The sequence below is a fragment of the Eumetopias jubatus genome, unplaced genomic scaffold (assembly GCF_037043125.1).
Source record: "Eumetopias jubatus isolate StellerSeaLion01/CBP00866 unplaced genomic scaffold, mEumJub1_p1.0 scaffold_8, whole genome shotgun sequence".
NCBI lineage: Eukaryota > Metazoa > Chordata > Mammalia > Carnivora > Otariidae > Eumetopias > Eumetopias jubatus.
The window spans coordinates 131171142-131313164 of record NW_028274814.1 but is presented as its reverse complement, the minus strand read 5'-3'; the positions used below and the strand labels follow the sequence as shown (position 1 = coordinate 131313164).

General features: G+C 51.4%; 2 protein-coding genes and 2 long non-coding RNA genes across 4 annotated transcripts; 2 read left to right on the top strand and 2 right to left on the bottom strand.

Annotated features, from left to right (window-relative positions):
* The first annotated feature begins 48010 nt into the window (after positions 1 to 48010).
* PVALB (parvalbumin) lies at positions 48011 to 59031 on the top strand. Its single transcript, XM_088025741.1, has 4 exons — positions 48011 to 48071; positions 49750 to 49882; positions 51116 to 51225; positions 58955 to 59031. Exons 1-4 carry the CDS (start codon positions 48011 to 48013, stop codon positions 59029 to 59031), a joined length of 381 nt encoding a protein of 126 aa, XP_087881867.1.
* Positions 59032 to 74183: 15152 nt separating this feature from the next.
* On the bottom strand, positions 74184 to 81609 carry LOC114218309 (uncharacterized). The gene is made up of 3 exons (XR_003611171.2): positions 79681 to 81609; positions 78050 to 78195; positions 74184 to 77958 (listed from the first exon to the last, which is right to left on the bottom strand). It is a non-coding gene; the product is annotated as an uncharacterized LOC114218309 (long non-coding RNA).
* Positions 81610 to 82439: 830 nt separating this feature from the next.
* On the top strand, positions 82440 to 100933 carry IFT27 (intraflagellar transport 27). The gene is made up of 8 exons (XM_088025357.1): positions 82440 to 82462; positions 82766 to 82865; positions 89507 to 89586; positions 89958 to 90017; positions 91051 to 91110; positions 93065 to 93182; positions 94142 to 94251; positions 100685 to 100933. Exons 2-8 carry the CDS (start codon positions 82832 to 82834, stop codon positions 100781 to 100783), a joined length of 561 nt encoding a protein of 186 aa, XP_087881483.1. The 5' UTR covers positions 82440 to 82462; positions 82766 to 82831; the 3' UTR covers positions 100784 to 100933.
* Positions 100934 to 101838: 905 nt separating this feature from the next.
* On the bottom strand, positions 101839 to 133328 carry LOC114218472 (uncharacterized). The gene is made up of 4 exons (XR_003611203.2): positions 133246 to 133328; positions 114743 to 114900; positions 111743 to 111893; positions 101839 to 102278 (listed from the first exon to the last, which is right to left on the bottom strand). It is a non-coding gene; the product is annotated as an uncharacterized LOC114218472 (long non-coding RNA).
* Positions 133329 to 142023: the final 8695 nt, after the last annotated feature.

Here is a 142023-nt window from a genome sequence, read left to right as displayed (position 1 = left end):
TGTGAATGTCGGTTTATGCTTCTGTCTTCCCCTTCCCCAGCAGCTCTGGGCTATACTCTCCTCATTCCTAGATCCCCAGGCCTGGCACAGCCAGCCGGTCCTTGCTGGATCTGCCAACCACAGTGAACTTTATGTTACAAACCTGATCACACCTTTTCCTGCTTAAACTCTTCAACTGCTTCGCCGTGCACTTAAGGAGAAAGTGCAAACTCCTGGTCCTGCCTGCCTCCAGTATTCAGGGGATGCTTCTGGCTGGTGATTCCATGGGTCCCCTCCCCGGTATGGCTACTGGATTCTGCAGGGAGCTCTCTGAGAAGTCCACAGCCACACCCAGTAACCCCCAACCCATCACACACACACTCACACTCTCTCATCCACACTCAACGCTCACTCATGCATTGCAGATGCAAAGCAGAAGAACAGCAGAGAGAGAGTAGAGATGAGAAACAGCCATGCTTTGCCATCCATGGGCATCACAGGATGGGGCCTTCTGACTCCATCTGTCCCGAACCCATGCCATAGCAGTGCCCCTAGGACTGGGACAAGGGTCTGGGGGGACAGAGCTGGCTGCGTGCAGGCCAGAGCCAGGGTCTCCTACAACAGTCCCTTGATTACCTCCCAGACGGAGGGAATGGGGACAGGAGCATTCTCAGGATCCTGAGGGCTATCTGGCTATAAGAATGGATGGCAATTGGCAACCTCAAGCCCTTCCTCTGAACCTCATCCCTGCTCCAGCCAGCCACCCCATGGCACCCTCTGCCCCAAATAGAGTTCAGGGTGAAGCCAGAGTCCCCAGGAGGGAACATGCTCCGGGCCCAGCTCCACATTCCTGACTCAGTGAGGATCTCCCTCTCTTCACCAGGCCAAGGCCCCTTCTGAAACCAAGATCCTTTATGTGCTCCTTGAAAAATGAGAGGCAATCAATGACTATTTACTGAGCAAGGCATCTGGAAGACAGAGATAAGACGGCAGGGTAAACACAAGCTGAAATTCCCCCAACCCACTCCAGACATACGAAAAAGGCCGGATAATACATTCTTTAGTACTTTAAACACATAGAGCCTAGCTCACAAGCAAGAAAGTGTAATATTCCGGTTCTAACAGAGGGAGAAACTAGACCAGAGAGAGGGGCTGGTGCCTCACACTCCACGGGAAAACTAAGGGTGGAGATGGGTTATTGGGGCTGAGATTTGTAATGCCTAATCTGGGACTGGGCCTGGGCTACGTGTCCTGCCATTGCCAAGAAGTCAAATCTGAGTTCCCAGCGTGAGGCCAGGCGTCAGAACTGATTAGAAGACCAGCCTTTCTCAGCTATCAGCCTGGGATCATGGCAGGAATGGAGATACTCTCCCAGGCCAGGAGTAGAACAAAGGGTACGTACACCAGATCAGAGTCTCAAGCCTGAAACATGCACTAGCGCGAGGCCCAGATCCAAGCTACCCACACGGTGTGGAAATCCCAAGCTGAGGCATTACATCAAAACAGTTTGGAATCCATGAGTCTATAGGAGCAACAACAAAACTGCCCTGTGAGTTCAGAAGTCGAAGTTAAAAATTGTGTAAAGAACACCTACACTCTGAAAGACAGCTGACAGACTCAACATACGGAAGAGTTCACACCCGGAGAACTAGAGATAATATAACTAATGACTCCAACCCAGTCACTGGTGTCTCAGGGCTCCTGGTCTATAGTGTAAAGCAATGAAACGCAGAGTCAAAGGACAGGGTGAAGTGACAGACATGGCAGATGTCTGTAAGCACCAAGAGCTGCAAGCACCCAGCCGTGGCCGAGGTCAATGCAGCCCTAGAGTTGGTCAGGAAAGACAGGAAGTGACAATCTTAGCCAGGAAGTGTGACACAGCACTGTCATGTGATTGTATCATCATATGTGTATGGTTGGCAACACATACAGTTGCACATAAATGTGGATATAAACACATACAACTCTGTGTGGGGACGTGTGAGTGTGTTTAAGTTGCATCCACGCAAGAGCACACAGCATAGTGCACAGCAGTGAGACTGTGAGTATGAGAGGCCCCGTTTACGTGCTGGGATCTAAGTGGGCATGAACACGAATGCATTTATAACATACAAACTCGGGCGACAAGTATGTCCTTTTTGATCCTTTCTTTACCCACCGTAAAACAGGCTTACTGAATGGGGTGGTATTGGGAATTAATGGGAAAAATGTATGAAAAGTGCCTAGACACATGGGAATTTCTTATTCTTGTTCATAGTTTTCAGTGTGTGTGTGTTTCAGGGACAACAAGCCCTCAAGTTCACCTTCCCAGATTTCTCAAGGTCTTGCCTTCCCATCCCCCACTCCCTCCCCCCCACCCCCCAAGAAGCCTCCTGTGTGTGGCCCTGACTCAGCCACCAGGCAGCCATCCCTGCCTCCGCAGTGGGGGGCAGGGGTGCGGGGATGGGAATATTGTCCAGGGAAGGGCCCCAGGGCCTGTGGGGGGCCAGCTCTTCCCCCCCCTGCCCGTGGTTCTGCTGAATATGGGTATTTCTCTAGCTCCTCATACACAGAACACTGCTGCTAATTTTATGTCCGAGCTCTGATACGGTGTAATTTGAGACCAGACACTCTGTCAGCAGTAGGCACCCGTCCTGCTGCGGCTGCAGGGGTGGAGAACGAGGCAGAAGACTAGCCAGGAAGAGGAGCCAAGCTCTTCACACATTTCATTAAGCTAGTGTTTATCGAGCCTTTCTGGGGAGGTACAAAGAAATGCCTGGAGTGACCTCTGGCGTATCAAGAGCTGACTTCTGATAACCTCCTCGGGCCACGGCTTGGGAGTAAACAAGAGTCATGGAACAGTGGGATGGGTAGCTCCCCCGCCCAGGCACTGGAGCTCAGATATTTTATTCCCAGAAGGAAGCACCTCTGGCCTTCCCTTCCCCAGGTTACTTTGAGAGCATACCCAAATCTAATCACCCGGAGATTCGAATCTGGAGGAAAATCGCTCGGGGGGGGGGGGGGGGGGGGTCGCGGGGGAGGGGTTGGAAGCAAATGACAGTTAAGTGACAGTCTGACAGTGACAAGGAGGATGGAAGGCCGAAAGAAAGCAGGTGCAAAAAGTCAACAACAAAGGGCAGGGGCCGCTCCGAGAAGGGGCATCGTTGCATTAGGGACCGCAATTCTTATGTCTTGTTCATAGCGACATCTCCAAGGCAGGGTTCCATATGCTCAGGCCACACCCGAGGGATTCCCAGAGGACTGAATGGGATTGAGGCCTGGCTCTAAAACTCACAACATGCACAGCACTCTTCAACCCTGACTGATTCGGGTGCCGGCGTATCTGAGCTAAAGCGCGGCGCTCGGTTTAAAGATGAGGAACACGGCCTCCGAGGAGCCGGTGGTCCCGAGAGCTCCAGCCCCGGGAAATAGGGCACAGTGGCGGGCGGGGAATGGGGAGGAGGCAGGACCAGGCGATGATGCCCCAGGAGCTCCTTAGGGGAGCTCAGCAAATGCCTGCTGCCTGAGTCATCAGTTCTCCTAGGGAAGAGAAGGAAAATCCCAGATTAGGCTGAGCAAGATTCCTGGCGATCCCTCACGCACTGAATTCCCCAATCTTGACCCACATGTGTCTCTCCTTGTAATTTATGAGGGGAGCTTCACTGGACCTCCTCCCTGATCCATAAATAGCCACCCCTGGCAATCCCAAGGGAGTGGTATTTGGAGACAGAGGGTGTGGAGGAAGCCAATCGGACAGCAAGCTCCCTGAAGGCAGAAGGCTCTGCCTTCTCTTTGGCGCCCTGGCTTGCAGCAGAGCTGGGTGCGGAACCCAGATGCCCTGACTCTGGCATGTGGCTGACTGGAAGTTCATTTTTCTTGTTCATTTTTCTAAGTGGAGATGGTAATATTTGCTTCCTAGGGTTACTGCATTGCTCATTGTTTCAAAATGTAGCGAGGACCCACTACGTGCCAGACACCCAGCGTGTGCCGGGCTCCAGATAAAAGCAATTGTCCTTGGGATGCATACTTTCTGGAGGCGGGTTAAACAGGATGATGAACGCCAAGTGCTTAGTACAACACCCACACGCGGAAGGTGGTCAGTAAATTACAAATGTTAATGTTGTTGTTATTGAGAATAATTTTCTTGGTATGGATTGGACCCCTCCTGATCTATCTCCCCATGCGCACTTTGATCCTCTGTGTCTTAAAACTGACCACATTAGATTCTAATTTTTCCCCACATTCCTCTAACCCACTCTCGCCGCACTTGTCTCTGGAAACGGCTTTGCACTCAATCAATGTGTTGACGGAAACGACCACCAGGGGGCGCCGCAACTCAACATCCCGGTTCTCGCTCTGCAGCGCCACCTAGAGGAGAAATGTCCTGAGCCGCAGTAGAAGGAACAGCCCCACTACAGGGTCAAATTGTGAGCTAGCCCCGGAGGAGCCCTGCGTGCTGGATCCCACTGTCCTCCCCAGAAGGGCCCGTCGGTCCGAATCTGAGCAGGGCTCGCGAGAAGATGCCCCCAGAGGCTAAGGACCCTGAACCTCCTCTCCCACTGATCCGAAATAGGCACCGAGATGCCCTGAGTTTACGGTTTCACAGCCCCTCCACCATAAAATTGCAGGGGTATATGAGTTAGCACTTGTAAAATCTTGGAACAGTGCCTGCCCCAAAGTTCAGCTCAGTACATGTCGGCTCCGGTTATTGCCACTTAATCCTCACACCTACCCCGATAAAATAGGTCCTATTTTTATCCCTGGTCTGGAGATGAGGAAACTGAGTCTCTACAGGATCAGGAGCCTGAAGCAAAGTGACTTAGTGAGTGAGTGGCAAGGTCAGATTTTGACCTCAAATCTGGATGACTCCAAAATACAGTAACTATGCTAGACCTGCCCCCATTCTTTCATTTATTCATTCCACAAGCATTCATTTAGCATCCACTCCGCACAGGTATAAAGGATACAGACAGGAATCTGGCACAGTTGCTGCCCTCAGTGAGCTCCCCCTGCTGTTGAAATACACACATAAACATGTAGGCATGCATACACACCGGCACACTCGCGGCGTGCAAACACACGCAGCTATAAACTCAGAGGCATGCATGTACACGCATGCCCACATATGCACACATGCACGCATACACACATGCATACAGAACAAAGTACAATTCCTGGAGAAGCCTGGAGGTACAGAAGAATCCAGTTTCCCCGGTTCCATGCCCCCAGGGGGTCACAGACACAAATTTCTCCCGAGGCCTAGCCGGTGTCCTCACAAGTTCAGATGGAGCCAGGGTTGAAAGGCAAGGGGCGGGGAACCCGTAGCTTAGCATCTGCCTCTCCACGGCATCATCTTCCGGCACAGAACTCCAAGGACTCCCAGAATTCTCAATTTGAACCTGGCCTTCCAGCTTTTCACGAAGGTCTGCCTGAGAAGGTAGGATAGAACTTGTTTTAGTAGCAGTCGGTTGGCTTGATCTACAACTTCCTGTGTGTAGATACCCAGTGCCTGGGTCTCCGTTGGCACTATGGCTCCTATCCCTGCAAGTGTTGGGGTCAGTGAGCAGGACCGAGGGACAGTAATCCTCTGGAATTCATTCAAAGAGGAAAGAGAATCCATCACAGTGTTTAAATAAAGAGTGATGTAATCTGATCAACATTTTTTAAAGATCCCTTTGCCATGTGGACGATAGCTCACGGGAGGTGGCACTGGACGTAAGTAGACTAAGCACCCCCTACTAACAGCTTTCTGATTCGATTTTTAAAAATCAGCTTTATCAAGTGTCATTTGCATACGATAAAACTCACTGACTTAAAGCACACAGGTCAATGGGTCTTGACAATTAAGTAACCAACCATGTCACAATATAGGTCATTTCCATGATCCCAAAAAGATCCCTCGTGCCCCTTGCCTCGGACCTCCCTACCCTGCCCGAGGCTCTGGCAACTACCGATCTGCTTCCTATTATTCTATTTTGTCATTTCTGAAATTTCATACAAATGGAATCAGAGTATGTGGTCTTTTGTGTCTGGCTTTTTTCACATAGTATCAGGCTACTGAAATTCATTGCTGTTGATGCATACATCAGTAATTTATTCTTTTGATGACCGAGTAGTAGTCTCTTATATGGATATACCATAGTTGCTTATCTTTTCACAAACTGATGGACATTATGGCTGCTTCCAGTTTAGGGTTTTTAAAACAAAGCTATGACAGAGATTCAAGCATAAAGGCTCGTGTGGACGTGTGTCTCATTGCTCTTGGGTAAAGATCTAAGAGTAAGGTGCTGAATCCTATGGTATTTAACTTTAGAAGAAAACTGTTTTTCAAAGTGGTTGGACCCTTTTACATTCCCACCAGCCAGTGTATCAGGAAGCAGATGTGCCAAGGTTCCAGGTCCTCACTGCCTCAGATACTGTGGCTCCAGGTCTGTAAACACGGCGGGAGGGGGGGGCATCTAAATGTAGTCACAGCCTCTGGGCTGGTTATTAAACTGTCTCTCTGCTCCAGACCCACCCTTCTATGCTCAGCTCTCGGGAGCTGGTGTTGGGTGTCCAGACCACATTACTGCTTGGCAGACTGATTCCCATTCATTTCTGCCAATAGTAGCTCCTACCAGGAGACCAGAAGGATGCAGAGGAGGAAGGCATTTGCTCCCTTCTGTTTGCTCCCAGTACCCAACAACACTGCCCTGAAAGTCAGTTCTAGTTTTTTCCCGTCCCCAAGATGAGCCTCACCCCAGGCCTTCCTCAGAGGTCTGAAGTTCTGAGTCCCAGCTCCCTGAGGGCCCTTCTCCAAGCTTCTGAGGCACCAACACCAGCTGAGCAACCTCCCCTCCATCTGCTCCTCCTCCAAGCTTCTAGGTTGCGACAACCCCACTCTCTTCCTTCCGTTCCCACGGCCATAGGAAGCAGGTACTCTATCTGGTTACCTCAGTGTCCCCTTTTGCTTTTCAGTCCTCCAAGATCTGTACAACCCACCCCCTATATTAAGTTCTCACTGCTAAAATAATTTGCGCACTTTCTGTTTTCCCAACGCCCAGCCCGCCTGGTAGGACCCAAGTCCAGCTCCTCGCTAGGGCGTCCCAAGGGAAGCTCCTGCTTCCCATCAGGCAGGAGGAGCCCATGCTGGGAACAGAAGCACAGGCCCTCGGACAGCTCACTCAACCACTCTGACCGGCAGTTTTTTCCTCTACAAAAGGCACGCAGCTAGAGCCTGGTATAATTGAGGGCTCAATAAGTATTTACAGAAGGAACTGGGAGAAGGAGGCATTTTATATTAGCTACTGACACCTGCTCAGTTGGCACGCATTGCAAATTTTATTCCTAGGGGGAATGCAAATTCTTACTCTTTCTTACTCTATGCTTTTCTTCTTCTTAACCAGAAACTGCTAAAATCCCCTAGAATTCATGCTTGCCGCCTTCCTTTGTTGAGAAAGTCCCGGAGTGGCAGTGGACTTGCAGGCACCCAGCTAAATGTAACGTTTCCCAATCTACCTTGCAGCTACAGGTGACCGCGTGACCAAGGGCTGGCTGGTGGGATGCCGGGGCGGGGGGTGGTCTGTGGACACAACTTCCTGGCTGTGCCCTCAGAGAGAGAGGGTGTGTCCTCCATTCCCCTGTTCCCCTTCCTGCTGGCTGCAGAGGACAGTTAAACAACAAAGTAGAGGGTCTCTGACCCAACCCCAGATGGCTTACACTCCGACTATTCATGAAAGAGAAAGAAATCTTTATTGGGTTCAAGCCACTGGTATTTTGACCTTGGTTACATCTGCTAAACGTGTGTCCTACCTGATACCCTAGAGCAGGGATTGGCAAACGTTTTCTCTAGGGAGCCGAACAGTGAATATTTTAAGCTTTGCGGGACATTGATCTCAGTCACAACTACTGGATTCTGCTTTTGTAGCCTGAAAGCAGCTGTAGCAATAAATCATTGAATAAAGTTCCAATAAAACTTTATTTATAAAAACCAGGCAGCAGATGTGGCCCTCAGCCCATAGTTTGCAGACCCTTGAACAAGAGTTAAGAGCCAAGAGTCTCCCAGGTAGCAGTTCACAGAGACTGTGGGTAGGAGGATCTGTGAAGAGCTCAGGCAGGTGACTCGTTGGCGGGGCGGAAGCTGAGCCCCCGCCCCAAGGTCACGTCCTCCCTGGGGGTCTCCATCTGCCTCTGGATGCGAATAGGATGGCACTGCTTCTAAAACTCTGCCTCAGAAGAGGAGGGTCCCCCGGGCTGCAGTCGGCACAGCCTGGACTCGTCAGAACTTGACTTCCCTGAAGGCACCAAACGGGGGGGGGGGGGGGGGGGAGGAATAGAACCTGCAGAAAAACCACGGCTCCAGGCTGTCCCAAGTCTGCAAGAGGCTCTGTTTGAAAATCAGGGTTGCCTCCAGGGAGTAAGTACAAAGGAATGCCAAACGTCTCATAACCCCTCTCCCCTACCCCCCTCCTCCCCATCCTGCAGCTCCTGCACACACTCCCTCTAGCCCCAGCCACGCCCGATGGCATGCCTCCCTCCTCCCTCCTGCCTCTCCTGGATCCCATAGATCCCTGGAGCCTCTCTCAGCGCATCTCAGTGCATTCTCCCTCTGTCCCCCCTGCGTCCATGATTCTATGGGCCTTCTTCAGCCTTTGGATTCTCTGCACCAGCTAAAATGCAAAGCTGGTCAATGGCTCTTTGAAGGCTGGGGGGCGGGGAGGGGTGGGTGGGGTGGCCTCTAGCTCTAGCTCTCCTGGGTTGGGAGTTCCTACCCATAAGAGCTAGTCTTCTAGACTTTCCACCCCTTCCTGCTAAGGACTGTGTACCATGAGCACCCGTGGATCAAGGACTACCACATTCATCTATGAATCTCCAGTGTCCAGAATGGGCCCGACCTGTGTGTGGGGTGTGGAGGAAGGGCGTGAAGAAGGGGGCAAAGCAGGTGGGGCGGGCTCACAGACTGCATCGCCTCCTCTGGGATCTGCCCTCCAGGTTCAGGGAAGAGCTGCCTCTGTCCCAGCCCACAATGAGCACTAATTGCCCAGCGTGCCCTGGAGCCCCGAACAGCACACCCAGGAACCAGAGAGCTTCGCAACAGGAGGTCCTGGAAATTCTGTAACTGCCCTTCATCCTCTCACCCTTTGGCAATCTGCTCCCACCCCCGAGCCCTGAGACCTCCCACCCTCTGCGCACCCCGCCCTCTCCCCGGGGCCCCTTCCCCAGCCCTGGCCTCCACCCATTGCTTCAGTTTCCCGGACCCGCTTGCTCCCCCAGTTCCGCCTCCACGTCTGGGGGCCGTTCCTGGGCTCCTCCTCCGTCTACTTCCTCAGTCCCCTCCCCACACACCCGTGCTCTCTCTGGCTGTGGGCTTCATCTACTCCTGTGCCCCCGTTACCAGCTGCTCCCCAGTGGTGCCCCAGGCCCGTGCGTCCAACTGCCTCCGGGCCCCCACCGCACACAGATGCCCCCCAGCTCTGCAGAGCACCCTTCCTCCTGCAACCTCTGTCTTCGCCATTCGCCCAAGTCAGAGACCTGCAGGTCACGTGGCCTCCTCGTCCTCCCTCGCTGCTATGGCCAATCCCCAGGAACGTGTTTCACCTCCAAATGTCCCCCAAGTGCCCCCTTGCTCCATCCCTACAGCCTCCTGTCTTGCCCGCGCTGCTCCAGCAGCCACCCTACCCGAGCTTCCTGTCCCAGTTCAGCTCTGCAGTCTGTCTTCCCCGTTGGCTGCAGGAGGCCCTTCCTAGAAAGAACTAACCTATGCTTCCAGCCCTCTAGCTCTCCAGAGAACCAGTCCAGCTTGCTGTCATCCAAGCCAGGCTCCTGCCTGACTCTGGCCTCATGTCCCTCCCCTCTTCCAGCTCGGGTCCGTGTTGCAGGTTGCCGGTGCCCCATGAGGCCCACATCTTCTCTGCTTGGCCAATTCCTGTTTCTCCCAAAAGACTATCTACCTCCCCTGGAAAGGCGTCATAGGATTGAAATGTGTTGTCTGCCTGGCACGCAGTAGGTGCTTAAGACGAGGAAGTTGGGGTTGTTATCCGGGGGGGCGGGGGCTCCTACAGCCCCGGGACCCAGCAATGATCCCTGAGTTGCTGCTTTAATGCAGGTCTTAGGGTGGGCTTCCCCCTCACAATGACATTTGATGCTCAGACCACTCAGACTAGTGTAGCAGCGAAGGGATGGGTCATTCTGTCCCCGTTTCACTTACTAGCAGGATCGAGACTTCCTCCAGCACCTTCACCCCGACTCTTCCCACAAGTCTCCTTCCTCTAGTAAGAGGAGGAAGAGGGGTCTTCTCTCCTCTGCGGCCTCCCTGAGACCAGCAGCGTCCCACGTGTGGCACGCCCCCCTCCCCTCACTCCCCTCGGACCACATTTACAGACTTTTAGGGAACAGCGGAAGGTGGCAGGTGACCAGAAGGGCGAGGGGCTCTGCACACTCTTGCTGCAGGAAACCCCTCGCTAGCTGTCTCTGTCTTTGGCCCAAAGCATTGCCCGTTGTGTGACCCTTCCCTTACAACCCAGCAGCTCTGACTGCACCTGTTACTTCTGTTCCTCGACTTGTCAATGTCTGAATAAAAGGCGCAGGCATTGGCTTGCGTTAAGGAAGAGGAGGACTGAAAAGCCCCCACCTTCTCTTTCCCACCCCAAGGGAACTACTGAAACCCTTCCATTATTCCCTCTAAATTCCTCTGTATTTCTATATAAAAAGCTTATATTGCTATTTTTGACTGATTGACTGTTAGACATGATGCCTCAGTTTCCTCTTATGGCAAATGAAGATTCGGTGTTCCTATTTTTGTTGCATTGTATTACATCTTTTTTTCCTCTTTGGAAGCTTTTGGAAACTTCTCTTTATCTGTGGTCTTCTGGGGTCACATGATGATGTGTGTTGTGTGGATTATTTTTCATTCATTTTACTATTTCTATGGTAGGCCTAACTCAATCTGGACACTCATGATCTTCAGTTTGGGGAAGTTTTCTTGGATTGTCTTCTTGATAATTTTCTCTGTTCTCTCTCTCTCTTTTTAAAAAATTTTCTAAGTCAGATGGTAGACCCCCTGGATTGCTTTTCTAGGCCTGTTCCTTCCCTTCATATCTTCCATCTTCATTTCTTCCTGTCATATCCTAGAAAATATTTCTGTGACATACTTTTCAAATCTGCTACTGAAATCCCTATTTTGGCTACCTTATATTAAATTTCCAAGACCTCTCTCTTGTTTTATGATTATTCAGTTGTCATAGCATCCTATTCTTGTTTATGGATTGTATCAGTCAGCTTTTGCTGTGTAACAAACAACCTCAGAAATCTCCAGTGGTGCACAACAATAGCATTTTTTTTTTTTTTTTTTTTTGCTCATGCATCTGTGGCTTGACTGGAGTCATTCTGATCCAGATGATTCATTCTTGAGTCCAATCTAGAGGGACAGAGTTTCTTCCAGGCTCTTCTTTTATCTTTTTCGTTTGGTGTCTCTGTTTCACATCAGCAGCTTTCCTTATGTGTCTAATATTCTTGGGTTGTTCACGAACATTTAACACTAAATGTTAAATGTACTAAAAAGGCTGATCAGAAGCTCTGCAAGTGCAGGCGAGGGCTTATGGATTGACAGGTGTCCATTTCAGTGTTGGGACAGAAAAGAGCAATATTGTTGGGAACTCCTATTATGATAGCAGGCATGAGACTTTTTCTCGAGGAAATTCTCCAGCAACTTGTCTGGCAGCTGCCAGTCTCTGCTTAAGATGTAGGAACAGGCTAGGGTGCCTTGGGAGTGGGAGGACCAGGAAGATGTTCTGGTCATTTGGGATGTGGACTTCCAATTAATACCCTGTTTTCAGGGGCACCTGGGTGGCTCAGTCAGTTAAGCATCTGCCTTTAGCTCAGGTCATGATCCCAGGGTCCTGGGATTGAGCCCTGCATCTGACTCCCTGCTCAGCAGGGAGCCTGCTTCTCCTTCTCCTCCCCCCTCATGCTTGCTCTTCTCACTCATGCCCTCTGTTGCTATCTTTGTCTCTCTCTCTCTCTCAAATAAATAAATAAATAAATAATCTTTAAAAAAAAAATACCCTGCTTTCAGCCCCATGTCTCGTCCCTGCCCTCTGTCATGCGGGCAACCTTGCTGTCCTGAGAGTTTCCTCTCTGCCATCTCCAGAGTGTAAACCTTCTGCAGGAGGCTCAAGGGTAAGCCCTTAGCCGCCAGCTCTCATCTCACACCATCAACCCCTCCACCGCTCCCCTTGCATCTGGACCTTGCTAGGGTTCTAGAGGCTCACTGTTTCCTTCTCCCCGTGTGCCCTCTGCCTGCTGAGTCTCTTCGGCCTTTCTAAATACGGCACCATCATTCCAGACAAAGCCCCTCCCAAAAGTGTGTTGCAATCTCTCATCTCTTGATACCTCCTTTCTCTTCCCTGTTTTTGTGGGATCATGCCTTTTCTATTTTTTCTCTATAATGTCAGCGAATGCTCAGAAGGGAGAAGACACCAACGACCTACCTTTTCTCTGCAGAGGGGTTTCTCGCTTTGTGTGTGTATAAACATCTTCCATCCAGACTCTGCCCAGGAGGCTGCCCCTTTTTAATGACCCCAAAATTAATCGAGGCATTTTCCTGAACTAGGAAGTCATCCGCTACCACCTCCTCCAGGAGTGAAGCATGACAGACATTCCATTTTTCTAAACGGCCATGTGCTTTTTAAAAAATTTTCTTTCCATTATGCCTCTCTTCCCAGATGAGGAACTTGTAGCTTGGATTGGAGAATTGCCCGGGGCCCAGTGTGCCACCTGATGGAGAGCACAGGCCATGAAGAACAGGAAGACACACAGCAGAGGGGTCTATCCTTTGGAGATAGTCATCCTGCCTGACCCATGGGCACACCCAGAGGCTGGTGCAATGTCACCCAGCTCCTGTCCGGTCCAAGAGCTCCATCCTTGCCACCTGAGGAGCAAGCAACACCCTTCACTTTTTGATGTGGTTACTAAACTCTTGTCTCAAAGGCTAATGCAATTTGCAAACCGATTTGGATGAAGGTCTCGGGTGTGAAATCATGATTTTCCATGCCACCCCCTGCTGTTTGCGTCGTGTGCGCCGGGAAAGGTAAGAAGAATGAGCTGAGAGCTCCCTGTCCTCATCCTGAGTGGGCAGCCCTGGGGTGAGGGACCTTTAAGCTAAAGAACCAGGCCAGATGGGTGTCCACAGTGCCATGTGGGGAGGGAGCCTTTCCAAGCCCTGTGGACAAATTCTGGAAAAAACGGGTCACCTGGACCCTGAGCAGGCTTCAAAATAAAAGCCTCCAAATAGTGATAGGCTGGGGGTGGGACAGGGCCAGGGGAAGCCAGGGAGAGGGAAGCAAACAGGGCCCAGGGATGGGGAAGGAGCTTTCTGGGGAAACAGGCACAGCTGTACCATTGCTAAAATATTGAGATGCTTCCAAACCAGTCTGCTAAAAAAGCACTGCTCCTCGGAGCCTGTGCCCCACCCCCACTACCCCCCTGGACCCCCTAAACCTCCTCACAATCCATCAACTAAAGGGTTAATGCCTGGTCCATCAGGAGGCCTGCAGGACCCTACTGGCAGACCAGACGACTGTGGTTACAGATTTTGAATATGACCCCTGGAAAAAATAATGCCATGACCTGACATGGATGTCACATAGGCTTACAGAGCACTCACTTTATGCACTATCCCACTGGCCCATTCATCAACCAGGGCTTACCGACCCCCTTGCTGCACACCAGGCCCTGTGCTAGGCCCCAGGGTATCAGGCCCGAGGCAGGTAGGCTCAAAGTCAGGGGAGGCTCAGAGATCTGGGAGTTGGTTCATTTTGCTGAAAATGGAGCAGGAGGGGAGACAGAAGAGGAGAGGCAGATAGGTCAGCAGGGGACAGACCAAGGAGAACCTTGTAAGTCAAACTAAGGAAGCTGAGCTTTATCCAGCAGCTCAGAAGCAGGGGAGGTGCCAGATCAGATTTGTGTTTCACTGAGAACACCATGGAAGCCAAGGGGAAGATGGGTTGAAACAGGGCAAGACTAGAAGCTGGCAGATTGGGTACCCGGCCGAGTATGTATCCAGGGGAGGGTTGAGAGGCTCTAAGGAGAGAGGCAGTGGAGATGGACAGACAGAGGGCAGGGTCACAAAATGCATGGCTGGTTCCATAGAACCACACTGTGTACAGAGCAAGTTCACTATCATCCCCATTGGAAAGACTGGGGGTGTTAAAGCTACAGAACAGAACCAGGAGCCCACCTTTACCGAGAGTATGTTCAACCACTGCTACAGGGGCTTCACGTGTAAAGTACCCAATGAGGTATACATTTTCATGATTCCCATTTTACAGATGAGGATACAGAGGCAAAGAGGGGTTATGTAACCAGTCCAAGGTCACGCCACTTGGAGGCGGTTGGATCTGGATTATCCCAGGCAATGTGAGAGGAGAAAACTCAGAAAGAGACTCATGTTGGTTTTTTTTTTAATTTTTTATTGTTATGTTAATCACCATATATTACATAATTTGTTTTGGTATAGTGTTCCATGATTCATTGTTTGTTCATAACACCCAGTGCTCCATGCAGAATGTGCCCTCTTTAATACCCATCACCAGGCTAACCCATCCCCCTACCCCCCTCCCCTCTAGAAACCTCAGTTTGTTTTTCAGAGTCCATCATCTCTCCTGGTTCGTCTCCCCCTCTGACTTACTCCCCTTCATTCTTCCTCTCCTGCTATCTTCTTCTTTTTCTTTTTTCTTTCATGTTGGTTTTAAAGACACGTAGATTCACTCTATGTGACACGTAGATTCATTCATTCTATGTGTCTCTAAAAGGGAATCCCAAGAACAAAAGGTGGAAGAGACTAGAAGGAAATGCCAGCCCAATATGAGGAGTTTTCCAACAATCTAGGCTGCCTTGTGAAGAGGTAAGCTCTTAGTCGATGGCAGTTTGCGAGAGTGAGGCCATGCCCCTGCATGGTGACCTGCCCAGAAAAGAGGGACATCCTGGAGAAAAGAACGGGAAGTTTGGCTAGGAGGGGGGCTCTGGATCTAGACCCTTTGCATCCACACCCCAGATTGCTACCTACCAGCAGAGTGACATGGGGAAAGTTACTTAGCCTCTCTGTGGCTCAGTTTTGTCATCTGTAAGATGGGGCTAAGAATAGTGTCTGTCTCATAGGGTGGTTAAGTTGAGTTAATACATGAACTTACCATTATCAGCGTCCTCATCACACCCCTGGACATGGGTGGCAAATGACACTGGCTCTGGGGACACCATCCAAGAGCTCATTAATGAGGAAAAACAACCTTTCTCTGGATTCTCTTGAGGGGCAGGCTGCAAGCAAGTTCCAAACTCTAGATAGTGAGCTATGCCAGGCTTGCTTTAACTCATGCCCTCTTTGTGTTTACTTGTCAGCTGTCCTCCCTCAGGGTTTAAAAGTTAAAAGTCTTTTGACAGTTTCAGGTTGATGCCACTGCTCAAAGGATAAATGCAGGAAGGAGTTCAGGGCCTCGATTGGGAACATTAAAAGGATGGCAGTGACCCCGTCCCAGTTCTTGAGGCCAGAGTGGAGGGTGCTGGCAGGGGTCAAATTCAGACCCCAGGGGAGGTCTGACCATTGCCTACTGGGACACTGGACTTCCCAGGCTCATTATGCTCACACCCTTGCCTGTCAAGTTTGTAAAAATAGAAAACCAAAACCAAGAGGTGGGAGAGAGCTCAGTAAGTCATACGAGAACATCCATCTCATTTCTTCATGGTAAAGCCTTATTTCTGATGTAAAATGCAAAAACCAGACAACCTGATTCTTCTTCTTCTTCTTCTTTTTTTTCCCAAAACCTGGGTCCAAAGAACAGTTACAGTCCAAAATCAAATTTACCTTGTGCATCAGCCAGGGTCCAGCCCCAAATAAGAAACCACATTAGTTATTTTAACAGAGAGAATTTACTATAGGGAATTGTTTGGACAGGTGTTAGAACCTAGAAGTTCAGAGAGGGGACCCCACAGAGCTGGGGTCTGGACCCCTTGAGGAGGGGACACTACCCATTGCATTGAGGGAATGCAGTGGGGTTTGGGGGGTGTTGGAAAAAATTGAAGATGGTTACCAAGTGCTGCCGCCAAGATGCAGGGCCATTACTAAGGTGAAAAAGTGAGGCTTATGCAGCTCAGGAGAATTGCAAGCAAAAGGAAAAGAGCAAGGCCCACTTCCCCCCCTCCAACATTGCAGTCTCTCTCTAGCGCCCACTCGCCACAGAGGCAGCAGCTGGGTGCACAGAAATGGATTTGCAGGGTCCCAGGCCCTGTGCCACAGAGTGAATCACAGGAAAGGGTGGGTTTGGGGCTGAGGTGATAGCTTAATAACCAGCACATTCTGGAAGGAAGACAATCTTCACCACTGGGACTTGCAAAGAAATGACCCACAGGCCTTGGAATAACTCCCAAAGCATAACTTAGAGAGATAACAATACTTTTTAGAAATAAATTCTGATTTATATAACATTTATCGATCACCTCCTATGTGCCAAGCACTGTGATGGGTGCTATGGGGAGGCTTGGAACCAAAAAGAGCCTCAAGGTTGCGTGTTCGAATGTTGGCTTTGTATCAAGAAAAAAATTACAAGGCAAATGCTGGCTCGACTATTGCCTAGAGGGTGACCTCAGATGAGTCACAATTCTGACCTCCATCTCCTTGATCATAAATGCACGAGTGGTCACCTTAGGTGTAGACCTCAGAGCATAACTAGAACAACTGCATGAGCTAAGGAATGTAAAGTACCCACACATAGTGGCCTCCAGCTGCTCCTTCCTTTCCTCCTTCTTTTCATTCTCCCCATCTTGGTCCCTCCTCTGCTCCTGGTCTTCCTTCTTTTCCTCTTCTTCTACCACCACCAGTACCACCACCATCATCACCATCATCACCATCATCACCATCATCATCACCATCACCATCACCATCATCACCATCATCATCATCACCACCATCATCATTACCATCATCACCATAACTATCATCACCATCATCACCATCATCATTACCATCACCACCACCATCATCACCATCATCACCACCACCATCATCATCACCATCACCATCATCACCATCATCACCACCATCACCACTATCACCATCACCATCATGATCATCACCATCATCATCATTACTATCACCATCATCACCATCACTGTAATGATCAACATGATCATCACCATCACCATTGCCATCATCATCATCACCACCATCACTATCACCATTGTGATCATCATGATCATCACTATCACCATCATCATCATCATCATCATCATCACAATCATCACCATCATCTTAGGCACCTCCTACCTAGATGCTGTGTTAAATGCTTTACAAGCATTATTTTATTTATTCCTCACCACAGTCCTGTAAAGTGAGTAAATTATCATCCATATCCTATAAATGAAAAGCCCAAGTCTCAGGAAGTAAAATGACTCACCCAAAATCACAATACAGAATAGGAATATTCTCCCCATTTTACAAATGAAAACACTGAGGTCCAAAGAAATGGTATGTCATACCCCAAATCATCACACAACATAGCAGATGGCAAAGTCATTCAGATGAAATCTTCAGACTGCATGTCTGGAATTTGGCTTGCCCAAAACCAGTGGCAGGTTTTTCTATTTTGTTTTATATTATAGATAATAGAGTTTTTTTAAGTCAGAAAATAAAAATGGGTTAATTACCCTGTGACCTAGGTTAACCTCATAAACATTTTTGAATAAAAAAAATTACATATATGGTAAAAAAAAAAAGAAACCACTCCACAATATATTTCATTGTATGGCTAATCCATAAGTGTCTCCCATTGATGGAAATTTAAATTGTTTATAGCTTATTTTGCTATTACCAAAAATGTTCTGAAAGAAATATTCCTTTGGGAGCATATTTATATTTTTTAAGATTTATTTATTTATTTTAGAGAGAGAGTGCGCAAGTGCACGGGTGGAGGGAGGGGCAGAGGGAGAGTCCCTCCAAGCAGACTTCCTGCTGAGCATGGAGCCCGACTTGACTTGGGGCTCAAGCCCATGGACCCATGAGATCATGATCTGAGCTAAAACCAAGAGTCTGACCTTTAACCAACTGAGTCACCCAGGTGTGCCAAGGGAGCATATTTATAAACATCCATAGGTAACAGCCTAGTGGTAGAATTTCTGGGTCAAAGGGCTCGTGCATTTTTAATTTGGATAGAAATCACCTTTTAGGAGGGAAATTTATGTTTCCTCTTCTCATTGTCATCACCAGATAGGATCACATTTTACAATTTTTGCCAAGCTGATGAATAAAAAAAAAAAAGTATTTCATTTTGATTTGTGTTTCCTTGCCGCTAGATGAGGCTGAGCATAGTTTTACACGTTTATTGATGCTGTGTCTTTCTTTTCCTTTCACCCTCCTGTATGCCCTGGGACCCTCTTTTTTCTATTGGATTTTTCATCATTTTCTCAGTGATTATGAGCATTTTGCAAACCAGGGACAACTGGCCCTTTTCTACTGTGTGTGTGACAAATATGTGTCTTTCCATTTTGTTGTTTGCTTTGGACTCTATCGATGGCATTTTTTTTTTTTTTTTTTTTTTTTTTTTTGCCTAGCACAGGTTCCACATTTTCATAGAGTCACATTTGGTGAACTATTTATGTACAGTTTCTGGGCAGCCTCCTGGTTTTCACGCTTTCCCTTTCCTTGTCAGCAGGTTGAAAGGATTGCTGGGTGACTGACTCGGTGATGGGCAGCGTCCTTGGGCTCGCCCTCTGTCACCCCTGCATGGAGATGCTGACCCCTCAGAAGCTTCAGCACACGTGAGCCTGTGATCTGCTCTGCAAGGTCTGCTACCCCCCGCTTTCATGGCCAACTTCGGGATGCACTCGGCTTTGCTTCTCCCCTGACATCCAGCTCCTTTTAAGGAGCTATGCATCTTGTACAGTCCCTAGTCCTCCAACTAAATGTACCAGTTCTTGCTTGCAGCCAAGGCATCAGCTAAATTAAACTTTGGAGTCGTGGACAGAGTGTATCAGATGCACCTCAGTGAGGAGTGGTGGGAGCAACCACACCCCATCTGTCCTGAGGGCTGGGGGTCAAGCTCTCCCTGTCCTTCCCAGCATCTTCCTTCACTCAGAGACACCACTGTCCCACCACTAGGATGCCATTTACACTGAGTTACTCCCACTATCTCAAGGATGCATCCACCCAACAAATAGTTACTGAGTGCTTCATTTTACAGGGTTGGGTTTGCATTTCTCCTCTAGGGCAGCCTACACACAGGAAGGCCAGACATGGATTCTTGCTAAGGGGAATCTGGCGGCTCCCTGCAAGCTCAGTGCAGTGTCGCACCCACCCTCCCCGTTCCACGGTGGGCAGATGCACGAGGCCCGCCCTCGGCCTCAACCTGCACCCCTCTCCCTTGCGGGGAGGAAGCCCCTCCGTCCCACCTGGAGACGGGCTCAGCAAGCTCCTGGTGTGGGCCCAGCCGCAACCCTGCTGCTCTTCCTAGCCTCCGAGGATGGGGTGGGAACGGCAGGGGACGACCTCCCTATGCAGACACCACAGACCAGGTCTGGCTCTCAGGGCTGAAGGCTCCAGAGTTGGGATGGCCAGCACACCCAGAGGTGCGCAAACATGCCAGTGATTATAAAGCATCATAGCACACATGCTCCCTCCCGGCTCCCTCTCCCATCACAGCAGGTGAGATGCTCAGACACCCCTAGGGGCAGCTGAGACAGGCGTGCCAGGACCAGCCCAGGATCCCAACTATGGTTTGCTGACTTGACAACCACGCACATGCACACACACACACACACACACACACACACAAACACACACACAGAGTCCACTCCGTAGAAATAGGTCCCGTCATTCGTTTCTCTAGAGCGAGGGCCCCCAAACCCAGTATCACCCCCAGGAGCCCATTGGGAAGCCCCAAATTGCACCATTAAATCCCACCTGGACCACCAATCTGTGCACGTGGGTAACCATGCCCAAGCCTCACTCAGTTTGCTTTGCTCTGAACATACAGAGCAGAACATGTCACTGAAAATGCCACCTAGTCATTCACAAAGCTCCGATAAATTAGAGTTCAAAATTCTATGCCAGTTGCAGAAAATACCGCCTTTTGAGGGCGAAATCATGAAAGCCTTACACGTCTACATCCTCCTTTTTGGAGCTTCTGGAAATGTCGTGTGCACAAATGCACTTCATGCCCAATTCAAACACAAACACAAACACAACCACGGCTCTTTTCTCTGCCTGCACAAATCCTCCTCCACACAAAATCAGCTTTGCAAAGAGAACAGTGCATCCATCTACCATTTCCACTGCGAGTTCATTCTTTTTAGTGACAGGGATGATGGTAAACATGAGAGAGAAGTTCTCAGGAGCTGAAATGGTGACTCAGAACAGTCGGGGCCTTCTGAACATAATCAAAGGAAGAAACTGGAAATTAAAACATCCCTTGACAGAGGATCCTGTCATGTCAGGGGGATATGCAACACGTCTGAGCAGATTAATTTCCTCTCGGCATAAAATATTCCTTCTGATCATAAAGGAATCTGCTCAGAAGTGACTCCAGACAATCACAGAACACGTATAGGACAGGTGCTGAGGGACAAACTACAACTCTGATGGTGACGAGAAAGAGAAAAAGTGAGCCTCTCTGGATTCAACTTTGCCCTTCCCTGACGTCCTTTGAAAGCTAAATCCCCAACCCTCGCTGCACCTCTGCCAGAGAACTGTAAGTCTCTCACAATCTAGTATGAATTAAACTATGTATGACTGGAAATCATTCCATAAGACCCTTCTAGAAGAGCCCCCAAATGCTGTTGAAAACCAAAAAGTTTGCTAAACTGTTCATGACCAGATGGACAGCCAGCCAGAGCATCCTAAGGAGAAAAGAGGGCAGAAGGTCAAAATGAAGACCTAGGATTGAGAATTCAGCCTCGTTCTGTGGCATTTTTCTGTATGTCCTCCATAGTTTGTAACAGGAAACAGGAATTCCCAAATCATGGAAGATGCCCCGGCAGAAAAGGTTCCAGAACATTTAGGAAAACAGGGTATTGCAGACCTCTTCTTGCCCTCTTGGAGAGAAGGCTGCCATGAAAGAATCTTAGTTAATGTTTGGTTTTCCATTGCATATTTCTCAAGTTTATCTGGCCATGGAACGCTCTGCTCATGAATATCTGAAACAGTAAGTAAAATGGAGGCATTTTCATCTAAGTTTTAGCTGAGGGTCCCAGACAAGAGTTGTCAACTGTTTGTCACATTCCAAAGTGGGATTCTAGATAAGCAATTTTTTTTTCTTTGAGGGCCAGATAGCAAATACTTTAGGCTTTGTGAACCATAACTCACAATCTTTTTTTTTTTTTTTTAAGAGGTGGTGGGCTGGATTTAGGCTATAGTTTGCCAACCCCTGTACTCAACCCCTTATGCTGGTCTTGCAGAAATGAGAGGGTCAAAAAACAGTTTTGTGACTCTTGGCTTATCCCCTGGAAGCTATCAAGGGGTTAAAGTCAGAAAGACAGAGAAGTTGAAGGTTGTAGATTTTTCTTTAGAGGAAGTTGTTGGAGGGCCATGTGCCCCAACTGCAAAGAGTAATTGTTGAGGTGTGTTTTGACTATTACTGTAGAAAAGACGATCTCAAAACTTAACCTTCAATGATCTACTATTTCTCACTTGTTGTGATGAGCACTGGGTGTTATATATAATTGATGAATCATGGAATTCTACTCCAGAAACCAATATTGCACTGCATGTTCACTAACTAAAATTTAAATTTAAAAAACGATATACTATTTCTAATGATTCTTTGGGTTGGGGGGTTATTCTTTTGCTCCATGTGGTGTCATTTGGGGCTACTCATGTGGCTACACCCAACTGGGAATCTGGCTGCAACTACAAGGCCAAGGTGGCTTACCCCACAAGTCTGGCCCATCAGCTGGGGTGGGTGGATGGGCTGGGCCTCCCTCCCTCTTTCTCTCCATATGGGCTCTCATCATTCATTGGTTTAACTCAAGCTCCATTACATGGTGGCTGGATCCTAAGAAAGCAAAGGTGGAAACTGCAAGATATCTTGTTGCCTCGGCTCTGTAACTCATACAGCATAACCTCTGCCCATTCTGTTGGTCAATGCAAGTCTCAAGGACATCCGAGAGTCAAAGGGATGGAGAAATAGATTCCTTTGGATGAGAGGAGTGGAATGTACATGCAAGGATGGGAGAAATTGTTGGTGGCCATCTTTAGAGATGATCTACCACAGTCTTCCCTCCGGAAGTTGACAATTCTCCAGCAGGCAAAATACACCCCCACTCCCTCCCGAGACCCCCCAAAGTGTCATCCAATCTGGGCATCCACTCAAGGCCCAGATGCAGATGAGGCTCCTCAGATGCATCTCTTCTTGATCTGGTGACTGAAGAACGAAAAGGATAATTTATTTGCACCCATCCTCTCTCCACACACACCCAACACAGAATGGGGATAAGATGGGGATAAGATCATTGCAGTGGACACTTTCATTCATGAGAAGAGAAAAAACAGAAGGTGCACAGCAGCCAAGGGGCCATAGCAGTTTGAAATCCCGCTAGGCACATGTCGCCAGTAGAATTGATTCTCCCATGAGTTCAAACCGCACTTCTGGTACCAACCTCTGTGTCAGCTTTCTATTGCTGAATAAGTGTTCAGGCCAACATCTAGTGCCTTAAAACAACAGTGACTATTCGTGTGTTCATGATCCTGCAATCGGGCAAGGTTGGGTGGGAACAGCTCATCTCTGCCCCACGGAGTGCTGGCTGAGTTGCTTCAGCAAGGGCTACAGGTCCTGGGGTGGTTTTGCTAGCACGTCTGGCACCACAGAGAGGGGCTGGGGGCTGGTTGGACTTCTCTCTCCCCCTTTGATGTCTCTCATCCTCCAGGGCCTGTCACTCCATCCATCAGGGTAATCAGATCCTACACATGGTGACTGGTTTTCGGCTGCATTGTGTTGGCCAAGGCAAGCCACAGAGCAGCCCAGGTTCAAAGAGAGGGGAAATAGACTCTGCTTCTGAATGAGAGGAGACAAAGAATTCTCAACTATCCTTAATCCACCCTCGTCTGCCCTTTGGCCAGAAACATCCTACATGTAAGGTACACTCCCTCTCTCTCTCACTGGACCCCCACTTCGCATCAGGCTCTTGGTCCAGGTTCTCATGGTCTTGATCAGGTCCAGGTGCAGAGGAAGACCCCTAGAGGCAGCTCCTAAAGTTCAGTTTCTTCTTGATTCAGAGGCTTGTGAACCAAAAAGACAACTTTCCTGCCCACCCCACATACCCAGCATACAATAGTGAGACAGCAACGAAGTAACCACGATAGACAGCCCCATGGAAAATGGGAAGGAAAGGGAAGCCTGCAGCAGTCACTGGTTCATAGACAATCTGGAAATCCAGCTGGACACATGCTACCACTGTCCCCTAACATGGGGCAGGAAAGGCTGCCTCACTGGGGAGTCAATCCCCAATCCACATTTTCCTTGGCTCTTGGTCCGCCCTCTGGGCTCTTAGCTCTATTATCTGAGCCACCTTTCCTTTTCTAGAAGAAGTGGCCCACATCTGCAACAGACTAGATTTCCAACTATAGAAAGCTGAGATTCCAAACACCTCTTTTCAGCTTGAACTGTTTCTCTGAATCCAGGCTGATGGTTCTTTCACCAACCACTTTCCTTGAAAACTTTGCATGTTTCCCATGAATCTTACTGGGATTTACTCTGTGCCCATAAGAGACCCAGCCATAGTTCCTTCCAAGACAGATTTCTCCTACTTCGAGCGTGGAGGACTGTGTGGGGGAAACTCCCTTAAGATTTGTAAAACACTTTGGCTCTTTGGGAGGGTCTATGAAGAACAAGTTAAATGTTTCAAAAGTCTTAAAAGAGGTCCTACAGCCTTCATATGATCTTTATCCTGAGGCCATATTTTACTGGCAGCAACCTCCTGTGTTTTACCTTTGTCCTGACACTATTTCTTACTTTGAGAATTTTTCGCAGATTGGAGAGACAAGCCTGGGTCCTCAGTTTCCTCCAAATTCTACTTGAAAACTGAACAGTTCTTTCTTTCACTTGTCTCTCTCTTGAAATACCTTATTTTCTATCTCTAAAAGAACCCAATTGTCCTTTCCCACCTGCTGCCTGAAACCTCCTTAGAGGATCCACAAATTCATGAGGTATGTTTTCATCATCAGCATCACTGGAGGCAACAGTGTTGCTAAAAGCTCTGTTGCTACATAAAATCGCACCCTTTCTGCAACCCTCCAGGAGCAAGTTTCTTGCTCATCTTGTAGCCTCCACTAGTCTCCTCCCGGCCCTCCCAGCTCCACCTATGTCCAAGTCCCAAAGCCAATGCCATGTCTTTTTCTGTTTTGTTCCAGCAACACCCACTTCTAGGTGCCAATTTCTATGTCAGTTTCCTACTATTGTAATCAGTGGTTTAAAACAGCAATGTGAGTCACATGCTCATCTCCACGCATCAAAGGCTCAGAAGAATAGATTCACCTCTTGCTGAGATCCACGGTGTACCCATCCAGATGGGAGGAATTATTGGTGGCTATCTTTGCAGATCAATCCACCGTGGAGTGCTTGAGAAGCTCCAAGCCGACCATTGGGAAAGGTTGACCCAAGATTCCTGATACACATGGCCCCGTGGATTGCCATCTGATGTCTTGAAATGGCCAGTGGCAGCTGTATACAGGACTCTGATTGACAAGGAACCGTACTCCCAGCTGCAGAAAGTCTCAGGCTCTCTGGGGCATTTATTTTCTACAGAAGTGGCCACGCAGGAGAGCGAGCCAGCATGAGATCATCTTAGACCCTGCCGTTGGCCACAGCCCCAAGGGGTGAAGAGGATTCAACAGAACACTGCTGGAGGGGTCCCCAGATGCCCAGGGTTCAAGAGAGGACCCTTCAGTGTCCTTCCTAAGAGGCATCACTGGCATTAGGGGGAGGAGTCCCTAGCAGTGAGCATCTCCAAAAAACCCACATAAAGGTCTCCCAAAAGACTCAGCTTTGAACATCTGCCCAACCCAGAAAGAGCCAACACCAGTTCCCAAGAGTGCCAGTGTGGTGAGAAGTTCCCTGCCCTTCAATTCTTAGCAAGTGGTGGATAAGTGGTAAAAGCAAAAAGCAGGGAACCAGAAAAAAAGTGGGTCATATCCCCTTTTCCCACAGCACACTCTAGCTAGAGGAGGGATGGAACTTTAGCTCTGAGCGAAGCTTGGAGTTTTGATTATTAAATAAAACTAGGCATGCTAGTTACTGAACTGACAGATTCAGGGTAGTTTTCAGCCAAAAAGAGCTTTTTATTATCTATGAGTGAGATGATTTCCTCTAGGGACAGGGCAAGAACTAGCCCCACAGCATCGGGCTGGGGCAGGGGAGAAAAATTGCTTCTGGTTATACCTGCTCAGTTGACGTGACAGTTACACATTGATTTCCATCCCAGGAGACACTGCTCAGGAAGGATTCTTAACAAAAATTAGCAGGATGCACTAGAGCCTCCTAACACCAACAGGTCCCGGTTCACAGGATGATGGATGCGCTCATTGGTGGCTTCGTTGAGGAGACTATCCCACCCCCTCCCGTGCACAAGATACCAGAACACCTCATGGATGCCACACGGCTCTGTCGCCACATGGCGTCTCATAGCATGGGATTTGGGGTCAGACAGACCCAGGTTTAAATCCTAATGCTATCCCCTTATCAGTCATGGGATCTAGAACAGTTCACTACATGCATTGTCTTGCTTGGTTCTCACCACAACCCTATGAAGTAGTGTATTCATCCATGCTTTGCTTATCTTGTGCTGTATCACAAGCTACTCCAGAACACAGTGGCCTTAAATAACAATCATTTTATCATCTCTCCAAATGCTGTCATCTGAATGGGGTGCAACTGTGTGGTTCTTCTGCTCTTGCCCGGGATCACTCGTGTGGCTGCACTCAGCCGGCAGGAGGACCAGGGGCCGCACTCAGCTAGGACACCAGGAAGCTGAGTTTCTATCTCTCTACATGGTGTCTGGCCCTTTCCCTCTTTGTGTGGCATCTCCCCCTGGCCTCTCCAGCAGGGTACCTGGACTTACATGGCAGCTCAGGGCTTGCAAGAGCAAGAAAACTGTCAGGTCTTCTTCAGGCTTAGGCCCAGAATTGGCACAGCATTATTTCTATCCCGTGTCATTGATTAAAGCAAGTTGCAAGCCCCACCCTATAGTCAAGGGGGGGTGTGACAACACAAGGACATGAATAGTAAAAAGCATTGTTCATCAAGATCCACCCATAAAACAGACTATCAGGATTCTTTCTGTCACAAGTGAAATAAACTTGGCTCATGCTAACTTAGGTTTAAAAGAAAAGGCGGGGCAGGGGGTGTGATTTATTGGCTTTTATAACTGGATGCCCAGGAGTACATCTGCCTTCAGGAACAACTGGATCAAGGGGCATGTATGTTATAATCAAGATTTCGTCTTTCTCTCCATTTCTCAAACAGACTCTGTGTGGTGGCTAAGACAGCCGCCCACCTTCTAGAACTACATGCAACATGCTTAGCAACCCCTCTGTGAAGAGACAATCTCTTTCCATTTTCTTGCAGAAAGTTCCAGACAGGTCTGGATTAGCTTGTCTGGAGCCACATGCCCATGTTTAAACCAATCACTGTGACCAGGGGATGGAGCACTTTTATTGGTCAGGTCTGGAACACATGCCCACCACTGTAGTCCTAGCAAACCCCATGGAACCTTATTTAAAAACCAGGGGAGGGAAGGAAGGGAAGGAGGAAGGGAGGGAGGGAGGGAGGAAGGAAGGAAGGAAGGAAGGAAAGAAGGGGAGGGAAGGAGAGAAAGGAGGAAGACTCTGTTCCCAGAATGAGTCAGGTAATGCTGGGAAGACAGGTGGTATGAGCATTCTGATGTTCAAAAATAGTGAAGGGATCTGTCCAAGTTCACAAAGCTAGAAGATGCTACAGCCAAGACAGGAATCTGGGTCTTGTAGATGCCAAAGCTCTGGTGCTCTGTGGCCAAATTCTAAAATACTGTTTGCAAACAAACAATGACAAGACAGTGTAACATGACCAATGATAGAGAATCAGCCCTGGTGCAGAAACAATGGAACAGAGCTATTTGCTGGGCAGTGGTGGGGTGATGAATCAAGGAGGACTTCCCAGAGGAAGTGACACTTGAGCTGGGTCCTTAGGGCAAGTCACTCCAGGACAAGGGATCAGCAATGTTCAAACATGCCTCAGGAATCTGTAAGATCTTGGAAGAGCGGGAGAAAAATGGTTTCTAAGCTGAAGGCTAAGAATCTTTGGGTCCAAGGATTTATTATAAGAAGTCTGAGAATTTATCTCTGAATCCAGCCTGGTTTATAAACTGAAAAAAAAAAATGTCACATATAACAATTTCTCAAATATATTTAAAAGTACTGCTGAACTCGTGGTAGCTTTCTCTTGGTAGATGTTTTCCCAATTAGTGGGAACTAAAAGTAGAACTGTCACCATGCTTGGCTCGGGAAGTATCTAGATGCTATAAAGGAGGTTTCATACTAAAAAAGACAGAGAGACATTGATCCCAAATGCATGTTGCAAAGGGGCCACTTCTAAAAATGAGGCCGGGGAGGGCAGCAGACCCTGCCCAGGGGGCTTCACTGCCCCCCCAATGGCAACCCCTGGAGGGTTTTAAGCAGGGGAAGAAGGGTCCATTCAGAGTGTGTGAAGGGCAGCTGGAGGGGCTGATTCTGCAGGCAGATTTGATTCTGCAAATCAGAGGCTGCTGGGTGAGTGTCAAGAGAGTAGAGGATGAAGAGCACAGGCTCTGGGGCCAACTGCCTGGGTCCAAATCCCAACTCTGCTACTCAACTGCTGTGTGACATTGGGCAAGATCCTTAGCCTCTCTGATGCCTTTGCATGCCTACCTATAAAATGGAAACAATGATAACTTTAGAGGATAAATGAGTTGAAAAATGCAAAGTGGTTGGGATTATGTCCAGGTTTAGCACCATGTATGAATACTATCACCTCATATGTGTATATATGACTAGATGAATGTTTACTATTATGGTCTAAGAAAGACATGGCAGTGGCCTGGGCTATAGACCATGGAGACCTGGTAAAGAAACACTTGGAGGTAAACACATATTTACATACATGTACAAAGTTGCAAGCGTCCACATCTATTCCAAATACCACGCACAATATCTGCATTGTAACTCGCCCGGACATCCCCTGAAGGCAGAAACACTGTCCTAGGTGTTTTGCTCGGTGAATGCCTGCTGGAGATCTTCGGACTGCTCTCCCCTCATGGAGAGAAAGCCTCCAGGGTCTGTCTTGTCTAATGCAGCGGATGTGGACCTGGAGAAGCAGCAAAAAGGGCTCCTTTCTTCAGCCCGGGATGGGTAGTCGGCTCACAGACCTCTGCGGGAGCCTCACAGGGGACAGGGTGAGATCGGAGCTAAGCTTGGAGCTCCCATTTTTGTCAGAGAACGGGGAACAGACCAGGAGGGCTGGCAAGGGAGGAGCGAATACTCCCCAGGGCAGGGGCAGCTCCCCTCAGCCCCTGACTCAGCACTTCGGGGGCTCAGGGGACTGAGGGGTCCCATCTCTGCCTTTATAGCTTCCCGCATCAGGATGCCTCCCGGCTTTCCAGATAAGGAAACTAAGGTCTGGAGGGGTAAGTGATTGCACAGGGGGTGAGAGAGAAGTGAGGGGGAGCAGCACCGACGGAGCATGTGCGAATCACCTGTGCTAGGGACCAAACCGAGAATCGCAGACAGGAATCTGCTCGAGTGGGTGGACTGTGCCCATTTGACAGATAAGGAAACAGAGCTCAAGTAGCTGGAGCATTTCCTTGGGTTCTCAGGTAGACCCAAGACTTTAATTTCATTTCCTTCCTGGAATCTGGAGTCCTTGGGGAGCGTTTTGCTTTGGCCTCCACAGCTGGGGAGGGGGGAGGGTCCCTGCCTCTTGCTCCAAGATCACTCAACTATGAGATCTGACTCTCACTTGGCCCTGGAGACTAATCCTGGTCACACCCCTACCTCTTATCCTCAGAAATCGGAAATCGGAGGGAACTGGGCCCACACCTGTGGTTTGTCTGAATTCAAGAAAGGGCATCACTTCCTGCCTCTGGCCTCCCCTGCCTCTTGCCCACTCACCCCTCCGCTGACAAGTCCAGGCACCATCTATGCCAATAGGAACGGAACTCTCTTTATTTGCTTGTCTGCAAGTCATTTTAAGAATTTGGGTAGGATGGGGCGCCTGGGTGGCTCAGTCGTTAAGTGTCTGCCTTCGGCTCAGGTCATGATCTCAGGGTCCTGGGATCGAGCCCCGCATCGGGCTCCCTACTCAGCGGGAAGCCTGCTTCTCCCTCTCCCGCTGCTCCCTCTGCTTGTGTTCCCTCTCTCGCTGTTTCTCTCTCTGTCAAAAAATAAATAAAATCTTAAAAAAAAAAAAAAAAGAATTTGGGTAGGAGCCTGGGGTCCTTGAAAGCTCTCTTACTGAAGAATCTATTCCGAATCCGGCCAAGAGTTGAGAATATTTTATATTTCTGTTGCTTGGCGTTATCCTCCACCCTCGTGTGTATACAACACAAGCTGGAAGTCGTACTGGCCCGCTTTGTCTGTGGTGACTGGTACCTCCCAGGACCCACGCTTTGCATCCGTGTGTTCATTCTGTCCCCGCCGCACTTGAGGGAAGAACGCTCACGACTCTCAACTTACAGACATGGAAGAGGGGGCTCAGAGAGGGTGAGTCTTTGGCTGCATCACACAGCTAGAGCTCGCGGCTCAACCTAAATATCCTCTCCTGTCCACCAGGTGACAGTAGCAGGCATCTTTGTCCCCACACCCTCGGGGACCTGGGAGGCACCTCCACACTGCCTCAGCAACCCCGGCTCACCCCTCCTGCACCACTGACACCCGCCCTCTTGGACATTATTCTGCCTCTTCTATTGTCCATATGGTCAGTGCCTGGTTCAGAAATATTCAGAAAGGGCTGAAACTATGGGAAAATCAAAAACAATGTAATAATAATGGGAGGGGGTAAGGAGAGGGGAGGAGAAGTTAAAAGTCTCACGGGGAATGAGATTACATATCCAAGACTTCTTGGCACAGCCCTATAAAGAAAATATTACTGTTACTGTTTGGGTTGTGAAACCCAAATGTTCCTGAAGGTTAAGCATGTTGCCTCAAGGTCACCCAGCCAGTAAGTTGGCCGAGTAGGGTTTGGAACCCAGGTCGATGTGGCTCCGAGATCTACAACAGGGTTTTCATTCACTCTGCCTCTACAGGGTCCCTGACCTCAATGGACTCATAGACAGGATGGGAGCGGACAAGTCAAGGGCAACTGCTCCACAGTAGTGATCATAGTAAATGCAGGGGGACATGTGGGTGGCAGGTCATCAGGGGGAAGGAATCAAGGAGGGCTTCTGGAAAGAGGTGATGCCTGAGCTAAGCCAAGAGCACTGAGCAGCACATGTGGTGAGCCTACAAGAGAGAAAAAAAAAAAAAACAAGAAAATGCCCAGAGAAGGGAACACTGTCCCTTCTAGCCATTTCTACCGGCCATGAGGACTGTGGTCCGGGTTATCCTTCAGGGCAAACTGAAGGTAATGTCTCCCTTGCGTGTGCCTTACACGACTCTATCAGCAAAAACAATCATTGTCTGATACTTTGTCATCTACAAGACTCACTAATAATCTTGTGGAAAAAATGTTTTTAACCGAGGTGACGTTTACATAACAGAAATTACCTATTTTAAAGTGAACAATTCAGCCACGTTTGTAATTTCAGTGTTATGCCACCGTGGCCCTTCTAGCCGCCTCCAAAACATTTTTGTCACCCCATATTAAAACCGCGTGCCCATTAACCAGGCACTCCCCAGCCCTGCCTCTCTCCAGCCCCTGTACACCGCCAACCTGATTTCTGTCCTTGTGGATTTACCCCTTCTGGACATTTCATATAAATGGAATCACATACCATGCGACCTTTTGTGCCTGGCTTCCTCACTTAACGTCTTGTCTTCAGGCTTCATTTCATATTTTATAACTTTTCTAGAAAGGTGGGGAACAGCAGCATAGCTCAGACCACGGTTTAAATATGAGCCAGCATCACCCGGACCGAGCCTGGGCTCTTCCCTTCGACAAGTCCTACCCTCCTTCAGGGGCCCAGAGGTGAACCACAGGCCTGGGTGTGAGTCCTCACTCAGCATCTCCTTGACTTGCTCTGCCCCTCCGAGCCTCAGGCCTCCCATGTGTAAAACAGACAGCTGACACAAGAGCGTGAATATGCTTAACTCTACCGGACTGTATGCTGGAAAATGGTTAAGATGGTAGATTTTGTTATGTGTTCTTTTTTTTTTCTTTTTTTATTATTATGTTAATCACCATACATTACATCATTAGTTTTTGATGCAGTGTTCCATGATTCATTGTTTGTGCATAACACCCAGTGCTCCACGCAGAATGTGCCCTCTTTAAGACCCATCACCAGGCTAACCCATCGCCCCACCACCCTCCCCTCTAGAACCCTCAGTTTGTTTTTCAGAGTCCATCGTCTCTCATGGTTCGTCTCCCCCTCCGACTTACTCCCCTTCATTCTTCCCCTCCTGCTATCTTCTTCTCCTTTTTTATTTTGAACATATATTGCATTATTTGTTTCAGAAGTACAGATCCGTGATTCATCAGTCTTGCACAATTCACAGTGCTCACCATAGCACATACCCTCCCCAATGTCTATCACCCAGCCACCCCATCCCTTCCACCCCCCACCACTCCAGCACCCTCAGTTTGTTTCCTGAGATTAAGAAGTCCTCATATCAGTGAGGTCATATGATACATGTCTTTCTCTGATTGACTTATTTCACTCAGCATAACACCCTCCAGTTCCACCCACGTCGTTGCAAATGGCAAGATCTCATTCCTTTTGATGGCTGCATAATATTCCATTGTGTATATATACCACATCTTCTTTATCCATTCATCTGTCGATGGACATCTTGGCTCTTTCCACCGTTTGGCTATTGTGGACATTGCTGCTATAAACATTGGAGTGCACGTACCCCTTCGGATCCCTACATTTGTATCTTTGGGGTAAATACCCAGTAGTGCAATTGCTGGATCATAGGGTAGCTCTATTTTCAACTGTTTGAGGAACCTCCATACTGTTTTCCAGAGGGGTTGCACCAGCTTGCATTCCCACCAACAGTGTAGGAGGGTTCCCCTTTCTCCACATCCCCGCCAACATCTGTCGTTTCCTGACTTGTTAATTTTAGCCATTCTGACTGGTGTGAGGTGGTATCTCATTGAGGTTTTGATTTGGATTTCCCTGATGCCGAGCGATGTTGAGCACCTTTTCAGGGGTCTGTTGGCCATTTGAATGTCTTCTTTGGAAAAATGTCTGTTCATGTCTTCTGCCCACTTCTTGATTGGATTATTTGTTCTTTGGGTTTTGAGTTTGATAAGTTCTTTATAGATTTTGAATACTAGCCCTTTATCTGATATGTCATTTGCAAATATTTTCTCCCATTCTGTCGGTTGTCTTTTGGTTTTGTGGACTATTTCTTTTGCTGGGCAAAAGCTTTTTATCTTGATGAAATCCCAATAGTTCATTTTTGCCCTGGCTTCCCTTGCCTTTGGCAATGTTTCTAGAAAGAAGTTGCTGCGGCTGAGGTCGAAGAGGTTGCTGCCTGTGTTCTCCTTGAGGAGTTTGATGGACTCCTGTCTCACGTTTAGGTCTTTCAGCCATTTGGAGTCTATTTTTGTGTGTGGTGTAAGGAAATGGTCCAGTTTCATTCTTCTGCATGTGGCTGTCCAATTTTCCCAACACCATTTGTGGAAGAGACTTTCTTTTTTCCATTGGACATTCTTTCCTGCTTTGTCAAAGATTAGTTGACCATAGAGTTCAGGGTCCATTTCTGGGCTCTCGATTCTGTTCCATTGATCTATGTGTCTGTTTTTGTGCCAGTACCATACTGTCTTGATGATGGCAGCTTTGTAATAGAGCTGGAAGTCCGGAATTGTGATGCCGCCAGCTTTGCTTTTCTTTTTCAATATTCCTCTGGCTATTCGGGGTCTCTTCTGGTTCCATACAAATTTTAGGATTATTTGTTCCATTTCTTTGAAAAAAGTGGACGGTATTTTGATGGGGATTGCATTGAATGTGTAGATTGCTCTAGGTAGCATTGACATCTTCACAATGTTGGTTCTTCCAATCCATGAGCATGGAACGTTTTTCCATTTCTTTGTGTCTTCTTCAATTTCTTTCATGAGTATTTTATAGTTTTCTGAGTGCAGATCCTTTGCCTCTTTGGTTAAATTTATTCCTAGGTATCTTATGGTTTTGGGTGCAATTGTAAATGGGGTCGACTCCTTGATTTGTCTCTCTTCTGTCCGGTTGTTGGTGTATAGGAATGCCACTGATTTCTGTGCATTGATTTTATATCCTGCTACTTTACTGAATTCCTGTATGAGTTCTAGCAGTTTTGGGGTGGAGTCTTTTGGGTTTTCCACATACAGTATCATATCATCTGCAAAGAGTGAGAGTTTGACTTCCTCTTTGCCGATTTGGACGCCTTTGATTTCTTTTTGTTGTCTGATTGCTGTGGCTAGGACTTCTAATACTATGTTGAATAGCAGTGGTGAGAGTGGACATCCCTGCCGCGTTCCTGACCTTAGGGGAAAAGCTCTCAGCTTTTCCCCATTGAGAATGATATTCGCTGTAGGTTTTTCATAGATGGCTTTTATGATATTCAGGTATGTACCCTCTATCCCTATACTCTGAAGAGTTTTGATCAAGAAAGGATGCAGTACTTTGTCAAATGCTTTTTCTGCATCTATTGAGAGGATCATATGATTCTTGTTCTTTCTTTTGTTAATGTGTTGTATCACGTTGATTGATTTGCGGATGTTGAACCAGCCTTGCAGCCCAGGGATAAATCCCACTTGGTCATGGTGAATAATCCTTTTAATGTACTGTTGGATCCTATTGGCTAGTATTTTGGTGAGAATTTTTGCATCCATGTTCATCAAGGATATTGGTCTGTAGTTCTCCTTTTTGATGGGGTCTTTGTCTGGTTTTGGGATCAAGGTAATGGTGGCCTCATAAAATGAGTTTGGAAGGTTTCCTTCCATTTCTATTTTTTGGAATAGTTTCAGGAGAATAGGTATTAATTCTTCTTTAAATGTTTGGTAGAATTCCCCTGGGAAGCCATCTGGCCCTGGGCTTTTGTTTGTTGGGAGATTTTTGATGACTGCTTCAATTTCCTTAGTGGTTATAGGTCTGTTCAGGTTTTCTATTTCTTCCTGGTTCAATTTTGGTAGTTGATACATCTCTAGGAATGCACCCATTTCTTCCAGGTTATCTAATTTGCTGGCATAGAGTTGCTCATAATATGTTCTTATAATTGTTTGTATTTCTTTGGTGTTGGTTGTGATCTCTCCTCTTTCATTCATGATTTTGTTGATTTGGGTCATTTCTCTTTTCTTTTTGATAAGTCTGGCCAGGGGTTTATCAATCTTGTTAATTCTTTCAAAGAACCAGCTCCTGGTTTCGTTGATCTGTTCTACTGTTCTTTTGGTTTCTATTTCATTGATTTCTGCTCTGATCTTTATGATTTCTCTTCTCCTGCTGGGTTTAGGCTTTATTTGCTGTTTTTTCTCTAGCTCCTTTAGGTGTAGGGTTAGGTTGTATATTTGAGACCTTTCTTGTTTCTTGAGAAAGGCTTGTATTGCTATATACTTTCCTCTTAGGACTGCCTTTGCTGTATCCCAAAGATTTTGAACAGTTGTTTTTTCATTTTCATTGGTTTCCATGAATTTTTTTAATTCTTCTTTAATTTCCTGGTAGACCCATTCATTCTTTAGTAGGATGCTCTTTAGCCTCCATGTATTTGAGTTCTTTCCGACGTTCCTCTTGTGATTGAGTTCTAGTTTCAAAGCATTGTGGTCTGAAAATATGCAGGAAATAATCCCAATCTTTTGGTACCGGTTGAGACCTGATTTGTGACCTAGGATGTGATCTATTCTGGAGAATGTTCCATGGGCACTAGAGAAGAATGTGTATTCCATTGCTTTGGGATGGAATGTTCTGAATATGTCTGTGAAGTCCATTTGGTCCAGTGTGTCATTTAAAGTCTTTATTTCCTTGTTGATCTTTTGCTTAGATGATCTGTCCATTTCAGTCAGGGGGGTGTTAAAGTCCCCCACTATTATTGTATTGCTGTCAATGTGTTTCTTTGCTTTTGTTATTAATTGCCTTACATAATTGGCTGCTCCCATGTTAGGGGCATAGATATTTACAATTGTTAGATCTTCTTGTTGGATAGACCCTTTAAGTAGGATATAGTGCCCTTCTTCATCTCTTATTACAGTCTTTGGTTTAAAATCTAATTTGTCTGATATAAGGATTGCCACCCCAGCTTTCTTTTGGTGTCCATTAGCATGGTAAATGGTTTTCCACCCCCTCACTTTCAATGTGGGGGTGTCTTTGGGTCTAAAATAAGTCTCTTGCAGACAGCATATCATGGGTCTTGTTTTTTAATCCAATCTGATAGCCTGTGTCTTTTGATTGGGGCACTTAGCCCATTTACATTCAGGGTAACTATTGAAAGATATGAATTTAGTGCCATTGTATTGCCTGTAAGGTGACTGTTACTGTATATTGTCTGTGTTCCTTTCTGATCTATGCTGCTTTTAGGCTCTCTCTTTGCTTAGAGGACCCCTTTCAATATTTCTTGGAGGGCTGGTTTCGTGTTTGCAAATTCCTTTAGTTTTTGTTTGCCCTGGAAGCTTTTAATCTCTCCTTCTATTTTCAATGACAGCCTAGCTGGATATAGTATTCTTGGCTGCATATTTTACTCATTTAGTGCTCTGAAGATATCATGCCAGTCCTTTCTGGCCTGCCAGGTCTCTGTGGATAGGTCTGTTGCCAATCTAATGTTTCTACCATTGTAGGTTACATATCTCTTCTCCCGAGCTGCTTTCAGGATTTTCTTTTTGTCTCTGAGACTCATAAGTTTTACTATTATATGTCGGGGTGTTGACCTATTTTTATTGATTTTGAGAGGGGTTCTCTGTGCCTCCTGGATTTTGATGCTTGTTTCCTTCCCCAGATTAGGGAGGTTCTCTGTTATAATTTGCTCCAATATACCTTCTGCCCCTCTCTCTCTTTCTTCTTCTTCTGGGATCCCAATCATTCTAATGTTGTTTCATCTTATCGTATCGCTTATCTTTCGAATTCTGCCCTTGTGATCCTGTAGTTGTTTCTCTCTCTTTTTCTCAGCCTCTTTATTTTCCATCATTTGGTCTTCTATATCACTGATTCTCTCGTCTGCCTCATTTATCCTAGCAGTTAGTGCCCCCATTTTTTATTGCATCTCATTAATAGCCTTTTTGATTTCGACTTGGTTAGATTTTAGTTCTTTTATTTCTCCAGAAAGGGTGTCTCTAATAACTTCCACGCTTTTTTCAAGCCCAGCTAGTATCTTTAAAGTCATGATTCTGAACTCTAGGTCCAACATCGTACTAATGTCCGTATTGAGTAGGTCCCTGGCAGACAGTCAGACAGTACTACCTCTTGTTCTTTTTGCTGAGGTGATTTTTTTCGTCTTGTCATTTTGTCCAGAGGAGAATAGATGAATGAGAGAACAAAATGCTAACAGGTTAACAACGTCCCCAGCAAATATAGTGTATACAAATCAGAAAAGACCTGAAACCAGGGGAAAAGAAAGGGAAAGAAAGAAAAAAGAAAGAGAAAAAAAAAGAAAAAAGAAAAAGACAAAACCAAACAAAAACAGAACAAAACAAAAAAAACAGAATATGATCAAATATGATCAGACTAGTGTATAGATCAGTGCCACACACTAGATTTTGGGCGTATTTTGGTCTGTTAGAAGAAAGTGCCTCCTAAAATTTTAAAGGAAGAAAGACTTATATATGTACAAAATAAGGGTTGATACAATGAAGGGATGGAAGATGACTGTAAAGATGAAAATTGTAAAAGATTTTATAAAAGGAATTGATAAGATAAGAAGTTGTTTGAAAAAAGAAGAAGATTAAAAAACAAAGAAGAAAAGGGAGAGAATGTGATCAGGGAGTAGACTAGAACAAAGCCATACACTACTTATTTAGGGTATATTTTGATCTGTTAGAAGAAACTGTATCTCAAAATTTTAGAGAGAACAACTTATATATATATGCCAAAAATAAGGGTAACTACTACGAAGGGATAAAATATGACTCTAAAAAATGAAAAATAAAAAAAAATTTTTTTAAAAAGGGATTGATAAGATGTTGATTGAAAAAGGGGAAAAGAAAAATTCAAAAAAAAAAAGTTAAAAAATCAACTTTGAAAAACTAATGAATCATGGTAAAAAAGCCATGAATTCTATGTGCAATATTCCCCTAGCACTGGAGTTCTCCGGTTCTCCTTGATCGGTAAACTTGGTCTTGGCTGGCTGTTCGTGCTGATCTTCTGGGGGAGGGACCTGTTGCCGTGGTTCCCAAATGTCTTTGCCGGAGGCGGAATTGCCCCACCCTTGTCGGACCGGGCTAAGCAATCTGCTCGGGTTTGCTCTCAGGTGCTTTTGTTCCCTGCAAGCTCTCGGTACAGCTTTGGAGGACCAGGGTGAAAATGGTGGCCTCCCAATCTCCACCCGGAGGAGCTGAGAACTCGGGGCCCCACTCCTCAGTGCGCCCCCAGAGAAAAGCAGTCACTCCCGTGTCCCCGGTCTCCGGCCGCACTCCGTGCTCACCCGGCCTGTGACCGAGCGTTTCTATCTCTGGCACCCGACCCCGTGTGGAATCTCCAAACCCAGCAGATCCCTGTGGTGCGCTCCCGCGCCGCTCCTCCTGGGGGAGGAAGGGGAGTCTCCCCAGATCTGCCGCTTGTTGGGTCCCTGCTGGAGGAGCAGTGGCCCGACTGTGTCGCCGATCACAGTTTATGGCCACCCTGAGCTGAGAGCCCACGCCTCGGCTCTGTCTCTGCAGCCGGCTTCCCTGCTCCAATACCTGGGAGCTCTGGCGCACTCAGGCTCCCCCAGTCTTTCTGTGACCCCGAGGGTCTTGAGACCACACTCTCCCGCGAGGGTTCCACCCCCCGCTTAGCCACTGGAGTGACGTCCCTCAGCGGAGCCGACTTCTAAAAGTTCCGATTTTGTGCTCCGCGGCTCTAGCACTTGCCAGAAGTGGCCAACGGAGGCCCCCTCCCCCGCCATCTATCCTCCCGAATATTGCCTCGGATTCACCTCTCTGCACGTCCTACCTTCCAGTAAGTGGTCGCTTCTCTGTTCAGAGAGTTGTTGCTACTCTCTTCTTCGATCTCCTGTTGAGTTCGTAGGTGTTCAGAATGGTTTGATCCCTATTCAGCTGAATTCCTGAGACCAGACGAAACCCAGGTCTCCTACTCCTCCACCATCTTGCTCCTTGTTATGTGTTCTTATCATAATTTTTTTAAAAAGCAATATAAGGGGAAAACAAACAAACAAATCCATCCATTGATCACTAAGGACCCCCCCCCCCACCTTCCTACACTACCTCCCACCCAGCCTTCCTATAGCCAACAAGACCAAGGACTCAAGATTGAGAGTCAGGGAGAAGACCAGCCAAGGACACAGAAAGGAAAGGAGCAATCCAGCCAAGAAGGGGGGGTGGGCAGGGGAAGGGGGGGAAAAGAGGGAAAAGGAGGGGAAGGGAGAGAAAGGGGGGGCAAGGAAAGGCTAGGGAGGGGGAAGGAGAGACAGAGTGGGGAGGAGGAGGGAGTGAGAGAGGGAGGGAAGAGAGATGGAGGGTTAGGGTTAGGGAAGGGGAAGAGAGGAGAAAGGGAAGGACAAAGGGGAGGGGAGAAGGGGGAGGGGGAGAGGACAGGTACCGGGAGGGGAGGGGGAGGGAGAGGGAGCACCCTCCAGTAGTCCCAACCAGCAGTCCTTCCCTGCCTCCCTATGCCCACGTGTCTATTTCCCGATTCTCACCATTGTCATTCTTCAAACCTCAGCTTTCCCCTCCAGCCCAACCTACGGATTCGTCTACGGTCCTGGAGCAAGATGGGAACCATTGGGTTTCCAATTCAGCTTCTGTGATTTAAGCTTTTTTTTTTCCCCAAAAGAATCCGACCCAGAATCAAGATGAAAGCGATAAATATTTGATAAGAAAAAGCAATGGTTCGGCCATTTTCTTAAAATACATGGGTCGTTGGGACACCTGGGTGGCTCAGTCAGTTAAGCGGCTGCCTTTGGCTCAGGTCATGATCCCAGGGTCCTGGGATGGAGCCCGGCATCCGGCTCCCTTCTCAGCGGGGCCTGCTTCTCCCTCTGCCTGCTGCTCCCCCTGCTTGTGCTCTCTCTCTCTCTCTGTCAAATAAATAAATAAAATACTAAAAAAAATACACGGGTCGTGTCACTAAGGACTTTCACACTAGGTGCCAATGTCAAGCCTCCCCCCAGAGGCTGAAGGGACGCCAAGATGTATGGGGACCACACATTCTAGATTTGCTTAGCCTGGTTTCAAATATCCAGTTCCCTGTTCCCCAGAGCACCTGCTCTTATCAGAATATGAGCGGCAGTTTCAGGTCAGGAGGAAGGGAGAGCGCCGTGGATGAGTCTGGAACCCCAAGGGGAAGCCACAGTTCCTGAAAGACTAATTATACACCAGCAGTTGCCCCTAAAGTGCAGGGGAATAAATGGATTTAGATGGCATTATAAGCAGCAGTCCAAGAATGTTGGAGAGAACAACCACTGTCCACATACAACGAAAAATAAAAACATCAGTTTGATTTATTCTCCTTGGAGGCTCTCCAAGAGAAAAGCTGGATGCTGGTGTTCGTGCCTCCAAGTCCCAGCTGGAAAGGCAGCTGGAAACAGGGAAGATGCGGAATAATGGGGCCATTACTGAAGGAGTGATGGAGGTAAATGCAGGCGCTAGGAGGGGCACGTGGTCAGGGTAAAGAAACCCAGGAGGGCTTCCAGTAAGCAGTGGCATCCGAGCTGAGTCACCGAGGGTGATCCCCAGGTGTATGGCCCATAGGAGCGAGAAGGCACAAGCCTCCAGAAATGATGGCATGGCTGTACTCGGGTAGTGACGGATTACTGGGGACTCCCCCTCCCCCCACCCCTTAGCCCCTCTGTTTCCCTTGCTTCTCTAAAGAGTCTATGTCGCTTTTTAAATAAAACTTTCTTTAAAAGAAAGGAAAGCCATTTCAAAGGACGCAGAGAGTTGTCACAAGAACGTCCAGCTTCTGCGTCACGCTTCTGGAAATGGAGACCCTTACCCCCAACCCCCGGCACCTCCAGCTGGGACTGCCACAATAAAGGACCACAGACCGCGGCGGGGGGGGGTGGGCTTAGACCTCAGAATTTGATCTCACAGCTCTGGAGGCTGCAAGTTCGAGATTGCTTCTGAGGCCTGGCTCCTGGGCTTGCAGATGGCTGTCTTCTCGCGTGTCTTCACGTGGTCTCCCTCGGTGCCGTGCATGTCCATGTCCTCTTCTTGGAAGGACACTGTCACATTGGATTAGGCCCACTCTAGTGACTTTACGTTAACTTCATCACCTACGCAAGGACCCTGTCTCCAAATACAATCACATTCTGAGGTCCTGTAGGTTAGGACTTCCACAGATGAAGGGGGGCACACTCAGCCCACAATACTGGGATACAGATAAATGTCTCCAGATGAGTCCTTTGTTTTTCCTGTTGGCTATGGGAGAGTTCAGAACATTAGAACTTGTCTGATTTTGACACAAAGATGCTGGATGCTGGAGAGCATACATGTGCACTGTTAGAGCCCCAGGGCCCCCCCAAGTCAGGAAGAAGGGCTGGCTCGGAGTCCCACACAAACACACAGAGACGCAGCATCTGCCCTCTGCAGCTACGTACATGCCTACGTGCATGCACGCACACACACACGCAGCACACACAAACACACACACCACACCACACACATATCACAGTTACACACACATAACACACACACAGACACACACATACGTATACAAACACATAACACACACACAGACACACACATACGTATACAAACACATAATGTGAGAAAACCCGTTGCCTTTGTAACCTCGGCCGGCAGTATTGATCTGAGCTGGGCTCAAGACTTGATATCGTCTGCTCCCCTGATGTCAGTAGGTAACTGGGAGCCAAGAGAGCTCTTAAAAAGTCTGCAGACCGTCCTCTGCTTCTCCACATGCATCACCCAGCACAAGGAGAGAAGGGAGAACCCCAGAGGCTGCCCGTTACCAATTGCCACCAAGTCTTCCAAGGCCCATAGCCATGGCCGTGGGGTGTCCTGCTCCCCTGAGTAGCTCCAGCCCACAGAGGGACCAAACTCTTCCCTCATTTCCCCTGAGCATCACTGAGACAGGATGGGGTCCTCAAGGGAAGGACACACACCCAGGAGGCCAAGAGCCACAATCTCCGTGGCTCGTGGGCTCATCCCTGGCTCATTTTCCAGATCCCAGGCCGATCTAGGATGGCACTCGGGGGGGGGGGAGACCCCGCTCGCAGCCCCTCCCACCCTCACATGCTGCAGTTCCTCCCCCCACCACCACCCCGAGTATCTGTCACCCCGACCTCCCCAGCAAGGACCTGCATCCTGGTCTTGGGGACCATCCTGGGAAAGGTCAGGGCTTGGCACTGGGGTTCTCCTCCCTGGTTTTTTCCATAAAGCCCCTCCAGGGTCCCCTTGTCCAGTGGCAGGATAAGCTCGAGGGTAAGTTCATCACAATGATAACCACCCTAATCATTTGTGTAGGATATCGCAACCTCCAGACCCCTACTCAGACACAATCCATTTGGTATCCTCCATAGCTTCCTCTGCAGCATCACTACACAGGGAAGGAACGGAGGCCCAGAGAGGTGAAGCGACTAGCTCAAGGTCACACAGTGCCACTGTAGGGAGCCTATGTGCCCTTACCACCCTTAGGACCCTCTGCCCTTTGGCCTCTGTCTCGGTGGTGAAATTGCACTTCAGTACAGGTGAGAAGCCAGAGGAGAAACAGGGCCACAGGCCCAAGATCTAGCTCTCAGGAATGGGGCCGAGATTCCTTCGAGTTAATACACGTCATATCACAGGGCTGACCTCATACATATCATTAGATCCTGCAGTGTCCGCCCAGTCCGCCAGGGCTCTGGACGTGAGGGACTCTGTATCCTGTTCCCGGCCACAGCAGGTGGGAATAGTGTGAACTAATGCAATAGCACCAGTGAAATGAGCAGCTGAATCCTCGTCTCCTGACAGAGAGCAGCTCAGAGACTGCTGACCCACACACACTGGCCTCCCCCCTCCGCCAGCTGGGAGGCTGGAGCGGGCTTTGGGGAGAGCACTGGACACTGCAAACGGGGCTGAAGACAGAGAGACCAGGCTCTGGTTTTGGTGTGCCACGTGACCTTGGGCAAGTGACTTGACATCTCAGAAACCTGGTTTTTCCATCTGTAAAAGGGGATATTGGGATCCACTTTGGGAACATGTAGGCGGACGTGTCCAGCTGAAGGCCAGGCACATTGTGAGGACCCATAAGATAGAAGAGGTGGGGTCAACGTGGGGATATGATGTCCACTTACCCACCCAGCTGCCTCATGGCTATTTACAGTAAGAAACCCAGAAGTGAGGGGGAAAGTCCACCAGGCAGGGCTTCTGCCTCTGAGCAGAGGCCCCAGGGCATGGGAGTAGCTGCCTTTCGGGACAGGAAGTGGTTGGGATCTCAAGTCCAGAAAGACCACTTTGGACCCCAGAATGAATCATCGCAGAAGTTTGATGCATACCGTCATCAAACTCACCAAGGACTTAGGGCATAAACCTCCCTTATGCCTGGCATACTTGGCTGCCTCCGAGACTCGATCCCTGAACAGTCCATGGGCTTTGACCACCCAAATCCCTTACCTCTCAGTCCAGGCACAGGCCCCCTCCTCTGGTAGCTCCAACGGTGTTGACATTCTGCCCCCTCCAGGCTTGAAGGTGTTTTGTGGCCCAGACCCAAGCAACCCTTGCTAAATGGTAGTGACCGGTTCAGGGATGGCGTATGACCGAACCAAGCTAACCACAGCCAAAGAAACTCAGTTCTGAGACTTTTGATCAAGATCCTGGAGCAGTGGACACCCCTTCCCCCAGAGGACTCAGACCTGCAAGTTTATAGCACTGCAGGGGAGGGCCATTTTTGTAATCCTCAGGGGACAGTCAATCTGAGAAGGTGGCCAGTGCAGTACAGGGTCTAGCTGAGAAAGAGAGACACCTAGCTGTGTGATCTGGGACAAGTCACTAAACTTCTCTGAGAGTCTACTTCCTTAAGCCTCTGAGGATCATAATGAGGGCAAAATAAAATAACGTGCATTTAGCACTGAGTACACAGTAGGTTCTCCGTGAACGTACCCTCACAATATGGCTCATCCCATGTAGATCTGCTTAATTACAGGCACATGAAGAAGACACATGGGGGTGGAGAGGAAGGCCATCCTGGTTCCCAAGGATTCACTCATGATGGGTTCTGACTCTACCATGTATCTCCTATCAGTTCCTATTATCAGGAAGCAAGACAGTAGGGGCGCCTGGGTGCCTCAGTCGTTAAGCATCTGCCTTCCGCTCAGGTCATGATCAAAGGGTCCTCAGATCAAGTCCCACATCAGACTCCTTGCTCAGCTGGGAGTCTGCTTCTCCCTCTGCCTCTGCACCCCCCTCCCCCGCTTGTGCTCTTTCTCTTTCTCTCTCTGGCAAATAAATAAAATCTTAAAAAAAAAAAAAAAGCAAGATATTAGAGTGGATTGGAGCAAGGGCTTTGGGGTCAGAGAGACCTGGGTTTAAGTGCTAGCCCTGCTAGGCCAGTCACCTTAGGCAATTCACCTAACCTTTCCTAGCCTTGCTCCCTCATTAGTAACATAGGGAAGGCAATGCCTATCTCATAACGGGGTACAAGGACAAAAGCATGATGCAGTGTAACTGTGCTCAACACTGTGCTCAACAAATGAGCATGACTATTTTCCCAGACACTAGCCAGGGATCCTCCTAAGGGCCAGTCCTTAAGGCTCTGTCTCATTCCTGCCTCACAGAGCTCAGCCATGCCCATGACCTCAAATCCCTGACCTCCCTGATGACCACCAAAGCTCTGTGTCCAGTCTCAACCTCTCTCCAGAATGCAGATCTCTGGGCATCTCCACCACAATGTCCTCCAGGCATCCCAGATCCAACACGATGACTTGGCTGGTCCGCCACTCTCTGCATGACTTGGGTCTGTCACCTTGGCCTTGGTTTCTTCATCTTTACATGAGCAGGTTGAAGTAGATCACTATGGAACCCCTCTCAGCCCTAACATCCTAGGATTCTCAACTCTGTGTCATCTCCCCCAGACTCACCGCCCTCCACAGCAGCGTTGCCATCCTCCAGTGAACCCCAGCTTGCAAACTTAGAGTCAACTTGGGATTGTCCATCGTGTTCATCAACACAGCCCCTAAGTCTGGGAGAGTTTCCCTCAAGACGTTCCCTCTCACTCCTCCCTGCTGCCATTACTGTCATGCCTGTCCGGACCCCTACATCAGCACATCCCGGATGGACTCCACATCTAGGCTCTAGCCCCGACTTCCCCATCCAGCTCACCCTCTGCTCTTTCCATCCATGGGGCCGGTAGTCAACGAGGGACTTAGTGCAGCTTCTCTCCCAAACAGACTCTGCGTAGAGGCTGGGCCTCCCCATGTCACCATCAAGAACTGAACTTCGCTGCAGATATGTCAGTACCCTGGAGATTATTTTTAAGGTTAGGGAATGAGGAAAAGAAACTTTCATGGTGTTCATAGTAGATGCTCAATAAATATATGTTCCATTCATTCATTCACTCATTCATTCATTCATTCATTCATTCATGCTTTTCAAGCATGACCCCTTGGATGGTCATCTTCAGTGCCAGATAGATCATGCCAGAGATCCCTTTGCAAATCTCATAAAAGCTATGGGCCTTAACTTCATAAGAGCACATATCCATGTGACTTTTTGCGTATAATTTCGGGGGTTCTTAGACCCCCAAACCCATCTACAGAGCAAAGTTTGCCCTTAATTTATTTTACAGATGGGAATGCAAAGAGAGGAAGGGGTTTGTCAGAAAACACACAGAACACATCTCCACGCACTAGATCATGTCCTGCGAGGGCTGGGCCCACACCCAGCTCCAGGTTCATGGCTTTGAGGATAACTCCCAACACACCTAGCGTCTCTGTGCCGTTTCCTCATCCACGCAAGAGTGACCAGGCGCGCACAGCAAGGCTGTAGCGAGGAGGCAGTGTACATATAAGAACCCAGGCCAGCCCCGTGCACAGAGGACAGATCCTGTTCCATTAATGTGCTTGCCTGTTCTCTTCCTTTCCTTGCAGGATTTTGGAGGATGGAAACAGTGCTGCCATCTAATGTGGTCACGGAAGGCTTCATGGAAGAGGAGAGCCCTGCCTGAGCCTCAATTTTGGGTGCCGGAGGGAGGCAGGGGCCCAGGGGTTATTAATAGACCTGGCTTGATGGGCCCAGGGAGGGTGAATGTGATACAGATACCCAGCACCATAGCTGGGAAGTACCTGACACCGGAAGGGGAGGGGGCTGGGGGCCGGGGGTAGTGCCACCTCCCAAAATAGCCAGAGCAGAAGCCTATATAGGTGGCCATCCCACCGCCAGGCTCACTTCCCTGCAGCACCTCCCACCGGCCCGGCCTTTCGGTGCAGTTCCAGGCCTCCATCCACACCCAAGGTGAGTGGCAGCTACTAGGTTGGAGGCTGGATGCAGTGGGGGAGGAGGCCAGATGGAAGGGACAGTCACTTTGCCCCTGTCCCCAGTGACATGGGGCTGGGAGGGGGTGCTGAAAGGTCAGCAGCTGTGGTCCAGCCCTGAGAGTACAGATTCCTGAGCTCTCCATCCAAACTACCGGTGTGACCTGGGACTTATCCCTCCTCCTGGCTGGGCCTCGGGGTCCCCACCTGTGCAACGAGATGGGTGGAGCCAGGCATCTGTGGACTCTGGTGATGCCATCATAGGAGGCCCATGAGTGGGCAGAGGAGGAGGAGGGAGGGGTATGGAGGGCTGGCAGGCCAACCCCAATAACATCATCTGGTGCTCTGGCTGGGTGGACTCTGGCCCAGAGAAGGTGTCAAGCTGATGGAAGGCTTCTCTAGCAGGGAGAGATGGAGGAAGGAGGGAGGATGGGCCTGTGTTGAGGTTCCTGCCTTTGCCACGGGGGTCAGTGTTTGGGCATGGTCTGTGGCTCAGATGGGTGGGACTTGACAGGGCTGGGTCCTGGGCAGTGGGGAGGGGCGCCACGGACGAGAGTCACTGAACTCCAAGTTAGCAGACCCAGGTGGGGGTCCCTCTCTGCCACTGCCTTGCTGTGTGTCCTTGGACCATTCACTGACCCCCTCTGGCCTGTTTTCCCACCAGTATAGCATAACGACCCTTCAGCTAGGGAAACAAACTCTCCAATTAGGCCCCTGGCATGAGCTGGGCCTGGGGGTTGGAAATGATTGCACAGAAGCCCAGCACGTCCACATGAACAGCTTGGCTGGGGGCCAGGAGAACAGGGGCTGCTGAGGGGTCCCTGGAAGGCTGTGCAGCAAGAGACAGCGGGTCAGGAGCTAGAGCCTCTGCTCCTTGGAAGCCAGCTGGAGGGCCGTGGACTGAAGGAGCTGACTCACAGGGAGGGGGCAGCCTGAGCAGCGTCGCCCTAAGGCTTCCAGGAAGGGCAGCCGTCCAGGGCTGAGCTGAGGGAGACAGTGTTGACAGCGAGTGTGCCAGAACTCAAGCAGCTGGACAGCTCTCCCCAGCCGCCCACCAAGGGGCACCAGACTCAGCCCCAGCCCACCTACCTACACCTTCCGTTGGAGTCTCAAGATCCCACCGCAAAGGACCATCAACACCATCAACACAAGGTCTGGTCTGTGTCGACCAGAAAAGGAGAAGGTCATAACCCAAGGTCACGCAGGGACTTAGCACTGCCGCAGATCTAGAACCCAGGCATCCTGACTCCCCATCCATTGCTCCGCAAACTACAGAGGCAGCTGGTTGCAGCCTGAATCCTGGGGAGACCGTGGGAAAGAATGCAACTGGTCTCTGTCTGCCTAAGATTAGGAAGTGTCACGTTTCCCAGAGATGAAGTTCAAGCCATAAAACCTGCTGAGCTTGTCTAGAAAGTGTGGTCTGAAGGTACCAACCTCTCCCCAAACATGGGTCTTCTGGTCGCCAAGTGGGGAGGGGGTGCATAAAGATTTCAGCGAGCCTCTCCCACCTTACCCTCTCCCAAAAGTTTTGTGGGGGCAGGAGTCTGGACCCACATTATAGTCCGTGGCTCAGGAGACCAGGGAAGCAAGTAGTTAGATCTGAGAACAGTTCTTTGGAAAGTCAGACTAGGAAAGAAAAATGGTTTCAGTGCATTTCTGGCCAGATGTGGGATGGGGCATCGGGAGAGGGCCTGAGGGGTAGCCGCCTATCCTCTCTCCGTGCCACCTCCTCCCAGCGTCCCGTGGGTCAGGTTTCCAGACCTCAGCGCTCAGATTTTGCAGCATAAATTTGCATCTGGGACAGACAAGAGCGGAGGCTGAGGTAGGAGCGGAGACAGAATCGCGAGTAGGGCCGAGGGGCCCACCAGGGGGTAGGTCTGGCCCCTGACGGTCCGGGATCCTCCCCAAAGCCGCGGGACATCCTCCGAGGCGCACGGACCTGAGAAGCTGCGCCGCACCAGGCTGGTGCCTCCTGCGTGCCCTTGACGGCAGGCGACCCCTCCAGCCCCGGCTGGTGACGCGGGCGCCCCCTAAATTCAAGAGGTCGCCCCCTCCCCGGGCGCCCTGGCCGCGGCCCCTGGGATCTCGAGGACCCCCGGCGGGGGCGGTGCGGGAGCGGCAGCGGCAGCGGCAGCGGGTCTGCAGGCCCGCGGGGCCCGGGCCGCGCGGGGGAAGTGAGCGGCTCTGGCTGCGCGCCCAGCCCCGCGCCCCCTGGCTCTGCGCCAGGCCGGCGGGCGTGCGCCCGGCGCGCAGCACTGCAGCGCTGGTCATATGAGCAGAAATGATGAGAAAAGCACTTTTTAATCTTTTCGCACTTGCTCTGCCCGCTCAAACAGTTGCAGGATGTCGATGACAGACTTGCTCAACGCTGAGGACATCAAGAAGGCAGTGGGGGCCTTTACCGGTGAGCAGCGCGCTCCCCTCCCTAGCCCTCTCCCCACGATCCGCCACCCTGGCCCCCGCCCGCACCCCGCGGGTCGCGCGGCCGATCAGTCCTCCGGAGTGCTCCTCTGCCCAAGCATCCTGCGGGGCGCTGGCAGGACCGAGCAGGGGGCTCCTCGGCATTTCCCAAACTCCTCGGGAGCGGGACTTGGCGCGGGGAGCGGGTGGGGAGGCCCCGTACTCTGCCCGACAGCGGAAACTTGTCGGGGCCAAAGGCTGGGTGCCCTCGCTGTGAGGACTCGGGGTCCCCGACAAAGGGCAAAGACCGGGGTCCAAAGTGGGACCCCCAGGTCCTTGTGGGTGCTTGATACTTCCCCTTTAAGGCACTTGGAGGGGTGCGGGTGCGCACATCTCCTCTCCAAGCAGCACCTTTCGGAGACCCTCCGTTCAGAACGGGACTCTTCTCGGCTGTCGGTGGTTGGCTCCCCTGAAGTCCAAGTCCCTCTCTAGGGCTCAGAGCACCCCCCCCACCACCACCACCGACCCCAGAGCGAACGAATGCGGTGACCTTCCCAGAGCTGGCATTCTGCTCTGCCCAACCCTGCGGGAGCATCCTCAGCTTGCAACTTCCAGCCTCGGTAGATGGCCCAGGGAGGGGCGCGGTCAGTCTAACCTCTCTGAGCAGCCCTGGACTTGAGCGCTTAGCTGCCTTGCTTCCTCCCTTCCCTCACCTAGGTGGGGAAACTGAGGCTGGGAGCGGATCAGAAACTTGCCCAAGGTCACCTAGCACAGCAGAAGGGGGATTAGAGCTAAGGTCACCTCCAGGTCTTGGTCCCCCTCCTTAATGTCAGAGGTGGACGGAGGAACAATCCTTCCCTCAGCTCAAGGCTGAGGGGAGAACATGACTCTCAACAGGACCCCTCCCTGCCACACACCTATATTATTCTAACATTGTACCCTTTCCGGGTGTTCCTGAAAGGGAGCTCAGCACACAGAAAATTGGGGAGGGGGCCTCCCATTTCCTCTCTGCTTGGCGTCCCCTCCTCAGGGTATGAAGAAGCTCTGGGAGGCTACCCTCCCAGGGTGCTGGAATAACCACCCATGACTCCTTGACCCAGCTTGCTCCCTCTGAGAAGAAACTTAACTGGGAATTCTGGGGAGCCTTCCAACACTCCCCCAACTCCCACTGGAATTGATATCTGTGGCAAAGCCAGCGTTCCTGGGTCCTCCCCCTCCTCCTCCCACTGTATGACCTTGAGAGAAGCTTGCCTTCCCTGTGTCGGTCGATTTTCTGGCAATACAATCTGTGTGGCCGAGAAAAAAGGTCGATCGCCACCCCCCCAACATGCACACACCATGTTCACACCACTTCCAATTCCCCTGCCCACCCCCAACACCCCAAAGCCTTCATGGAGCCCAGGGAGCTCCTCTGCCTTCAAAGGCTGCCCTGTTCTCAGTGAAGGGTACAGCGGAGAGTGGGGGCAAGTCTACCTCTTCTACTTCTAGCTGTGGGACCTTGGCCCAAGCACCGTCTGCTGGTCTGGGCTCCTTCAACCCTCCCACAGAGGCACCCCCCACCCCCCAGCACTGGCACAGGGGGCTCAATCTACAAATGCTTTGACACCCCATTCTCCTGCCCTTCCCTACTGCCCCATCTCTGTCCTCATATTAACCAATTCCTCTCCACCCCGCCCCCACAGCTGTCGACTCCTTCGACCACAAAAAGTTCTTCCAAATGGTTGGCCTGAAGAAAAAGAGCCCGGATGACGTAAAGAAAGTGTTCCACATCCTGGATAAAGACAAGAGCGGCTTCATCGAGGAGGATGAGCTGGGGTAAACTGAGGCCTGCAGGGGCTGCCCAGCCTGAGAGGGAGTGGGGGCTGGGACCCTCGCTTCCGAGTGCCCACCAGATCTGCCCCTCTCTCTGCACCATTGGCAGAAAATAGCTGTGCCTCACCACTGTTGCTTCCGGAAGAATAAAATCGGCAGCAGAAAGTGCAACTAACTAGGTTAAATTATAGCCACTTAATATTGCTAATGGGATGATGCTACTAAATAATTAAATACACATGAAGAGGCAGGTTTTCTAGATGCCTAATGCCATGTGCAAGACAGGGAGCGCTAGCTTGAGTATTTATTTCATTGATTTGTCATTTGCCTCAGAGGCACCATCCACCATCATGCAGACACCATCCCAACCCCCCCCCCCGCCCGACTTCTGTACCAGTGCAGCTAAAGCAGTGTCTGGACAAGTGGGGGATGCAGAACCAACTTTGGGAGTCAGGAGTCCTGGGAGCAAAGCAGAGGAGGGGAAGATTATGACTAGAAAAATGCACCTGGCTCATGTCTGCCCACCCAGCTGTGCCTTAAGTTACTCTCTGGCCAAGACGGCCTTGAATTTCGTCCTAAAGAGAAGGGGGAGGGTGTGGAGAGAGACCTTTCCGTAGGGACTTCCCTATCCATCCAGTCTCACCCCAAACCATCTCGCAAGGGTACCCTTTGTTTAGAACCTTCTCCTTCTACCTACACACACGCGCGCGCGCGCGCACAAACACACACACAGGCTGACTTCTACTCGTCCTCCAGGCATCGCCTTCTCCAGGAAGCCTCCTTAGCTTTTCCTCTCCCTCCAGGTGGGATGGATGCATCCTCTGAGCACCCTTCTCTGTTTCTATCATTGCATCCATCACCCTGTGTTGTCTCTCTCCGAGTACTCGACGGCCCCCTCATTTTTTCGGGTGGCTTCCTTCTCTGTGCCCCCGGTTTCCAGCACGGCCCCAGCACAGAGAAGACATTTTTGCATTTGTCGGGTTGGCTGAATAAATAAACAAATGCAGGTGCCCTGCCTGGAGTGAGGTCGACCTTTTGCTGAGGACGGCCTGTCGCTCCCTGCACACCCACCCGTTAAAGCACAGCTGCGCACAGGCCCGCCGCCTGCCGCCCCCCACCCCCCCCACCCCCCCCCCCCCGTCGCCTGCCGCCGCTGTGCAGGTGCCGGGCCACCATCGGGACGCTGTTCCTGCAAGGTGACCTCCGCCTGACTCCCTCCCTGGCTTTTCTCCCCAGGTTCATCCTGAAGGGCTTCTCCCCAGAAGCCAGAGACCTGTCGATGAAAGAAACCAAGACGCTGATGGCCGCTGGGGACAAGGATGGGGACGGCAAGATTGGGGTCGACGGTGAGTAGCCCCGACCTGGGGCCGGGGCACGTCATGGGTCTTGGGATGTTTGGATGCTAAAAGCTTGGCGCTATCTCTGTCCCATGAGAGGGAGAGGAGGGGTCCCCCGCTCCCCAGGATTAGAAGGAAAAGGCAATGCTTTAGGTCTGAGGGCTCTATCATGTAAGCCAGGCACACACACAAAACACCTGGTACATCTTTTTTTTTCTCAATTTGAACAACCCAAAAGGAACAGACTCTCTTTTCCTCCCTACTGTGTAGGGGAATTAAGGAGAATTTGGGATTTTCCCTGAACTTTGCCTGCACTTCTGCTGGGTTCCGGTCCCGGCTCTGCCCCACACTGGCTGTGTAACCTTGGGCCGTTTCTTTCCTTCTCTGGGCCTCATCTCCCAACCGTAACCCGAGGAGATGAGGCCAACTGATCCCAAGGACCCTGGGGGCTCTCATGTTCTCAAATTCCAGGGATGGAAATTCCTTATCTTCTATCCTTCTCAGCGTCTTGTCCTGGGATCCTGCAACTTCAGGTTTCAAAAGCCTGTTTGGGCTTCACCCAAATAGACCCTTCCCGCATTGTAGGAGAGCCAGGAAAAACAGCCAGCCAGCAGTCAGCTGGGAATCAGGAAAAGAAGTATCTGGCCCTGACGTGCTTTTCAAGCTTTGCTTTCAGAACAGGTGAGGGGATGGTGGACGGCCAGTCCACCATCCCACATCCTTCTCCACTCGGAACTAACATTCACAGAACACACCCCAGCAGCATTATCTTTCTTAGCATCGCAACAGCCTTGAGAATGATCTCGGTTTTGCACACGGGCAAACTGAGGCTGGGGTGCTTAGCCTGTTGAAAGAGCTAGGACATAAGTGGGCGAGCAGGGATTTAGAATAGCTCTTTCCAGCAAGCTGTGTCGCATCTCGTGATGGTCCTTCCCATCAGCCTAAGAGAAAACTGTGTACAGGTGCTTGACCTCGGCTCAAATCCCTACCACTTTCTGGCTGTGTGACTTTGGGCAACTCAAGTAACCGCTGTGGGCTTCAGTTTTCTCATCTCTGAACTGAGGATAATGATAGATCTTATCTCATGGGATTGTCATGAGGATTAGATGTGTTAATGTGTAAAGGGTTTAGAATAGTGCCTGGCACAGAGTCAGCACTGTATATGATATGTGTCTGTTACCTAATTTTTTTAAAAAACAGGGACTAGGTTGTCTTCATCCTTTTATATCCAATATGTACCCCACACCTGCCCCAAAGCAGGCACTTAATAAACATCTGTTGCCTGAGCGTAAAGACCAGCCCCCCCATGCTCTGCTTCCTCTCTGCACTTCCCCAGCTATGACCTTGGCCCCAGCTATGACCTTGGCCCCGGCGCCTCTCTACACCCAGTTCCCGTGCCCAGCAAAGGAGGTGCACAGTTTAATCCTAGGACCTGCTTGGGCTCATTGTGAAAATTAAGTGGCTATCGACACAAAATTGCTCTGGGAAAGTTAAAAGGATTCTGAATGCGGGTGTAGTTTATTAAAGTTTTATGCCTGTGACCAAAATGGAGAAACTCGAGCAAGGTCAGATGCAGCAAGTCGCCTGGCCTTCCAGTGCCAGCTATGTCTCCTGCGGCTCTGAGGGAGGGAGGGAGGTGATTTTAAAGGAGCCGGAGCAGAAAATGCTGGAGAGAAATGGGTGGCTGGTCTTGGCGGTTCCGGTGAGTGGTGAGTGGCACATCTCCCCACACCCCCTCCTCACCAATCCACTGGGACAGCTCCACCCCGGACCAGGGTTCCCGCTAGGACCCCATCCCAAACCTCCAGACCTGCTTCCCATTTTTATTCGCAGCCAGTATTCCACAGCTGGGAAGCAAGCCGGAGGCGGGGTCTGCATGGTTGGCTGCTCACAAGCAACCTCATGATAAAGGAAAACCAGGCCAGATCCTAGGCTGCTTCCCTTCCTCCCTCCCTGCCCGTCCCCTATCTTAAAGAGCTAACTCAACTCTTCCAACAGATCCAACAGACGTTTACTGAGTAGCGAGCCTGTGCCAGGCTGTCAGGGAGGTAAAGATGAATTCGACCCTACTCCCAGAGGCACTGTTTCCTGGCTGGGTGCCCCAGAGCAGCGGCTCAGCAACCCTGAGCCCCAGTTGCTCATTGATAAACTGGGCATGACAACATATGGCTCACTGTCATCTCTGAGGATTCCATGACCTGATGCATGTGGAGCGCAGTGCCCAGCACATTGCAAGTACTCGGCCGACAGCGGCTACGATCCTATTTCTATTCTAGCAGCAGGTTGCTTACAGTGCTATGTATATGTATACAAAGGAATGGCAATACCAAGAAGGTGCGGAGGAGCCTTCTGGAGAGGGAGAGACCGTGGTGTGCAGGCATATGGGAGGCTGGGGACAGGAAGTCACTGGCCAGAGTAGGGGGTGGGGGTGTTCCTGGGGGAGCGCGGGGCAAGGCGTGGGTTTCAGCAAAGGCACAAGGCTGGGAGGTTTAGGGATGTCTAGAAAGGGACAAGAAGGTTGTTTTGCTGGGGGTGGGTAGAGAGAGAGAATTGTTAGCAGGGTGGTTACGTGTGTCGAAGCCTGCCCAAGCATCACCCACCTACGACAGAGGACGGAGGGGCAAACGCAGAAAGAGCAGTGCTAGAGGCCGAAGTACACTGGATTGCACACCCAGGTCTGTCTGCCAGCGCAGTTCCAGCTCAGGATGACCTGGTGCAAGGTCTGGGGGTCAGTGCAGAACAAAACAGAGTGGGGCAGGAGAAGTGGGGGGCAGCGAGATCAGATCCCCTGAGTCAGTGGGGCCCCACCCAGTGCACTTTTGAGGTTGGAAGATACAGATGCTTCCCCTCCCCATCTCCACCCCAAACATGGCACTTTTTCTGGAGGGTGCCAGGAAGGATGGGGGTGATGGTGCCCAATAGGTATTGAGATGGGAGGCAGAAGACTTTGCAGGCCCCCGGGAAGTTCTGTTTTAGGCAATCTGCTTGCCTGCCTGTTTCCTCTAAAGGCAAAAGGTTCTGAGCCCTGCCCATCAGCAGGAGGATGCTTTCAACTCCTGGTGGGACCTTAGCCAAGTCACGGAACCTCCTCTGACCTTGAGGTGCCTGATCTTTACAATCAGGAGTCAGATCACTAGCCAATCACTGGGGTCCCTGCCAGGCCCGGGACTCCACGGATGCCCCAGTGAATAAACCTCTAGGCAGGGGACCAGCTGAACCCGTGCCACCCCGCATAATGATAGCAGTAACATCTAACTTCACAGAGTACTCACTGTGTGTCAGGCACTGTGCTTAGCATTTTACTCCCCTAATCTTCCTAGCTGTCTCTGAGGTAGATACTATTACTGTCCTCATTTTATAGACGAGGACACTGAGGCTCAGAGAGGCTAGGGGTTTGCCTAAACTTCACGTCTCAGAAGACGCGAGGTCAGGATCGGAGTTCACATCTGCTGGATCCAAAGCACGTGCCCGGCGCTGCGTGCTCTGTTCATTCCTGGAGTTCAGTGAGCATCTATCCTAAGACGATTTTATTTACTGACTTACTGCTTGCTTCTCTCTCCCCCACTGTGATCCAGCTCCACAAAAGCAGGAACTTTGTTTTGTTCCGTTCTGACCCCACCACCAAAACAGGGCCTGGCACACAGTAGGGGCACAAAGAAAGTTTGATGAATGAATGAGTGGCCAGCTCTGGGGATGCAGTGTTGAGGAAGGGTGGTGTGTAGGGAGGTCTGCAGGCAAAGGCTGGAGACATGTGTGGGCTGGGGGCTTGCGTGCAGCAGGTGCTGGGAGATTCTAGAAGCAGGACTACCTTCATCTCCCATTGTTTGCCCTCTCAAGGTGAGTGATGCTTACCAGGTCCTTGAGGACCCCAGATTGAAGGGAGGGGATAGAAAGACAGAGTTCTAATAATAACCCTTTGCATTCCCATCTCTGGGGCAACTACTTCCAGGAAGCTTAGACTTTTATAGATGTGGTCAATTGATTCTCAAAGTCCACCCTTGAGAGGCTGGTGCAGAGCTGGTAAAGGAGAGTTTTAAGGCAGAAAAGGAGAGAGAAGCTGGACAGGGGTGGAAGGCGCCCCCAGCCACAGTCGCAAAACCCAGGCACACATAGCAGGCAAGCCTGCTAAGTGACAGGCTCCTTCTCAAGTGTCTGCCCTTCCCATTGGTGGGTCTCAAACTGGAGCCAACATCAGAATCACTGGTGGGCTTTTCACAACACAGATGGCTGTGCCCGAACCCCAGTTTCTGATTCCTTAGGTCTGGAGTGGGGCCCAAGTGTTCACATTTCCACCAAGTTCCCCGGTGGGGCTGATGCCCCGGGGGCCGTACTCTGAGAACTACTGCCTTACAATAATCCTAGAAGGTAGGTGCCGTCACTCTTCCCCTTCTACAAATGAGGACACCAAGGCACTGAGGGGTTAAGTGTCCAGGGTCACTCAGTCACAGAGCCAGGAAGGAGGCTCAGAGGTCCAGCCAGGCCCCACCTCCCAGCCCCCTGCGTCTCCTACAGATGTGTCCCCGGCCCGGGCTCTCCACTTGCAATGCCTGCCCATGTGGAACGTGCAGGCGGACAGGACAAGCGGCTACCACCCGTGTGGCACGTCCTGTGTGCCGGGCACTGCACCTCAGCCTTAGCTCTAAGAGCTCGTGCAGCCCGCACGACAGCTCCACGAGATACACCCTCACTGTACAGACGTGCAACCTGACACTCCGGGAAGTGGGGCAACTTGCCCAGGATCACACAGCTAACCAGCATCCGGGCCGCTCCAAGCCCTGACGCTCTGACTCCGGATGTGCCACTGCTCCCCACCGTGCCATGGACACGATCTGCACACCCTGTACACACATGCGCATACACACACTGTCTCACACTCCTCACACACACTCACACACTGCCCCCCACACTCATACACTCACACTCTCTCATACACACACTCTCTCATACATGCACACTCTCTCACACTCTGTCCAATACACACTCTCTCACATACACACTGTCACACATACACACTCACACACTGTCTCACACACACACACTCTCACACACTCTGTCCTACACACACTCACACACACTCTCACACACACACTCTCACACTGTCTCACACACAATCTCACACATACACTTTCTCACACACTGTCTCACACACACTCACACACTCTGTCCCACACACACTCTCTCACACATACACACTCTCTCACTGTCTCACAATCTTTCACACACACACTCTCACACACTCTGTCCCACACACACTCTCACACATACACACTCTCTCACTGTCTCACAATCTTTCACACATACACATTCTCACACACTCTGTCCCACACACTCTCACACAATCTCTCACATACACACTCTCTCACACACACTGTCCCACACACTCTCTCACTCATACTCTCTCATACTGTCTCACACTCTCACACACACTCATACACTCACACTCTCTCATACACACTCTCATACACACTCATATACACTCTCTCATACACACACTCTCACACTCACTTATACACACTCACACTCTCTCACATACACTCACACACACTCTCATACACATCCAGTCTCTCACACATGCACACTCTCACATACAACCTCTCTCATACACTCACACACATTCTCTCACACTCACTTATACACACTCACACTCTCACATACACTTACACACACTCTTATACACATCCACTCTCTCACACATGCACATTCTCATACACAACCTCTCATACACACTCTCACACACTCTCTCACACATACACATTCATACAGTCTCACACACACTCTCTCACACCCTCTCTCATACACACTCTCACACACACCCATACTCTCTCTCTCTCTCTCTCTCTCTCACACACACACACACACACACACACACACACACACACACACAAGATCCTTGTTATTGGTTCCCTGAAACCTGATTCCAGTGATGGGTCCTGTTTCCAAAGCTTGCAGCCTATTCCAGCCCAAGAGCCTGTGGTTTGCTTTTTGCTTCTGATGCTAAAAAATTTAGTCATAATTATCGCTGAACCACTGCGGTCTGCTCCAATCACATGCCTCGAGGCATTTGCCTTTTCTGCTTCCTTCTGGTGAAATCTGTTCTCTTTTATCCTTAAGCAGCCCATTTAACAGGGCAGGCGGGCGGGAGTGAGGGAGTAAGCCCTTGGGCCCAAACACCTGAAGTCAGGCTGAACACCCAACCCACAGAAGGCGGTGGTGTGGACAGCCGAGCCCTTTTCTCTCCCTGGGCAACCACCTCCTCATCCCAAAGTAGGAACAAAAATGCCCACCTCAAGGGGTTGTTGCTTGCATGAAGTGAGTGTTCTGGAAATGATTCCTTTCCTCCTACTTGATATGTGTGCTTTCTCTCAGAAGCCACCTCGAAACCCTTGTGGAATACTGGTCCTCGAAGGAAAGGAAATGGGGTTGAAGATGGGAGGACAGTGACAGGGACCGCAGGAGAGGTCATCCAGCCCTCCAGCCCCTGTGGGACTTGGTTTCCGGGGAAGGCAGGATGAGCCCATCAAGGCCAGCCGCGGTCCTGGTGGCAGAGCCCTAAGGTGTATGGCGTTTTGTCCCGTCTCCCTGCGTCTTCACACCGGCCCCATAAGGTCAGGGGGACAGAGTCTGTGATCCCCACTGAGAACTGTGGCAACTGAGGCCCGGTGGGTGCTGTGCCACACGGAAATCCTTGGCGGAAGGGAACCCGTGTCTCCTGACTCTGCCAACCCCTCCACCTGGCTTCACGGAGGCATTCGGGTTATAAATGGTTTCTGGGCTTTAGCGAGATGCTGGCTTTCATTCGCAAGTGGACAGACACTCCCTAACTCTGGCCTTGTGTGGAGCTAGATATGATGGAGCAAAGGGAGAGGAAGCAGCGCTCCTTATGGAGTTGCCCTCCTGTGACGAGGAGCAGTGGGGAGGGCAGAAAGACATCCCCTCTCCATCGATCCCTCTCTCCTGCTTCTGTGGGTCAGGGCAGGAGTCGGAACCCCAGCCTCTAAGAGAGAAAGAGAGGCACCCCACGTGAGCCACACCTGAGTTAGAATTTTCGTGGCTGAGTGACTCGCAGCCTCAGTTTCCCTGTTGGTAAAATGGGGACAAGAGAGTCAGTGCAGATGGAATGGGATGACACCCAGGGCAGTGCCTGGCACAGAGCGAGCCCCCAGGACTGTTTACGCTGCTCCTCGTGGCCGCCTGGCTTGACCCCAAATAACCCTGCCTCCCGTTCTCTGGGGTGGGAAAGTGATCCCTGTTTGCAATACCAATTTATAAGAAACCCAGCCCAGGAGCTATTTAGAGGCGAGGTGATAAACCAGGGGGCTGGTGCCTCCATCCTGGTCATCACGACAGAGGGAAGGGAAGACGTGTCCAAGCGCTGACTCAATGTCTGTCTCAGTTTCACTTGGGGCTGTCAGCATGTGCTGGTTCACCTGTCAATAGCTTCTAAATTTGTCCAATCCCCACGGCACTGGGACTGGGACAGACCTAATTAGGCTAATTTCAGCTTCCTGTGGGAAGGGGAGGACGGAGCCCTCCCATCCTCTGACCCTCTCCACCCCACCCCAGGGGCCCCTTCAAGAGCTAGGGCAGGACTCTGGGTCCCTCCAGAGGAACACCGTCCCTCGCATGTCCATGGTGAAACTTGATTTAGATGCGCTCCCTCTGTGGGCCGGGCACCCCAGGCACTTCTCATCCAGTTACCTCCTGTGTTCCTCACCAGAGCCCTATCCCCATTTGACAGACGCGGAAGCTGAGGGTCAGAGGCTGAGTTTCCACGGAAGGGCGTGCTGGAGGTGGGATCCTAACTTGATGGGATAGATGGTGCCGGAAACTTGGGGCAGGTCAGCTGCCTGCTCTTTAGGCCACCCTCCCCAGCCCTCTGCAGCTCACACCCTCCCTGTCTTTGTCTCAGGATTTTTGTGGACATTTCGAAGCTCCAACCTGTGTCAGATGGAGAGGAGCTCCAAGGGCGGGGGAAACTAACACTCACAGACCAGGCGTCTTTCTACATTTGCTCATTTGGCCTTCCCAACAGCTGAGCAAGCAGACGTTATCACGTCCCCTTTACGAACGAGAGTAAGATGGGGAGCGAAGCCCACCCAGCCAGGAAACGAAGGAACAAGAATCAGGCCCTGCTCCGGGTGCCAGGCGGGGGGACAGGAAATGGTGGGGGACAACAACCCCTGTGCCAGATAGTAAATATTATGGCGCCGTTTGCCAGACCTTCACTCGCTCTGTGCCAGGCAGCGGCCAGGCACTTCACAGGCTTCGTTTCGGGTAGCTGGAGCTGTAGAGGCATCTTGATAACAACGGCTACCAAATACTGAGTGCGGGCTATGTATCAGGCCAGGGGCAAGAGCTTTAGTGGGGGTTCCTCTGAACGAGCCAGAGAGTTCCATTTTACAGATGGGAAAACTGAGGCATGGTGAGGTGAAGTATCTCTAGTCCAAGGTCACGGAAGAAAAATGGGATTTGGGAGCTGACTCCCAGAGCCCTTGCTCCAAGCACTGTGGGAGAGTTGGCAAGGCATCTTCTAGAACTGACATTGCATAGGGGAGAAAAGCAAGACCTGGAGGGGTGAGGAGGAGGCCGAACCGAGGTCAGAACCCCCTCCCTCCTCCCCGTTCCGCATCCCAGCATCCTACCGCCAAATCAGTTGACCTAGGCCTTGTAGAACTTTGTATGTTTGCTCATTTGTTTTTCTTTAAGGAGAAACCTGAACATTTTAGAGGAGACTTTTTTTTTTTTTTGATAAGAGGTCTGTTTGTTAATTGGCTGATTGCTAAGAGCTCTGCCCTGAGGCACACACGAAAGGTCTAGAAGAGGTGACCCCTGCCCTCAATTTGTCTACAAAATGCCCTGCTCCAGCTTCTGGGAGGATAAAATTAGAATGCAGTGTTCTCTGCAAAAAGCCAGGGCACGCGGCCTTTGTGACATCCGGGCCGCTTCAGAGTAGATCCCAGGGTGGGCAGAGGGGTCTGTTTCCAGAGGCTTTTGAAAACCCCACAGGTCCAAGACACCTCCCAGTCAGGCTCCAAAATGCCTGACCTTCCACCCCGGGAGCATCTCTTGGTTGGCATTCCCTGGTCCCCTTCATGCTGACTGCAGCAAATGCCACCTAGTGTGAAGGTGGTAAACTGGCTCTTTGCTGATGAGCAGCCCAAGGACCCGTGATTTCTAAGGTGAGGGTTAGGGAGGTCAGTGCAGGTCGGGAAACTGTAAGGACCAACTTTCCCTCCTGACAGTCTCTCCGTGAGATGGCTTTGGCAGACAGACTCACATCTCCTTTATCCCAGCACAGAGCAAACTCTCTGCCCAAGGGCAGGATACATCGGCCCTGGGCAGTTTTCCAGATTAAATGGCGGGTTGAGAGTTCCTTCTTGCACCCTATCTGGGATGCTGGCCCAATCAGGAATGGCCTCTCCACACTCATGCAGGGGGTGCACCTGAGACCACTGGCCAGATCTTTCCTCTGCCTCTTATTTTCTGTACGACCTGACCCTTCACCTCTCCAGGCCTCTGTTTCTCCATCTACAAAATGGGAATCACCCCACTGACCACCCAATGTGAGAATTATATGAGGCAAATTGGAAGTTTTTGAACCCCATAGAAGACTCATGAGCCAGCCAGCCATCCGTCCAGCCAGCCATCCGTCCATCTGTCCATTCATCCATTTGCATTTGTTTATTAGTGCCTGCTGTGTGCCAAGTTCTACTCTATTGCTAGAAGAGCGGTGGACAAGTCAGGGCTCCCTGCCCTCCTGGGGTTCACATTCTAGGAGGGGGAGACCCACAGAAAGAAGTAAGTCCATAAATAAGCTCATTCCAGAGAGTGCTAAGTAGCATGAAGTAAATAAAACAAGGCTAATATGACAGAGTCATGGGGGGGTGGCGATATTTGAGCTGGCTCATGGCTCACTCTACACCTAGGTCAAAGTAGGTCGGAAAGCTCCTGCCTAAAAGCAGGAGCTTGACTCACGTCTGCTGTGTGATCTTGGGCAAGCTACTTAACTCTAGGGCGTCAGTTTCCCCATCTGTAAAATGCAGACAAAAGCATCTCTCCCATGGAGGAGTAGTGAGAATTTAATGAGATTATAAATATATATGCTTCCCATTTGGCATTCAACAAATAAGGATTCTTAAATTCTATAAAAATGGACCATACTGATCAGAGACATCTCAGAAGAACCACCTGCCTCACGGAGGTGCCGTAGGGTCACAGGAGCTCCTGGCTGAGGGAGCAGACACTTTGACCCTGGCCCCTGGGAGGGGCTTTTGGAGTATTTGTGTTTGGGCTCCATCCCTGACCCTCGCTGTTACCACTCAGCCTGTGGCCCCGTGGGTGTTCAGGACCAGCTGGAGGACCCTCTCTCTCTCTCCCCCACCTCGAGTCAATACCTAGGCCCCCACATCCAGGTCACTTGCCTTTCCTGCCCTCGGGGACAGCCTGGGGACAGGAGAAGGTGCTGTGCACTGCCCAGCTCACACCCCAGGAAGAGGAGGAGCCCGGGGATGTGTCCCTCCGCCTGGCAGGGTCCCACCCGTTATTCCCATGGTGGGAGCCTGTGTTTGGCTTGGTTGATGTTACTTTTTCTTCACTGGTCTCTCCCAAGGAATTGGTCCTGCCCCTCCCTTCGCGGCCCTGACAGACACCTGGACCCTCACCCAGAGAGGCGCATTTCCCAGCAAACACGCCAGGTGGGGCCTGGACCCTTAACTCTCAATCCCTTCCAGATGCAATGAGGACTTACCTGGAGCCCCACACTCTCTGGCAGGCTGGGGACACAGCATCTCAGACGCATCATGGCAGAGGGTGGCAAACTCCTTCTTGTCCTCTCTGGTCTCCTGGAGAGAAAATCAACAGGGCAGACATTCCCTGGGCCCCCTTTACTCCAAAAAAGGTCTCAGAAGACCTGGCTGCTGAGCAGTAGCCCCTGTGACTGCCACAGCAAGGACCCCGCCGTTGGGAGGATGCGGGGAACAGGGACAGAGGAGCTGGGGGGGGGCAGGGGAGCCGAGGACCTCCTGTGCACCAGCACCTTGCTTCTGACTATCTCCCGACTCAAGAAGCAGCGCTCAGAGAGGCCAGGGGCTTTGTCTGAGGTCACACAGCCCATAAGCAGCACAGCAGGCCTCTTGGGGCCACTGGCCCTATCACGCAAGACACCAGCCCAGCATGGCTACTGGGTCCTTCCCAAATCCACCCCCTTGTTTCCTGCCTTCTGAGCCTGCCCCGTGAAAAGCCACTGCCTGTGATCTCTTCACCACCATCTGCTTTCTCCTGTGGGAATCCTGCACCTTCTCAAAGGACTCTATCAGAAGCCACCTTCCCTCTGAAATTTTGCTGACACCTTAAATAGAGGGCACCCCTTCTCCCTGTGACAGCAAAGTCTCTGGGCCTTCCATCCAGTCACAAACACACGTGGCCCCTCAGTGTCAGGCTTGGAGGCAGGTGGTGGGATGGGGCAGGAAAGAAGGGGAGTGGGCTCTCTCCAGAGAGAGATGTTCTTGTTCCTGGGGGGGGGGGGTGGGGAATAAATAATGAATAAGCAAGAACATACTCAAAAGTATCTCAAGAGTGGTAAGTGCTGTGAATAGAATAAAGATGGTGACAGCAAAGAGGATCACAGTAGGGGAGGGTGACTACTGTCACCAGAGTGGTCAGAGAAGGACGCAGGAGGAGCGACATCTGAGCTGGGACCCGGTGAGTGAGAAGAAGGTAGCCGTGGGAAGTCTGAGAACACACCAGGCAGAGAGGACAGCAGGTGCAAAGATCCTGAGGTGGGAATGTCCTCAGCACGCTTGAGATTCAGACAAAAGGCCAGTAGCACGGAGCCTGTCCTGCCAAGTACTGTTTCTTCCCTGACTAGGCCAGAAGCTCCTTCAGGGTAGGGATCATCTTCGTCTCCCCCGTGTCTCTGCTTACCTGGTTGGGGCCATCCCTTTGTTCATTTAGGTGGAGTTGGATTCAGTAGAGGGACACTGGATCTCCACCTAGTGCTGACACCAATCTCTGACATCAATTAACATTCAGCGAAGTGGGGCAGGTGAACGCTCCTGGAGCGGGAGGGGCAGGTGAGCCCACCATGGACTCGAAGGCAAGCCCTGTGGAGAGACCTGGACCCCAGGGCTTGAGGCCCAGCTGAGCCCCTTATGACCCCGGGGGCTCTGAAAAGTCACTTCTCCTCTCTGGGCCTCAGTTTCCCCTTCTGTAAAATGGGACTAGCTCCCAGTTTCCTGAGTGATGGTCAGGATTCAGTGAGAAGCTGTGTGAGACAGGGCCCAGCTCATTCTGAGCACCTGCACACCCTCACCCATCTGACCTGCATGGAGATGTCACCTGCTCCGGTCTCCTCCAGAGTCTTGCTCAGCCCCCTGAGGAGGAAGAGCACCCAGTGGTTCTTGAACCAGGTTGCTCACCGGAATCACATTTGAACAACTAAAAGAACTCCTCCCTTAGCCCGGGCCTCCTAAATCAGAAATCCTAGGGCAAGGGCCTGGCAATCTGTGTCTTCTAGGATTCTGCTGGTGATCCTGGTAGGAAGCTGGGCAACAACTAGACAAGCAACTGAGGAAGAGTTTCAGGTCCCAAGAGGCTCAGACAGATCTGGGTCTGAGCCCTGGCTCTGCTCGTTACTAGCTGTGTGATCTTGTAAAGATTGCTGGACTCTGAGCCGCAGCTTCCTCATCTGTAGAATGGGAATAATGGTAATGTGCACATCATAGGACCATTGTCAGAATCAGACAAGATCTTGACTATCAAGTGCTTAGGATAGCTGCTGGAATGTGATAAACACTCAGATGATTGCTGCTATGATAGTTGTAGTTATTATTAGGAATTTGCGGGTGGCAATGACATCATCAAGCAAAAGAGATGGCAGGCTCATTAAGAGAACACTTATCTGGATGAGCACTGAGTAGTAGCTGGAAGTAGTACATGGAATCACTATATTATACACCTAAAATGAATATAACACTGTATGTTCACTACATTGGAATTAAAATGTTTAAAAAGTAAAACAAAAAGGAGAGATAGGAGGCTCACCATTTCTCATTCATTCATTTATTCATTCATTCCCACACTCACTCATTCCAACACTCTAGGTCTGCAGCCAATGGGAGAACCAACAGCAAGCACTGTGCGCGGCCCAGCAGCCAGGCCGTGGCCAGTCCTCCCACACTGTCCACCTCCGACTCACCTCTCTGTCTTCTTTTGCAGAATTCTCCTCTCTGGTGGCCGAAAGCTAAGAGGCTCTGACTGCCCCTGGTCTTCCACCCCTCTCCCCCTCTTCTACCCAATCTCAGCCCCTCCTGCTGCCCTTCTGCATTTCTGTTCAGTGTGTTTATGTTATTTTTTACTCCCCCCGTCCCCTGTGGCCCTCAAATGACATCATTCTTCTGAAAAATGCTGGAGAAATAATAAAGGCTGTACCAATCAGATTCTGCTGCTTGGGAGGCCCCGGTCCTGGTGGGGCGAGGAACCTGCCTTGGCTTTCCAGACACACCTGTGCAGCGGTGGGGCAGGATTTAGACTGAAAAGATAGGATGGGAGGGAAATTTACTGAGCCCTCCTCTGCCTGTGGTCCTGAGAATGGTACTCTGCATGGGTTGCCCATTAATTCTTGAAACCACCCATAAGGTAGGTGATGAAACTCCCATTTTACAGATGCAGAAACTAAGTCTTAGAGAGGTAAGTGACATGTGTAAGCCCACACAGCTAGGACTTGTGTATGGATGGATGGATGGATGGATGGATGGATGGATGGATGAATGGATGTAAACCCATGAAGACTCCTTGTTACAAATAAGAGAAACCCAACACAGAGTAACTTAAGCAAAAAAGGGAGAAAAAACAAAGATTTAGTTATGCCTGAATAGTCCAGGGGTGGGTCTTCAGGAACAGCTGGATCAAGGGACTCAAGTGGTATCATCAAAATTAAGTCCTTCTTCCCCCATCTCTGCCTGTTCCTTTGTGCTGGATTCATTATCAGGCTCTCCCTCATGATGGCAAGACTCCTCCAGCAGCTCAATGTCAGTAAAAAAAGAGCTTCTGTCTCCCAATCACTCCATTAGAAGACCCCAAATTCAGTTCCATTAATACCAATAACTAATGTTTATTGTGCACTTCCTTTGTGCTGAACCCTTTGCATGATTCCATCTGGACCACAACCTCGTGAGTGAGGACTATCACTGTCTCCTTTGTACAGATGAAGAAACATAGGCACAGGGAAGTTCTATGTTTGCCCCAAACTGCACTCTCAGTAAGTAGTGGATCCAGGGTCCCCAACCCTGGCAGTCACCTCCAAAGCCTGCGTCCCTCCCTGAACCAGTCACCATGACCCGAAGGCTGGGGGCCCTGATTGGCACATTCCGGATGGCACCCATCTGTGAAGACAGGTGGGGTCAGGCACACAGAAAGTTCAGGGTCTGATAGTTGGGGAGAGGTGTCCCAATGGAAATCAGGAGTGGGGAAGGAGGCTGGGTGGACACAAGGAAGCATTCCTGCAGGATGCCTTCTGCTCTTTCCCACGACAGCCTCGGGGAGGGAACTGGTGTGTGTTCTCATCTCATGTCAGGTTTCCAGACCCCTTACCCAGTGGTGCTGCCTGACTCTTCCCCTGTCAACTTGGGCAGGGCTATCAGGGAAGGCCCTCACTGAGGGTAAGGCCAGGGCAGGCAGCCCCATCCGGGGTTAGGCTGAGGGGCAGGGATGGACAAGCCACCTCCCTACAGCCAGGCAGAGTCAGCTGACTCAGGCTCAGGAAGGGACTTGGGACCAGAACTAGGAAGTGGGTCAAAGCAGCAAGCTCCAAAAGACCGCCCTGCCAGGGGCTCGACCAGGTGTGCTCCGAAGGGGCAGGTGGGCCCAACGTGGGAGCTGAGAGCGGGGGGAAGATGAAGAGGGGCCGTATGCCGGGCCCTTGTGTCATGCAGGAGGAGGGGCCGGGCTGGGGAGCTGCAGTGTCTTTCCCCAGAAACCAGAGCAGGGCCCTGCAAGGACAGGCAGGTCAGGAACAGCGCCGCCCACCGCAGCCCACTGGCCTGAGATGGCTTTCAGCGCTTCTCACCCCACACCCGACTGACAGCCCGCACGTCACAATTCAGACTCGGGGCAGCACATGGCCCAGCAGCTAAGCACGTCTGAAAGCAGGGCTGTTCGACCTCTTAGGGGACACAGGACATTGGCTCCAGGGCCCTCAATTTGGAAAGGATTTGTCTGGGGCATGGGCAGGACAAGGAGGAAATGGCTTCCCTGAATGGAGGGCACCTTCCTGGAGGTGGGGAGTACAGCCCTATTGGGGGAGGGATATGATGACAGGTGACACCACACCGGCCATCAGTCACCAAGCCTCCTCTTGCCTCCTACTACACAGCTCTTGATTCCCTCCGACCCCTCACCCTTGCCACCACTGCCTGAATCCAGACCTGGTCACAGGGAAAGGCAGGGGACCCCTCCACAGAGCCCTGTGCCCAGGGTCTCACATTCACGAAGAACCTCCAGTTCAAGCTTGGGGCATCTCTTCTAATGAGGCGCCACACGTCCAGTTGCCGTTTGTAACCCAGGGTTGCCATTTCTATATCCTGGGGCCCTTACCACCTGGAAGTTGGCTGGCTCCAAGCCGGTTCTGAGAGCTGCTGGTGGCAGTCCCCTGGGCCCCTGGCCTGCCACAGTGGCTTCCTAGCCCGTGTCCTGGCCTCCCCATCCTTCCCCAACCCACTCCCCAGCCAGGGCCCCCAAGGGTTCTTTCCTAAAACTGTCCTGTGACCGCCCCATCCACAGACTAGAACCCCAGCCCAAACACAGCCTTCTTTGCCCGGGGGACGGCCCAGCCCCTCCTCTCCCAGCCCTCCCCCATCTCTGCCTCCTCCCTCAGCCCCCCGCCGCTCCCTACCAAGCCGCTCGCTCAGCCCGGATCACTCTGCCCCCCCCCCGCCACTTTCCCTGCCTCAGTCTTATCCCTCTTGGGAACCCCCTCCCCCAGATGGACACCCCCGCCAGGACTAGAGCATCTGAACTTCTTCTGCAGGTGAAATGGGGAAAACAGGTGTGACAACCTAATTCACACCCATGTCTCCCAGAGACCATAAGATGCCCAAGGTCATGTCCATGGGGTTCCCTGCTGGGCCCCAGGGCCTGACACACAAAAAGGTGCCATGATGCCGATATGGCCACAGAGGCCAAACGTGGCCAACGACTGGCTCAAGGCCGCAGGCGCAGAGCAGAACGGAGACCCGACCCCAGCCTCCTGCTTTCCCAGCCTGCCACGGTGTCTCACCCACAGAGACCTTCCACCCCAGCAAGGAGTGGGGCACGGGCGACGGACGTCCTCCTAGCCCAGCATCAGCCAGCCTCCGCCAGAGGTTGACACCTGGTCACCACCCTCTTCATTTGCTCATCAGCTCAACCCAACTCCTCCTCCGTTTCTTCCTTGTCACGCTCACTCCTTATCTCGTCCAGCTCCCTTCTGTCCAGGAAAGGCTGGGGACCCGGAGGGAAGGAGCTCGGGGCTGGGAGGAGGAGCCTAAGTGGTCTTTGATAAGAGCAGGGAGCAGGCTGCGTGCGGGCAGAGGGCTGAATGATGGAATAAATGTGCCAGAGCTCAGAGAGGATGCGGGTACGCGGGAGAAGAGGGAGCGAGGAAGGGTCAGAGGTGGGGAAGGCTGGGTGGGAAAAATCGGGGCTGTGGACTATCTCCTCTTCCAGCCATGGGCTTGGAGAATAGAAGCATGCTGGGCTCCGGATTTGGGGCTGGACAGAGCTGCCTTCTAAACCTGCCTCTTCCTCCTTCGAGTACCTACTATGTGCCAGATGTTTTGTATATAACACCTCTTAATACCCACCATAACCCTCCAAGGAAGGGAGCAATTTCTCTTTTACAGGCGAAAAAAAAAAAAGTTCAGAGAGGTTAGAGAACTTGCCCAAATTACACAGCTAATAAAACTGAAAATAATAAACATTGACTCATACGGTCAACAAATAGTTTTTGAGTGCCTTACTTGTAGCCAACACAGCTAAGCATTTTAGAAGCATTACCTCACTGGATCATCCCAGTAACTGCTAGACGTCTTTCCAAAGTTCGGCCTTCTCTGGCTCTGCCTCCCCCAGGGAAGACCCCCACCTCCATCCAGTGTCTCTGCTGCCACTCTACAGGGACAATTAGCCTGGAAAAATTGAAATTGGTTGAATCGGATATTCCAGTTTATATAAGACTCAGGAGGCCATTTGTGAGGGGCAGCTCAGCATGTGGAACAGAAGTCCAGTGCCCTCTGACTTTGCATCCTCCTCCATCGGTCCAGCCAGAGAAAGGCCTGGGCAGCCAGTCTGGACCCCAAACCCATGTCACAAAGGGCTCTCACCTGACTTACCTCTGTTTCTGCTCTCCCTATACCTCCCCAGGGACGTGCTAGAAGAAGCACCCACATTTGGGGTTTAAGGTCAGATCCGGGGCACCTAAGGGCCAAAGGCAGGCTCCCCATGGGTGGTGGCACTCAAGCCAGGATACCCTCATCATCACCATTTTGCAGATGAGAAAATGGAGCACAAGTAGCTTAGTTGAAACTCCAGAACCCATTTACTTGACCCCACTCTTTGCCTGATGGGGGACAGAGCCAGGATTCAAACTACGAGGTCCCTGGATTCAGAGTCCACATTCTTTTCCTACTTCCCCTACCTCCCCAGGCTGAAGAATTCTCTTACTCAGGGAGGTCAGCCTTTTCATTCTATTCGGGCCTTCAACTGATTGGATGAGACCCACCCTCATTAGGGAAGGCATCTGTTTTACTCGGTCTATTGATTTAAACGTACTGTCATCACAGAAACACCCAGAATTATGTTTGGCCAAATATCTGGGCCAGTCAAGTTGACACATAAAATTAACCAGCACAAACCCCAATTTAAAAACAGACAAATGGCTTGAAAGACATTTCTCCAAAGAAGATATACAAATGGCCAACAAGCATGGGAAAGACGCTCAACGTCATCAGTTGCTAAGGAGATAGAATATCAAAACACATTGAGAAACCACTTCATACCCCCTAGGATGGCTTTAATCAAGAAAATGAAAATAATATTACTGGCAGGGATGTGGAGAAATTAATACTCTCATCTATTGATTGTTTGAGCATAAAATGGTACAGTCACTATGGAAAACAGTATGGCGGTTCCTCGAAACGTTCAACATGAAGTTTCCATATACCCCAGAAATCCACTCCTAGGTGTATATCCAACAGACATGAAAGCATGTGTCCAGACACGTGTCTACAAGTGTTCATAGCAGCACTCTTTGTAACAGCCAAAAGGTGAAAACAACCCAAATGTTCATCAGTGATTGAATAGATAACCAGAATGTGGTACATCCATACAACGGCATATTACTCAGCCATAAAAAAGAACAGAGCGCTGACCCACGCTACAACAGGGATGCATCTTGCAAACATGATGCTCAGTAAAAAAAGCCAGACGCAGAGTATCCTTTTATATGAGAGATCCGGAATAGATAGATCCATATGGATATAAAGCGGACTAGAAGTTGCCCAGGGTGTGGATGGAAAAGGGGAATGGGTATGGGGTGTTCTTTTGGAGTAATGGAAAGGTTCTGAAACTAGAGAGAGGTGGTAGTTGCACAAGATTGGGAATGCACTAGATGCCACTAAATCTTTCACTCTACAATGGTTCCTTATACGTCACGTGCATTTCACCTCAATCATCAGCATGATCACCTATGTTCCCCAGTCGGTTGCTGGGCTTCCTGAGAGCTGGAAACATGTGTACCTCACTCACCACTGTGACCCCCAGCACCCGACACAGTCCCTGGCACAAAGGAGGGGCTTAATATATCCTTGTGGAGGAAATAAACACGGAAAACAAGGAAAAACATTCACAAGGAAGCAAGAAAGCAAAGCATCAACGTACAGAGGATAGTAAACCTTTCCATAATCGAAGGCCTTGGAGCGTAGCCTGAACAGGAATCACATTTATTTTGTGTGATTCCGCAGGCACAAAATCAGGACTGACTAGGGGGATTCATGAGGCAACAGTTCTTGCCTAAACCTAAAGAAACCTATCTACCCCTTGAGCTCCTGGGCACAACACGGGCCATCCTGTGAGGCAGTGAGCGTTCTATCATGAGAGGCACGCAAACAGAGACGAGGGAACTTGTTGAAAGAACTCATGCATCAGCAGGCGGGTTCCCCTGGACAGGGAGTCCCTTCCAACTCAGAGATGCTGTGACCTGAGCCAACTTACAGGCCACTACAAATCCATTAACCTCCTGCTGGCTGCTTGCTACATTATTGAATCAATCACTCTCCAGATAGCCACTGAACACAGATGTCACCCAAACACAGACCCAAAGAGGGTGCCATGTCCTAAAAAGGCAGAGAAGTTTCCAGGTCATTCTTTTTATTTTCTCTGTCCTGACCCGACCCAGTGTTCAGAACGCCACCTTGGGAGAGCCATGTGCTGATGTCACCAGGTTCCAAGGAGACTGGTTTGCATTTAATGTCCCTCCTTCAGGGGGAGGAGGGACAGAAGCCCCAGGCTTCCGCTCACCCCTTGGTGCTCTCGCCACCTCCCTGTCCCTGCTCGAACTCCTTCCAGCAGCATCACCACCAGCAACAGCTTCTGCCATCTCTGATGTGGCTCTGCTCTGCTGGGCTCACCGGAATGCCCACATCCTGGTCCCGCTCTCCCTCAGGGCCAGGCCCTCGTGTCCAGAAAGGAGCGGCTAGGACACCAGGAGGCACAAGGCTGGGAAAAGTCTGGGCATCCACAAAGAAACTAGGGGGTGTCTTTTAAGCCAGACATTGTGGATATTCTATAATAACATGCGGAAGATCTGTGATGCGAATTTTAATTGTTTATAGGTGACTATATTGTATTATATATTACATTATACTATATTGTAATTTGTCTATTTGTCCCTAATTCTCACCTCCTTCTTTCTATCACAATCCTATTTGGGGGCAGGTTAGCAATGTGCCCTGATAAAGATGCCTGAATGGGAACATGGTTTTGGTCTATGAGATGTAAACCTACATCCCTGGGTGGGGTTTGCAGAGAAGCTTCCGGAGAAGCAGACCCCTTAGCCTTTGGCCTTCGCTTTCCTCCTTTGCCCTGTCTGGGATGCAGCCCTAGTGCCCAAAGATGGAGCTGCCTTCCTATGGCCGTAGACATGAAAGACTCGCCAGCGACGTGTCAGTCAGGACACTGGGAGGAGCCTGGCCCCCGAGGACTCCTGGAAGCTACCAAGCTCAGGAGGGTTCTGACAACAGCGCAACAAGCCCCTGGCGGGTTGATTTGCTGTGGTTAGTACGTAAAACAAACCGTAATTCTATCCAATGAGCAGGAATTAAAGAAAACTCAGAAAGTGTAGTGTAGCGGGTTGAACAGATACATCCACTCAGAACCTCAGAAAGTGACCTTATTTGGAATATTTGCAGAGATAATTAAGGTGAGGATCTCAAGTTGAGACCCTCCCAGATGAGCGTGGGCCCTACAGCCAGTGACAGGTATCATCAGAAGAGATAGAAAAGGAGAAGACACCCAGGATAGAACGGACACGTGAAGGAGGAGACGGAGGGGGGAGTGAGGCAGCCACAAGCCCGTGAGCATCGGGAGCCACCAGGAGCTGGGTAAGGCAAGGAAGGACCCTCCCCAGAGCCCTCCGAAGGAGCATGGCCTGCAGACAGCTCGATTTCAGACTCTGGCTTCCAGAACCATGAGAGAATACATTCCTCTCAAGTCACCAAATTTGTGGCCATTTGTTACGGTAGCCCTAGGACACTAAGACATGCAGGGAAGTAGAAGCTGTGACATCTAAGCCGGGCATCTGAAGGATACAAAGGAATTCTTTGGTTAAGAGGAGAACAATCTTCCGGAAACACGAACGGCAAACTCTAACAACAAGAATAGCACCATGTCGGCTGTCAGGCATGTCCAGTACTTTGTGCTTCACATGCCCTCCCCCTAATCTTTATGCCAAACCCCAATAATGGTATCCTCATCCCTCTTTAATAGCTCGGGAGACTGAGGCCCAGAGAGGGGAGGGGTCACAGCAGATCCTGCGATGCCCCCACTCCACCCTCTGAAGACCCCAGGCTCACTGTCCAAGGGGCTTTTGTTCCTGGCTGTGGATACCCAGCCTCCGCCCAGGGCAAGGCAGACGTGCCGAGGGTACCGGCGGCACAGCCCTCAGTCCCCAGCAGGATGGGGACAGTAGCCATCAGCTTAGTGGTGCACCCTCCTGCCCACAGTAGCCATCAGCTTAGTGGTGCACCCTCCTGCCCCGTCCCCTCCCTGTCTCATGTCCCCGCTCCCCAAGTAGTGCTTCGGGGAACCGACTCACAATAAACCACTGTATTCAATCAAGTCCGTGCTCGAGGTGTGCTTCTGGGAGAATTCCAAACCGAAAGAGTGTTGGAGTTGGGGCCCATCTCTGGTTTATCTGACCCCAGAGGCCGAGCTCAGACCCACTAAACTCCTGTGCTCTGTGCGGTGATCTGCCTAACAGCCCCAAGTACATCCACATTTAGGGACCCAAACTCGCAAGTAGCCAGCTCTCTGCAGCCCGGAGCAGGATGCAGGAGCGCAGCGGCTGCCAAAGGCCCAGCCTCTGACTGGGGAGGCTCTTGAACGTCCTGCTGCGAAAACAGAGAACGTTCGAAGGTTTTCTGTGTTCACCACAGTGCCTGTGGCACTGACCTGGCCGCACTCCAGCAAGACGCCCGGGCCTCTGTTACTGCTCCAGCAACTCCAGGTCTCGGGCCACTTGTCACCCAATGCTCACATCTGTTCACTCTCGAGAAACGGGCAGAGGGCGATCATTTCATCAGAGTGCTTCTCAGACGGTTCTGGGGATGGCCGTGAAGCTTGCGGGGCGAGCCAGCGCCGGATGAGAAATGGCCAATGGCCCGGCAGTTCTGCAAGATCCAAAGCATTTTTGCTGGAGCAGAGGGTCAGGGACTGGAAAGGTTTCTTGCGTAATCATCACAAAAAACGCCACCTTGTCAGCACTGCCACAAAGATGGCCGTGGATGGCTGTCGGCGCCGGGAACCAGCCCTTTCTGGGCTTCCGAGTATGAATAATACAGAGGAAGTGGGGGCCAATTCTTCTGCCACAAGAAACTGCTTCCATGAGCACTTTATTTTCATCTACAGGAAATTGCTTTCATTTGTTGGGTTTCTTGCAAGGAAAGTTTCCTATCCCCCCATAGAGGGTAGGAGTACATTTAAGTCATTCATTCATTCATTCATTCATTCATTCAATAACAGCGTGCTCTCGAGTAGCTATAACTACCAGCATATGCTGAGTGTTTGCTCTGTGGCTGTATCATGTGTTTTATTTTTTATTTTTATTTTTTTAATTTTATTTATTTGACATAGAGAGAGACAGAGAGAGAGGGAACACAAGCAGGGGGAGTGGGAGAGGGAGAAGCAGGCTTCCCGCCGAGCAGGGAGCCCGATGCGGGGCTCGATCCCAGGACGCTGGGATCATGACCTGAGCCGAAGGCAGAAGCTTAACCGTCTGAGCCACCCAGGCGCCCCTATATCACGTGCTTTATCTGCATTGCCTCATTCAAGGCACATTTAAGCCCTCTGAAGTCGGTCATTCGTCCCATTTTACAGATAGGAAAACAGAGGCTCAGCCAAGCTCATTAGCTCTCCCAAAGCCAGCCAGCCAGCAGGTAGAGGAGCGGGATTTGGAGAAAAGAGATGGGAATTCTAATCCCACGCTCCCTTCTTATTAGTCACGTTGTACCAGACATGCCCCTCAACTCGTTGAACTGAGCCTCAGTCTCCCCCTCCGGAAACTAGACGCCGACAGCTGAAGTCTGGGAGGACACGATAGAGCCACCAGACAGGTGAGGTGCCAGCGCTCTGAGGGACCACTACACACATCCCGGGATCTACTTCTCACTTTGCATATCCCAAAACTGTTTTTCTTCACCCCCCCACCCCGCCCCGGCAAAGATGAAGTTTGTGAGATTTTAAGAATCTTTCCCTGCAAGCAGGATGTCTGAACTCTCTTCGGGGATATGGAGGGTGGCATCGGTAGACCAGAGACATCCTTCTGTTCAGAGTCGGCCTCTTAAACCACATCTGCTGACTTCAGCGTCTGTCCTCCTGCCCCTCCAGCAACTGCGAGAGCCGGGTGCTCGCACCCTTGGCCATGCAGCCCACGGTGGTGGTAAGTCAAGGGGCTCTGTGCTGCTCTGTCTCACCAGCCCCCTTTTCTAGGGTGGAGGATGCCTGCCATGCAAGCAATCACACCCATCTACAGCCGCCAGAGTCTCGGGAGATGGCCCTGAGGCGGCCCAGCCTGGTGACATGCTTGGCCAGTCTCTTCATCTCCGTGGTTCCATTTGGAAAAGGCCTCTCAGCTTCTCACTCCGAATGGCTATCAGGTACTTTCACAGCCTGTCCGCAGGCTGCCAGGTTCCAACTCAGGCGTGCTACGTTCAGGTGCTGATGACACACTCCAAGAACACTCAGAACAGGGGACCAGGAACCAACCTCTGCATGGAGCCCATCACAGTAATGGTGACAGCCCTGACCTTTGCCCAGCACTTGACAGTTTGCAAAGCATATCCTGGACAACATTTTGACCCTCACAGTAACTCTTTGAGAGAGCAAGCAGGGGTGTTATTATCCCCAAGTCCCCTGTGTCGGGCGGCCTGTTGTGGGCAGTAAGTCACCAGACAGGCACCAGGTGCAGGCACCAGGGAGCGCCCGCAGGGCAGGCAGGCACAGCATGAAGCCCTTGGGGGTCTACCATTTCAGGAGCAGGGAGCAGAGTAGCCTCCAATGCACTGGAGAAAGACCAGTCAAGGGGCTCAGGAGAAGAACCAGGAAGAGGGGCCTCACCGAGCAAGGAAGAGAGAAGAAAGCCAAGAGAGAAGAGGTTGGCCATGCCAACTTGGCAGACACGCCCCATTGGAAACAGTGGAGCTGATGGCCGCAGCTGTGGCTCCTGGGTTTGAATCCCGCTCCGCTACTTCAAGCATACGATCCCAGGCATGTTGCTAAACCTCTCTGGGTCTGTTTGCTCCTCTATAGGCTGAAGCTAGCAAGGCTATCGTGAGCCTGGTGTGCTCACCGCGGGCCTGGCACATAGTGCAGTGTCCCCCATTCCTGCAGCCGAGCACTGGAGCGGACCACTGCTCCGTGGGTGACTTCTGACATGGGGGGAGACTGTTTGCAGCAGACTGTGGCAGAAGTGGTAGGTGAGGGAACGAAAGAGGGATGGGCAAGCCAAGCTCTGAAGGGAGGTGTGGGGAATGTGTCTCAAAAGCTGGGAGCCTTGTGCTTGTATGAGCAAGTGGGCAGACAGAGGAGAACTACAGAGCGGGACCCGGCCAGGACAGCAGGGGACCCAAACCCAGGTGAAGGGGCTGGCTGCCTCCCCTCTCTGAGGGTCCAGAGGTAGATCAGGACATGAACTGCCTGGCTGGAGCAAGGAGGGGTTATTTGAGTTGGGTCTCAAAACCAGCCCAGAACTGAAACGGGCAGAGATGGATGGGAAAGATGCCCCAGAGCACAGCCCACTCCCACTCATAGACATAACCATCTCTGAGTTCAGACGCTATTTTTGAAATGTTTATTGTTTCCTAGAAGTCTTCCTGGACTTGACTCCTAGCTCTGCTCCTGTGTGACCTCTGGCAAGTTACTTAACCTCTCTGGGCTTCAGTTTCCTCACCTGGGAAATGGGGATAGTGATGTTACCTACCTGTCAAGGTTGTTGTGAGGATGGGGTAAAACAATCTAAGAAGGAGCCTGGCACAAGGGCCAACTACTGTTGGCTCGTACCGAGGCTCCTTCTAATCTGTAAGTATGCCCAGTAGATTTGGGCCATCTTTATAGAATACCTGCTTTATACCAGGCACTGGGATGTGATGCCTAGTCCCTGCCCTCAGGGGTTAGCACTCAGTAGGTGAAAAAGATGCGCTCCAATCACCACGGGCATGGAGGCTTGCTCTGTGCTTACTCGTCCAGTCCCTGAATCCTCAACACCAAAGCCCAGGATGAAGGATCTATTATTGTTCCCATGGCACTTGGCAGAGGTGTGGCAAGCTGCCCAAGGTCCCACAGCTACAAAGTGCCCAAGATTTGAACCCCAGGACTCTGGTCGAGAGCCTATGATGAATCACTGTGCTACAAACAACAATCACCACTGCTACGGGATGTACAGGACACGGGGCATAAGTAATGGTTGAGCCGAGAAAAGCACAGTGGTGGCAAACTAGGTTAGGAGGGGACAGCAGAGGCAAAGGCCCTGGGGCCGGAGAGGCAGATCCAGTTCGAGGATGGATTAAGCCAGCCTGCCCTAGACACAGAAAGGGAGCTAGGCCAAGGCCAGCTCACCAGGCCTAACAGATGTTTGGGAAAAACAGAAGGAAGTCTTTGAGGGAGTTGCAGTGGAAATACAAGATTTAGAAAGACCACTCTCTGCACAAGCATAAAAAAAAGGGGGGGGGGGATGAGGGGCATTTTGGGTGCTGACATGGAGCCTCTCCAAAGTATATTGTTAGAAAAAGCAAAGTGCAGGAGAGTGTGTGTGACAGCTTCTATTCATAGGGGGAAGGAGGCGGGAAGGATAAGAATGTTCATGTGCATTTGCTGCCAGGCACATAAAATATCTGAAAGGTGTAGGAAACTGTTAAGAGTGGTGGCCCCCGGGGCTGGGAACTGCAGGCTTGTGGTCATGGCTGGGAGGGAACGTTCTCTGTACCGTTCTCTTCCACCTTTTACAGTTTAAACCTAGAGAAGAGACTGTCCATTCAAAACTGGAAAGATGCCCCTGGCTGCTACGGAGGAAATGCGGTAGAGGGGGTCCAGAGTGAATGCAGGGTAGCTGTGAGAGAATGAGACTCTGGAATGCTGTTTGTGTGAGGGGGAGATGGAGAACACAGTAAGACGGGGCCTGAGCGTGCGGTGCAGCTGCCGGGATGCCCTAGAAAAGGCACTGTGTCACTCAGACAAGTGGACAGGGCAGGGTGGAATCAGCAGAGAGGCAAAGGCACAGGGAGCAACAGGAACCCGCTTAACTTTGCCCCTAGCAGAATTTGGCCTGGGTTCAGAGTGAGCCATCTGGAAGTGGACAGAGATGCTAAATGTAGAATGTTCTAGAAAAGCAGCTCTTGGCTCCCGCGGATGAGCTATCGCGGTCTGTTAAAGGAGGCCGCGGGTGGCTCTGGAGGGATGATTTGCTCCACTTTAAATACACGCAACCGCGAAGGCCGCCCTTGGCTCCCTCCTGCAACAGGCATTTTCCCAGCTGCTGCTGCCCCCTGCTGATGGAATCAGGACATCGCAGCCTCCGTGCACTTCTGAGGCCACACAGCTCAAGGCTCCACTTTGCATTCCAGGCGCACAGGAGGTGAGTCCGTCACATTTCCTCTGCCCTTTATCGAGATGGCCACCGCCAGGCATCGCATCAGTGGAGGCATAAACAGCCAGGCCCACGTGAACAACGGAGAAACGAACAGCAAAGGTCATTACCATGAGAAGGCAGCACACCAGGAGGCAGATGAGACGCAGTGCATCGTAGGAAACTGTCAGACAGACGCCGCCGAGGCTGCATTACAGATCACCCTAAGGGGGATTCATCAGCATCCCGGTCGCTGTTAGTACGGGCTGGTGTTTAGTGAATCCTACTCCTTGTCAGGCGCTGTTCTAGACCCCTTCTGGGAGTTAACTCGGCTGATCCGTGCAGCACCCACAGGAGCAGGGATGACAAAACAGAACCTAAGAAGCAAAGCAGGATTTGAACCCAGACCGAAAGTCTGAGTCCCGGCCCTTGCAAATTTCAGTTTTAAAATCAATACTCCTTACTCACTGAGTTCACACATCAGCGGTCCTCATCCATGGATGATTTTGGCCGCCCGGGGACATTTGGCAATATCTGCAGGCATTTGGGGTTGTCACAACGAGGGAGATGATTCTGGCGTCGAGTGGGTAAAGGCCAAAGATGCTACCACACACCTGTAATGCCCAGCACAGCCCCCCACAACAGCGAATTATCCTCCAAAATGTCAATAGTGCCAAGGTGAAGAAGCCCTCATCAAAATACATAAAATTCCCCCAAATCTACTAGTCCTCTCTTTTGCATTGCCCCCCCCCGACATGAGGGCATTAGAGGAAATCGGCCTTATTGCATGAAACATATTCTTCTCGAGGCTTCATGCTGAATAACTCTCAAGAGGTTTTCCCCACGAATTTCCCCTAAAGCCTCTTATTTATCCAAAGGAGTTGTTTTGCACCCAACAATCCTGCTCATAATCCACCCTACAAGCGATGGGGGCTCTGAGGAGCTGCCTAAGCAGAGGAGAACCCCCTGAGCAATGGTGGAAGGACTCGGCCCCAGTGGGCACGACCGGCCCGGGCATGTGCGTGGAGTATCGCAGCTGTCTGTGGTACCGAGCCGCAGCTTGGCCGCACGCTGTGTTGTCAGGGCTGTCAGGAAGCATTCAACCCCAGGATGATGGAACAGTCCCTGGGAACAACTTGTCAGCAGCTGCCTCCCCCAAAACCCTCGCTTCCAAATCAGCCCCAACAGCCCAGTCCCCGGCTTTGGGGAGCAGTGCTATTTAAGCCCTCCAATTCCACAGAGCCTATGAGTCTGTGGGCTCTGGAGGTTCTACAGATCTGGAGCTGATGTACGAGGGGGTGGGAGGCAGCAGAGGACGCAGGCCACAGGCAGTCCCCATCTGAATGGCCACGGCCAACAAGCCTGTTGCCTGCACAAGAACTGGTACTCAAGAATCAGTACTTGTAGAATGAATAAATGAATGACCCGAAAGGTAAACTCTACAAGACTCCTTCCTTCACTCAGCAATATTTACCAAGTACCTCACCAGGCTGGGCACCGTTAGAGATCTTGGGAGAACAAAAGAGACCAAGTCCCTGTCCTCATGAAGCTTGCCTCCTAGTGGAGGGAGACAGACACTATGCAAATGACTAGTACAGGATATAGTATCGGGTAGCGGGGAGTGCCATGAAGAAAGTAAAATAAGGCAAAGCGATTAAGACCAACAGATTGGGAGTGATTCTTTAAATTGGGTGCTTGCGGAGGGCCTCTCCAAGGAGATGACATTTGAACAAGATCTGAAGGTTTGAGGGAAAGAGTCATGCAGCCACGTTGAGAATAGTAACTGCAAAGGCCCTGTGTCAGGAAGGGTCTCGGGGAGTTTGAGAAACAGTGAAACAGAGAAAATGGATAAAGGTGGGCCCTACCATGACCTAAGAGCAGAGGTTCTCAAACAATAGCATGCATCAAAATCACCAAAAAGGCTTATGAAAACAGACTGTGGTTCCTACCCCCAGTGTTCAGTTGGCTTGGGTGGGGCCTGGGAATGAGCATTTCCATCAAGTCCCTGTTGGGGGGCGGGGCTGATGTCGCTAGTCCGGGAACCACAGCAAAGAGTATTTTCTCTTCGTTCAACAAATCGTTTCCCGTTCAACACTCACCACAAGCAGGCGCAGATCATTTGAGAGTCAGAGGATTTCACACAAAATCCAGATTCCGGCCTCCTCCAGAAAACAGGCGTGCAACACTGGCCAGCACTCCCACGGGACCACAGTCTGACAGAGTCACCTGGGACTCTTGTCACCCTCACTTCGTAGCCCCGAACACCAGCCCAGGGCCTGGCCTAGGGCAGGCACTCAAGGAAAGCTTATTAATGAAACTGGGAAGATTGCACCGGGAAATGGAAAAAGACATCAGTCCCAAGAACAGGACCTGAGGTCCGTTCTGACTCCAGCTGACATGTCGCAGGACCTTGGGCTGCCCATGAACCTCAGATTCTTGCCTCTTGAACTGAAGTAATGACAGTTTCCACTTCTCAGAGTCGTTGCAGCCAACAAGAGAGAGGATGTGAAGTGTTTAGCACATGCCTGGCATATGAGGCTCAATTGACATGACCTATTACTGCAAGGAACTCAATAAATTTATTCTCTAGGATGGAAGGAAGTGTGAGAGACAGCGGAGGAAGGACAGGTTCCTGTCAACACCACGGGCTTGACAATCTCCTTTTGTTCAATCCTTAGTTCCTCCATTCACTAGCTTTGTGACTCTGGGTGTCAGCCTTTTCCTCATTTGGGCCTCAGTTTCCCCATCTATCAAACAGGGATGATACAAGCCTCACAGGGGTTATTATGAACATCACATACGATCATGAAAAGTAAATTAATTAAGCCTTTACGGTGCTCAGGATGAGGCCAGTATTCATAATGTGCTCAACATATGCCAGCTTTAGCCACTACAGCAGCTCAGGGAGGGGTCAGACTAGAATTTCTCAAGGGCCCTTATGGCTCCAAAGCTCTCTGACCTCTTTAAAACCAGGGACGGTCAGGCAGCTGTCATTAGTCATTAAGAATATACAGAAGGCCCTGGGGATTGTGGAGTAAGCAGGGTAGAATTCATTATACACAGTTTAGCATCTCACCGGAAAAATCCAAAATGCTGACCCAAATCACAGAGTGGCAACGAGAGGGAGAGTGGATGTGGTGCGGAGGACAACAGCCTATGAGGGAGGGGCCATTACCCCCTTCGAGGCAATGGGGGCTCCAGAAGCCTCCCCTCAGATGTAGCTCAGTGTCTCAGCTCCATGCAGCTGCCTCGGGAGGGGACTCACTCAAGGGGTCCTCGAAGGGATTAGCGGGGTGACGATGGACAGGACAGCCTGAAGGGGGAGCAGGAAGACCAGGCAGAGGCATTCTGACTCACGGAGGCCTGAGGTGCCTGATTCAGCTGTGCATGATGTCCTCAAAAAAGAAAAGCAGGTTAAAAAGAACGAAGGAGAGGCAGAGAGGCCTCAACCATAATACCAGGAATGATTCCTAAGGAAAGAAAATTCCAGGCAACTTGCATTGTTTCACTCCAGAATCGGGACTGAAAAGTTCTTAGCAATTTGATGAGTGTGCGTGTGTTCACTGCCCTGCACGTGGCTGGCAGCCACACAAAGTCACAGAGCAGCTGAGAGAAACGCCTGGTGAAGGAGCGTTTCGTGATGGGAACCCCGGGCACAAGAACCTTCGCCCAGGGCCTACTCTTCCCTCTTAGCGCCAGCCACCCTAGAGGGGGTCAGCAGGAGTGACCTCGGGGGCGCATCTGGCCATGATGTCATCACCGTGATGGTGATAAGCCAAATCTGTCCAGATAAATTTCTTCTTTCATCCATTCGACAATCACTGTTGAGAACCTACTGTGCCCGGGGCCCCTACATCTTTCCCCTCTTGTACTCCTCAGGACAACCCCAGAGGCGGGTTCTGCGGGCCGATCTTCAAATACGAGCAAAGAGGCTCAGGGTGAGGCGACGCGCCAGGCCAAGACGGTGGGGATTTCAGCCTGGTTTTCTGACCGCCCAGCAAGAGGGACCTCCCTGGCAAGTGGGCGGAGATGGGCGCAGCCTTCCTGAGCGACGGGCAGAGTCCTGGAGGCCCGCTTTCATTCAGTAGGGCGGAGGGCGGGGGGGGGGGGGGGAGGAGGGGGTGTCACACGTTCTCCATCGTACAAGCGAGTAAGTGGGCTCAGCGGAAAGGAGGACTTCACATTCCGGAGAGCAACCCTCGCCCGGGGCAAAGTTTACTTGCTCTCCCTTTCGTTCACAGACATCACTATAAACACGGTCCTATTTTAGATCTTACATTGCATAATGTCGTTGGGCTTTTTAAAAAATCGGACTTCCCTGCGGGATGTGGGGCAGGAACCGGATTTCTTGATGCACCAACGCGGCTTTGCTCCCAGGTGCCCGCGAACTTGAGCCACAAGAATCTCTGCGAAGTGACCCGCTCACAGATCCCGAGTCGGCAACTGCGGCCTCGTTACTGCGCAGGCGCCGCTGCAAACTCCCGCGCGCCCGACCGGCCCCTCGTGGGCGAACTCACTTCCGAAACGGCGGGGGGGGAACGGCGAATCCCCCTTCCACCCGCAGATGGTCCAAGCCAACTTCTGGCCAATCAGAAAGCTTCTCTTATCACTGCTTCTGGCTACCGAGACTGGAGCTTCATTCCCGCGAACTTTCCGGCGGCCCGGGGGCGGGAGTAGTAATGATTGACATCTCGCGTAACCATTCGTCAAGCGGGATGAGCTTGAAGCGCAAATACCACTAAGAACTGTCCGTCAAGGGAGGCCTGTTAGCCCCGCCCCCTCCTCCCACTGGCCTCCGAGAGCCTTCGGGGCGGGAGCTTTTGGTGGCAGCCAATCGCGGGTCAGCGGGGAGGAGGAGGAGGCGGGGCAGGCGGGCGCAGGGTGAGCAGGGGCGCCTCTGGCGCTGTGTTTGGGTCGGGGCTGCAGGCTTGCGGGGTTACACTTCTCGGTCCCACTGCCGAGGCTGGGCTGGGAACGGGAGCCGCGTCGCCTCGCTCGCACCTCCAAGGCCGTCTTCTGAGGCCTTGAGCCGAGCCCCATCTGGCGCTCCTCCGCGCCCCCGCCCCAGTCCTAGCGCCCGATAGCCGCCCCCAGCCCAGCCCCGCAGGTCCGGGCCCCATTGTCCCTGTTCCCACCGCGGCCACAGGCCCCTTGAGCCTCTCCTCTCCCCACTTACCTTCCCAGGCAAGCCCCCCAACGCCTCTAGCAGCCGCTCTTCCCCTCTCTCGTCCGCGGAGGTGGTTGGTTACCATGGTGAAGCTGGCGGCCAAATGCATCCTGGCAGGTGAGTTTGAAATTTACATTCTCCGGAGTCCAGAGACTTCGTAAGTTATTGAGAGCTTTTGTTCTCCTAAATTGCCTACCCTCTTTCCCTTTTTCGTCTCTTCCAAAAGCGAGTTAATGTAATTACTGATAGAGTAAACTCCATTAGGGTGGGAGAATTATCTTCCAGAGCACATTTGTAGCTCCCCCTGACTTCCCCACTCCCTGCCATACTCTGAGACCACCTTCACCAGTTTTTGAGCTGTGTTCAGGAGGAATAGACTCGTTAAAAAAAAAAAAAAAAGTCAGGCTAAACACACCATAAGTGTTTCATGTAAATCATGTGCTGTATCCCAAAGTCAGGTATCACTGACTTTGGAAGTCTTTACTTGTGGGATTTTTTTTTCCTGACCCCACCCCCTCTGATAACAGGGATTGGAGACAGTAATGTACAGTTGGCCAGAGTTTGCAACAGGCCCATGTGTGTTGTCTTTAAGAGCCAGAGTTACTGTGCTGCCTCACACTCAGGAGGACATGAATATTGAATCCCCCAAAGGCAGTAATCTTCGTTTTGTTGACTCCTATATCTCAAGCATCCTGAACAGTATCTGGAACCCAAGAGGTGCTCAGTAACTGTGTGTGGAATGCATGACAATGTGGCATTCACATTTGTGGTGTTCCCTTTATTTGCCTGCGCGTTTAGGAAAATATTTGCCTGAGTTTTGACCTGGGACCCCTGAACATAGATGTACTTTATTTAGAGTCCTTAGTGCATATGCCAGTCATGGGTACTTCATTCAGTCCCCTCACCATAGCACACTGGAATAGGTGCTGTATTGTTCTGCTCTACTGAGGCACTCTTGTCCAAGGTCACCCCCCCCACCCAGCGAAGGAAAGTCATAGGCAGGATTTCAGCCCCCTGACCTGCCCAACTCCAAAACTCTTCACTTCTGTTACCGTTGAACCCCGCGCTCTCTCCAGGGTTCCCTGACCAGCTCAGGAAAGAAATGGTAAGAAACTATATAGAGGAAAAAGAGATGCCTTTTTGGCTTCCTCTCGTCCAGACTGAAACTGATGCTATTTTTAATGGCTTTTCTAATTTGAAAATAAAACGGCCACACAGAAAGATGACTGACAATAGTAACTCAGATCATACTGGAGCAAAAAAAAAAAAAAAAAAAAGATCAGTCGTTCTCAGGAGAGGTCTCCAGTTTCCAGAGCCCAGGGAAGGTAGTATTGTGTAACAAAAGTAATCCAGCTGTTCCTCTGATCGGCTCTGTCATCTTGGACACAGCACTTCTCTGAGCCTCAGTTTCCTTGCAGATAAGGTGAGAACGTTTTTTATTTTCTGAAGTTGTACATTTTCTTATGTGTGCTTCTCTCTCTTAACTGTTCTTTCTCTTATCTCTTTTTTTTAAAGATTTTATTTATTTATTTGAGAGAGAGAATGAGATAGAGAGAGAGAGCATGAGAGGGGAGAGGGTCAGAGAGAGAAGCAGACTCCCCGCCGAGCAGGGAGCCCGATGCGGGACCCGATCCCGGGACTCCAGGATCATGACCTGAGCCTAAGGCAGTTGCTTAACCAACTGAGCCACCCAGGCGCCCTCTTTCTCTTATCTCTTAATTCAACTTCCATCATGGGACTCACTCACTGAGCACCTTCTATGTGCCAACACTGTACAGGAACCCTCAACACAGGTATCTCAGTGAATCCTCACAAGAACCCTCTTGGATCAGTATTGCTGTCATCCTCATTTACAGCTGGGGCATCTGAGGCCCAGAGAGGTTAAGACACTAGCCCTGGGTCGCACAGCTGGATGCAGCAGAGCTGGCATCCAGACCCCGGTGATCTGATTTCCAGGGCTTTGTTTTTAGCCCCCCAGCTCTACTCGCCTCAAGCCTCAAGTGTAGACTCTTTGCCCCTCTTTATGCGCACTCCCTCAGGCACTGTTTCACCTGATTTCAGCCACTGCCTGAGTAAGTGATTCTTGAACTCCAGTCTAGTCCTCAACTGCAGCCTCCTTTCAGGGCCTTTCCTCTTGGAAGTTTCCAGAAACCAAAAAGACCTCAGCACAATGAATCAGGTTCCTACCCCCCCACCACCACCCACCAAATTCTCGTTCTCCACACCACCACCCCCCCGCATGCACTCCCCTCACTGGTTTTATTTTTCCTTTCTCTTCCCAGGCCTACTGTTTAAATTGAGTTTATCTGTCTTTTTTCTCTCCTATAACTGGTCATCGAGGGACCTGATATTCAATTCAAGTGCTCATTCATTCAACAGATATTTATTGAGCACCTGCTCTGTGTGAGTCACCATGCAAGGTATAACGGGAATACAGGGATGAACCAGGCCAGCCCCTACACTCGTGGCAGTGCTGAGATTTGCAGAATAATTTATAATCGAACGAAAACACGGATAGAATGCCCTTTGTGTGCCAGATATGAGAGAAATGCCTCAAGGCATAGCTGCTAATTGTTCTGGCTCAGATGAGGAGATGAGGAGGGACTGCACCCTTGGCATTTATCTGTTTTATTTACTTAAAAATCACTTAAATATAACTTCAGAAATGTCAGGTACTGCACATATTAGCTCATTAAATCCTCCTAACAATTCTACGAGACAGGTGCTATTCTTCCCTTTGTGCAGAAGTGGTAACTGAGGCTCAGAGGGAGATCGCTGACTCAAGGTCACATAGCTAGTAAGTGGCACAGCTGGGGTGTGCCCTAAGTACCACAGTTTACTCCCCCTTGATGGAAGTGGGGATGATAATAGTGCCTCGCCAGAAGGTGGCTCCGACATCAAGTCTAAGGCTACCAGCAGTGAGCCTCCCAGGTAAAGGCAAGAGGGAGGGATGGCCTTCAGAGGCAGTGGCGAAAGGACACGGAGCTTTGCCGGGCAGAGAATTTGGACTTGGGCGGGGAGACCTGGAAGGAAGTTACCTTTGAGGGATTCTCAAAGGGCAAGGGAGTAGGAGTGTAGGGTCCAGATTCGGTGTAAGGGATAGTTAGAGAGCTATTTGGAGGTGGATTCAGGGTTGACAGTAGAGAGGGTTACACAGTAGAAGGTATCTTCTTCATGAGGGCGTGACAGGATCAAACACTATCTTGGGAAGGTCCATCTATTGGTGCCGACAGCGGGGGTAGAACAAAGAGAAAAATGAAAAGCAGAGAGGGGCAGGTGGGGAGTCCTTCAGGCAAGACCCAGTCAAGAAAACAGAAAATAACATTAGGCATTTTATTACACGGAATTGGTTCAACGGTTCCGTTTCTCCAAATGGAGGAGAAATGGAAAAGCAAGAAGAAAACATTGAGATGACACAGAAGTGGTAGATAGAGGTTGGGTTATCAGAGGCTTGAGGAAGAAGCCCACAGAGCTGGGATCCAGATTCCTGAGGAGGGGGCAAGCTCTGCTGGGATGGGACCTCAAGAATTCAGTCACCCACCACGTGATGCCACGGATCACTAAGCCCCATTCCCCACTGGCAGGGAGCTGGGCCCCGTGTTCAGGCAAGACATGACCAAATCCATTCCAGACCATGCTGAGGGTCTGGGTTTTGAGACCATTCTTGCTACCAGTGCAACAGAAGTCAGGGTCCAGGCAAAAAAGCAGAACCTGCATTAGGTACTACACCGGTGAGAATTCATGCAGGATGTCCATCAAACAGGTACTGGAGGCCTGGAAGGATGAAGGGACATCAAAAGTTCAGGAGGGCCCTGGGGAGCCGCGATGCAGATCTCTGAGAAGGGGGCACTGCCCCGCGATGCTGGCATCTCTGAGAGGGAATAATAGAAATACAAATACAAAATATCTGGGAATACAAAACAAACAAACTGGAGAGAAGTTACGATCTACTGCTGGGGTGAAGGCCATTGCCAGGGTACTGCTAAGGGACACAGCAGGCAGGTGGGAAAGGGGCAAGCCCATCCCCCCTCTCCCAGCTGCCAGTCTTTTTCTAGAACTCGCACTGGCAGAGCCGGACAGGAAGCCCCTGGCAAAGGAGACGCATGTTTGCAGAGTCCCTGCTCCCACATCACAAGGCAGGGCACGGAGCCCAGGTTGAGGTATGAGGTAACTCGTGCAGTGTCAGCAGTGACAACAAAGGCCATGCGGGCTTGAGACTCAGCAAAGGACATCAGGAGCGGGGAGGAGAGCGCAGGGCGTGGGAGGAGTGGGGACATGCGGTCAGAGGTGACTGGGTACAGCTGGGAGGTGTGGGCAAATGGAGATGGAAGCAGAACCAGTGAGATGGGTGAGCAAGAGCACTTGGGACCTGGGGGTGCGACACGAGCCTGGCTGTCAACAAACAGATTGGGTGAAGGCCCCACATTCTAGCGGAACCATCCACAGGTTGTTGGAGATACAGACGAAACATGGGAGAGAGATCCTGACCCAAGAAGTGACAGGGGAAAGAGACTAAACCGGACAGCAACTGGGAGCAGAGGGCCAAGGAGAGACCCCAGGAGTGCCCACATTTCGGAGGTGGGGGAACCAGACCAGTGCCGGGGCACCAGGGCCACGGAGCCGGGGGGCTCGGGAAGGAGGGGGCTGCTTTGGGCTGACTCATCCTTCAGAGATGTCAAGGAGCAAGAGAACTGAGAAAAAGCCATCAGATTTGGCAACTAGGAGGCCACAGGTGACCTTGCATCGTGCCTTTGCAGGCGTCACCATCTCTGTCCAGCAGTGCCCCTCCCTGCCGTCACCCCAGGCTCAGTCCCGCCCCGGGGGAGTCTGCCTCGCTGATGAAACTGCTCCTTCGTTTCTTTCCTCGATGCACCCTCAGACGCTTTGGTTCTCAGCGTGTGCTATTTGCCTTTGCACTTGTCATCGTGTTGCTCCGCAAACGTGTTTATCAGTATTTCCCTTCCCTCTGCTGGATCCCTCCTCAGCCGGCACACGAGGCTTTCTGTAAGCGTGGGTGACTCTGACTGATAGTCGGAAGAAAGATTTATGAAATTAACTAGAACAAATAAATCTGTGGGGAATTTCACGAGCAGGAAGAGCCAATTTCCAACTGGATTCAGAAGCAAAATTGGAGTCCGGAGGGTGGATGCAGTCAGAGCCCAAGAAGGAGAGTAATACACTCTGTTTGTTTGGAGATGGATGGGTACCCGGCCACAGTCCAGCCCGCCGTCGCCCCTGATGGCAGGCGAGGCTGCGGTGATGGAGGCCTGGGGGGCAGTGTTAGAGATGGGTCAGGAGTGTCCCCGAGCTCTAGGAGAGGAGGTGGGGTCTGGCGGGGAGAGCGAGATGTTGGAATTCTGGGCCAGTTACCCAGCTTTCTCTGAGCCTCGGACTCTTCATCTGCCAAATGAGGTTAATGACGGTGATGGTAGGGGGTAGGGGCTGGGAAGGAGGGACTCTCGTGTGTGATTCCCTTCTAAGTCATGACGGTAAATAGAAAAGCAAGACTGAATAGCTCACTCAGTCCTGGAGGAGTTCACAGGAAATGAAATGCCACAAGTAGTCAAGTAATTGTCTCTCAAGAGAAAATTATAGGTGGGGAAAGTCAAAACTGAAAAGTGAACAGAGCAACAGGCTGTGGAGAAGTCAAGTGAAGAGGCGCATGGGGGCCGACTGTAAGCAGCGAAAGTGAGGTGATCACACCAAAGGATTCAAGTCAGAGGCCCTCGAGTGCAGTGGCGGTTCTGCTGAGGGGCCAGGGGGTGAGAGAGCAGAAAACAGGTGTTCTGAAGGAGCGTCCGTGTCAGACCCATGGCCCAGAAGATCTTGCAAATGAGAACAGCGTGGAGTCACAGGAAGCCAAGCAGAGCCATCCATGGGAAAGGTGGTGCACACAGAGGGATTAGGGCTGGGCATGGAGAGCCTGCAGCATCCTTGGGGGCAGGGGAGGACCTCCAGATTAAATCGCTCCTGACAGTCTTGCGAAAGGTCCAGATCTCAGACTGAAACTATGCCATAAACCTTTAGTTTGGAGATACCAATTTATGGGGCTGTGGACTCATGAAGGAAGGCCAGGGAGATAAACCCCCGTAGGTATAAGGCAAGCTGGAGGAAACGGCGGCCGTTGCGGATAGACGTGGAGCGGCCCCTGGGAAGGTGGATCCGCAGTGGTCTCAGGCACAGGGAAGGCGGGAGCAGAACGTTATCTTTTGGAAATGGATTTCAGGTGGATGAATTTAGCACCTGATCTCTTGCTTCCTGTAAATACAGAAGCCCTCCCAACTTCTACCCCGCCCTGTCCTAAAAGAAGCGTGCAGGGACCCAAGTATGGAAGCTCTAAACCCGAATTGGTTGTTAGGCAGGTGAGCCCCATAAGACTGAGCCTGGTCACACCCCTTTACCTTCAAGACTTCAAAGTAAATTCAAGTTTGAAAGTGAGAGTTTTTCCCCATGGGGTGTGTTCAGTGGCAGATGTTAGTTCTGTTTCTAGTGCTCGAAATCCCCTCTTAAGCTCTGTTACCTTCTGGGTCGGTTCTTTTGGATGAAAGAATTACCCTTGAAGAAACGCGACTAGGCTTTGAAGATTGCTCTCCTGGACCCGTGGCCCCACCAGCCACCTCACACAAGCCCCCAGGAGAATCAAGTACATTTTCTCTGAAAAGTCATTGAAGTTTCTGGTTTCTAACTAGCGTTGTGGAGTGCGAGATTGTCCAGTCAGATCAGGAGGGCAATGATGATTTTCTTCTCTGACCTCACAGGAGACCCAGCAGTGGGCAAGACCGCCCTGGCGCAGATCTTCCGCAGTGACGGGGCCCATTTCCAGAAGAACTACACCCTGGTGAGATGTGGGAGTCGTGGGCTGGCCGAGGCTTAAAGAGCAGCAGTCGTCCCCTAACCCTGAGGGAGTGACTTTCCAGAATTTCTTAAGAAGCCCTAAGAGAGCATGGCCACATGGAGAGCATTTTTCCACAAGCCACAGGGCACAAGGCTGTCTGTGGAACAGACTGGCTGGCTGGTGGTCGGCTTGGTCCCCATGTACCACTCCTTGTGGGCAGGGAGCTGGACGAGGCTAGTCGGTCCTGTCTGACTTCACCAACAACAAATCCAGAACATAGTGCTTGTACCTTCTGGGCATCGGGTGTTCGTTGTGTCCTGCAACACGCCTCTTGGGACCCTCTGACGTGCACACTCTCGGTTTTCCCCCCGCAGACGACAGGGGTGGACTTGGTGGTGAAGACGGTGCCAGTTTCTGACACGGGGGACAGTGTGGTAAGTGGTGCCCTTGACCCCGGAGAGCTCAGTGCTCCTCCAGCTGGGCCCAGAGTCTCCATGGTCAGTGTCATGCTCCCTAAGAGGGATGCGATGCAAGGATTTGGCCTAGGCTTTTCTGAGCACTTGGGAAGCGTCGCTGACCCAGGCCGAAGGAGAGGGAGGAGGAAGAGAGGGATGGCGGCCCTGTGCTCACAGAACTGGCGTAGTATCAGGGTTCTTAACCCGGGTCCCTTTTTTGGAATCCATAACTCTGGAAATTGAATTGCAAGGCATTACGTTTGTAGTACTGTCCTGGCGAGAAGGTTGAAGAATCACCACCTTCTTAAAGAGATCCATGAGAAAACACAACTTTAAGTACCCCTGATGCAGGCAGAAATGAGCGCAGGTTACAGCACTGACCTTCAGACAGCGGGTGCCGGGGTCAGAAGCCAGCCAGGAGGCATCCAGTGCCCAGGGGAGCCGAAGGGGGGGGGAGGCTTCCCAGAGCAGCAACATCGGGGAGGGGCCCTCGCATGGGCTGGCTGAAGTTGCGTCGAGGGGCAGGAAGGCTCCCCTCCACCATCGGGGCAGGGTGGCAGGCTGTCCTACTTTAAAACGCCTTCTCCAGGCCTACTCAGTGACCTGCTTTAAAAAGAATTGTTTTAAGATTTGAAAATCAATTTGGTTAACAAAGTGCAGAATGACCTTTTGGAAACCAGAGCACTTGTCAGCCTGTTTAGCATTCTGTTCTGCCAGGTGGGAAGTCAGCTTGTTCCTGGTATTTTTGCACTCGGGGTTAGGAGGGGTGAGCTGCCTCACAGAAAGTGCTAGTTGGTGTGGGGAACCATTGCGCTGCCTGTCTCTGGCTCTTGAGATCGTTCCTTTCCCCCATCATCTTCCCTGAGCCTCGGGGAAGAGAGAGAGGCTCTGTGGAAATGGGTGTATCTCATCCCAAGACAGGTCTGCAGGGAGCCGAGTGTCACCTCGGGGACTCGCAGCCAGCGATTTCCCTACATGTAGACTTTCTCGGGACATGCCTTTCTGGTTCTAGGAACTCTTCATTTTTGACTCTGCCGGCAAGGAGATGTTTTCTGAAATGCTGGATAAACTGGCAAGTAGCTTGCGATCTTTTTCCTAACCACCACCTTCCACCACAAAGTTTCCCCTTTCGATGCTCTCCCAGAAATGTCACTGCAGTCTGGCTGCCAAGAGAAGCTACCATGGCTGAATTCTTTCAGGGGCAGTCCTCCCAGCCTTGGGACTCACGGCCCCTTGGCCAGGAGGACTGGCTCGTGCACGTGATTCCCCTCCCCCAGCTCTGGAATGGCCAGGTTCCAAATGTGCCCGAGCCGTGTGACTCAGTCCCCGCAGCGCTCTGGGCCCCCCTTCCTTCACCAGCTCCCTCCGGATGGTGCACAGTCAGCACTCCCCAACCTCCTAGGACTGAAGCATTTCCTTCCCCTCTAGGGGGCACCCTGGAGGCCCCATAGCAAGGCTCACCTTCCCCTCCCACCTCCCGGGCCCAGCCTGGGGTCTGCTCTGGGACCTGCGCGTGCGGCCGCCCGGGGCTTCTCTGGCCCACCCAGCCATCCTCACAGGATCCAGCTCGCTGTTCCTTCCAAGGTAACAGTTCCGCTAATCTGGGCCAGTGAGCTAATTAGAAGGTTTGAGCCCTCCAGAGCCCTCCCCTGCCTTTCCAAGAACGGCTACATTTTAATAGAAACTCTTTTCTGCCCCTTTTTTGTTGTCTAAGAGAAATAGATGTAATGACAGTCATTTCTCATGGGCTTGGCTTCACACATCCATCTGTGATGCTTACAACGTGCCCGCTGTGTGCATGGCCTCTCACTGGGCAAGGCCCTGCTGGGCAGAAGGGTGTGTCTGGGCAAGCCAGAGCAGTACCGATCAGCCCACCCCCTGCTCCCAGCCAGGCCCTGACGCTGGGTTCCTGCTCTGGCTCCAGCTTGATCCCTGGCCTCTCCTGGGTCCTCTCACTGAGGCCTAGGGGGAGGAGGTGTCCCCTGCATGCACAAAGGAGAGGTCATTGTGGTTCTAGCAAGAGTTCTTGAGTTAGTCTGCAGAGTGAAGCTGTGTATGTGGGGGGGGGGGGTTGTTCATCAGTTCGGTCCAAGTGGCAGCATAGCCTTGGAGTACAGTAAGCCCTCCAGAGCCAATCCTAGACCAGCCTTCCAAGGACAACTGGAGGGAAAAGGATTCCTCCCCACACTGTGGGAGGTTACTGACACACCAGAAATAAACCAGGCTGTAATTGTGCAGGATGGGGGTTCCCGGCGACTGGGGCATGGCAAGAGCCTCGTATACTGGGACAGGCATCACAGCCTCTGAGCAGGGCCATCCTGTGGCCTTGTGCCATGTGGCAGGATGTCCCAGGACTCTGAGCAGCCCCTGAAGGCCACAGCCCCTGAGAGCAGAGCCCTGCTTCTTAATTGGGACAGCGAGCCCTGTCCAGTTGTCGGTCTGGTTTGGATTAGGGCTGATACACTGCAGGAGAAGCAGAAAGTGCTCTTTGCATTTTGAGAAGCCAGCCCTTATTAAGAAGATGCCAGCAAACAAGCTTCCAGGGGCTGGCTAATGGAAGAAAGGATGCTCTTTTAGGCCTGCAAAGCAGAAAAACATAATAACTGGCATACGAGTGGGCCCTCGAGAGGAATGCGACGGAGAATGAATGAATGAATGAAACCAGTGGCAGGCAAAAGCATTTCTGGGTAGAAAAAGCCTCGGTCCTACCCGTTTTTAAAGCATGTCTGATCTGGGCAAGTCAGTTACCCTCTCTAAGCTCAGTAGGGATATTGAGACCAGCCCTGCAAAGTTGGGAGGTTTCTCAGCCACGCATAGCACACTGCCCAGCCGGCAGCCCCTGGCGCAGAGGCGAGCCCCTGCCTTTGCCTTCAGCCCAGCCCTCCCGTTGGTGCCTGTGGGTGAACAGGTTCCTGACTCCCATTCCCATTATAGTTTTTCATCCCCCCCCATCGCTTCCCTCAGAAGGCCAGCCTAGAAATCGCTTTCACTGTTACTGATGTGCTCATGCTGTCCCCCTGGCACAGTGGGAGAGTCCCAACGTCTTGTGTCTCGTCTATGACGTGACCAACGAACAGTCCTTCACCAACTGTAGCAAGTGGCTGGAGAAGGCTCGGTCACAGATTCCAGACACCTCCCTCCCAGGTAGGAGCTGCCGTCGGCTGTGGGACTTCCAGCACCTCTGCCCTCGAGTTCACGAGCTCAAGGTCATTGCAGAGGTGGCTACGGGTAGAAAAGAGGGTGCGGTGTCCCCGGCTTAGAGTATTGTGGCCTGCATTGTACAGTGACTCTGCCTCTTAGCGGCCCTGGAAACCTCAGTGAGTTACCACACACACCTCTGTGAGTCTGTAAAATGGGCACGATGATGCCCGGCCCACCCCCCCACACCCCCCCCCCGCCGCCGCAGGGGCGTGGAGAGGAGACTCAAGAATAATATGGGGAGGGTGCTGTGATATGAATGAGTTTTTATTTCTGAAAGCTAGCCCCGGGGATGAATTCCTCATTTTCTCCTGTATGTGGGGCGCAAGTAAACATTCAAGTCCTATTGTCACTTCTGAATGCTTTAAATCAGTTTATTTTTCATCCCTATGTGAGATCAACAAATTCCCCTCATTAGAGACCAGGGAAAGCGATCTCCAGAGACGAGCTCAGAAATTAGCTGCAGCTGATGCAGCTGGGAACGGCTCTAAATTACCTCTGAGTCCCTGACTCTGAGCCCAGTCCTTAGATTAGTATTAATGACCATTTTTAACGTTTGCTCCATGTGCTAGGAATTATCGCAAATGCTCACATAAATTTGGCCCTCGCCTTGCAGCCTGAAGGAGACAGGGCAGACAGATCTGCGTGAAATCTGGAAAAAGGGCCGAGCAAAAGCTGCATGTGAAAAGCAAAGCCCGCCGGGGGGCGGCGGGTAGGGGGGGAGCCCTGGAGGCTCTCCCTCTCTCTCCCCCTGCCCCCCCGTGCTCAGCACCTCGAATCGGGCGGCCTCTCCCCGACAATGTTTTATACCCCTCAAAATTAGCGTGCTTGCCCTTTTATCTCTCCAGCGATCTTCCCAGGCTGCCACAGTTAAATGCGATGCTCTGGTTGTTTCTTTCGAGTAGGTGTGCTCGTGGGGAACAAGACAGACCTGGCCGGCAGACGAGCGGTGGATTCAGCTCGGGCCCAGGCATGGGCCCTGGGCCAAGGCCTGGAATGTTTTGAAACATCCGTGGTAAGTAGCTCTGCTCACTCCGGAGCCAAGTCTGGAGTGGGCCTCTGCTGGAAGTGGTCTTTCACAGGACCTCACGGGCATCGAGTTGTTCTCCCACCATATGCAGAGTCTCATTTGGAACTGACGTGCACATTCTTAGTCCAGGATGCTTCTCGATATAGCAGAGTCACTCGTGTACTTACAGTAAAGCAGATCAGCCGGCCAGCGCCGACGTAGTTGTATCTCAATTAATGAGAAATACAAGTGCATCGGGTTCGACTGTCGCGACCCTTGGCATTCGCATGAGATAGGGTGGGTTACAGTGCCGTTGGAGCATTATCTCACGGGTCCCCCAGTCAGTACCGTGACCCTGGGCGCTGGTCCCATAATTCCCATTTCCGTGTTGAGGTGAAGTGACTTGCCCAGGGTCACATGACTAGTGAAGAGTTGAGCCAGGGAGTATGATCCCTGGCTCCCTGTCCCACCTTGCCACAGCCCCAGGGTGATGCCCGGCCACAAAGTACCCTCCTTAGAGTCAGCAGGAGCCCTTGGGAAAGGGGACAGCCAGCGGGATTTGCTGCTGCCACCCTCAGTGCACTGTCTCACGATTCTGGCTGTCCAGCTCTGGGGTACCCCCTTCCTCTGTTCGAGACCTTTTAGGTCCCAGCCTCCCCACAGCCAGGTGTAGGCGTGCGACCCCATCTGCACCAATCAGACACGCTCGTATCAGACTTTCCAGAAGGGAGTAAAGTGACAAGCTGCCCCCTGCAGGAGCAACCCAGAAGCATCCATTGTAGCCCCAGGGGCCAGCGTGCTGGCTGCAGTGGCCCTCCCCGGGGTTGCTGGGGAGACTTGCCAGCCAGAAACACCCATGGTTGTCACTTGGACCTTACTCCTGGCCTTGTGCCCCCCTGCCCCCCGGGCCCGATTCTTTGACCCTCCGAAAGAGTCAGTGGGCTAGTTAAGAAATAGCCTGGAGGTGGTTTTCTACTCAAGCTGCAGACGTTTCCATTGTTGCATTTACAAAACTTGGCAAATGTTGCTGTTCAATTGCTGTGTGGATGTGAACTTTTTGAAATCCCCCAAAAGTGGCGTGTTTTCTTGGGACAGTATAGCGGGTAGAGGCCAACACTGGCGGCTGAGGGTGAGGCGCAGAACTAGTTGTGGGACCCTTAGCGTGTTCATCAACATGCTGGTGCCTCAGCCTCCTCACCTGTAAAATGGGAATAAGAAAATATATTCCTCATCGAGTGAGAAATGTGAGAATTCAGTCAGAGGGTAAATGGGAAAACATCAGCACAAAGTCTGGTACATAGTGAACAATAAATGTTTGCTTTTGATGTATGACCATTCCCCCAGCAATTTTCTTTATACTATTGTCACTTAAACGTTTTGTATTCATAGATTATACAAAGATAGATGTCCCTCTTGCCTCCGGCCCGATGATCACAAATGCTAAACTAGCAAAGTTCACGGTTATGGGACAGACGGCTTCTCCTCTTATAACGCGGCGTGCCTTTGAGCCAAGCGTATGCTGTGCTACCCACATCAAGCCATACTTTACTACTCCCTCTGCCTCCATTCATATTTGTGAAATTGCCTCCCCACCCCAGTACCCCATGGTCCCCAGAACTCTTGATAGAGCTCAAAACTTAACGCCCACCCCCAACACATTAGTCATCACAGGCCCCTCGGCTGTGCGCTTCAATTCTGTGTAGGTGTTCGTTGCTACGCTAGTAAATTACGCTGGAGGAGGCTGCAGTTAAGCACTTGATATTAACTGTGTAAGTTAACTAGTCCCCCGAGTTGATGCTAACAGAAGCACCACTGGCAGCTCGGTTAAGAAAGCTGTAATGAAAACGGAAATATCACCCAACGCTGCCTGAGACGCAGCCAATCCTTGACACCTAGCGCCCGGCTCTGCCCTCCTGACTAGGCGGCGGCCGCGGTCCTGCAGACCAGGAGGGGCCCACGTGGTCATCTGACCTTCTCCCTTCGCTCTTCATTCCATCTCCAGAACTCACTCGTCTCAAAACTGGAACTTGGCACCCTTCGACGCACCTTCACCCGTCTCCCCCACCACCCCTGACAACCATCTGTCTGCTTTGTGTTTCTAGGATTAGGGTGTTTTTAGGTTCCACGTATAAGTGAGATTATGCGGTATATTTCTTTCTCTGTCTGCCTGGTCTCACCAAGCATAACAACCTCAGGCGGCATCCACATTGTCACAAATAGCCGGATTGTCCTACTTTTCGTGGCTGAATACTAGTCCATCATGTCCATAATGCATACCAACCACCATGTCTTTAATTCATCCGTTGATGGACACTTCGGTTGGTCCTGTGTCTTGGCTATTGCAAATAATGCTGCAGTGAATGTGGGGGTGCGGGTATCTCTTCAGGGTAGTGATTTCATTTCCTTTGGCTGTTTACCCAGATGTGGAGTTGCTAGATTATATCGTAGCTCTGTTTTTAACATTGTGAGGCACCTCCATATGGTTTTCCACAGCAGCTGCACCAGCTTGCATTCCCACCAACAGTGCACAAAGGTCCCTTTTTCTACACATCCTCGCCGACATTTGTTATCTCTTGTCCTTGGGGTAATAGACATCCTAACAGGTGTGGGGTGATAGCTCATTGTGGTTTTGATTTGCATTTCCCTGCTGATGGGTGGTGTCGAGCACCTTTTCATGGGCCTGGTGGCCGCCTGAATATCCGTTTTGGAAAAATGTCTATTCGCTCCTCTGCCCATTTTTTAAATCAGATTATCGATGTTTTTGCTGTGGAGTTTCCCAAGTTCCTTACATATTTGGAATATTAACCCCTTCTCAGATGTGTGGTTTGCAGATATTTTCTCCCATTCCGTAGGTTGCCTTTTTGATTTTGTTGAAGGTTTCTTTCACTGTGCAGAAGCCTTTTAGTTTGATGTAGTCCCATTTATTGATTTTTGCTTCTGTTGCTTGTGCTTTTTGCTGTTATATCCATAAAATCATTGCCAAGTTCCATGTCCAAGAGCTTTTTCCCAATGTTTTCTTCTAGGAGTTTTATGGTTTCAGGTCTTAAGTTCGAATCTTGAATCCATTCTGAGTTAATTTTTATGAATGGTATAAAATAGGGGTCCAGTTTCATTCTCGTGCATATGAATCTCCGGTTTTCCCAACATCATTTATTAAAGAGGTTAGCTTTTCTCCATTGAGTATTCCTGGCTCCCTTGTCAAATACTAGTTGCCCATGTAGGCAGGGGTTTATTTCTAGGATCTCAGTTCTGTTCCATTGGCTTTTGTGTCTGTTTTTATACCAGGACCATTCTGTTTTGATGACTGTGACTTTATAATATAGTTTGAAATCAGGACGTGTGATGCCTCCAACTTTGTTCTTCTTTCTCAGGATTGCTTTGGCTATTTGGCGGTTTTTGTAGATCCTCTTGGACTTTTTTAAAGATTTTATTTATTTATTTTAGAGAGAAAGAGAGCGTGAGTGGAGGGAAGAGGAAAAGAGAGAATCCCAAGCTCAGTAAAGCAGTAAAGCTTTACTGAGCGCAGAGCCCAATGTGGGGCCTCGATCCCTGAGATCATGACCTGAGCCAAAATCAGGAGTCAGACATTTAACTGACTGAGTCACCCAGGCGCCCCCCCCTTCTTGGACTTTCTAATACCCCTTGATATTTGACATTTTCAGACCAAAAAATTAAAAAACATTTTTTAAGCATGTTAAAAAAAGTTTATTACTGTAGGACAGTATTAAACACAAGCAAATTCAAGAAGGATCTGTGGGGAGGACTCCTCTTGCAGCAGGGTGAGGGAAGGGAACTGACCGTTGTTGAGTGCCTCCTGTGTGCTACATATCTGCAGACATTATCTGCTGAAGCTTCTAGCAGCCCTACAAGACAGCCAGTGCTATCGCTGCCCTACAGATGACAAGCAGACTCAGAAAGGATGTGTGGCTCTCTCTGGTTGCCCAGCCTGTGAGCAGCCAAACCAGGAATAGAAAGCTGGTCTAAGCTTGAGAACCTTCTAGAAGTAGCTCTGGCCTCCCACAGAACCTACTTTGGGACTCTCAGGGGCAGAATTCTAGGCCAGATTGAGCGCTAGTCTGAGAGCCTGTTCTGAGGATCTTTTCACACAAAGCAAACGTACTCTATAGTATGTCAGTGAGATTATGATTAGTCATTTAACAAAAGGATTCCTGTCATTGGCAAACTCTCTTAATGCATTCAGGAAATGATTCAGTTTACATCTGCTACTTCAGGAGTGCTCCATGGCATATATAAAGGCTCATCTCCACTGAATTCTTTACTTTTTATGTTGTGTTCTCCCCAGATCTTGCTTTCAGGAGCTTTCAAATTCATTTGGAAATCCTCGTGTGTGTCCTATGCAGACCTCATTCTCTGTCTACTCATTATTTAACTATGCTTTCAACTGGTGTAACATTCTTTTTTAGAGAGGGAGGAGGGGAAGGGGCAGAGGGAGAGGAAGAGAATCTTAAGCAGGCTCCATGCCCAGTGCAGAGCCTGACACAGGGCTCGATCCCACAACACTGAGATCATGACCTGAGCGGAAATCAAGAGATGCCCAGCCGACTGAGCCACCCAGGCGCCCCCAGGGTAACATTTTACTATTGACATTGGCGTTGCCTGGGACATTATGTTCTGTACGACCAAATGTGCCTTGCGGATGTGACTGAGTTAGTTCTCTTCTGTCTGACTGGGGAGCTGATGGTCCCCGGCAGTCGTGCACTTAGTGCAGGTGCTCGTCTCGCTACAAACTGTCCCCTCGTTCCTCAGCAGCGCCACCTCTGTTTCTGCTCTTGGCTAACTTGTCCCGTTTCCTCTTGGCATTTCCCTTGTGAGAAAGTCCAGGTAACGTTCTCCATGAGAACCGGTTTCCGTCGTGTGTTTCTGTCCCCCCAGCTGGCAGGGTGGAAAGGCTGCTCTTCTCCAGTTGGGGAACTCAAATCCTAGGCTGGGCTCTGTGCACCCCAGCTGTGCCACTGCACCCCTGGGCCGCAGGCTGCTCACCTGCAAAGCGAGGGCACTGAGCTCGATGACTTCAGGACATTCCGCAGTTTGGAAATCCTTCCCTTTCGCTGGGGTATATTATTGCCTCTTGTCAAGGCTGCCCTTTTGCCAGCTCCCAAAGATTGTCTGAAGACGGCTTCTTGTGCGTGCACAGCTTGAGCCTCTGTGCTCAAAGTAGCAGGTTCTTTCTTCTGCCAACTTACTTAAAAAATATATATATATACACGTGCACACAGAGAGTGAGAGAACACTAGCTGAGTTGAGAGGCTACCATTTTCCTTCCCCTAGAGCTTGGCCATGCTCACCCTGGGGGTCCGGTTCTTCCCACCCCGTAGAGAACACCTAAGGCCAGTTCCAGAACTTGTCTAATCTCTCAGAGAACAGGAAGTCCTTTGGGCACCTTTAGTCACAAAATAACTGAGATGAGTCTCAGTTATGAAGATGCACCGTGCTGGGTGCCTGAAAACTCCTCACCACTTCCGGTCAGTGCCCCCTCCCACACCTGCTGTGGGAGGCAGGGCCAGGCTGGCGGTCCTTGGTCCTGTACCTGCCCCTCCCCCCCCCCCCAGCCCGCCGCCTGCGGGAGAGGGAGCTCAGGGGGAAGCTCAGGCAGCTGGGCCGGGACCTGCCGCAGCCCCTCTGGACTTGCCAGGTGTCTCAAGCCGGCGCCCTGGGAGCGCTTCCATGATGCCCCCTCCCTGGCCCATTGGCAGAACCTTCCCCTGCAGCTCACAGGTCACCCCTCCTCACCCCTCCTGCAGCCTTGATTCCTGGCCCTCGGTTCTGGCTGGGGCCCATCCCCCCTCCTGGAGCCCGTCCCTGCGGAGTCCCTTTAGGGCAGCTCCAGGCTGGCTCTCCTGGCTCAGCCGTCAACACCGCCAGCCCCGGGCCAACCTCGACGTTCCCCAGGCCTGGCTCCAGCACTGGCCTGAGCCCCTGGGCCTCAGGTTTTTCTTGGAGCCTCCCATGAGCTCGAGGTGAGGGAGAGGCTCCCCAGGCAGGGGTGTGTGCCACGGCTCTGCCCAACTCGAGGTCAGGGTGGGCCCATCCCATCTGGCCCTCCCTCCAGAGTGGGGCGGGGGGAGTCCTTGCCATCTGTTATTTTGCATTGGCCTTTGAGGGCCCCAGTGAAAACTAAGCCGAGAAGAGTCTCCCTGTAACATCCCATCACACGTGGGGCGAGCGTGGCTGAAAGCCCAGGCTCTGTAGAAACATCCAGGTGCAGACCCAGCTCCACCACTGACAGGCGTGAGGCTTTTGGCAAGTTGCTTAACCTGTCCATGTCTCAGTTTCCTCCTTGTACCAAGGGCGCGGTAGTAGCCAGCTGTACTGGTGTGCGGGCCAGAGGAGGCCGAGCGTGTGTGGCCCCTGACGTGAGGGGAGCGTGAGTCCTGAGGAGGCGGTAACACCACGGGCTTCTTCACCTTTGCCTCTACAGAAGGAGATGGAAAACTACGAAGCCCCATTCTACTGCCTGGCCAAGCGGTTTCACCACCTGTACCGGGAGAAGGTGGAGGTTTTCCAGGCGCTGCTGTGAGGACCTGGGGCAGGCAGTGCCCCACGACGGCAACGGTGCCACTGGGGAGCGGGCGGGGACTCGGGCTCCTCGGGGAGGAGAGAAGCTGGAACTGCCCCGACAGCTTCCAATGTATCCTGACAGCTTTAAATAAAATGAGAAGATGTAGGAGCCGCCACTCTTTCCGTTCTTGGCCGGGGCGGCCCTGGTTCCGTCTTGCCCCTTGGCTGCCATTTCCAGGGCGGTGCTCAGAACCTTGGTGACCCGGCACCTGCGGGGGCCGCCACCTGTCAGAGTGGGTGGTCCTGCCGTCCCCGAGGGGCCTGCCCCGACAGTGCGGCCCACGGTGGGATGCTCGGCTCGGAACTGGCCCCACAGCTGAGGGGCGCACAGCTCTGCCTCCTCCTGACGGATTCGGCTTTGCGTTCTGTCCCCTGTGGTGGCCACAGTCACTGACCAAACAGTGCCCTCTGCCGGCCCCCTCGGGGCCTCCTCCAGAGTACGGCGCCCAGCCCCTCCCAGCTGCCGGGAGCCCTGAGTGCCCAGGGAGCCGAGAACCAGGCCACTTTCCTTTAATGACCCGCCTCTCGGAGCCGGGCGGCAGTCGTGATTCTTAGCGCTAAGCTTGACTTCCATCCCCCGCCTGCTGCCAGATTAATCTTCCTAAAACCTCACTTTCATCGTTTCACTCCCCTGATGAAAGACCCACAGAGGTTCCTCAGTGCCTTTTACATCAGGGCTGTGCGCCGCGGTCTGGCACGGAAAGCCCGCTGGTCACCGTTGCTGGGGGCCTCAGCTTCTTTGGGCCCCGGTGCCCCCAAGGGCTTCCCCCTTGCCCACTGTCAGGCATCCCCCCTACCGCTTTGTGGGGGCGGGGGGCTTCGTGCAGAGCATCAGCTTCGGGGGTGGACAGACCTGGGTCTGTCCCAGTGATAGTGATGATGATGACGATTACTCTGGGTGGTTCACGACCTGCCGTGTCTCTACCTGAACTAAGCACATGACCTATATATGAGCTGACTCAAGCCTTACAATGTAGTTTTTTTTTTTTTTTTTTTTAATACAATGTAGTCTTACCATCTGCTTCTACAAATGAGGGACCGGAGTCAGAGAATCCAGTAACTGAGCTAAGGGGTGGCAGAGCCAGGATCACGGACACCAGAGCCCTGTGCACAGCCGCTGCCCCTTCGGGCCTCACCCCCCTCCCCCAAGCTTGGCCTGGCCTGGAGCAGATGGAGGTCTTTCCGTCTGCGAAGGGCGATGGCTACCCTTGAGGCCACCGTGAGAAGTAAGCTAACCGGTGAAAGGCATCGGTGGGGGCACATGGCATCACCCCGTCAGGCCCTGTCCAGCCCCTTCCTCTTCTGGTCATTTCTCTACGTGAGCTCACAGTAGCCAGCAGTCTTCCTGCTGAGTCATCCTTTTGGACAGTGGTTCCCGAGGACCTACAGTGTGTCAGGCATTTCTCTAGGCGCCAGCAGTGCTGATCTCGTGTCACGTGGCCCGCAAGGGAAACCTACAAAAAAACCAAGAAGCCACGGAGGGGGCATTTCCAGCTGCCCCAGAATTGGTTACTGGGACCCACCACTGTGGACAAAGAGATGCGAAGAGCTCCCAAAAGGCTGGGGCCAGACACCTTCCCTGGGGCAGAATTGGCCCTGCTGCCAGGAACCAGCCCCCGGGCCCCTGTGGTCTTCGCCGCCCCCCCTTGTATAAGAAAGCTGAGCAGTCGAGAGGAGGGAGTGCGGGGAGATGGGCTGTTGGTGAGTGGGTGCCACCCTAGCTCCTGCCCCACCCCCAGAGAATGCTCCTGAGGCCGAGGGCACTGCCAACAAGAGGCTGGCGCCTCGCTCCCCTGCTGGGTGCCCGCTGAGTGCAGGAGCCTTGTGCCGGCTGCCGGCACGGGGTGGTGAGGGTGCCCTCGGGGGAGCTCAGCACGCATGCCCTGGAGTTGTACCTCCTCCAGGGGGACCTGGTGGGGAGAAGCCTGTGTCACCGGCAGGAAGAGCAGGTGCCCCCAACTCAGTTGTGCAAGACCCCCAGAGGGCTCATATAAGGACCTACATAGAGCAGAGTCAGTGGGCCCCCCAGACGGATCATGGGCAAAGGGAGCTGCTTCCCACCTGGAAAAGGTTGGGGCCTATTCTGCTGGCAGTGCTGAAGTGGGGGTTATGCCCCAAAACGACCAGACACCCATCTCCACGGAGACAGCGGCAGATAGAGGCAGACCCAGAGAGGCGTGTGAGGAAACAGAAGTAGCCCACCCCTGACCCCTCTGCTCCGAGGCACCCCAGAGAGAGAAGACAAAGCCCTTGCTCCCCGTTCCTGCCCCTTCTGCAGAGGAGCTCTGAGCCAGGATGGGGTTTTGAACTGGCCTGGTCTGAGTTCTAATGAGCAAGAGCACCTGCACTGTGTGGGATCTCGCTGTCATGAAGACCCAGGGGGAAGGGGGGCCCAACAGAGTGGGACAGAATAAGGCAGTTAGGGAAAGTAAGGGGGTCGAGATTCTCCAATAAACGTACTATGATCAAATAAATGATCGAGGTCATTTCAGACCCTGCTAAGAGCTATGCAGATAATAAAGCAGAGCTGTGATGGGTGCTGGGGTAACTGGGTTGGGTGGGCAGGAAGGACTCTAAGGAAAAGTGACATTCGAGCTAGGGCCCCACAGCCATGTGACTCCTTGAGGGATGAGCCATCAGGCAGCAAGGACAGCAAATGCAAAGGCCCTGAGGTGTGAACTAGCTCAGAGTGTCCAGGAGGAGGTGGAGTCTGGTGTGTGCTGGGAAGAGCAGAAGGAAGTGAAGCAGACAGAGACCATTTCTGGAAGGAATTTGGATTTTACTGCAAAGACAACAGGGAGCCAATAAAACAGTGTACCTTTTATGGACTCAGTGCCCCACACCACTTGGGGAATCTAGTAAGTGGTTATTAATATCTTCACTTGCCTGGAGACCCCATTCTCAGTGAGCAGACATTTATGAAACGAACGCCAGGTCTGCAGATGTATTCATCCGACATTTGCTGAACACCTACTAACGTGTCGCTCCCTGTTCTAGGAATGGGGATTTGTCACTGAGTAAAACAAAAATCCCTCCCCTCCCTCTAGCAGAGTGAGAGAGAGAGGTCCAGTCAAGTGGGGAAAGTAACCATCCAACAGATGGTGATAAAACAGGAGAGCGCAGAGGGGGTGGCTGGGGAAGGGGGAGTGGCAATATGAATTAGGGGGTCAGGAGAGACCTTCCTGAGGTGACATTTCAGCAAGGTTTGAGAGCAGAATGATTGGCACCCACTAGTTCGTTCACCGGCCCCTCAGAGACAAAATGTGACGGTGGTGGCCCATCTCCCACTTTCTGTCCCTGGCACACAGCACTGGGACTCAAGATGAGCACAGCCCATGTGCATGGACTCGGGGCAGCAGGGTGGCGGGGGGTGGGGGGTAGAAAATGCCACGCCAAATGGGACCCTGTCTTAGAATCACCTACAATCCAGAGAGGAGAAAGCTGAGCAACCCTTGACTTCTAAACCCCAGTGAAACCCAAAAACCACCCCAGCCAGGGTCTCCCACCTGCAGAGGAGCCAGGTGCTCCCCCATCTCCTTTAGGATTGTAGGGGAAGGTTCTCACTGCCCTCCATGGCTGCCTTCCTTCTCTGACGAGTGGCTTGAGGCCGGGGCCTGGCCTCAGCGTTTGCTCCCTGCTTGTATGAAGCTGAATGTCCCTGCTGCTTGCTGACATGGCTGGGATTCACCCACCAAGAGGGCAGGGATGCACAGGCTAGCGGGAGGGCGGGGATTCAAGGGCGGGTAGAGTTTTGGAGCTAGTGTCCAGAAACATAAACATGATGTGACCATGACCCTCAGGTACTTTCCCTGCTGAGTCCTTTGCGGGGGTCCCACCATGGAAGAGTTCCTCGTTCCTATGTGGATGGTGTGGGAGGCAGCCCCCAGGCAGGTGGTCCCCGGATGCATTGGCTTGCCATGACGCTTCTGCCCTGAGAGCCAGCCCTGCAGTTTTCCAGGCTGAGACAGGTGCTTTGGTTAGACCATCTTCTGCAAGGGCTCAGGGGCAAGAGGTAACCTCCTGCAGTCAGTATCTACGTAAAAATGCATTCATTTGGGTGCTTAAATGTTATGTTTTTTAAAAAGAGAATATTGGAAAAATGTCTTGTCCCAAATGGGTGGCAGTAAACACAGATTCAAGGGAGCCCAGGATGGAAACAGTATTCTTCTAACCTGAATCTGTGGGACAGGTTTTGCCCATCCTGGAGATGTAGAGAAAAGCCTTCGGTTTTGCCCTTGCCGGCCCCATTCCCGTCTGTCTTGGCGCAGGGCTGGTTATATGCTGGAGATAACTGGGGTTGTGCCCTCGAGGAGCTCAGGTCTCGTGCGCAGGGAGGGTTTCCAGGGACCTTACAGGGAAATACCTGATGCTAGCTGGGGAAGAGCGTTCCAGACAAAGGGAAGAGCATAAGCAAAGGCCCTGAGGCGCAAAGCTGGAGCCCCTCTTAGAAACTGTGCATGCAGGGTAAGGCAAGGAGTAAGGGGTGCCCAGCAGGTGACAGCTGGGGAGAAGGACCAACAAGAGCATGGAGCGTGGAGATCAGGTAAGAGGCCTCACAGTACTCTGGCTGAGAACTGATGGGGTGAGGTGGAGACCGGGCTTTGTCCATTTCCAACATTAGCAAAAACTTGGGAAACGTATTTTCAGCTCAACTTAGAGTGTTGTCTAAACCCCCTCCTTTCTTCAGAGCACCAATTGATTTTTTTTCTAATGGGTTATCCTTTATTTACTTTAGAGACAGAGAAAACAGAAAGAGAGTGACTTCTTTGAGTTGCAAATTGTTAGTGATGGAGCCCGGATTAAGAACTAGGGCTCGCCGGCCCTCTGTGGATTTTATGATATTTATGTATACAATGCCCGTTCACTCTTCCACTCTGCCAAGTAAGCCGAGCTGATAAATATGAAGAGGATAAGAGCAGAGCGCTTGTTTCCATCCTAAAAAGGCAAGAAGCCTGGGAAGGCTCATTGGGAGAAAATATCAAAGGGGCAATGTTCAAGTTTCACCTGTGACGGGAGGGGGGAACACAGGTTCTTGGCAAAGCCATTATGTAATTGGTCCTCGGGGCAGAGCGTGGGGGCGAGAGACCAGGGGGACCAGACAGGGTTGGTTCCTGGAGGGCAGGGCCCATGCCTGATACTCCTTGCAGGTTCTCTGGAAGAAGCAGAGGTGTAGTGTGGCAAGAGCACTGGCGTCACATCGGAAGAGTGGAACTAGAGCTGAGGCTGTGTGTCTGTAGGTAAAGTGCTCACCCTCTCTGATGGCCAGCTTCCCCATTTAGCAAATGGGCGTAACAGCGTCAACCTCACAAATGACCGCGTTCTGAATTAAGATATATCAAACCTCCTTTTGCAAGACATGGCATAGAGTAACGCTCAGTGCATAGTAGGAGATTTCCAAATTTTCTTTAGTTAACTCTGGCTTTTTTAGAAGCGTAAAAGTAATGTATGCTTATTGCAAAAACAAAAGTCAGAAACAACCGAAAAATATAAAGAAGAAAGTGGAAATTATTCATATTCCGCCACCCGGAAATGGCCGCCACGAACATTCTAGTGTACTTCCGTCCTTTTTCTTTTGCATATAAAATTCCGTGTATATTTTTTAAACCAGAAAATCTGGTAATGCCATATTTGCTATTTGGGATTTTTCTCTTCTCACTTAGCAATATCTTGTGGACATCAAAAAAATATGGTTTTACACAATCATTTTATTTCTTTTTAAATCATAAACATTTTAAAACATGCACAAAATTAGGACAGATACCCCAAAATGGATACTCAAATAACCTGTCAACTGGATTCAGAACTTGCAAGATTTTGCCAGCACTGTTTCTTCCCGTTACTGTTGTTCTAACAGTTTAAACCCAATATCAGCCCTCCTGTCATGTGTCTCTAAACCAATCGCGAGGCCATTATCACACCTGATAAAATTAACAGCCATTCCTTAGGAGCAGCTAATACCCAGGCAAGATTCAAATTTCTCCAATTAGTTCCAAAGTGTTCCTTTCTAGCTGGTTTATCACATGGTCATTTTTAATGGCCCCCTGTGATGGGCTCCAGGTTTCCAAGTTGTCACTCATGAAAAGCATTGAGGGCAACATATTTGTGGACCCCTGTCCAATTATTATATTCTAGGACAAATTCCTAGAAGGGGACTTTCCAGGTCAAAGCCTATGCACTTTTTTAAGGCTTTTAATAGCATTTGACAAATTGCCCTCCAGAGCAATTGTACCAATTTGCACTCCCACCAGCAGGGACTGGCCTCCTGGACAGCCTTGGGTTGTTAATGAAAGGAAATTAAAGGGAGAGAAAGCAGGTGAAAAATAGAAAAGAAGAGGAGCTGGAGGGAGAGGATGCAGAGAGAGGGGTGATGTAGAGGTCTTGGTGCCCCCCGGGTGCCAGCAGGGCACCCCACCCCCCCATCTCTCCCCACAGCCCTCCCCCCCTGCTCCAGTGTCAGCCTGCCCAAGCCTGAGAGGAGCTCAGACACCCAAGGGTCCCAGCTCACCGGCGACTACACCAGATTAAGTCCTAAAGCAACGATTCAATCGAGACCAAGAACAAAGCTGGAGCAGAGACTCTTCGATCCATTCTAATTAGGAGCTGCCTTTCCAGAGAAATCAGGAGCAGGCTGCCATGGCTGAAGGCGGCGGGGGGGGGCGGCGGGAAGCTGCAGCCCAGCTGTGCGCAAAGCTTATCTGTTTTCCTAAAATCCTGAAAGCTTCATCCACTGTGCTCACAGTCCAGGGGCCCCTGTTCTGAAGGTTGTAGGCTGGACTTGGGCAAGACTTTCCACCACGGAAGACCAGGGGACGTTCTGTTCTGGCATTTGCTCAGGGCAGGAATTTCAGGTTTGAGAAGAGTAAAAAAAATTAAGATACATTTGAGGCCTGGCTCTACACAAAAAGCAGAGGACAGGCTGGCTCTGGCTCTTACGGACCGGGTAAAGTCAGAGGGTCCCTCTGGAGGGGGACATCATGATGCTTTGCTTGCCTTCGACTCACCCCCTCCGCTGTTGCATCCATCTGTCGAGTACAAGCCCTCAGAGAAGATCTAGTCCAAGGATTAAAGTCATCAATCTTCAATTAACAGAGCCATTCCAACTGTAATCATTGACGACAGGACCATAGAACTTGGGTGAGTTCATGGGTTTAGAACGAGTCCAGAACTTTCTTAACTGCTGTATCCTTTGTAAGATGGTATTGAAATTAGGAGCACACAGGATCCAGGTCATGGTGGCTTCTTGCTGGTACAAAAGGAAGTTCTCAAGCAAAGATCAAGAAACAGTTTCATGAACAATGTATGGGGCAGTTCACACGTCCTATCTCAATTTTATTTTGTATGACAACCCTTTGAAGTGGACATTCTGTACCCAATTTCACACAAAAGGGAACTGAGCTCCAGCAGGTGACGTGACTCACCTGACTGGTAGGGGTCAGGACTCAAACCTGGGGTCCCTCCGACCCAGGCCTCTTTCCATGACCTTAGATGGTCTTCTTGGCATCTGTGAGCCTTTTCTGCCCCCAACCCTTTGCCTCCTCGTGGATCCAACAGTGGCTCCCTTTCCCAGAGGGGGTCGGGGCTCTGGGGCCAAGTGGGGGGGCCCAGCAGGAGGACGTAGCCCCTGAGAGCCCCGCTCTGTGCCAGGATCTCCCCAAGTCCCCTTCAAGCTCTTTCCTCTCATTGAACCTTCAAAACAAGCCAGGAGGCCAAGCCAACGCTCTTCCTCAATGACTGAAGACATACTAGGCCTGTGACCTTCGTTCCCCAATACAGCTTTCCAGGAACGCCCACAGCCGCCTTTGGGGATCTGTGAATCTCAGGAAACATCTTGAGGAAGGTCAGGTCCTTGGCAACAGCCTTCCTTCAGCACCTTCCTGTTCCCCAGGCTGGAGGTGGCCACAGCTCGGAGAAGCGGAGTGCAAAGCCGTGGGCCCCTCACAGCATTCTCGGCTCTGGAGACGAACGGCCCTGGCTTCCAATCTCTGCTCAGCGGCTTCCTCACTGAATGGCCTTGGCCAAGTCACTTCACTGCCCTGGGCCTCAATCTCACCTCCCCCGATGGCCGCTGGGGATTCCTAACGCAGCAGTACGTGCAGAGCCCGCAGCCACGCTGGAAGAACCACTGTTCGTGTCCTGCTACGACTGTGATTACTCTTGCTGTCCCGTCCCATATCGTCCCAAGGGGCTGAGTCCGCTGACCCCCACCTTTCATCCGAAGGAGCTCTGGGGCTGGGAGGCCTGGGTCCCCCACGACGGCCCACTGGGAAGTGGCCCACCATGGCCCAGAGCAGGCTAGAGAGACCTGACTAGGGGCCAGAAGACCTGGGTTCAAGTCCACCTTGTCCCTCGGCGGGAGGGCCCAAGCCTGGGTGGCTTCTGTAATGACAAGCTTGCACTAATAATCCCGAGCAGTCCTGTGCTTCTAACGTCTCTGTTTCTCCACGCACAGCAAGTAGGCGAGAGGGCTTACGGAACAGCTATAGGCAGAGGGGCAGTGTGTCTCAACTGACCTTGGCCTTTTGAGTACAAGCTATGTGCCAGGCCCTGTTTTATGTGCGGGACCTTCTGGGCTGAACAGCATCAGTAAGGCCCCTCTCCATGCAATCTCGCAAGGGAGAGACAATAAGCGAGTTTACAAACACACATATAACCAAGTTGTAAAGGCTGCTTGAAGGGGAAGACCAGAGCCCTCTGAACTAGGTTTCAAAGGAGGCCTATTTTAGATCGGGGAGGAGGTTGTCCAGCAAAAGTCCCTATGCTGAGATGTGAACAAGTAAGAGTTGGGCAGTGACACAGGGAAATTGTCTTATCAGCCAGCAGTAACAGCACATTCAAAGGTCCTGAGGCAGAGAGGAATAACAGCCCCAATTCCGTAGCAGATCTCAGCAGAGCCTCCTCCTCCGCCCTCACTCTCCCGGGGTTTCCACATGCCCTTCTCTGCCAGGTACTGGCACTCCCCACTCTGAGAGGGTAGCAGACACCAGACACTGGTGAACAGATTCTCCGATATGAGCCTTGAGCTAAGGCGGGGTTCCAGCTCTCCCCCTCCCAGCATGGGTGGCCCCAGGGGCCCCACGCAGGACTGACCCACCACTGGACCCATCAATGAGTTCCAAAAGCAGAGCAAAGGCCCGAGGGAGGCTTCCACTGACCCTTGGGGATGAGAGACAGAGGGAGTGAGAGCCCCAGGGAGCAGGAAGGACAGTATAGCTGGGAATGTTCAGAGGACAGGCTTGCGGGGAAGCCGCTGACCTGGAGGATGTGCAAGCGAAGACCACATCATCAACACCGGACTTTGGGGGCTGGAACCCACGGGATGGGAGCTGGAGAAGGGCCCCCCCGGAAAGGGCAGAGGCAGGGTGATGAAGCGGTGGTGAGAGGCAGGCGATAGTCCAGGGTAACACTTTGCTGAGGACTAGCCTCTCAGCAAACACGAGTTCCCTTGACCTCGTCCTTTGGGGACCCCCGTGGAGACTGCCACCACAAGCCACCCGGTGAGGGGCTCACTGTGCCGTCAGGGGCTCCCTGAGGCATCTGCCGGGTGGCCTGTACCCCTTGCCACTCTCCTCCCACCCTCCCACCCTCCAGTCCTGCAACCACTGCCCCGAAGCCCCCCGGGATCCACGTCCCACACACCCAGCACCACTGGACGCCTGGGCCGGGTCCCACCACCCACCACACCACGCTGTGCCGCGCCACCGGCCGAGCTCAGTGGTCTCTCCAGGACGGTGACAAGGGCAGAGGAGCGCAGCAGAGACAGAGGGGAAGATGAGCTGCCAGACCCTCCTGACCCCGTTCAGTCCACACTCGCTTCCAAGACCATCTGCTCAGGCGGTGGCGGGCCGCTCAGGGCCCCGGGGCAGAAAGAGCCAGCACCCGGCCGGCCACGTGCCGGCCTCTGGGGCCTGCCCGGTCAGGAGGCCCGGCTGGCCTTCCCGCCGCAGCTGCCGGCCCCAGCTGGGCTGTAGGGGGTGCCGGGCGCCAGGCACAGACCCCCCCCCAAGGCAGGTCCCGGGCTTGGGGGGAGCTGGGGGTCTCTGTGATCTAAGAGGGCAGGAAAGGGGTGCGGGGGGGGAGCAGCTGGGACACCAAGTGTGTCTCCCCCCTGGAGAGATGACCTCTGGGAGGGGTGCCGGGAACCAAGCCCCTCAGACACCCAGACACTCCCTGGCTCTCACGGGGCCCCACAGAGCTCCAGAGACCAATGAGTGAGCTCAGTGTTCCTGCCCTGGGGGGGTCCCCAGGGCACCCGCAGTGACTGCCAACCACCCCCTTGCATGTGCTCTAGCGCCTCTGACCCAGGTTTGCCTCGGTCACCACGGTGACTCTGTCCCGGCCTCAATCCAAAGGCGTCACTGGTCTGCATAGAGCACTTCAACAGCCTCCTGCGCCGCTAAGTTAATGACCCAGATCCTTGTCCCGGCCTGCACACCCGCCTCACCGGCCTCTGTTCCATCGCGTGCGCACGCACGTGCACGCACTCTCACACGCCCGCACGCACACACACACGCCCACACGCACACACACATGCACACACGCACACACAGTGCTTTAGTTTCAAAGACCTTCCGTCAGTTCTGTGTTTACTTAAATCTTCTGTGCCTCAGCTTCCTCATCTATGAAATGGGACACTTTACAGTGTCTTAGTTTGGGTTACTCCAAAAACAGCCTGAGACGAGTGTTCAGGAGCAAGTAGTTATTTGAGAGTGATCCCAGGAGCGCAGGGAGGGAGGGAGAAAAGCCAGTGACATGTGCCCCGATGGGGGCTACTCCTGTGGGCGACAGAGCCTCCATGTCGGGGTGGGGGGAGCGCTCAGAGAGGCCGTGGCAGGACTGCCACTGAAGTCCCCGCCCGGGGCAAGGAAGCAGGGCTGTTTCCCCCTACCCCGCTTCTCAGGTGTCATTGCCGAGGGCTCACCCGGGAAGTAGGCCCCTTGCAGGCGGCAGGGCCGCACAGGAAGCTCGGAGAAGTAGGAGGACCGTCCTCGGGGGACCTCTGCGGTGGACTGAAGGAGTCGGGGCTGGATGTTGGCAGCCTGTGCCCTGGTGAGTACCTCTCTCATAGCATCCTGCAGATTAATGACATAATACACGGAAAGAACTTAATCCAGGGCCTGTGACATAGTAAGCCCTCAGTGGGTCCAAGCTGTCATGACGTGAATGATGTCGTTGTCGTTGGGAGGTCATGCTCTCTCTGACCTCGGGGCCCTCCCTCCCCCCTGCCTGGCACGTGCCGCTGCCCACCCTCCCTCCATCTGGTTCATGTCTGCATGTGGTTCGAGTTGCAGCCCGAACGTCACGTCCTTGGGGGGCCCTCCCTGCATCGTGCATTAGATCGTCTCTCCTTGGATGTGCTCAGCGCACCCGCTCGGCCCCTTCCTTTCAGAGCACGCGATCCCTGTTGCCCCTTTACATTTATCGGCGCGATGGCGCGATTCTCTGCTCCTGGCCGGTCCCTCCCGCTGGACTAGAAGCTCCCTGAGGACACGGCTGGATCTGTTCTGTTCACAAAGTCATGCCCGGGGCCTGGCACAGTGTAAGCACACACGAGTTGCCTGGAGAGAAAATGGTGGAACAGAGACGGGGGGCGGGGCACAGGCATGGAGTGAGTATAAGACAGCGATGTCTGTGCCAGACCGGAGGTATTTACGAAGCGCTCCAGGCGCACACGTGCCGACCAATCCATTCCTTTCTTCAGTAACTATTTCCAGAATACATATTCTGTGCTGAGCCTGGGGTAGGCAGTGATAAACAAGACAGACACAGTCTCGGCCTTCATGGACACAGGGTTTCCCATCCCGCGGGGGCCTGCGTGCAGGGAGCAGGGGGAGAAGGGGCGCAAAGCCAAAGAGGAAAGGTGAGGAGGACAGGGCCGTGTGCTCACCATCCCCCAGCTCCCGGCAGCACGGTGGGGTCACTTGGAACGTGGGCACAGGCGATGCCCAGTATTTCATGGCCCAGCCCATCGAAACGTCCCTACTCTCTCTTCCGAGGCCTCCAGAGCCTGTGGTCTGTCGCGGCTTCTCAGCCCAGCTGTCGTGGTGACACTAACACAGCCTCAGAGGGCATGTGTCTAAATGGGCGTGGTTGTGTCCCAATAAAACTTTATTTACAGAAACAGATCACCATTTGTCAATCTCTGCCTTAGAGGATGGTGTAGCCCTTGCAGGAGGAACCTGAGCCCCCATATCACTGTGGAGCAGAGCCTACACCCCTCAACCTGGCCAACTTTCACTCAGCTGCGCTCTGAGTGAGAAATACACTCTTGTTTGTCAAGCCACTGTGGTGCTGGTGTGTTTTTATAACAGTTCACGAGTCCTAACTATGATGGAAGGCTTCCTGGAGGAGGTGACGCTCCTCTTGGGCCCTGGTGGGTAAGGAAGTCACTGTCCAGGGGGGCAAGATGAGGAGGGGCGTTCTTGGGGAGGGCGGGACCTCTGTGAGCCAGCCCACGGAGGAGTGGAATGTAGGGTGGCCGATGTGGAAAGGCTGGTGCTGCAAACGGGGCAGAAAAGGTGGTGCTGAGTGACGGGGAGGTAGGAACCGACATATGACAGATAAGGCGCAGCAGAGAGGGATCGAAAGGTGCGGCCCTCCTGGAGGCCTCGCTGTGCCCCCCACCATGTGCATTTCCCTCTCCATCGCCATGGCCTTGTCCGTATAGTAGGCCTGCCCGGACGCCCTCCCTTCTCCCTCCTGCGTCAGCTCCCCTCTCCTTCCTTCAGGACTTCCCGGCATCTCCGTTCGCTCCACTGTAATGAGAGGCATTAGTGTCTCTCAGCAAGAAGGCAGGCTTTGAGAACACAGAGCCCTGGGTGCAGTCTTGCCTCTGTCAGTAAGAGATGCCGAAGAACAGACCTTTAAGCATAACAGAGCCAGGAGTTGCTGGGCTTGAAGACTTTTCTCGAAATCTGTCCACAAGAGGAAATGAGGTCCAGGCAAAGATGAAAGCCGGGCCACTATCAGGGAAATGGCTTAAAGGTGAATCCAAGGTGTGACTGTGAAAACTTTCATTAAGACCTCAGAGGGAGTAAAAGTGTCTCATGGATGCTCTTGAGGGACCGAGGCCTTTGGAGGGCAGGGGACCTCCCTGGACTGCTGTCTGGGGCCGGGGCGGGTAGGTGGAGCCCGAGAAGCCTCTGCAGGAGCCGGCTTTACAAACTGCACCTGCCAGCCCTGGGGCTGACGTCTGTGCAGCCTGCAGAGGCTGGTCCCCTCGGTGCCCCAGGCCCCAGGTGCCCCCACCGGCCTGAACTGGCTTTCTGTCTTGCCAACCGGCCCTCGCCTCTGACTCTGCAGCCTCTAGGCTGGTCGTGGACTCTCTCACGCCTTCAGTCTCTATTCCCCACAAAAGCCCAGTCCCCTGTCCTGGGTGCTTAGCTTTGGCCGCTTGCATGTCTTCTGCCCCCTTCGTCCCGCTCTTCCCCTTCCGCCGGCTTTATTCCAGGCCCCTTCTCTGCTCTGCTTCCACCCACTCAGCACCCTTTCTGAGGCTCCATTGGTGCTGTTTACCCCGGGGTCCCTGAGACTTCTTCTCACCCATTTTGCTGACTTCCCTTCCCTTTGCCCTTCCTCCCTGTCCTCCGTGCCTCATCTGCCCCACCCCTGCGAGGGGGTGAGTACCTGCTTTCCCTCTCTCCTCCCAAGGCCCCCCTATATCTGTTCCTCCTTCTCTACTGCGAACCAGGTTGTGAATGCCTCCCCTTCGGAGCAGGACATGCTGTAAAGCCACAGTTCCCAGAGGGCCAGGTTGTGATCATTTTATTTTTACAATGTCCTTGGATGGATGGCGGTGTTTGTGCAGGGTGGGGTTGTGCACTGGGTGGGAGGGACTCAGGCGGCAAATAGCACTGGAGAGGAATATAGGTCAGTTGCCGAGCATTGTCCCAGTGGTCCTGGGGAGAGGAGACCTGGTCACCTGGGGCTGACTCTGCAGAGGGAAGCTGTGAGGAGGAGACGTGGGACGGCGACAGGAGAGGCTCTTCTGGGACCAGCGGGCTGCGGTACGAGAGGCTCCTGCTGCTTCTCCTTGGGGCCTGGGACTGCTCCCGATGGCTGGCAGGTGGACGAGGCAGCCTGGTCTCACACAAAATGCAGAGAACCCCATCTTGTGCCCAGCCTTGCTGCTGTGTGCTTGGGCTAACCGCTAAACTTCTCTAGTGCTCAGCATCCTCATCAGCAAAATGGGAGAAATACCTCTCACAGAGGGACTGAGGACATTTGTAAAATGGGGATGGAACAGAATTTTTAATTTTTTAATATTTTAAATTTTTTAAAAGACTTATTTATTTATTTGAGAGAGTGCGCATGAGCGCTCGAGGAGGGGGAGGGGCGGAGGGAGAGGAAGAGAGAGAATCTTTTTTTTTTTTAAGATTTTATTTATTTATTTGACAGAGCGAGAGAACACAAGTAGGCAGAGTGGCAGGCAGAGGGAGAGGGAGAAGCAGGCTCCCTGCTGAGCAGGGAGCCCGATGCGGGGCTCGATCCCAGGACCCTGGGATCATGACCTGAGCCGAAGGCAGACGCTTAACCAACTGAGCCACCCAGGCGCCCCGAAGAGAGAGAATCTTAAGCAGACTCCATGCTGAGTGCAGAGCCCAAGGTGGGGCTCGATCTCACGACCCCGAGATCATGACCTGAGCTGAAATCGGGAGTCCGATGCTTCACTGACGGGAGCCCCGCCGAAGCACCGCCAGAACAGCATTTTTAAAATATCTTCACTGGGCTGGACACCTCCATTCCATACCACATCGAACCTTCCAACCCAGTTACTCCCATCTTACAAATGAAGAAATCGAAGCTGAACTATCATGAAGGTTCAGGGAGATCCGAGATGGGAAAAGAGCTCTGGAACTGCTTGTTAGCCACTGCATCTGAGGCAGACGCTGCCGAGCACTCACGCTTTCTAGCACAGGACTGAGACAGCAGCTGTGGGCATCCTGGGGAAACAGCAGGAAGCATCTCCATTCGTTCAACACCAAGTGTCAAATGCCCTTCTGTGCCAGCCCCCGTGGTGGTGGGCAGAGCAGAAGAGGGGCCTGTCCTCATGGGGTTCACATTCTGAGAGGGAGACAGACATCAAAACCAAACCAAACCACATGCACAAGTAAAACTGCAAGGACAGATTGTATGGGGTACAGAAGCATGCAGAGTCATACAAGAGAGGGAGGCCAAGGAACCTAATTGAGACAGAGGCAGAAGAAAGGAACATCCCTGAGAGTATGAAGTTTCTACAGCAATCTGAAGGAGGAGTGGCGTTGCCAGGTGAAGAGCATGAAGAGTGTGAGAAAAGCGTGTTCCAGGGAGAGAGAGTGAGCATGTGCAAAGGCCCTGGGGCAGGAGAGAGCCCAGTGCGGTAAAGGAACTGAAAGGTGGCCAGGGGGCTGGGGGGAGAGAGAGAGAGTTAAAGGCAGAGGCAGGGGCAAGACGTAGGCCCGGGCGAGAGAGGCAAAGGCAGATCATGCAGGGTACCTGGAACACATGTGAACCCATTTAAAGGTCTTAAGCAAGGATGTGACACGAACTGATTCTGTTTCCAAAAAATAATCCCTCTAGCTGCTCTGCAGAGAAGAGGCTTCCGAGGAAGGAGCCAGAGTAAACAGAAGCCCCTAAGAAATATCTGAGCAGGACATGACAACTTCCACAACAGACCTTGATGGTTTGTTCAGCTGCCCCTGGGAGATCAGCATAATCATGCCCATTTGACAGATGAGAAAACTGAGACTTTATGAGGTAGAAGTGGCTTGTACAACATGGTTTATCTGGTGAGGGGTGGACTCTAGGTTTCAAACCCAGGTGTTCCCATCCCCCGTCCATGCCTCTTGCCTTTCTGTCTTACAGTCCTAAGAGAGTCAAAGATGTGGGTCAGGTGAGAGAGCTCTAACATCAGCCACTGCACCTTGGCAACACGCGATCTTTGGGCAGCTTCCTCGTCGCTGTGCTTTTACTGAAATTTTCAAATGCTAAGCTTCCCAAGTCCTGGTGTCTAAGTCTGTGAATGGGGGTGCTGAGCCACCCCTCCTTCCAGGGCTGTTGTGAGAACTCAATGAGCGTGGGTGTAAAACACTTAGGAGAATGTCTGGCACCCAGTGGATGCTCAATCAATGTCGGCTCCCCTTTCCTTACAGAGGACAGCAGGTCCACCCTGTCTGGCTTCATGAGCCAGTGACACATGCCCACTGTCATGCCATTGACTGAGGGTGATGGATTTGACAATCAGCCGTGCCGCACGTCCCACACAGTCTCTGAGCGTGGGCGGGAAGGCTGAGTCCATCCTCTGGGCCACGAATGTGTAGAGGAGGAGCCGGGCACACAGCTGCCCTCTGGCCGGGATGTCCCTGCACAGTCCCCAGCAGCAAGCCACCCATGGCTGGTTCTGGATTCCTTCTTCCAACGACATGCCCAACTCCTAGGATCAGCCAACTGGCAGGTCTCTCCTGGGCCCAAGAAATGTGTGAATGTGAGTGCAGGAAGCTTGTCCCTGTGCACGGAGGACTCCCTCATCAGCACATGAGGAGTCCGTGCTTTCAAGGAGCCTCAGAACAGCCCAAAGGTGAGTGGCACATTCCTCTCCGGCCAGAGAAAAAGGATGCTCAAGAGACACAGGGTGATTGTCCCGAGTGGTGGGGACACCAAGTGGACAGGCTGAGTCGGGGACTCGAGGCCACCTGCCTTGCCCTGTGGTCTACCCCACACTCTTGTCTGTGACACCCGCCCTGGTCCAGAGGCACGTTCTTCCCGCAGGACAGAGCCTGGGGCAGGGGCAGGCGAGTGAAAGGGGCCTGCGTTCCTAGATGACCAAAGGGAGCAGAGCCCGCCCTCCCTCCCCTTGCTGCCAAATGGACTTTATGTAAGTGAGACAGAAACCCTGTGCTCAGCCACTGAGGTTAGGGGGCATCTGTTTCTAGAATGACCCTAACTAATCCCTAACTGAGCGCAGTCACTGGAACAGAAAGCTGCTCAGGCAAAGTGTGTAGGGGGAGCAGAGAGGGGGTCCTGGGGGCACAGATGTTCATGGGACGGGCAGAGGAAGGCCATCTGCCAGGGGGCTGGGGAGGAGGAACCGAGCGGCAGAAGGAAACTTCGAGAGAATAGCAGCATGTAAGCCAAAGGAGGCAAAGGACTGGAGGAGGGGGGAGATGTCAGCAGGTCTGGTGCTACCAGAGCTCATGGGATCTAAGTCTGCAAGTGTCCACTGTGTTCAGTAACAGGCGGCCGCTGTTGACTAGGAGCTGCTCACTTGACAGGTAAGCAGGTGGAATGAGGAGGACAAGCATCGGAGGCCCGGCGAGAAGTGCCGGCTGCAGAGGGACAGGGAGCTGCAGAGGGTTGGGGTGGTTTTGTTAAGAGAACAGAGGCTGGGGTGTGTTTACAGGCCAGTGAGGAAGAGCCGGTTGAGGAAGAGAGGAAGGTGTTGGAGACACAGGGCTTTGTTTTTGCCATATCTGTGCCCTTCATCTCAGGCTGCCTCAAATCCTAGTTGAAAATAGAGTATAAATAAATGATCAAATAATAAGACATTGTTCATCCCCTGCCAACCGGTGACCTTGAAAGGGTCTTCGAACAGTCTTTGTTCTCTCCTGGCTCGTGTCAGATTTGCTCTATCGTCCGCAACACACAAACCCTGGTGAGACAGTTGCCGTGTGCCAGGCTCCGGACCAGCTCGGGACACAGAGCCCAGCCTCTGCCTTCAAGCAGCTCACAGTCTGATGGTGCAACAGACTTGAAGATGAGCCCCAGTGAGACCGGGGACCCACACACTGAGAAACGCACGTGAGGTACAGAAGTCACCCAGAAGAAGGAAGGAAGGAGTCTCTCGGGACTTTGAGGGTGAGGGTGGGACTATCATGGAGGACCTCAGGGAAGAGGCAACACCTAACCAGGGCTTTGAATGACACCTAGGAGGCCATCGGGTGAAAGAGGCATAGTAGCACATGCAAAGGCCCTGAGGTATGACAGCACAGGGCCCTGCCAGGACTTTACCACTGATAGAGCCTAAAGATGAGAACAAGATTGGAATGAGCCTGGAAGTGGGGGCAGGGACCAGGTCAGCAGTCTACCCGGCAGGATCACTTGGTTTCCTGGGGATTTTCACAATACCTAGTACAGTGCAATGAACTGATGCTCTCCTGGTCCCCAGTTTCAGGGAGCAAGTCGAGGATCAGAGGAAAGTGACAAGGAAGTCATTCATAGAGCATCCACTATGTGCCAGGCAGGGTACCAGAAGCCTGTGTCATGTGGGTAAGCAAAACAGGCAAAGAGCTTCACCCCGGGGGGCCAACATACTGGTAGCAGGAGTCAGACAATAAACATCGATCCTAATGCTCCTTAAGTGCATTGTATAAGTTACTGGAAGGCAGTGCGTACTACAAAACAGAAAAAAAGTAGAACAGGGTGAGGGGCTCGGGAGTTTTGGGGGTGGGGTGTGGGTGATGCAATCCTAGTGTGGTCAGGCAGGAAGGAGCCTGTTGAGCAGAGACTCAAAGAAAATGAGGGAGTGAGCTATACGTGGATCCGGGGTAAGAGGGAGCGGCCAGGTCAAAGGCCCTGAGGCAGGGGTGGGCGTGGGGTGCAGCGGGATGGCAAGGGGGTCAGCGTGGTGGCCGAAGTGAGTAGGCAGAGGAGAGCTGTAAGACATGCGGCCAGGTCAGGGAGGGTCCCGGAGGCGACCTCGAACCTTTGATTTCACCCGGAGTGAAATGGGGAGTCACCACCCAGGCTCATGCAGAGTCACGGTGACACGGTCTGACTTATGTCTTAAAAGGATCATTTCGGTCGTTGCAGTGGGAACAGACAGAGGTAGAGCTGGGATTGCAGCCGGAAGACCAATTAGGAAACCAATGGGCTAATCCAAGCCCCAGAGGATGGTGGTTCAAACCAGGACAAAAGCAGAGAGAAATGATCGATTGTGAATATAGGATTTCCTAATGGGTTAGATGTGGGGTGAAGGAGGGAGAGGAGCCAACAAGGACTCCAGGGCTTTGGGACTGGGCACGAGAGGGACAGAGGGAGGCACCAGTAATCAAAGCGGAGGGAGCTACAGGAGAAATGGGGCCTGAGGCTGGAGGAGACCAGGGGCCCAGGGGCGTGGAGTTTGCAATGTCCATCCACATTCGGCTGGAGGTGCAAAGGCTGCTGGCGGTGTGAGTCTGGAGTTCAGGACAGGGGTCTGATGGGAGCTAGGGGTCTGGGAGTCATCGATGCATAGGGAGCCCTGGTGAGGAGAGCGCCATTCGTCCCCAGGATCTGGACATGACCGGGGGGGAGGTGAAGATCCCTTTAGCATCACAGAGCCAGGATGATGTTTTACAAGGAGCAGGAGAGAAACCACATTAGTAGGAGGAGCGCATATGCTTCTCCTGTGGGTCAAACTGCTGTCTCGGGAAGAATGAAATAGTTCCGTGTCTGCCTGGAATTAAATCAGGAGAAAGCAGCCACCGCCACTGCTGGGTGGAATGACGCCGAGTGGAACCTAGGACTTTCCATGTGTCCCCAGCAACATTCCCCTGCCTCAACTTACTCATCTATACAATGGGCATACGCCGCCACAGACGAGTTCTGGGAAGAGTAACCGTGGCACCGTATATTGCTGTTGCTTTCATGATTAGGGCTGTCCTTCCTCTCATAAAGGGCCCAGCTCACGGTAGGCGCTCCAACAGTAATGATGGTCACTCTTCACAATGACGCTGAGGATGACGATGGTGATGGGGAGAAGGGCGACAGCGGCCTTTCCCTGCCTCTTGCTGGTGAGAAATGCGGAACAAGATGATCCCCCAGACTGGGGGACCCTGGAATGCCCTGCAGACTGCAACCGGGCCGGCTTCCCCCAAACTCACCCCGCGCCCTGGAAGGTCAGGCCCCGTGCCCCAGCCGGCCCCTGGAGAGAGCCCAAGGAGAGAACAGTGATCGTATTCATCGAGTGTCAGGTCCTGGCCTGCATGCTTCTCAGGTCATAACTCATGGAGACATGGAGCATAGAGGGGTTCCCATCAGGCAAAGAGCCAGACCCCTGGCACCACGCTTGGGGTACAAGGTAGGCTTGTTGGATGACAACAACGGAAACCAGCTGTGAGCAAATAACGTGGGGGACGGACGGGGTCGGTGGGACATCGGCTAGTTCGCTGAAGCGATGGGCGAGCCAGAGAACGAGGGTCTACCAGGGGGCAGGACTGCGGCAGTTCCAGAGCCTCGGGAGCCCGGGCTGCTCAGCAGCTCTTCCCAGCCGGGCGGGAGTGCACGTGCTCCGACTGTTCATTATCGTTCGTGGCTTTACTGCCAGAAGGGGGGATGTTTGTCACTGTATCTCTGTTCTAGACCAACGGTCCTATTAAGTCGAGATGGGTCAGCCGTCTAAGAATGGGCAGGCCACCTGAATTGAGGGTGTCCCCAAGACTGTACCCAATGGGGAAAAGGTCATTGCTCCCCCAAAGAAATCAGGGTGCTGTGACCAGAGAATGAGGAATTGATTCTGCGTGGCTGCCAACAACCGATTCCCATCGCCTCGGGCTCTGAAGACAGGCAGACCTGGATTCATGTTTAGGTTCTGCCACGTGCGGTCCGTGTCACTTCTAACAAGCCATCTTCTGTCTGAGCCTTGGTTTCCTCATCCACAAAATGGGGATAACAAAACATGCTCTGAGAGTCGTGGGAAGCATCACCAGCTGGTGCTTAGGAAGCCCCTGGCAGTGCCCGGCACAGGCTAGGACCTCATATAGCAGGATGCCTTGAGGTCTGGCCCTTACACACCCCACCGTCTCCCTGCAGAGTCTCCACAAGCTCACTGTAGAGAACAAAAGGACTAAATTCTCCAGGACCATCTCAAAGAAGGTCGGATTCCTGGACTCCTAGGACCTCCCATAGCCCCAGCAGCTGGAGACACCAACCTGGCAGGACAGCATTTACCAGCGAGACACGCAAGACGTTAAGTCTGGGGAGGGATGCAGAATGCATGTCCAGCCTCCCTTCTACAAGACCTGGAATGCCCTGGGCCACCTCCCCTGCCCTCCCCTGGAGTCAGGGAGATTTCCAGGGAGTGTGGAGAAAGGGACAGGGAGACAGTGGGGCAGAGAGGGGGATGCCCACTGCTCGGTATGGCAAGGACCTGTGGGTTTCCTGTGGCATGAGCAGACATTAAAGTAGAAATTCAGGGCTTAAGTCAATGTCCCGGCCCCCTGCCAAGATCAGGGAGGGACCCTGGGAGTTGAAGCTGTGAGTCAACCTCCAAGATCAGGGACCCTAGGAGTCAGAGCCATGAGCGGACCCCTACTTGCCCATAAGCACTAAGAGAAGGAGGTAGAGTTGAGCCTGAGCTGCATGCAACCAGCATCTCCGCCTGAGAGAGCCTATTTTTTCCTCAGGCACCAGCCTCACAGAGGACACCAGCAGCTACTGCGTGTTGGACAGAAATACAGGCAAAACCATGGGGCAGAGGCGGAGCAAACTCGGCACCTCTGACGCAGAGCTGTCTGCAGAGAGGGCAGCAGGTCTGAACCACCCAGATGACCACAATCCACCTGCAGGATGCAGTCACACGAGGAGGCAGCTTTCTCCTGGACCCAACTCCAGACGATGCACACACACATGCACGTGCACATATGGATATGTGCACATGCATGCACGTGCAGGCACACCCATATGCACATGCAAACACACCTGTGGACACATTCACAGGCATGCACGAACACTCGTGCACACACATGGGCACGCACACATGACCCCAGTGCGGAGCCCCACATTTCGTGTGAGATCGATATTTTAAAATGAACAGGGTTGGGGCACCTGGGTGGCTCAGTTGTTAAGCATCTGCCTTCGGCTCAGGTCATGGTCCCAGGTTCGAGCCCCGCATCAGGCTCCCTGCTCAGCGGGGAGCCTGCTTCTCCCTCTCCCACCCGCCCTGCTTGTGTTCCCTCTCTCGCTGTCTCTGTCAACTAAATAAATAAAATCCTTAAAAAAAATGAAAAAGGTTGAGCCTTAACAATAAAAATGAAATTATTCTTTTTAATAACCAAAAGTGATCGGCAAGTTATGGAATGGACCTGAGGTGTCCTAAAGGAGGCCAGCCAGAAGGACGAAGCTCAACTGGGCACAGTGGGAGCAGTTATTAGAGAAAATAAAATACATTATCACCTTTTCCTGTTTACCTCGAAAGCTGAGGCCCTTCGCACAACCCGACTTCGTTAATTACCATCATTGCCCCATTTCAGGCTGGGAAGTTTTCTTGCCACCCTCCTAGCACACAGAGGAAGTCTCCGTTAATTTGGGAAACTGGCGTGTAAACCAAAATGTGAGGAGTTGGAGGCTTTCTTGCTGCCGCTTAGCAGCCTTCATGCCAAAGAGTACATTTGCAGAGTTCACCAGTGTGAAGGGGCTAAAGAAACTTCTGTAACTAGTCAAGGTACAATAATATTCTCCTTCTTACACTGTCATGTTGCCCCCCCACACACACACCTTCAGGCATCTCCATCTCCTCCCAAATTAAGATGAAGTATGAGAAGGAGCTGGGGATTGGAGGCCCACTTCTGCCATTTACCAGCTGTGTGGCCTGGGACAAATCACTGCCCCTCTCTGATCCCTGAGCCCTCACCTGTCCTATGATGATAACGCCCAGCTCAGTGAGGCTATATGAAGAGCAGATGGAAGAGCCTGGTTGGGAAAGGGCCCCGTGTGTGGTAACCCCCTAGATATGTGAGTTATTCCCTTTCTAAACATTTTCATAACCCCAGTAGGGGTCCACTAGGAACTAGGAAACAGATTTGACAGGGTAAAAATTCCCTTGTTCATTCATTCAAGACCAGTGGAGGCAGCTAAGAGATTTGATCCCCATCTTCTTAAACAGACAGGACACTCTCTCCATTCTGCCCTAACGAAAGAAGTTTCCGGGTATTTTTATTTTGTGAGCCTCTATTTTGTGCCTGGCTCCTACCAGCCGACTTTACACACCCTGCTTTCAAGAGCCGGTGAGAACCAGTACGCCCCCTGCCCCACCGCCCGGGTCACGGATGGGGCTCACCAGGCCTGCTCCAAACAGCAGTGCTCCCTCACCTCCCCCGTCAGGCTCCGATGCTGACCCAGGCCTCCACTTAGCCCGATCTTCCTCTCCCCCGGAGGGACTCGGCTAGAAGCTCAGGCTTTTCCTTTGTTACCGCGGGCTGTCTTCCCCATTCACTGATCCTCCAGCCCATGAATCAAAGCTTGTCTTTTTTTTTTTTTTTTTTTTTTTTGCCTCTGCTACCAGCCCTGAGTTTCCGATTTCACCATTAGCTCATTGAACGGTGGCAGCGTTCCCGAGCCTCATTCAGGAAGGCTGCATCTTCTGCAGGAGGCCGAGCCCAGGGCACCGGGGCAGAGTCGGAATTGGACCTCTTCCCCTCGGGGAACCTCGCCTCCAGGGCCACCCCAGAGGCAGGGTCTCAGGCCCAAGTGTGACTCCCTGGGCCTGCGCGTCCTCTTCTGTAAGGCTGGGGTCGGCATCCCTGATCCCGGCAGACGCTTTGTGATGGATCTGCTGTAAAGCGCTAGAGGTGTAAGAGGGGTAGTGATGTACGGTGCAGGATAAAGGGCTTCGTAGGCTGTGAAATGCGACACCTGTGCTAGGCATTCGTGCCTTTGCAAACACCAGGGAGCTACTGGGTTGTGAGCTACTGGGTTGTGCCTTTCACAATGTCAAGAGAATGCCCCCGAGTGTGGACAAGCCACTGGGCTTGGGAGCGTGAGACAAAGGGGTAACAGAACTATTCCCTCCTGGAGGCTAATGACACAGGGGGTGTCTTGCACCCCCAATTTTCAGGGTTGGTATTAAATAGGGTAATAATGATGACTAGGATTGCCTTTTGCATCTAAAGGCAGGTGACCCTCATGCCATGCTCAGGTAAACGGGAAGCAAAAGTAGGGTCTCCTCCACTGCAAAGTGAGGTTGTACAGTCACCTGTCCTCCAAGGCGCCTTCCCATGCTGGCTTTCAGGGAGCCCGGGAGTCACACGCCCCAGGTTCGTGGGACTGGTCTAATGCACGCCCACATAATTTGAAAAACTATATTTATTAAGCACCTGCCCTGTGTCAGTTCCTGTACCTTCAGAGCCTCTGGTCATCCTCAGTTCAACCCGATGAAAGAGAAATACAATCATCCCATATGGCAGAGAGGGAAGTTTAGGTTTTCAGGTGTACAGTCGTTTGCTCTTTGTCTCGCAACTGAGATTCAAAGCCAGGCTCCAGGTCTGAGCTCCTTCCATTACACTCCACCACCTCCCCGCCAGGAAGGGGCATGGGGAATGGAGAGCAAAAGCTGCTTCTCCCTCCGTGTGGCATCCTGTGAACTGTGGCCATGATTCCTATTTCACAGGGCAGGACACTGAGGCCCAGGCAGGTGCCCACAGTCAGAAATCCCCACCCTCTGGCCACAGAGCCTATGGGCTTAGTCACAGCGCTACACAGCAGTCCCCACCCAAAGTCTCCCGGAAGATGCTGGGAAGGAGACAGTGGGAAGCTTGGGGGTGCCAGGCAGTACCGTTAGGTCTGAGAGAGGGTTCATAAAGGGGCTCCCATCCCAGACCAGGACAGCAGGAGTCTTCCTGGGGGCGGGGGGGGGGGGGGAGTCATGGAAGGTGAACAGAACCGGCAAGGCAAAGGTGGAGAGAGGTGGTCCCTGCACCATGCATGTGGGAGGACAGTATATGGCTCAAAGGGCATGAATTTTGGAAAACTGACTCTACATGCCCTCGCGGTAGGCTGGAGACCAGGAACGGGGCCATGGCGGCCAGCAGGGTGGGGACATGCCACCGCAGACAGTGACAGTGGGCGGAGATGAGGATGCATGCTCCGGACATGTGAAGAAAGCCCCAGAGGCTTCCACAAGAAGAAATCTGCAGTCACAGGAGACCCAACGCCCATAGTCCTCAGCCCTCAAGGCACAAACACATAGGCAAAGCTCAAAGCCCCACAGTCGTGGAAAGTGTTGAGTGCTCTCTAATTCAGCTTCCCAAACTCGACTTGTCATTTTCAGTATGACACCCTACTTAACATCCAATGGAACTAATGTTCCATGGAATTTACCATGAGGTAGTGAGCTGTGGGCATGCACGGATCGAACAGAGGAACGTCTGGCACATAGTAGGTACTACATGAATGTTTGTTGGGTGGACCGGAAGACACAGCTGAAGCAGCGCCCACCCTCTGGGAAGGGTCAGGGCTCTGCGGGAGGCTTTCTGACACCTTCCCCCTCCCCCACTCCAGACCTTTTTCACCATGAGCATTTAAGGCCATGACTGTGTGCCAGGCACTTTATGACATGCTTTACTTACAATATCTTCTCCCATTCAACAACAGCTCTATGAAACATGGGGAAGATAAGAAACCAGGGGCGCCCAGCTGGCTCAGTCAGAAGAGCATGCGATTCTTCATCTTGGGGTTGTTAGTTCAAGCCCCACGTTGGGTGTAGAGATTACTTGAATAAACAAAGAAACTTAAAAAAAAAAATTCCAACCACCATTTAAACAAAACAAAACAAACAAAACCAACCAAAAAAAGAAGATAATAAACCAGCCCATGGTCACTCAACAAAAAAGTGGCAGAGGTGGAATTATGACCCAAATTTGGCTAATTCCAGAACCCTTTTTCTCAGCTGCTAGATCTTACTGATTCTCAAAAGTCCACGTTTAGGCATTCACCCCTTTGGCTTAAACATTTGCTGCTTGAGATAAACATTCGAGGTCTGTGTCACACTATCTTATCAGACATTTACACTATAGTATGAATGTGTATTTTGAAGAGTATCTGATATGTACTTATACTAATACAAACAGCAGGATTAATATCATCCCTAGTGTTAGGGTATTTGTCATTGAACCCATATTACATGCCAAGTATTGTTATAAGCACTTAAAAGTTATTATCTCATTTAACCTTCACAACAAACCGTGTCATAATGCGATAGAATTAGTATTCAACAAAGAGTGACCTCCCCCCCTACTATGGAGGGAACACACGTCCCTGCCCCACTGACTTGCATTGGCCACCTGGATACTAGTAGACGTGACTCAGTAGGGACTTGATATGTGCTGACATGGTTGGACGTGCCCTCCTATGCTCCTGTCTTCTTTCTCAAGAACATGACCCCAGGTGGCCACTGGCACAAACAGAATGAAAGACAAATGGAGACCTGTGTTCAATCCACAGCTCGGAGTTCAGCCCAGCAAGCCCCCCACAGAAGCCAAACCCATGCCCAACCCACCCCACATATGAAAAATCTGAGGCACAGGGAGATTTAGTAACTCACACATGTTCACATAGCTAGTCAAAGACAGAGCAAACATTTAAAGCCAGGTTCCACATGCTCGCTCTCTCGCTCTCTCTCTCTCAAATAAATACAATCTTAAAAAAAAAAGAAGAAGAAGAAGAAGAAGAAGGAGTGAGTTTGGCCCTTATTAGAGCTTCAGGGACTCCTCCCAGAGAAGCGGTGCAGTCTCTGGGGAGAGGGTTCCATGGAGAGGAGCTCAGAGCATATCCATGCATCCGTGGTGATTAACAGTTGCTGAACATTGATAAAGTTAGCGGCCACTCTCAGGGGGGATATCACTTCCAGAGGTGCATCCTCCTCCAGCCCCCTGAGGAGGAGGGAGGGGGCCAGTGGACCAGGGAACAGGAAAGCAAGAGAAGGAGGAGCCTGCATACAAGAGATGGTGTGGAAGGAAACTCCGTACTCTGGACCACTGAATTATTTTATTTAAAAAGCTTCACAAATATCACTTTGTGGCTCCCTAAGTCTCTTTTAGTATCCTTGCTGAGCCAATAGAATAATCAAGGCATACAGGAGGGATGTGACTGGCTTGAGATGAAATGATGAATAATTTTCTCAGTCAGTAGGAATCCAGATCTCCCTCACAAGTCCCAGACAAAGCACAGTTTGATGCCACTAGGTGTCTGCATGTGAGGCCTAGAAAGGTCCTTTTCATTCCTGTGATCCATGTTCTGAGACAGGGAAGGGAAACCCAGAAGGACTTGGACAAAGTCACAGGGCAAGACCCACTGGGTTACTCTCCCACTGAAACTCACTGTGATTCTTACTTGTAGGAATCTACCCTACAGTAAAATCCAGAAACCATTTTATGCATTAAGATGTTCATCTCAGCATTATTTATAATCATGTAAAACGAAAACATCCTTAACGCCAACAATAAGGAGATGAATCACATGTTTTTCCAACTCACGGACTCTAGATTTGAGATCCATTAAACTGCTCTCCACTTTCGGAAGACTTGCCATTTTAAACTTAACTTCGTGTCTTTGCACATCCTGGTCCCTCTGCCTAAAATTCCCTTCCCTCCATTGTCTGTCTATAAGTTCCCGCCCACCCTTCAACACACAGCACAGAATTACTACCCAGAAAGATGAACAATGTATCTTTATATGCCTCCACCTAGCTCAGGCCTGGCATATAGCCTGGCATATAGAACTGATCACTCAGTACTATCTACTGAATAAAGGAAGGGACCATCTAATGAATTAGCAAAGACAAATATGTACGTCTCTTGATTCTCTATCCAGAGCTATTTATTTCTTGGGGCTTTTTTGGGTTTTTTGTTTTTGTTTTTGTTTTTGTTTGTTTGTTTGTTTGTTTTACCTAGCACCTAAAAATCAAAAGACAATGTCTCATTTCTAAGTTGTATAGTTTGGCATGAACTTTCACCAAATCTTTAGCCAATCCACCATCTTCCCCAAGCAGCCTCCGCTAGCATCCAGGCCTTTGTCCCTGGAGCCTTGCTGTAGCTGGAGCCACGTGGTCCAGTCCACGAGGCCGTGTAACAGTCAAAGAATCAATCCAACAATTAAACACTCACGATAACTCAAGCTCCTTAATTATGTGTCTCAGACACCACAGAGGGACACATACTGCAGCAAAATTTCTTAAAATCCACCTTCCCGGGGCGCCTGGGTGGCTCAGTTGGTTAAGCAACTACCTTCGGCTCAGGTCATGATCCTGGAGTCCCGGGATCAAGTCCCGCATTGGGCTCCCTCCTCAGCAGGGATTCTGCTTCTCCCTCTGACTCTCCCCCCTTTCATGTTCTCTCTCTCTCTCTCTCTCATTCTCTCTCTCAAAAAAGTAAATAAAATCTTAAAAAAAAATCCACCTTCCCATTGGCCTCTCTCACCTCCCCTACAACTCCTTCTACGTGCTTTCCTCCAGCACCCTGAAAAATTCCTCCCAAGTCTTAAATGGTGGGCTTCTTGTCCATTTCCTTCTGCCCCTTTCATCTTGATTTTGTAGCCCCCAAGCTGCCTCCCCTCCAAAAAAAAAAAAAACTAGTCAAGAATCAGAAGGAAAAAAAAAAAACTCAGCAAAACCTCACTAGCTGACAGCCTGAAAGACCAGGCACCCTCCTTCAGGAATAAACTGCCCTTTTCAACAGCATCCTCTTATCCAAAGAACAAGTTTTATTTTACAGCCTCTCCTTTCTGTTCATCTTATGTTCTGTCCTCAGCCTCTTTTCTTCCAACTGGCAACATCAGAGGTGATCCTACCGTAAAATAAACCAGCAAATGTCTATGGCCCGAACCTTGCTTGTCCACAACTGACACTCTCCAGGCTCGAGTCAAAATGGCAGAAGGGCCTAACGGCCCCCAAACACGCATTCCCCCTCCACCCGCGTGGTAAGTGTGGCTTGTATGAAGGCTACATGACAAATGTCTGAGTACTGCCAGCCTTTTTTTTTCCCAAGGGAAACATTTTGCTTGGGCACATTTTGTCTACAGAATCCTTTGAACTTGACATTGCTGGATACTTACTTAGAACAAATACAAACTAGCAGGGACCATGTAAAATATTCAGGACACACAACTGAGTCTGATGCAAGCACTTGCCACCACCTGCGCCCTTGACAACCTGCCTTGAGGATGCTCCTGACATCTGCACTGCTCAACCAGGTAAATTCAACTCATCGGAGATCAGCAAGGCCCGGCCCCCAGCCTCCCACACACAGTTTTCTGTCTACATTGGCTTTCAGGAGTCACTAACCACTTGCTTCCTATGTTTCCACTTGATTTGGCATTTTATAAGCAGCATAGATCAATTGGAAAGTGAATTATCCCTGGTAGTGACTAATAATAAGATAATAACGTTATAACCACCTCAAAAACTGTGTAGGAGCTAGAGAAAATGCGGCAAGAGCAGAAAAATTGAATCAAGTTATGCAAAAAAAAAAAAAATTAAAGCGGGTGACTTTGCGAGAAGGCAAAGAGCAGTTAATTTGGCTTCGGAATTAAATTATTCCTGTTACAGATGAATTTAGCAGGGCAAAATGTAGGAAAATGTATTTAAATGATCATTGAGCTAATAAATCCAATAAATCGTTTTGATCCTACTGAGATCTCTTAGTTCCTTCGTTTGAACCTATAAATGCCTTACCACGGTCTGCGGTAAGATCTGCTCCCGCCACTTTGCTTATGCGGCCGTCATCCTCTCTGGCCGCGCTCCGGCCCCACCAAACCTTCTGTTTCTGTCTCGGAGTCCTTGTACCTGGCAGTCCTCTGCTTGAACACCTATCCCGGATCTCCACATGGCCTCCCCACCTCCGTTCGGGTCTTGGCTCCTTGGACGGCCCTTCTCTGGTCACAGCTGCTGAAGGGGGACCCTGCCCCAGCAGTCTCAGTCCCTACGGGGCTACCGGTCTTCTTTCCCTTCTTTCCCACAACCTTTGCCTTCATCTTTCATAGTCCTTCCTGCTATATGAAATTATTTTATTATATATGTTATATCATATTATATATAGAGCTCTTCGTTTATAGATTCATTGGAATGAACAGACATGAAAGTAGAACATAGTGGGGGCGCCTGTGTGGCTCAGTCGGTTAAACATCTGCCTTAGGCTCAGGTCATGATCTTGGGGTCCTGGGATCGAGCCCCGCGTCGGGATCCCTGCTCAGCAAGGAGTCCGCTTCTCCTTCTCCCTCTGCCCTTCCCTCCCACTCGCTCTCTCTCAAATAAATAAATAAAATCTTTAAAAAAAAAAAAAAAGAAGTAGCACACAGTGCTTGACAGCAGGGCCTTGGGGCCAGACAGCTCTGCTCCTACCAGCGGGGAGATCCTGGGCAAGTTACTGAATCTTGTGGGGCCTGGTCTGTCTCAACTAGGATGATAATATCCACTTCATAGGGCTTCCTATGCACTGAGTTGTGCTTCCCACCATCACCACCACCACCAAATGCGTGTGTCGAGGCCATAACCCCCAAGGTGACAGTATTTGGAGGTGACGTCTATGGAAGGAGCTCTCATGATGGAATCATGGCCCTTATAAGAAGAGACGAGAGAGCTCGATCGCTGCATTGTGAGGACACAGCAAGCAGATGGCTGCCTGCAGGCCAGGAAGAGGGCTCTCACCAGGAACCAAGTCTGCCAGCACCTTGATCTTGGCCTTCCCAGCGTCCTAAACTGTGGGAAATAAATGTCTATGGAATTTTGTTATAGCAGCCCCAGCTGTCTGAGACAGGGCTTTTTTGAGGATTTGATGAATTAATGGATGTAAGGCAATTAGAATAATGCCTGAAACATAATAAGCTCTGTATGCATCTTTTAAACTTTTTATTATGGAATATTTCAAACACAGACAAAAGTAGAAAGGGTAGTATAATAAATATTATACTATGAAGCCATTAAGCCCGATGAAACCATCACTGAGCTCCCATAATGATCAGTTCAGCCTTGTTTGAGCTGTACTTCCATTCAGTTCTCCCACCCCTGGCTTACTTAGAGACAGATTCCAAACTTCATATAATTTTATCTGGAAATATTTCAGGATGTAACTCTAAAACACAGGGACTCTTTATTTTAAATGTAACCAAAATATCACCATTACGTGGAAAAATAATGAGCACAATAGCCTTGTGACACCCCAAAAACCAAACTTTTGTCTCGGCCTTGGCTACCACTATATCCCCAGACCTACATTAAGGTCTGGCATCCAGTAGGTGTCCAATAAACAGGGGTTGGAAAAACCAATGATTCTCTCTCTTTGCTTCAAGTGTCTCTGAGTCTCAACATCTCTGAGGCTTTCTCTAGTTAGAGTTGTCTACTCTACACACATGTTCATGTTAACTTACTTTTGGCTTGCATATTCCTCTTTAACACTTTGTATAGTCCTAGAGAAGGAGAAGGGCAGCAAGAACATTCCACAAATATCTCCTGCTCCCCAGTTAGATGCTTGACCCCATGTAAGTGACTGGGCTCCAGGGGTGACCAACATGCCATTGACTAGACTAATCTCAAAGTTCACATAGAAGAAGGGAGACCTGGTAATAACCAGATCCAATGAAAGGGAAAATATCAAGGAAGAGCATGGTTTACTAGAAGCGAGAACACATTGAGGCCCCTGTTACCAAATTCAGATGGGGCTGGTGGGGAAGCAATGAAAAGATCAGTGGAACAGACCGAGAGAGCAGAACTAGATCAACATGTTCACAGGAATTCAATATGGGGCAGAGATGGTATTTCAATTCGGTTGGAAAGGGGTCATTGTTTAATTAATGAAACTTGCACAACCAGCTCTCTTTTGCAAGGAAGTTGAAACCTCATTTGACGTCAGATGGCTCGAAGAGTTAACATCCAAAAAATAAACGAAAACAATAAATATCTTGCGAGAACATGTGGAAGAAGACAGGGTCGGTCTCAGTGCATAAGAAAACAAGAAAGTTGGACACCTGGGTGGCTCAGTTTGTTAAGCGGCCGCCTTCGGCTCAGATCATGATCCCTAAGGGTCCTAGGACTGAGCCCTGCATCAGGCTCCCTATTCAGCAGGGAGTCTGCTTCTCCCTCTCCCCAACTTGTGCTCTTTCTCTCTCTCTCTCTGTCAAATAAATAAAATACACTGAAAAAAAGAAAACAAGAAAGTGGTACGTAAAAAGACATTTTACCCCCAAAATTACTTCTTTGGCAACAGATTCCATTCACAAAGTCAATATGAAAATAAGGAATTCAAATATGAAACTATTTGCCATTTTGCAGTGTATAAAAGATCACATCATTGTGTTGTACACCTGAAACTAATATAAGGTTACGTGTCAATTATTCTTCAATTAAATGTCAGCAGATGTCAAACAAAAAGTTAATATTTATAATAGGCAAAGAGCTCTCACACACTGATAAGAAATTCATAAGGAGGGTTGAGTCAAAGGATAAGACTCAGCAAGACAGCGCCCATCCAGATGGCCAACAAACATACGGAGAGAGGCCCTAACTCACTAGTTGCACGGGAACTTGAAATTAAAGTAACTGTGAGATTTCATTTTGTCCCCGTCAGACTGGCAAAAACTAAAAATACCACTAACACTTATTGCTGGCGTGGATGAAGGGAAACAGACTCATAAAATTGTTGTTGGACAGGTGACAAGTTATAGCATTGTTGGAAAGCGATCTGAAGTTAAAAAAAATACATATACCTTTCAACGGAGCAATTCCACTCCTGGGGCTCTAGTCCATCAAAATAAAAGCTCCAGCTGAAGGATACACAAACACGGGTGTGTCCCGCAGCACTGCTTATAGGCTCGGGGTGCAGGGGGAGGGCAGGAAGTAGAGCGGATGCCTGTCAGTAAAAGACCGGATGAAGAAATGACAGTTAGTGCTCACTATAAAATAGAATGCTTGTAATGCATTACAAGAATGAATTAGGGCTGATGCAGCTGACTCAGAGCCTCATGGGTGTTGCTGTTTGAATGATAAAGCAAGACGCAAAAGGGGTGCCTCACAGGGCCCCGCTTTGTGAAACAATGCTCAAGCCCCACACGTGCGTAGGCAGAGGAAAAGGCGCAGGTGTGCGTTTATGTGTGCATGTTAGCTGCAGGTACGTTCTGTTTATGATTGTGTGAACATGCAGAAATACACAGGTTACTGACATGGGCATGAAGGGGGTGGGAGAGAGAAATGTGTATGGAGGAGGGAGACAAGCAAAAGGAAAAAAGAAAGACGGAGAAAGAGCCGATACGACGGGTTTTCCCAGTTCAGCCCTCCTGCAGATCATCCCCACACCGATCCCAGCGGAAAGGAGGAAGGAGATGTGCGAGAACGGGTAGCACCAAAGGGCCTGGTTTGTCCAGAGGAAGAAGGGGAGCATGGCTGAACTCAGGGCATACGTGGGGGTCAAGGGCTACGGAGGAGATGAAGCGGACGAGATCGGAGGAGATGTGGCCAGGCCTCAGTGTGTAGACCCCACTGAAGAGTCTCAGCGGGGAGATGCTACCATCTCCCACCTTTCCCGGGCACCCTCTATGTACCCTACGGCCCTAGGTGTGTGATCTGAATTAATCCATACTGTACTGAGGGGGGCATGTGATTTCTCCCATTTCGAAGCGGAAGGAATTGAGCCTCTGAGAGGTGACGCACCTTCCCCCAGGTCCCTGGGGCTCTAAGTCGGTCTTCTAGCTCCAGACTCCGTGTTGTTTCCACTACCCCATTCAGTGTGGTCTCCATGGCTAAGTATAACCCCCTAACAGCAGGGGGTGGTCCTAGGAGTGAGGCCAGAAAGAAGGCAAGAGCTCAGTAGATGTCTACCTGTCCGTGACTCGGGGAAGGGAAGGGGCAGGTGCCCTGCAGGGCCTCTCCCCACTCTGGGGCAGGAACTATATACAGGGAGAGCTGGGTGCAAACCATCATGAATCTGCCATTTGCTGGCTGCTTGGCTGGGCATGTTCACCTCCCTGAGCCTCAGTTTCCCGGGGTTTTCTGTACTATTAAAGGACAATGAGGCTGGCACACAGCAGGCATTCAGCAAATATGAGACCCTACAGCATGAGAGCCTGAGAGCTGGCATCTTGACTCTCTCACTTCTTGGCTGTGTAACTTTGGGCAAGTTGCTTAACCTCTCTGTGCCTCGGATTCCCCATCTGTCAAACGAGAACTATGACAGACCTCCCCTGGAGGGCTTGCTGTAAGGGTCACAGGAGTTCGTACCACGTGAAACATACCTCGTGCACAGGCCACACTCAACAAATGTGGGAGCTGGGTGGTCAACAGGACCCCCATCATTGAAGAAAATGTGCTGCTATATCACTTTTGCTCCTCTTCTCTCTCCTTCCACCTGGCCCCCTCCCCCTATTGATCAACAAACACGTACTGAGAGCCTGGTTTGTACCAAACTCTGCTCAAGAGGCAAAGGACACAGTAAGGCACATGAGGGACAACGATGCAGCCTCTCGGGACTCAGGACTTACCAAGAAAGACGAGAAACAGTATTTGCAGCACAAGGAGGTGAGGCCCCAGGGAAGGAGGCTGGGGGGAGCCTGGCCAGGGCACCAAGCCTAACCTGGTCTGGGGGCAGGGCTGCACCCCCCGCCTCGGGAAGCAGCCCCCCGTCCCTCTGGGAGGCAGGCCCTCCGTCTGAATTCCACACGGGCCCCTGGAGTGGGTGGATATATTATCACGCAGGAAGTTACTTGGCTCAGATCACAGACTGCTCACAGTGTGCAAAGGACTCCAGTGACGCCAAGACGGGCACTCAGGCACGCAGGGTTGTTGGAGAGAATGCCAAGGTAGGGAAAGAGGAACGTGACACCCTGCAACACCCACCAGGGTCAGGAGGTGGGGTCTTCTCTACCTGCTGCAGTTTGCCCCCCGCCCCCATCAGGCCTGGACAAAGCAGGGTGTGGTGCTGGGCCTCATCTAGTAGGCTCAGGACCTGGCTACCCTTCCCATCCACCACAGAGCACCCTTGGCCATCTAGACCATTCCTATAAGGAGCCAAGTCAGCCACATTTTATAGAATCGGTGATACACTTGGTAGAGTATAATAACAAATCGTTTGTACTTAAAACTTCCAAGGGGGAGACACACACTTGATCTTCATGATGACAACAGCCCCATAAAGTCACCATGATGCCCATTTTACAGAGAGGCACACAGAGGCAGAGAGGGGAAATAACCTGTCTCAAGTTCACCTGGCTTGTGGGGGAGGGGTGGAGCCAGGATTTCTAGCCCTTGGCCCTAGCAGCCCCCCCACTCCCCGGGGCCCCTCGGCCTAGGAGCAGCCTGTTGGTCCTCCCCACGGTCTGGTCTTTGGGTCAATAGCTCAGTATGATGCTAGTTCCTCCCTCCCTTCCATCCAAGGCCTAGAAAAAGAACTCTGCCGGCTCAGAACCCTTTGCTCTTGAGCCATTCTTGGCTGTGACTGATGCCCCTTTAAACCTGCAGGTACGGAAGCCCGCCCCTGAAAGGCAAGGTAGTCGGCTTTGGGACTGCTATTCCACTGGAGGAAGAGGCAAAGGTCATCTCCTCCATGAAGCCTTCCCACCTGTGGTTTTCCGTGCTGTGCTCCGGTCACACCATGGACTGCCCTCTACCACTCCACCTTCAGTCACTGGTTCCTGCCAGTGCCGGCCTTGGTTTTGTTCATCTTTGTATTCATTGTCCAGAGCTGTGACAGCCCATAAAGCACTGCGCCCGATTCACAGCTCGCCCTGATCCGGCCCACCGCCCCCATCAGCCTGATCTCCGCCAGCCACTCCCGGCAAAACAGAACCACCTGCGGCCCCTCTACCTACAAGCACGCATGATTGCAATTAAACAGTCAGTTCGTAATCAGTGACTCAGGGCCTGCCTCCTGGGCGTGCGCGCTCCCAGAGGCCGGGACCGCGCCAGTCTCACTCACTGATGTGCCTCGACACAGAGTAGGTGCTCAACGAAACCATTTTTTTTTCGAGAATGTAGTTTTTATTTGTAACAAATGGTCTGCAAAAATCACCAACACCTCTTCAGTTAAAAATAATTAAAAGATTTAGGGATTGATTTTCTAAATCTTTTTTTTAAGTGTTTATTTTCCAACAAATTCTTGTTGCGTGAATGTTCCACCTCCCCTGTTCCCTCCGCCTGGAAAACCGTGCCTGGCCTCCTCGGCTCCTTGTCTTCCACTCATCCTTCAAGACCCAGCTCCACAGCCACCAAGTCCCAGGAGCCCATGCTGAATACCCAGGTGACACTGTCTCGCCTTCTTCGCGGTGTCCACATGCCCACCTCTGCCCTCCATCCACATCATACTGAGTGCCACCGGCAGGTCTCTCTCCACTGGACTGATTGCCTCTGAGCAGGGACCATGTCATTTTCATTTTTGTATTTCATTCAAAGCACATAACACCCAATAGGAGCTCGACATGTAGCTAATATTTATTTAGGGCTTTACCATGAAGGAGGCACTAGAAGCACTTTTTTATTTCATTTGTCAGCATAGCACCTCGAGGCCAGCAACGCTGCCCCATTTTTCAGACAGGCCAGCTGAGACTTGGGACTGCCTGGTCGCTTGCCCAAAGCCGTGCTGCTAGGGGGCATCTGAACCCCATCCCCCGGGGTCCCGCATGGTCTTGCCATGCCGCTCAGCAGCCCCTCCTCTTGGTAGGCCGAAACCCACACAGAGAGGAGTGCCCTCCCTTGTCTTTCCTGCTTGTCACCTCTCCAAGTTCCACTTTGCCCAGGGACCTTGGAAGTCACCCCCTCTTTCCTCCCAGAAACCTCCAGCATCTTCTGAAGACACTGTTGGCTTCCCTGTGCAGAGTTCCAGGCCAACTCTCCCGGGATATTCCAACCAGGCCGTTCCGATTTCCTGCCTCCTCTTGCCTGCTGAAGCCTCTGTTTCTCTTCCTATTGGCCCAGGAGCTTTCTTGAGCAGTACACACGTTATTTGGTGAGCACCTACTATGTGCCAGACACCGGGGGACCAACACCGTGGGAGAGGCAGGGAGGATAATAACACAACCAGACCCCTACCCTTACACTAGAACTCAGAAAATAAATGCATACATAAGGTGGGGGTGGTGCTACTAAGGGTTAAGGAGAAAATTTCAGGAGGTAAAAATGAGCAATGATGGAGGAGGGGTGGGTGGGCTTCTCTATTGGGTGGTCAGTTGGGTCTCCAAGCCGATAGCTGTGGGAAGGAGGGATTGAATCAGCTGCCAGAAGACGGGCATACCAGACACCAAAACTGTGATGCAAAGGCCCCGGGATAGGCGTGGGGCCATGGGATCCAAGCATGGAGTCTGGTTTGACTGGAGGAGAGGAGGGAGGGAGGGAAGTGGAAGAGGAGAGGCTTTGAGGTGGCTGAGTCTGGCCATGAAGGACACCCAGGACCCGTTCTCTGTCCCCTCCCAAACCTGCTCGTCCAGGCGCATGGCCTCCCTCTCACTTCCTCTACCACTGGATTCCCCAAAGAGTTGCTGGAAATCGCCTTTTCTCCCTGCCCTTCCGCCCTTTAACACTCTGTCTCTTGCTTCACCTCTGCATCTTTATGTGTCCTCTTTATTACATCATTTGTTTCTACTCTGTAACTTTCTGATTGATTTTCTATCATACTATTCTCTACCGTGGCTCAGTTCCTGGTGAAACCGCACACCAGCCGGGGGAAGGGGGGCTGGGGGGGTTGGGGGAGGGACAGAACTTTAGAGATTCTGAGCTCAGACTAGGGCTGCAAGTCCCAGGTGGGAAAGCCGCTTCTCTGTGGGATTTCTGGTCATGGCTGCCTCCATGTGTGGATTTTCAGCTTCTGGTTCTCACCAGGCTCAGGACTAACCCCACGTACTCCATTAAGAGCCGGGCTGGCCCCACTCTTCCAGCCTCCTCTGGCAGCAGACACTTGGGTCTCCCTGAGGCTCTCTCGGCTGCCCTCAGCACTGCAAGGCATGAAACCTGCCAAGTCTCCTAGCATCTCCCTTCCTCCCAGCCCCATCAGAGCCTCGCTGCTATGCCTGCTCCAGCGTGGGGCTGAACAGCTATCTGGCCTAGAAGTCTCCAGTCACCCATGGTGGCCTATACATGAGGTCAAGAGAGCAGAGCAGGCCCGGGAGGAGCAGCATGGAGAACCCAGGCCTCCCCCAATCTGACACTGGTAGGTACTGCCTCCCCACCATGGGCTCCCAGTCTTCCATAGCATCTCGGGGCCACCTTCACCTTTCCCTCCCACCCCTACCTGCAACTATCAGGAGCTTCTAGAAGCCTGCTCCACTGTCTTCCAAATGCTTATATCTGGTCCCTGTTGTTTACTCCTTACAACCTTGACCCTAGTCATTCATTCAAAACATACTCTCTGAGCACCTGCAATATTTCCAGCACTTCCAAGGCATTGGGGATACTGTAATGAACAAGACCAATGTGGTCTGACATCCTGGGGGAGGCAGGGGGCTAGAGAGAGACTTCAGATAATAAACAAGAAACGTCAAGTTGCATGAAGCACTATGATGTGAACAAAACAGGCCAATGTTATATAGAGTGGCAGGTTAAGTTGTATGACCAGCAATGACTCTCTGGAGGTGATCTCTCAGCTAAGACCTGAATGATGGGCTAGGGATCCAGTGTTCAGGGAGGAAAGCATTCCAACAGAAGGAATAGTAAGTGCAAAGGACTTAAGATAGGAAAAAGCTAGGCACCTATTAGCCCCATTTACAGATGAGGAAGCTCAGCCCCGGTCACATAGAGAGCAACTAGCAAAACGGGGATTCAAAACCAGCTCTAATTCCATGGCCTGTCCTCTTCCCACTTCATTGCTTCTTCCTGGGCAAGGGCCACAAGGGCAGTGACCCCAGTGGGTGGCCTATCACCCCGGACATAGCAGTCTCTCTGGAGTTAACCCCAGGCTTCCTTCCATCCCCATCAGCCACACCAACCTCCTGAGGTCCTTGCACTGCTTCAGATCCACTTGCATTGGTATGTGCTGTTCCTTTCCTCGTGATGCCCTTCTCTCTTCCTTGACCAATTGTGACCTTTCCTCCTGGCCTTTGAGAGTGACCTCATCGGCAAAGCAAAGCCTTCTGAGATACTCCAAGAGAGAAATAAATGCGTCCTTCTGGACTTCCATAGCACATGTCTTCATTTTGTTCGTTCATTCATTCATTTATTCATTCATTCATGCATTCATTCAGCAAATATGTATTGTGGGCCTACTACGTGCCAGCCATTAAACAGAAATTCCAAATCTGGAGAGAAGTACCACAAGAGGAGAATTCTCAGGGGCCGTGGGAGCACACAGTGGGGAATGCCACACACCCCAGATCTTCCCTGGACTGGGTCACACTGCCCCGGAATCAGCTGTCTGCTTGCCAAGCTCCCTGATTTGTGTATTTTAATCTCATCTGCCTCCCAACACCTCAGCACATTTCCTGCCCCAGAGCAGATATGCATTTGGATGCATGCATTTAGATTTTTGTACCAATAAAGTAATTCATTTTATAGAGCACCTACTATGGGCTGGGTACTATTCTAAGTATTAGAAATACAATGTGAACACAACAGACCAAAATCCCTGCCTTTGTGAGGTTTAATTGGGGGGGGGGATAGAACGTAGTTGAATGAATGATTTATAGTCCTAATGAATGAATGAACACGATGAGAAGAGGAAGAATGGGAGCAGGGGAGTGAAGAGGCAGTAGAACGTAGCAAAACTACACACATGACCAAAGCAGAATTCTCAGTCTCCCCATGCCCTGCACCCAACCCCTGTCCAGCCTTCTTAGAGCAGCTATCTCAGTGACGCGCACCAATATGTATTAATTTTCACCCAACACCCCCAAAGACCTCCACTTCTTTCCATTCCCATCGCTGTTGCTGGTCCAGGCCGCCACTGTCTAGTGCTGGGAGCTGCACCACAGCAGCCCTGCTGTTTCTCTGCTTCCGTGTTCGCTTCTCATATTCCCTGGCCCCCCGGCCTCCTCTGGATTGCTTCTTAGGCTCCAACCTCCTTTCCATGGCCTCCACGTTCTTAGCCTAAAACATTTCCCATCACTGTCTTTAGATCAGCCATACTTAGCATGTCTTCCCTAAAACTGGCCAATCATCTTTTCCCGTCTGTGCATCCTTTTAAACCAGGCCCATGCTGTTCCCTCAGCCTAGAATGCTCTTCCTCTTCTCAGCTCCTCTTCATCCTCTCACCCCCTGGCCTAGCTAACTCTTTCTCATTCCTGCATCTCAGTTTAAATGTCTTGTCCTCCAGGGAGGATGTCCTTCACCCCCTAGGTTGGGTTTGGTCTCCACCACCTAACATTCTCCTCACCTCAATGTGGCTATTCCTTACCTGTCCACTCTTCCTGCTTGTCTTCAGGTCCTTGGAGGAAGGGACCGTGTCTGTCCTGCTCAACATCCCCAGAGATTAGCATGGTGCTGGACACATAGTAGGTGCTTGATTTTTTGAACCAATAAATGAACTGTGGGACTTGGAGCTAGCAGAACTTGAAGCAGTGCAAAATGTCAAATCTCCACTCCTCCAGTTAACTTGATATATGAACCTCTGCTTACTCACCTGCAGGATAAGATAGTAATCTGCATTGACAGGGTTGTTGGAAAGGTAGGTGTAAGAACCTCTGTGAAAACACTCAGCACCTAGAAGTTACTCCCTAAATTCTTGCCAAGCCTATGGATGAGAAGTAAATAAACTTGGTGTAATACCTTTATTCAGAAAGTTTGTGTCTTGGGTCAAGGCACAGTGAGTAAGACATAGGTTCTTAGGCTTGGCTGCTGGACTAGAATCCCAGCTCTGTCACTCACTAACTGGGCAGCCTCAGGCCAGATACTTAAACCACTATGTGTCTTGGTTTCCTCATCTGTGAAATGGGAATCATGATCGTACGTGTCTCATAGGGTTATAGTGGGATTCAGCCTAGATCCGTGCCTGGCATGTTGGCTTCTGTTATTGTTATTAACATGTGATACTGACAACCACACCGTAAGGTTCCTCCCATGGTCCTCCTTGATGGATGAAGAGAGGTTCCCAGAGAGGTTAAGAGACTGCCCAAGGTCAAAAGTGAGGAAATAGCAGCCTTGTGCTTCAAGGCCAGGTCTGCTGCACCCAAATCCCATGTTATTTCCACTCCATCAAAGAAGGAGCTCAAAATAGGCCTGTGGCATTTCAGCTAATTTCCTCTAAGCCCTTCCCAAGTAACCAACCGCAGGCACACAAAGCTGCTCCCCTAAGAGCACCCATTCAGCAGCTGTTAAGTATGTGTGCCCAGTGGACCCAAACCACGTAATGGGGCTCACACTGAGCCAGCTCTTCTCAGGCAGCCTTGTTGGGTCTGCAGAAGGGACCTGAGGAGAAGGCCAGGTCAGTGAGGGGGAAGGGGGTCGGAATAGGAGTTAGAGCAAAGGACACTGGAGACCAAACTGGACGTAAAAGTGGGGAGAAGAAATGAGAGGCAAGCCACATTTATTGAGCGCCTACTGTGTTCCAGGCACATTACCCATCTCATACTATA

Excerpts from the sequence above, each read along its gene's own strand:
- PVALB (XM_088025741.1), top strand. The coding sequence starts at position 48,011 with ATGTCGATGACAGACTTGCTCAACGCTGAGGACATCAAGAAGGCAGTG. Across the intron at positions 48,072-49,749 it reads GGCAGTGGGGGCCTTTACCG|CTGTCGACTCCTTCGACCAC; the intron begins GTGAGCAGCGCG and ends CCGCCCCCACAG. Across the intron at positions 51,226-58,954 it reads CGGCAAGATTGGGGTCGACG|ACGCGGAAGCTGAGGGTCAG; the intron begins GTGAGTAGCCCC and ends CCCATTTGACAG.
- IFT27 (XM_088025357.1), top strand. The coding sequence starts at position 82,832 with ATGGTGAAGCTGGCGGCCAAATGCATCCTGGCAG. Across the intron at positions 91,111-93,064 it reads CTGAAATGCTGGATAAACTG|TGGGAGAGTCCCAACGTCTT; the intron begins GCAAGTAGCTTG and ends CCCCTGGCACAG. Across the intron at positions 93,183-94,141 it reads TCCAGACACCTCCCTCCCAG|GTGTGCTCGTGGGGAACAAG; the intron begins GTAGGAGCTGCC and ends TCTTTCGAGTAG.